The sequence below is a fragment of the Solea senegalensis genome, linkage group LG1 (genome assembly GCF_019176455.1).
Source record: "Solea senegalensis isolate Sse05_10M linkage group LG1, IFAPA_SoseM_1, whole genome shotgun sequence".
Classification (NCBI taxonomy): domain Eukaryota; kingdom Metazoa; phylum Chordata; class Actinopteri; order Pleuronectiformes; family Soleidae; genus Solea; species Solea senegalensis.
In genome coordinates this window covers 1,713,960-1,837,535 of record NC_058021.1, presented here as the reverse complement: position 1 = coordinate 1,837,535, position 123,576 = coordinate 1,713,960, and the positions used below count along the sequence as shown (strand labels likewise).

Here is a 123,576-nt window from a genome sequence, read left to right as displayed (position 1 = left end):
ATTTGAGCACCCAAATACTTTATTTATTTATTTTAAAGAGGATTACATAGAAAAGGCATCTGCCTCATCTGTTTAGACTTTAGAAAACTCTTATTTATTGTCTTTTTATTTGCAGCCTATTCTCCAATGAATATGAATTTAAAGGTTAATTGTGTAAGATTTTAATCTAATGGAGGACTCCTTAGCTATAATAATATGTACCATACAATACAAGGCAAGTTTATTTATTTATCATGCTTCAAAAGTGCTTTACAATAAAAAGAGAAGGAGAAATAATAACATTGAAATAAAGAGGTAAAAGAAGGTGTGTGTGTGTGTGTGTGTGTGTGGAGGGCGGGGGTAAAAGGAACTAAAAGTTGCAGTTATGGCTGAGGTGCAGCAGTGGTGATCATTTTATTTTTATTCAAACGCAGTTTAAGAAAGGATGTCATTCTTCTTCGAACAGATACAGATTACAAATAGGAAGATTTATTTAATCAAAGGCTACAGAAAAACCAATGCCTTCTATTTTTAAAGAGATTAAAAACACAAAAGACCAATGTACACTGCATGTTTAACTCTGAAACAGTAGTCAAATGTTATTCAGCTTTTTCTGAAGCTATTCTATGGATAGATAATTATTGTGAACAATTGTTTTTACGTTACGACACTTTATTGTGTTGTCAGGTTTACCTACAGCAAATACAAATACAGTTAAAAAACAACAACCGAAAAACGAATTCTGCTCATCCCCAAACACTGAGCTACATTTCCATCACTTTGACAGACTCCTGTGCTGCAGGCTCGTGTTTGCAGCATGTAAACTCTGCCAGCTATGTACCCACAATGCATTGCAAAGCTATGCTAACTGCGAGCAAAGAAAAACAACAACAGGCTACTCTGCGAAGAAGGCAGCTGCATGGATAACGACAACAACAACGACGAGGATTTCACGCAATGCAATGGTATTTCCTTAAACAAAATGCGCCGTAGCTTTATAATGTGAGTACCACATGGTCTTAAGCACTCTCCGTCCGTTGAAGTTCCATTCCTTACGCTCGTTTTATAGTGGGAACTGTTTTACTGGCTAGCTAGCTAGCTGGCTAGCTATCTGCGTCTATGTTTGAGTGTCTTCCGGCAGCAACGGCGGCAGCAGCGGTGCCATGAACAGTGGACTCCCAGCTTCAGCTGCTCCGCTCGGGGGTGCCGGGATACCCAGTGTCAAAGTTAAGTTTTGCCGATACTACGCGAAAGACAAAACGTGCTTCTATGGAGACGAGTGTCAGTTCCTGCACGAGGATCCGTCCATGGCAAGCCTGCCTCTGCACGGAGGGGGCAGTAGTCCCGTGCCGTTGTCCATGGCCGGCGGTGGCGGGACGCCAGCGGGGTATTCCCTCGGAGGCTCCGCGGCAGCCTGCCCGGGTGGAGGGGGGACCGTTGTACCCAAGAAGAGCGAAGCAATGGTGCCTGCAGGTACATCGCTGGAGGGTCAGCTGTTAACTGGTGAGCGACAAATACAGCGAGGCAAGGCCTCACACGGGGGAGACTGAGTGTGACTTTACGTCTCGGCCTTGTGGGGCTGTGTTAAAAATTTAGCCCTAGGATTCACCGAGGCCTCCTCACCCCCAAAACAGCGTGTAGTGCTATTCTCCGCTAAACGTGACCCAAAAGCCACCATATGCAAATTGTGCGAACTGCTACATGAAGCTATCTTGTAAAAACCCCCCCCCCGCCATTAGTTCGTAACAACGTGCAATGTTTTCCACGCTGCTGCAACAGCTCACACAGGAGGCCTGCTGTTTTTGTAGGACAGCTGTGAGTGGGCAGAAATCCGCGACCCACCAACGTTAGGCACTGCAGCTAATAGCTAGGTAGCTAATAGCAAACCGTGCGTTAAATGTGATGTGCTGCTTTCAACTTCAACCGTGTTTACTTGCATTGGAGTTGGTGTGTTTGTCTTTGCTTGTTTTTTTATAGTTTCTGTTTTTGGGGTCTTGTTTCTTTTTTCTTAACTTCAATTAGTTAATGTTGAACCGTGAACTTTAATCTTGCTACTTCGATAAAACTTTATAATGGTTGCTAACGTTAGCGCGCTAACTCCGCGCACGGCATTGTTTTTGCGTTGTTGTTTTTTCCAACGTAAACACATTATTTGCATAATTGGCATTCACAACCGAATGAACATGAAAAACTGTCAATGTTCAATTTATGCGTACATTTTCGTATTCGTTGGTGCCAAAAGTTTGTATGTCAAGGATCGTTAGCGTCAGGCTTTAAAATTCACTTTGTACAACTGTTTACACGATTTCTTGGGATTTGCTAATCATACATATGTAGTGCTGCGGAAACGCATGCTAAAACGTTTATGGCTCTGATATTCAAAAACTCATCAGTCAATGCAGGTTTGAATTTCTGTCCTCCACAGTCCCAGGGATGGAGGGTGCAGCCCTGAGCGATGCCAGTCTCACCAACTCTTACTTCAGCAGCAGCTTCATTGGGGTCAATGGGTTTGGAAGCCCAGCAGAGTCTAAATACTCAATGATGCAGGTACAAAAGAGATGCTGTTGTTGTGGTTATTACAACCATTTGCTGTGCCGTAAGCCCTCTTTATTTGCATTGTGATCATCAAAAGCTTTATTGGATAGTAAAAACAACTGTTGTCCCATTTATTTTGTGCCCTTCTGTTGTGGTACCAAGCAAAGTTGTCCACTAGGTTGAAGCTAGACACACTGCAGTCGATTGCACCTCACCTCTGGGCAACAACAGTGGGAACAATGGGAACAACAGAAAACACCTTCAAACATACTAAGCATTACAATTTAGAGAGTTAAGCCCATTTGTGTTTCTTTTTGATGAATAATGTCAGCATGCTGCAGCGTTTACTGTGTTGCTTAGTTGCGCTGGGGTGATATCATGCCATGTATCTGATATGCTAATGCCACCTGACCCACAGGGGAAACCAAAGCCAGATCAGTGTTTTAACTGTACCATGGCAAGCTGAATTGCACTGTACTGCTTGGTGGAAATGTAGCTTAAGACTGTTTTGGAAATAGATGTCAATGTGCTTACATGGCTGTTTACATGGATGAAAATGTTGTCCATGCAGCTTGTTCTGTAAATAGTTTTCACATCATTTCATTAAACCACTAATAACTGGTGCTTACCCTTTTTGATGCTGCTCTCTCTAGCGAATGACTACCAGCAGCAGCTCTCCTAGTCTCCTTAACGATGGTGCCAAGAACTACAGCCACAGCACTCATGGTAAGACTCGGACGATGAACTCTGTAAAGCAGTAGTCAGCACTCATTCACTGATGATTGAATGCAACACTGCTGGAGTCCTTACAATCTGTTTCTTTCACAGATCCAGTGAACTCTCCGACATCCTCACTCTTCAGCGATTTTGGTGCTCTTAGCATATCCCAAAGGAGGAAGGTGAGCACACAAGCACCTGGTCTATGGTGTCCAGATTACCTAAAAGCTCAGTACAACACTATTTTCTATCGGTAGATACTTTAAACTTTAAAATAAATTTGATCAATTAATTTCCTGTCTTTGTCTTAAATCTCATCAACAGGATATGAGATCTCTCTCAATGTAATACTTTTTCCATGTACCACCAGACTCCTAACCCAGCAGCAAGTGAGTTCATTCCTAAGGGAGTTCCACGAATGGCCACCATGGCTCAGTCTAGTGTCCAGGCCTTCCCTTCGCCTCTCTTCCCACATCCTGGTATCAGCAGTTCCACAGCTACAGCTCTGGCTCCAGGTGGGTTTTCGAGACGGGGTCTATCAACTGAGAAATCAGACATCAAAAATAGAAACCTAATTTGCCCCACTTTTAATGACTCAGTTTTTATTGATTGATGATAATACTTTGTCAGACAGTTAATTCTGTAATTTTACTTGAATAACAGCTATTCTGTTTGCAAAATAACAAAAAAGCAAATAACAGTTTTTTTGTTATCTTGCTCTGAAATGTCCTTGTTCCATAAACTTGTGTATGCTCTGTCAAAACAAATTGTGTCTTATTCTCTCTTTTTTAATGCTCTTTATTCATCTAATAATTGAAGACAATACTGCATGATAATATAAATATATAAATATTCCATATTTTTTCTAGGCATGTCCTTGTCTGCGGGGTCTTCTCCTCTCCACTCCCCAAAAATTACACCGCACACCTCACCTGCCCCTCGTCGGCGTAGTCATACTCCAAACCCTGCCAACTACATGGTGCCCACCACAGCAGCCGACCAGGGTGCTCACATTATCCAAAAAGAAACTGTCGGGGGGACTACCTACTTCTACACTGACAACACCCCAGCACCAATGGCTGGGATGGTATGTGTTTGCACCTTGCATTATTCTCAGTATTATAATGAAGAAAATGTTTGTACACTAAAACTTTTTTGACCTTACATCACATTATAAACTCCAGAACATTTCAAAACCTCATTAGGGGTTTGTTTCATGACATTCATATGGCTATATCCTTCTTGTTGGTCTAAAATGTGATATTATACTAGTTTTCATTTTTCAATAAATGGGAAGCTGTGTTTTAATTTTTTTTCTGGTTTCATCACAGGTGTTTCCTACTTACCATATATATCCCCCCACTGCACCACATGTGGCTTACATGCAGCCAAAAGCAAATGCCCCATCCTTCTTCATGGCTGATGAGCTTCGACAGGTATTACTCACTTGCATTCCTTTAACCCGCCCCCAAAAAAAATATTCCCCCTAATCTCCATTTCTGAATTGCATTTCTAATGTGACTGACTCCGTTTCTCTTTCAGGAGTTGATAAACAGACATTTGATAACCATGGCCCAGATTGACCACTCGGAGAACTCGGGTAAAAGGTCTTCTCTGTTGTCATAACAAAGGGTTGTTTTTGATTTTGGTATTCAACCTGTGTGTGCTTACATTTTAAATAAAGAATTAAAAATGCACAAATAAGTTTCATATCAAATAAGAGACCATTTTGATGCTCTGTTGTTGGTGTTCACACATAATAACACAAAAGTGCAGCTGGCTTAAAGGAAAAAGACATTTTGCAGCACATTGATTTCTCCATCATTATCCATTTTCTTTTTTGATACTTTTAACAATCATAATAGCTTATTTTGAAATTTAATCTGGAGTCACCTTTAGCTCAACACAAGCATTAAAGTGTGCTTATTTTGTGAACATGATAAACAACTCGGTTCAAACACAGCGGACCAGCTACCAGAACAGAACACTGATAACACGAGAGAGCGAGTGTGATGTCAACACATTATTTCTCTGCTATATACTTTATTTATAGTTGTCTTTGTTTCCTGATTTCCTTTTTTGAGGCAGAATGTTGTATATTGGTCCTAAAAACAAATGCCATGTCTAGTTTAGAGTTGATTTCATAAAGGTGGTGTGGAAGAGTGTTAAAATGTGTGAAGTTTCTGTGTCTTAACCATGGCCCTGCACCCTGCACATTGAGTAAAGTGTGAAAGTAATTGGGACTTTTTTGCGAGTGACTAATATTATTATTGTTTTGTTTTTGCTTCTGTTTTAAAAAAGATGTACCAGGTGAGGTAGACAGCTACCACAGCCTGTTCCCCCTCGAGCCTCTCCCCCCACCCAATCGCATGCAGAAGACCAGCAACTTCAGCTACATCACCTCTTGCTACAAGGCCGTCAATAGCAAGGATGACCTGCCTTACTGCCTGAGGAGGATACATGGTAAGAAATGTTTTCAAGAAAACTGATGCAGATGCCACAAAACCAAAATATAAAAGTAGCAAGCCAACAGGGATCATTATACATTACATCCAAAGCAAACCAATATGTTCCAAATTATAATTAATACATATTTTAGGAAAGAAAACATACAATAAATGTTTACTTTATACCTTCAGACTGTCTTGAAAGCAACACATGGCACTTCCATTTAAAGTCAATAGTTTATTTTAGATTAGCAGTTGAGGACATGTGATGTCTCTTCACTTCATTTAGGAAGAAACCTGAAATGCATGCTCTGTGGCTTAATTTAATTAAGGCACAGTATGTTGTGATGGTGTCAAACATCTAATTTTCTGTTTGTTTGGCGCGTGCCTTGAAAAATGTTCTCAGGTTTCCGTCTTGTTAACACCAAGTGCATGATGCTGGTAGACATGTGGAAGAAGATCCAGCACTCAAACTCTGTAACACTGAGGGAGGTCTTCACCACCAAGGCCTTTGGAGACCACTGTAAGTGTTTGAGGGCTTCATCCATTCATTTATTACTAAATGAATTGTCAACTGTTTTGATAATTGATTCAATCTGTTAGAGTGTTTATTTGAATAATTAGTTTCTAGAATGTGAATATTTTCTTTCTCCTTGCACCATATAACAAAGAATCGATTGAAACAGATAAATTATGGTTTGTGAGAACATTGTTTCAAGGTAAAGTGTTTGCAAACATTCATATGTATGACTATTGTGACTTTAATTCTACATTTGTGTCTTGTATCTCGATAACATCTTTTATTTGTAAGGTATTTACAGTCCATTTTCATGTACAATTTTAGTAGTTTAGGCAAAAGTGCATAAATTTTGCAGCGATACAGCTATAGATATACAGTACTGTATAAAAGTCGTAGGGCACCACCAGCTCTGTTGTTTTTGTCTGTCAAATTCTAAAGACTAATTAAAGCATTTTTTTTCTCCTGCATAATTTATTTAAAAATTGCATTTTACTGTACGATGATAATAGCCTTGTTAAAACATGTTAAACATGTTGATGATTGCACAGTAGTAGGTATAATGTCTACCACTCAAACATGGTGGTCTTAAGTTTGCATTTAATTGGATCATTGTTCAAGGTTTGTCTTTGAAGCCCTCAAAAGTTACCAGGAGGGGTGAAGAACCCCAACAACTTGTAGAACAAATTGGTCTAATTTAACTAGGTATACCATATTTAAATGTTTCTCATAATTTTTTCCTCATCTACTTTTTGCTTTAGCCCTGGTGTTTTCTTACGACTTCCATGCGGGTGCAGAGACCATGTTCAGCAGACACTTCAACGACCCAGCAGCAGACTCGTACTTTACCAAGAGGAAGTGGGGTAAGTTGGTCTTGCCTCCCATCTGCTCTCGCATTGAAATCGAGCCAGCATCATTTCAGCACCAAAGCACAACATACAGTTGAAACCAGAGGTTTACATACACTATAGGAAAAAGACACATATGCTTTTTTTCTCACTGTCTGACATGAAATCAGACATTCACTTTTCCTGTTTTAGGTCCATTAGGATTACCAAAATTATTTCTATTTGCTAAATGCCAGAATAATAAGAGAAGGATTTTTTTTAGACAATTTTTTATTACTTTCTTCAAAGTCAGACGTTTACATACACTAAGACTATTATGCCTTTAAACAATTTGGGAAAGCCCAAATGAAGATGTCATGTCTTTGGAAGCTTCTGATAGGTTTATTGACAACATTTGAGTTAATTAGAGACATACCTGAAACGCACTGCTTCTTTGTGTAACATGGGAAAGTCAAAAGAAATCAGCCAAGATATCAGGAAGAGAATTGTGGACTTGCACAAGTCTGGTTCATCCTTGGGCGCAATTTCCAGATTGATTCAGAAGCCGTATGCTTCGGGTGATTGTCCATTTGGAAGACCCATTTGCGCCCAAGCTTCAACTTCCTGGCTGATGTCTTGAGGTGTTGCTTCAGTATTTCAACATAATGTTGTTTCCTCATGATGCCATCTATTTTGTGAAGTGCACCAGTCCCTCCTGCAGCAAAACAACCCCACAACATGATGCTGCCACCCCCATATTTCACAGTTGGGATGGTGTTCTCAGGCTTGCAAGCTTCCCCCTTTTTCCTCCAAATGTAACGATTCTCTCCAAAATTCAGATTTCTTTTGACTTTCCCATGATGTTACACAAAGAAGCAGTGTGTTTCAGGTGTGCCTTAAAATACATCCACAGGTGTGTCTCTAATTAACTCAAATGTTGTCAATAAACTAGAAGCTTCCAAAGCTTCCAAAGACATGACATCTTCATTTGGGCAGACCTAAAACAGACCTAAAACAGGAAAAGCGATTGTCTGATTTCATGTCAGACAGTGAGAAAAGAAAGCATATGTGTCTTTTTATATAGTGTATGTTAACTTCTGGTTTCAACTGTATGTAATCTTAAAGCACTTTCTGCCTTACATAGTAAGGCAGAAACCTTACAGTATATGGAGAGAGGAGAAGAGGAACCCAATGAGCAAGCTGTATGGGGCTCAGTGGAAAGAGACAGAAGATAGAGACCAGGAGCAGATATATAACAGTTCTATAATATTACAATGTAATGTATGTATCTATACTGAGGGCATTGGTTTAGTCGGCTCAGAGGGAAGTTGTGTGCACACAGGATGTTGCCTCTCTGCTTCACACAGTTTGAGTTTGTTAATGATGTCATTACCGTCTGTCTATTTCGGTGTATTGTTGTCACATTAGATTGTGTTTACAAAATCGCCCAGTTAAGCAAAGACACATTACCCAAGACGTCTAAATGCCTGAAACTACTTCCACGGATGTCAAAGGTGAATGTAAATGCTTGGAAGTCTGGGAAGCACATTAGTTTGACAGTTGGCGTTCATGTGTCTATGCATGAGAGACGGGGGGGGCTTGGAGGAAACTGTGGCTGAAACTGATCCTAGGGCAGGTGCTGTATGCAGCAATGTAAACAGAGGAAGCAAAACTATTCAGACCCAAGGCTTTGTCTGGCCAGTACCAAACGCACAAACCAAACCATAATGCGTGAATATTATAGTAACAAGGCGTTTTCAAATTGTGTTTAGGGGAACAGCATTTTAGATGCTCTGGTGTGATGTTGTGGCTTTGGTTGTGTAGAACACACCCTGACACGATTGCCGTTGCAAAATTTCACAACTTCATGTCGGCTGCAATAGTTATAGCCTTTAACAAGTAATGCAAAGTTCTGCATGTAAGAGTAAACAACATGATGTCTGGAATTGCCAGTGAGTTGGATTTTCTTGTCACTTATTCTGTTAATTCAAATGCTGAAATAATATCATTCATCGTTAATATTTCATCATTTCTGATTATATAAAGAGCATATCATTTGTTTTAATTTAATCAGTAGAAAATAACTGACACAGTTATTGATGAGAAAAAATTAGGTGAAGTCAGATGTAAGGAGTTTTATTTGTCAGATGCACAGAGACACAGATGAAAACATGCAGTGAGTTGAGGGGGCTGCCCTTTTTGTTATTGTACATACAGAATAAAAAAAAACAAAAAAAATGTCCAGCCCCAAGGTTGGCTAAGATTAGTGTTTCTTAATGACATCACAGACAGTTTGTCTGTGAAGATAATGTTACCAAGCCAGTTTGTGACAGTTTTAGGTTTGGTGTGATATTGATAATTATCGCTATAAAATGTCAAATAATAAAAGTTGAAGAAACCAGTTAACACTTGTCTCATAGTATGTTGGCACAGTTACTGCGATATATATTGTTATTGGATTATTTCCTAATCGTGGTTTAGGGCTGTGGTGAATCAGCATGTCACTGTTTTCAGGACAACATGAGCCTCCACCACCACGGCAGCATGCGGGTCTCCTCCCAGAATCCCTGATCTGGGCCTACATCGTCCAGCTCAGCTCTGCCCTGCGCACCATTCACACTGCGGGTCTGGCCTGCCGTGTCATGGACCCCAGCAAGATTCTCATCACTGGCAAAACCAGGTATAACTCACGCAGACACGCACGCAGACACGCACGCACACACACACACACACACACACACACACACACATACACATACACATACACATATAAAAGAGCAGAGAGAGACGACCTGACATGAATGTTGTTGATCAGCTCCTTTCTGTCACACATAGTCATAAAAGGTTTCAGAAAATGTAGATAAGACTGTTCCGCTTTTAATACATTTTCGGTAAACGGTGTTTTCAGTAGAGGCTTCCTTTTTTTTTTCTTTTCTTTTTTTAAACACATGCACAAAACTAACAGTAATGTTCTCTTATCTCTGGAGGTTACGGGTGAACTGCGTTGGAGTGTTTGACGTTTTAACGTTTGATAACAGTCAGACCAATCATCTTGCCCTAATGCCACAGTACCAGGTATGATGTTGCTAGTCGTGCAACCTATGCAAATGGAGAGAGTCATATGTTATACGCTGATATGTGGTGAATTATTCTTCATAATAGGAAGTTAGATCATTAACAGGTATGTATTTTTTGTGGTGTGCCTCCCCCCGCTGTAGCAAGCAGACCTAGTGTCACTGGGCAAGGTGGTGCTGGCGTTGGCGTGTAACTCCCTGGCTGGCATTCAAAGGGAGAATCTGCAGAAGGCCATGGAGCTTGTGTCAATCAACTACTCTTCAGACCTCAAGAACCTCATTCTGTAAGAAACCTGAATGACACACAATCCGTTGTCCATTTTAGAAGAATCTGTCTGATAACACTGGAATCTGAGTGGCCAATATGAGTGTACAGGCTACATCATGGTTTTACAACTGTCGTTTTGCATTTAGTGTACATTTAATAAGATTTTATTTCAAACCTAATCTATACTTTTTCTATTTAGATTAGCCTGAAACTGACAGTAAAATTAGGACTGGGACAATATGACTTTGTCACGATTTAACCTGCTTGAATTATACATTTCTTGAGTCAGGAGTCATCTTTCCAAAATCAATGCACATCACGTGGCACACACTTATCTAAAATGAATGTGGACAGTGGTACAGACACCACACAATGTTTTTTTTTTTGTTCAGGTCAAGATGATGATTATATTTTTTTAACCACCTAAGTGCATTTCACCCATTTGACCTCTGGCTGTGTTTTTGTTTGTGCAGGTATCTGCTGACTGAACAGTCTCGCCTGCGCAGTGTCAATGACATTATGCCAATGATTGGAGCGCGGTTCTACACGCAACTAGATGCATCGCAGATGAGGAACGATGTAATTGAGGAGGACCTGGCCAAGGTATAAGTAGGGAGCTACAGGATAGTTCAAGAACACTTACACATGCTGTTTGTGCCTCAACTCGGTACTAGACTGAAACCATGCATGACCAAGTCCTGTTCTTGTCAGGCTGGTGATTAGATGATGGTCAGAAATAGGGCCTTGGTTTAGTTGGCTTTGAGGGAAGTTGTGTGTACGCAGGAGGTTGCATGATATATCAGAGTCTCACTTTGAATTTAGTTTACCAGTGTTGGTGTAAATGAGGCCGACTGACCCTCACCTCATTTTTTTTTTCTAATTTATATTCTTACTTCCTCTTAGCTCCCCGAATCTGCTCACTTCCACCAAACCAAACATTTGATAGTGAATGCAAATGCATATGCACACTTTTCTACCTCTTTATATTTTCCAGCAGGTCTTATATCAAACAAATGCACATTTTAAAATTGTGTTGAGGTACATGTCTGGGAATGAACCTCTTGTTTTATTTCTTCAGAGAAGTGGGTTTTCAAGAATAAGGAAGTTTCTATTGAAACTGCCTGTGATCTGTTGATACCTGTGCTGGTGGTGATGGTGTAACCGTTTCCTGTGTATTAGACAGTCACTACTGTATGTGTTAGTTGAATATGTGGCGACACACACAGAGTAGTGACAGTATTCTTTACTTGCTCATTGTGCCTATTTGTTGATGAAAGCATCATTTATATAAAACATTTTTATTGCGTTTAATGTGAGCAGTGGCATAGGCTGGATTTCTTGTCATGTGTTGTAGGGCGTCGAGGCTCCATCATTTCAGTGCCACTGTTGTGCAAAGCTGCAGTGTTTGCCAGATTTCCCTATATTCTTATATACTGTATATCCAGTTGTATACTTTATAATTTCATGCAGCAAAGCTTGTTTGTAGGGTTTGTTCCTAAATACAGGCCAAAGGATGCAAACACATTCCGTCCGAATCATTTTACATCCACTGGTCCACAAAACATGTCACAAGGTGAGATGAGATAATAAGGGGAATAAATGAGATCTGCTGAGATGAAAGGTGAGCTTTAACTTGTTGACAGTCTCCTAAGATCAGAAGTGAGGAGCATAGCCACAAGTCTCCTAAACGTTTAAATAAAAAACAAAGTAGCTAATAATGCACTTTGCCAGCTCCCTGTACCAACCTGAACAGCATTGAACATATTTTCAGATCCCTGAGCAATGCAGAGGGAATTTTAAGCAGATACAAAACGTCCACCTTTCACTGCGTTTGAAACGCCACCCTCAGGTAGTAGGCATCACTACCTGGTCATTTCACAAACCACACAAAACAGTCATACATTCCACAAGTAATCCACTCTTTAAATTACCACTTAAAAGGTAAGTGATTTTCCTGCTCGGTGGGTATGAACAGGGTCAACTTCCCTTCCCCTCGCTTCATGAGATGTTGTAACTGAACATATATTAGTTGTGTTTATTTATTCCCCCAATGTTACAGGTAGAGAACATGTAAACTCACTGAAAAACAACTTCCCTATGGTTAGATTCGAGTCTGTTAATTAATAATCACAGGTGAAATGGCATAAATCAATTAAAGAGAATGTATCAGGTTATTGAACCCGAGAGAAAATATGGTCTAGCGCAATGTGTGGTCATTTCAGTTTCAAAGAATTAAGAATTTCATGACTTAAAGTGACCTGTTTTTAGTTATTTAAAATGCTGTCTGCACAGGTTTGCTTGAAATCTAAATATCTAAATATTTGGGCCTGATGAATAAAGCTGCTGTTTGCCTATTCACCAGGAAGTGCAAAATGGCCGCCTCTTCCGCCTGTTGGCCAAGCTGGGCACCATCAATGAGCGACCAGAGTAAGTCCACTATTTCCTGAAGAATGTACGTGTAAGTGGGTGAAAGTTGTATTTCTGCGATTACAGGACTGTGTCTTGTGTTCATCAGGTTTCAGAAGGACCCGACGTGGTCGGAGACGGGCGACCGCTACCTGTTAAAGCTTTTCCGGGATCACCTGTTTCACCAGGTGACGGAGGCCGGAACGCCCTGGATCGACCTCAGCCACATCGTCTCCTGCCTCAACAAAGTCAGTCAGCTTGTTTCTCTGAGGCCACAAATTATCTTTCTTGTTCTTTTTTCACATTTGTTGTTCCTCTTTTTTTGATTTGACACTTGTTAAAGTGTGACCATTTTGTACTTAAAAAGGGCGACTCTCCTGTTATTAATATCTGCGTAACTGTGCACCCTAAAGATGATCAGAAAGCGTGCCTGAGATATTCAAGAAATAAGAGAAGCATGAAAACCTGTTGGTTATCTGTAATTCTGCCACGGATAGTTTTATGCCGCTCTTCCACCACTTGGTCCTTGGCACAGCACTTTTTTCTTTTTTTTTTTACCTGCTTCCTGGTACTTTTTTTTTTTTTAGCACCTGCTCTGGTGAGGTACCACGCGAGCTGAGCCGACACTATGCGTGACACTCTTCACAGGAAGAGTCATGAGCAAGACGTCCGAAGGCAGGAAGTAACTGAACTAATCTTTTTAATTAACTGATTCTAATGATTATGTTACACTGAAAACAAGTCACTAGTTTGTGCTGTGACAACCCCTCCTAAGTTGAGGAGGTACTATAGTTATGGAAAACCAACCGCCCCATGTCGAGTTGAGCTGTGCTGTGCCGTGCCAAGCCAAGGCGTGGCGGGACCATGTTGTGGAAAAGTGGCGTTAGTCATAAGTTTTATGTGTTTCATGTTTCATGACAACACAATTGTTTTTCGGTTTCTATCACATAACATGTGATACATGTCATTTTGATCACTTAAAATCTATTAAATTTGCAGGACCAAGAAAAGATCTTCACCCCTGTGATTTCATATTCATTTGTTTCCTCAGCTCGACGCTGGCGTTCCTGAGAAGATCAGTCTGGTTTCTCGGGACGAGAAAAGCGTCCTGGTTGTGACCTACTCTGACCTGAAGCGCTGCTTTGACAGCACCTTCCAGGAGCTTCAGGCTGCGGCCTCTGGCTCTCTGTAGCGCCCTCTTTGGGCCCGGGGTGGGACGGCCCCGACCTGGAGCACACTATTGCACTACAGCGAAGGACCAGGTTTGTGAAGACGACATCAGCAATGGCGAAAGGCAGCGAGGCAGGGCTTCGTGAACCTCAGTCACATACACTGACCCTGTCCACCAGGATGGCTTTTTCTAAAGTGTATTTTTTTTAGTTTTCCTAAACCCTGCAGCTGAAAAATCGAGAAAAACAAAAGAAAAAGGACAAATATGGAAGCTGTGACAAGACGATATGATGACATTTTTTTAGATTTGGGGAACAAAACGAGAAACAAATCGTGGTGTTTTGAACTTTTTTCCTGCTTTTAGTGTTCATTTCTTACAGTTGGGGTTTATTTTTCTGAAGAGGATGCACTAAGATTTTAATTTTTTTGTTATTTTTGTTTTGTTATTTTTATGAAAATGTGTGAGTGGCCAACAGGGTGTACAGAGAGAGCTAAAGTCACACATGGACATAAATACCAGAGCAGACTCACAATTAAAACACACAAACAAACAAAACAGAAAAAGAGATCAAGCTTTTTTACTGACTGCACCTCTCTTCCAGCTGGAGACCACACCCCTTCATTCTGATGCACTAGGAGACGGAACACACCACTCAAGGCTTTTGTTGGGGGCAGGATGGCACTTGTTTAATGAAATGGGCCGGCCCACCTTTGCCTTGGTTGTTGCCCCACAGAAAGGACAAACCACTTGGGAGGAAGGGATGGGGGTTCTTAAAACTGGAAATAAATAGATGAATCTCTGACATTTTAGTTCAGCAGACGTTGGGATATCAGGCTCGTGCGATGTGACGTGGGTGGGCTGGTGTGAAACAGGATTTGAGATTTGGAATGTGGTTTCAGTTTGCAGACGAAGAAGGGGCGTTTTTGTTTCCGACGCTGTCTACCATCTGTTTGTTACACGTGCAGCAGCCGTCTTTTGGTTAACGGACGCTCTGGTGCCGTGAGCTGCTTCATGACGGGTCATTTTGGTTTTGGATGTCCAGCACTTGTAGCCCGTGAGTTGGGCTTCTGATGAGGTGGAGCCACAACTGCCTCTTTTGTGGAATGTCCTTATTTGGTCTGTCACTCCTCCTCCTCCTGTCCCCCCTCAAGAGAAAAGTTATGCTTTTTTGTGAATTTTTCTAGCTGGTCTTTCACTTTGCTCAGCTTTTATTTTGCAGGAATGCATGATGGGAAATGGGAGGGTAATTCATATTTGTTTTGTCTCAAATTAATTATTTTATTAATCTGTGGACCAATTCCAGCAAAGGGTTTGGGGAACGGGGAAAGCGTAGAGGGGCGAGGAGACGAGGAACACCAAGAGTTGTTGTTTTGGTTGATTTGTTGTTTTTGTTTCTTCTTTTTTTTAACCATGAAATACAAACGTGCTGAGACAAAGCGGGCTGTTGCACTCGCGGGCTGTTGCACTCACTCGGACGACTAGGATTTCTCTCAGGATGACAAACGGCTGGAGGGGCCCCAGTGATTGAATGTGTTTGGCCGTCACTGGCTGCCCCCTGTCCAGTTAGATAGATGAGCTTCAGTAGAGTGGGTGGGACGTCTTCACACGGAGGTTTTTTTTTAAGGAAGTTAACAGCGTTGTGGAAATCAAGCTGTGAGGGTTTTTTTTTCACGTTGCCCTTAAGCACAAATCATATTCTGTTGATCGTGGAAGGAGTTATTGAGCAAGAGAGTTTAGTGCCAGCCGACTCGACCCCGAAAAGATATCATCAAGCTGTTTGGGAACCACTGTCTTTGATTGTTTGTCATCTTTGTCTAAGTCTGTAGATAAGAGACAACAATGAAGAGGCCGCAGTCGGTTTCACATCAAACTTTTGTATTGTGGACGTCAATGATCTGTTCTTGAGGGCAACAAACGTGCAGGGAGCCGGCTGTGTTGGATCGTGTTACTACTTCCTCTATTTTAACAAGACAGTCGAAAACATTTGGTTAATGTGGTGCTTTAGAAAAACCCTCAACACACACACACACACAGTGCAGCCCCCCAACTCGGCGTACACAATGTCAGTGCCCATATCACAATCTTCCAAATGGCCCCATCTCACCCCCACACACACGCACACTCCACTTCATATTAGTGACAACCTCCTTCTCCTCCCCAACATCATCATCATCACCACCACCTACAATCGCCATCTTAGTATGTTTTTCGCCCTTCTTCTTATGTTCATTGTCTCAAATTTTGCAATATTTGTGTGTACAGCAGTATTTTAATAAAGAATACCAAAACAGAAACACATTGTCTGTTTTTGTAGCTCTTTGCTTCCCATTATGAAATGTTTTATTTATACGGGGGTTAGAAAGTAACGTCACTATATACACAAACTATCACATCCTTCAATGATTTGTCTTATACAGGATATGTGTTCTGTTGGAGTGCTTGCATTTGGATGTTTTTGCTCTATCAGGAACTGACTTGGTTATTCACTATATGGACAAAAGTATTGGGACGCCTTAAAGTATGCAGGACTTTAATATGGAATTCGTCCTCTTTTACTGTTCTAACAGCTTCACACTTCAAGATTATTTGTTATTTTCTTTGTATAGAATCTATATAATGTGTGTCCATTTGTTCTGCACAGCATTTATGAGGTCGGGCACTGATGTTGGACGATGTTGGCTCACAATCTCCTCTGTTCCAGTTCCTCCCAAAGGTGCTCGACGGGGTTCAGGTCAGGGCTCTGTGTGGACCTGTCGACTTCTTCCACACTTCCATGTCTTTATAGTCCTTGCCACAAAGTTGGAAGCGTAGCATTGTCCAAAATGTCTTGGTATATACTGAAGATAACATCTGAATTCAATACTTCAAGCCCTTCTTTTAACCATAAGGGCCAGAAAATGTCCTGTGAGTTAGTGCTTTTGCCCATTTTTCCAGAATGACTCTCAATATCTGGCAGTTATCATTATTGTTATTATTATTATTGTTCATATTATTCACAATTTACTGCATATTGAAATACTGTTTTAACAATTAAAAATGAAAAACAAAAGGTTTTATTTAAAAATAACCCAGATTCTGTGTGTTAAATCTGAAATTTGAACACTATAAAACATTTAAAATAACATTTGCTTGACTTTTAGTCTCAATGTCCAAAAACGGGCTAAATAATGGAATCTTACGTACAGGTGTTTTTCCAACTCTCTCCTCTCTGGTAACTAAGAACCTGATTCGCTGGCTTCCTGTGACGCGCAAGTGAAATTACCGTAATAACCACACGTATTTGACGTGCAACTTCTTCCGTTTCTGAATTACAGTAATGCAAAGTACACTTGCTTACGCTTGGTGTTAAAGGGTGAACTATATACTTTTGTCCATATAGTGTAAATGAAAAGGGTTTCTTTTTTGCTCATCAAAAATAGTTAATAAGTGTAATAACACTCCATCTTATTAGGATTTACCACCACTACAACCAAGGTAGCGTTTTATCTTCAATCTTTTTTTTTTTTGGTCACCATTTCTGAAATTAACAAAATGCATATATGTATTTCCAAACCATTCGATTCCAATAAACAGACATCTGAACGGTTATTTAGCAGGTGACTTCCTTCATAACTCGACTACGGCATTCAAATAAATACAGAGGTATACGTTCTCAACACAGTAAAAAGCTAAAGGTAATATGTAACTTTAGTCCAGCATATAGTGGCTGTGGAGGAGGAACAGTTATTCCATACAGCAGTGTTCCTCTCCACAAAGCTCAGCGCATGAGGTACCAATACTTAAAGCTCTTGTGGTGAATCGATTAATACATTATTTATAAATTGTACTGTCGCGTGTTAATCAGCTCCTGGGAAAGCTTTGTGTGGGACTATGCTTGGATGATAACGGAGGTATTACTGTATACCTGCAGGTATTATAATGAGGTAGCAGATGAGGACTGCAGTGTAAAGTTAAAGTGAGTAAATAACAGCGTTTTTATATCGTCAAAGATTTGGCCAGGGAAGGAACGCTAAAGGGACGGGTAGAGGAAGACGGAATTGTAGTCTGGAGGAGGGGAGCCGCCGCCGTCGCACTCCCAGTCACGAGGCGGAAACGACGGCTCGCTGTCCCGTATGCCGACCGTGTCGTGGCGCGGGAATGGCACCTGGGTGTCGCGACACTTGAAGGTGAAAAACCTGCAAAAGTATTCACATTAATTGTCAATATATCACTGCAGCTTTAGTAGATAATAATAATAATATTGTGGCTGGCTTAAGAGGTCAGAGGTTAGAAGTCACCACCACCTGCTGAGTTTTCTGCTCTTAGTGTTGTAGTTGTTGTTATTCCACTTGATGTGGTTCAGCTCCTCAGATGGTAAAACCATCCCACTGTCGCTCTGCTGCTGCTCCTGAAGCGGTGAAGAAAACACAAGTTTGACAACATTATAGAGAGCGGAGAAACCCTACAGTTCACACAATGAGCAGGCACTCAGGCATCAGTGGAGAGAGAGAAAGAAATCTCTGACAGAAGCTGCCGAGACAGGTTGGGGTGAAAGGAAAAATGGGGGGACAGAGAAGAGGAAGGGGGGACAGAAAGGACAAGAGGGAGCTGAGGTATAGACAAAAGAGTTATACTGATCAACTTTAATTAGAGCATAATAATTATGATATGAATGATAATAACAAATGCATTCTTATATTTCCCTTAAATTATGTGTGTGGTCACATTTTGTCTGCTGTGTCCTTCAGACCTGACTGAGGGTGTGTATGTGTGTATACACCAGCAGTGCCGGGCTGTGTGGGGCATTTATCCAGTTTTCTTTGTTTTTATTTAATAGTAGAACTCACTTATGAAGCTTTTACACGGCCGCTTCTTTGCTTTTTCCCGTCGTACTCGCTGTTATTTCTCGGTGTATGTCTTTGTTATTAGCACAAATCACTTCCTGTGTGCAGTGTGGACTCTTGACATTTTGGTCTCATTCATGTCCATAAAAGCAGAAGTGTAGGTGTTTTTCTTACTTCTGACATGTCGGGCTCCTCACAGTGGAGTTCCTCAAAAGTCTGAAGTGTGGCCATCCCTCTCATGTAACTGGTGGTGGATTTAGATTCGAAACACAAGTTAGTAAGATCTCTTCTTACTCAGCTCGTTTCCTGTCGTGACCTCACACACAAACACTTGAGCGCCGTAAAGCACTGTGCTTTTATTTTATTTTGTCATGACCGTACCTCAGGTTTGTGACCGCGAGTGGCTTTTCCTCCAGATTACCGCTGTGATTTGTGTCTCCAGCCATGAAAGATCCCAGAGGAATGTAATGTTTCCCGTCCTATTGAAAAAGAAAATGAAATGAGACGCGTGCACAGAGCAATTTTTCCTCTTTTTCTATGTTTATGACATTCCTTGTACAGTACAGTTTGTCATGCACCACAACTAATGCCTTGCACGTTAATAATGCTTTTGATCATGAGCTTGAAGCCTGACCTGTTGAACCATGGCCTGCAGCAGGTCTCCCAGTGTCTCCACCAGGTTGGTGAAGGTGGGTCGATCTGAAGGAGCAGCCTCCCAACATGCCAGCATCGTGCTGTAACTGCACACACACACGTTCTATTCAATTCAATTGAATTAAATTATGTATGTATATATATATATGTATATATACAGTATATGTATATATATATATATATATATATATGTATTATATGTGCAGTACATCCACTATGTCTCACTGCACTGTCCCTGATAAATAAAGATCAACTGAGTTGAAAACACAAGACTAAACAAAAGAAAAACAAAATGTTCACCAGCTTGTGGCTGATGGCAGCAGCTAAAACATCTAAAAAAGAGAAAACGTGACTGGAATCATTAACAATCTTATTTGTCTTCCCAAAGACTTGTTCAGATAACAGCTGCACCAGTGATTGGTCGCTACTGCGAGGCCTGAAATAATAACAACAAGCTTTGACCTCTATTTCTTTTCCTGTGATCTATAGATACGTTAAATAATACGTCATAACATATGCTACTAAGGGGAAACGAACAATCTTTGAGAACATCTGGGGCCCCTTCACCGGTTTATAGAAAGAACTGACGTAACCCGTGTGGTGGAAACACCTAGTGGTGAATTCTAATGTGGCGTGTCAAAGGCCAAATTGTGTTTAAATGTCATCACTGTAACTTCTTTTCTCCCTCTTTCCAGACTTTCACCCACATGTCAGGCGTGCTGTACTCTGGCGCTCGCATCCGCGTTCCTTCCTTCAGTCGGTGGCAGAACTCTTCATCGATGTGAAGACCAGGGTAAGGGGAAGCTCCTGTTACACACACACACACACACACACACAGATAGGAGTCATTTTGTGAAAAGACTGTATCACAGATATTTCGTATAAAGTTTCATTACAATCTGAGTGTTTTTTGAGAGCAAACGAGGTAAAAGGTTCTCACCCAGAGAGAAGATCTCCCACAGCAGAATGCCATAGGACCACACGTCGCTCTGCGTGCTGAACACTTTGTCAAAAATAGACTCGGGAGACATCCACTTCAGAGGGAGACGGGCCTGTCAGAGCCAATCAGAGAGGACACAAAATATGGTGAGGGGAAAAATTGAATGTGGTCGCCTAATATCGACAGTGACTGTAGTGAGACAGAGTATTCCTTATTTATGAAAGAGTATTGTGTAAGAAAATTGAGAGAAACAGAATTCTAAGATTAAGGAAAAAGTCCAAATTCTGAGATTAATGCTGAGACTTTTTTTCTCAGAATTCTGACTTTAATCTCAGAATTCATGCTTTTTTTTATTTTGAGTGTTAGGGCCACATGTAAAAACAAATAACAGCATGAATTCTGAGATTAAAGTTAGAATTCTAAGATTAAGGAAAAAGTCAGAATTCTGACTTTAATCTCAGAATTCTGACTTAAATCTCAGAATTAATCTCAGAATTCATGCTGTTTTTTTGTTTTTTTTGTTTTTACATGTGGCCCTAATACTCTTCCGTACTTATTCATATTGAATATCAATTATTTATATTGAAACCATGCATGATTTTCCCAGTTTCAACCACATGGACGTGCACATTTGAAGTAAGATTACTATCCTGGATTATTCATTAAAATAACAAAATACTGTCACATGTCTCACAGCTGTCACATAACAAGTCAAGTTGCATTTCTACAGTGCATTTAAATAGTATTTGCCTGCTTCCTGATTTCTTATTTCTTTTTTTTGCATGTTTGTCAAACTTAAATGGTTCAGATTATGGGATATTTTGGCCTCCTTCTCTCTGTCAGACAGCTTCTGTGATTGAAGTGATCTCTCGATTCATCAGGCCTGGGGTGTGGTGAGTGGAACCACAGTTACTTCATCATCTCATCACTCAAAAACTGCATTTTGCGTTCACTTGGGTTTATCTTTGTCTAATATTTAAATTTGTTTTGTGTGACAAACATGCAAAAAAAAAAACAACAAGAAATCAGGAAGGGGCACTGTATAAGAGTTAAAAAACTGGCCTAAAAAATAAATAAGAGTGTTTCTAGTTATTGTTACTGGTGCAGTGAGGTCATTGCAATGGTCACTGACAGACAGACATTCCATGCATTTATTATCCAAGTAAAGACAGACAGACAGATGCATATATAGACGTTTGCTCACGTCTCCCTTGCGGACGTAGTCAGGATCTTTGTAGATGTCTCTGGCCAGACCAAAGTCACAGATCTTCACCACTTTATTGTCCGAGAGCAGGACATTCCTGGCTGCCAGATCTCTGTGGATACACTGTTGTGTGTGCCAAGACGACATGGGTTAATGAAATATACACATGTACATGTACCTTCTTCTCATTGCAGCTTCTCCTAAACCTAAAGCAAACCTTGCGAGAGGCCAGATACTCCATTCCACGTGCCACCTGGAAGCTGAAGGAGATGAGATCCTCCACATATAAAGGAGACACAGATGTGGGATCTAGTTGAAAATAGACGAAAGCAGGCACGGGGCATGTTTAAAAAATAAGTAAATTATTTGAAAGTATTTTTTTTTAATAAGCATTTGTCTTACCAAGGCCATTCTCCTTGTTGTTGAGGTCAAACTCTGTCGTGCTGCTGCTGCTGCTGCTGCACTGGCTCTCAGAATCACTGCTGACATAACTCTGTCCAGCTTTTCCTCCAGCAAACTGGGATACATCAAGTAACTGTTAATAATTAATTATGACAAGTAAAAGTGAGTGAAAATCAGGACAATTAATGATTCAAATGCAGCGTGGGCAGGGTTAGGGGTCTTTTGAGGTGATTTTTTTTAACCCCCCAAAAAAAGGAAATCATCAATTCAGTCATTTTTAAACCTGTGAAGAAATTAAGGAAGTAAACAACCTTCGCAAGAAGTGATAACATCTTCACACTGCACATTGCAGAAGTGACCTTTTTGAGGGTTTTTGTTTTTGTAATTCTGTGCAGCACAGAGAGATATGACACCGTTGTTTTTTTTTTTTAACCTCTCGAGTTGGGCACACGGTCATGAGAGCGTGAACTAACTAACTAACTACTGCAGGTCCTGTTTTCTATCAAACGCGGCTATCTCGACACCGTCTAGTGTAACTGCATGTGTGGACGTGTGCTGAGGCTGCTGAGGTCACCTGATTGTGCACGAATACGTCTCGCTTGCTCTTCAGGAAGGAAGAGAGATTTCCATAGCGACAGTACTCGACGATGACCATCAGTGGTCCTGCACACACACGGAAAACATCGATTGAGAAGATTAACTTTTTGTATAATGAGAGTCATTTCTTACAGTCACCGGCCATTTTATTAGGTACACACAGACAATTACATGGCATTTAGGCCTGAGGACATGGACAAGACGTCATGCTGGAGTTCAAACTGAGCATCAGATTTAAGTGAATGAACGTGGCATTATTGCTAGTACAAGACTGGGTGATCTGAGACTTTAAGACACTGCTGTTCTACTGACATTTTCATGCACAATAATCTCTAGGGTTTGCAGAGAATGGTCCCAAAATAAAGAGCAAACATCCAGTGAGCTGTTCTCTTAGCAAAAATGCTGGTTACAAGCAAAGTGTGCAGAAGAACATCTCTGAAAAGCAGGAGAGGACAACACCGGGTGCCATTTTATTAGGTGTCGTGTAATAAAATGGCAGGTGGGTGTACATTTCAGTCAATGTGGTTAGAATGTTTAGGAGTTAACTGTTTACAAATGTGTTTTTTGTGGCAAATTTACATGTTTATGAGTCATTATTGTCCTATTGTCACAGATTGTTGTAATTTGTATATTCGTGCACTTCATCTTGTTTCATGTGCTTCATTTTATTTGTTTTGTTATGTTTTTCAATGTATTATTCAAGCTCTTTGCTTGCATTTTATGTAGGAAATGTGTAAATATATAAATACAATTCAACTGACATGCTCACAATGTACAGAATAAACACACACACACCTCCAGACTTGGTGCAGGCTCCCAGTAGATTGACCACATTCAGGTGGTGACCAATGTAGTTGAGGATCTTCAGTTCAGACATCAGAGCCTTGTGCTCGCTGGCTGTAGCGCCCTCTGGTGGACAACAGGTGGAAAGCAAAAAAACAAGCGGTAGAAAATGTGTCTTTTGCTCAGGATTGTGATTGAACCTTCTATCAGAACCTCATGTTGTACCTTTGAGCATCTTCACAGCCACAGTCCTGCAGCTGTTGGCACCATCGATGCCAAACGCAGACGCTTGAATCACTTTACCAAAGGCTCCGCGGCCCAGAGGCTTCCCTGTAAGACACAGGAGGAACATGATGCTGTTGAGGAGGGGAAAAGGGAGATGTACGTTTGTGTCTGATTGAGCGACATGATTGATCAGGGAGTGCTCACACAGTAATGCAAGAACCAGTTTATTGTTCATCGAAGACTTATTATTATTATTTCTAGTTTTGTTATTGACCACTGTGAGTGACTTAAAATAGTCCAAAATCACTTAAAATCGTCATAGTATATTATGTCGTCCAAAATCACTTAAAATCATCATTGTATATTATGTCATCCAAAATCACTTAAAATCATCATTGTATATTATGCCGTCCAAAATCACTTAAAATCATCATTGTATATTATGCCGTCCAAAATCACTTAAAATCCTCATTGTATATTATGCCGTCCAAAATCACCTAAAACCGTCAATGATTATCATTTCTAGTATTGTTATTACAAATATACTGCACTACCACTGTGAGTGACTTAAAACAGTCTATTAAGAAAGTAAAGGAAGAGGGAAAGTATTATTTAACAAACAGTCAAATATTGGAAACAAAGGGTGCTACATTATTTCCTTGCCAACCGTAAAATACGACAGGAAAATATCAGGTAATTGTAACAACAACAACACTTTCTCAGAAATGGAACGTATGGAATTTCAACACGGACTTAATTATCTTTGTGGATACTTTTAAGGTAAGGGTGAATCCTTTCAGTAGCTTTTAAAAGATGGGGGAGGTGTATGTCCAGCAGGGGGCAGCATTTCCTAAGATGGTGGGTTTTCCTGTGTTTCAGCAGAACTGCTTTCAACTGACTACAATTTCAGCTGCCATGGACATCGATTCATTACTGATGGAGGTGCTCCTGCACCAAGCTACACTGATTTTGAAAGCCATGGTGTTGTACTTTGTGTGACTTGGTACATTCCACTGCTCTGCGTTGATCAATTTGGAATGTTCCACTTTTTGTTTACCAACTGGGAACTTCCACATGATGCAGGAGGAGGATGAGGAGGAGCAACTGCTCAAACGATCCACACATTTCTTAGATTTTCTGATGACAATCTGCTATTAACATCCGATCTGAGTGATCGGATCACCAGTGTTCAGATTACACCTCCTGCTGGTATTGTGATGTGACTGCTCCACTTTGTGTGTTGTCAATGCAAATGTCAGAATAGAATGTTTTCAAAAAACGTCAGCACATCGTTCGACATCAAAAAATGTCTTCATTTTGTAATTGTTTTTTTTACAAGTTTAGAACGTCAACAAGACTACTACTACATTTTTGACTGATTTTGGACGACATACTCTATTATGACTTTTTGACTGATTTTGGACGGTGTAGTATAATATGACTTTTTTGACTGATATTGGACGACATACCATAATATGATTTTTTTGAGTTGTTGTGGATGACATACTATAGTGTGACTTTTTTGACTGATTGTGGACGACATACTATAGTATGATTTTTTAGACTGATTTTGGACGACATACTATAGTATGACTTTTTTGAGTGATTTTGGACGACATACTATAGTATGACTTTTTTGTCTCATTTTGGACGACATACTATAGTATGCCTTTTTTGAGTGATTTTGAATGATATACTATAGTATGCCCTTTTTGACTGATTTGGGACGACATACTATACTATGACTTTTTTGAGTAATTTTGGACGACATACTATACTATGACGACATACTATAGTATGACGACATACTATAGTATGACTATTTTGACTGATTTTTGTCTAATTTTGGAAGACATACTATATCACTAGTATCACTTTTTTGACCGATTTTGGACGACATACTATATAATGACTTTTTTAACTGATTTTTGGACGACATACTTTAGTGTGACTCTTTTGACTGATGTTGGGCGACTTACTATAGTATGACTTTTTTGTCTCATTTTGGACAACATACTGTAGTATGACTTTTTTGACTGATTTTGGACGACATACTTTCGAGTGCTTTTTTGACAGATTTTGGAGGACATACTTTGGTATGACTTTTTTGTCTCATTATGGACAACATATTATACTAAGAGTTTTTAACTAATTTTGGGCGACACACTATGGTATGCCTTTTTTGAGTGATTTTGGATGATATACTTTATGATGACTTTTTTGTCTCATTTTTGGAGGAAATACTATACTATGACTTTTCCAAGTGCTTTTGGACAACATTCTATACTAAGATTTTTTGACTGATTTTGGACGACATACTATAGTATGACTTTTTTGAGTAATTTTGGACGACATACTATACTATGACTTTTTTGTCTCATTTTGGACGACATACTATAGTATGACATTTTTGTCTCATTTTGGACGACATACTATAGTATGACTTTTTTGTCTCATTTTGGACGACATACAATATTATGACTTTTTTGAGTGATTTTGGATGATATACTTTATGATGACTTTTTTGTCTAATTTTTGGAGGAAATACTATACTATGACTTTTTCGAGTGCTTTTGGACAACATACTATACTAAGACTTTTTTGACAAATTTTGGACGACATACTATAATATGACTTTTTTGACTGATTTTGGACATCATACTATAGTATGACTTTTTTGAATGATTTTGGAGAACATACTGTAGTATGACTTTTTTGACAGATTTTTAATTGATTTTGGAGGACATACTATAGTATGACCTTTTTGACTGATTTTGGACGACATACTATAGTATGGCTTTTTTGTCTCATTTTGGACGACATACAATAGTATGACTTTTTTGACTGATTTTGATCGACATACTATAGTATGACTCTTTTGACCGATTTTAGACGACAAACTCTACTATGACTTTTTGACTGATTTTGGATGACGTAGTATAATATGACTTTTTTGACTGATATTGGACGACATACCATAATATGACTTTTTTGAGTTATTGTGGACGACATAATATAGTATGAATTTTTTGACTGATTTTGGAGGAAATACTATAATATGACTCTTTTGACCGATTTTAGACGACAAACTCTACTATGACTTTTTTGATTGATTTTGGACAACGTACTATAATATGACTTCTTGTGACTGATTTTTGGACTTACATACTATAATATGACTTTTTGACTGATTTTGGACCTACATACTATAGTAGCCTTTTTTTGACTAATTTGGACAACAATTATACACATGACTTTTTGACTGATTTGGACGACGCATCATAATATGGTGGCTTTTTTGACTGATTTTGACTCCACATACTATGGTATGCCCTTTTTGACTGATTTGGGACAACATACTTTAGTATGACTTTTTTGTTTCATTTTGGACGACGCATTATACTATGACTTTTTGGACTGATTTTGGACGACATACTATAGTATGACTTTTTTGAGTGATTTTGGACGACATACTATAGTATGACTATTTTGACTGATTTTTGTCTAACTTTGGAAGACATACTATATAGCAGGGGTAGGGAACCTATGGCTCGCGAGCCAGGTGTGGCTCTTTTGATGATTGCATCTGGCTCGCAGATTTCGGCTTTTCAGATAAAACATAAAATATTATCACTTGTTTTAATCCATCCATCGATTTTGGAAGTGGAGGAAACGCAAGTGAATGACATAAATGCAGCACCGTTCTATTCCCTGGCTTTGGATGAGTCAACAGACGTAAGTCATTTGTCGCAGTTCAGTGTGATTGCAAGATATGCTGCTGGTGACACACTGCGCGAAGAAAGTCTTGCTGTTCTGCCAATAAAAGGGTCCACAAGAACCAGAAGTCGCATTAATGGTGAGTATTATAACAACATTATTTAAAAGAATAAATTCAGAGGCTTATTATACTCACATTTAGTTAAATTCAGTCTTAAAATATATTATATGGCTCTCACTGAAATAAATTTGCAAATATTTTGCTTTCATGGCTCTCCGAGTCAAAAAGGTTCCCGACCCCTGCTATATAGTATGTCTTTTTTGAGTGATTTTGGATGATATACTATAGTATGACTTTTTTGTCTCATTTTGGACGACATACAATAGTATGACTTTTTTGAGTGATTTTGGATGATATACTTTATGATGACTTTTTTGTCTAATTTTTGGAGGAAATACTATACTATGACTTTTTCCAGTGCTTTTGGACAACATACTATACTAAGACTTTTTTGACTGATTTTGACCTACATATACTAATATGACTTTTTTGACTGATTTTGGACATCATACTATAGTATGACTTTTTTGACTGATTTTGGACATCATACTATAGTATGACTTGAATGATTTTGGACAACGACTATAATATGACTTTTTGACTGATTTGGACGCATATACTATAGTATGACTTTTTTGACTGATTTTGGACTACTTACTATAGTATGACTTTTTTGAGTGATTTTGGATGATATACTATAGTATGACTTTTTGAATCATTTTGGAGGACATACTATAGTATGACTTTTTTGAGTGATTTTGGACAATATATTTTGATTTTGAACGACATACTGTAGTGTGCTTTTTTGACTGATTTTAGATGACATACTATACTATGACTTTTTTGACTGATTTTGGACGACATACTTTAGTAAAACTATTTTGACTGATTTTGGACCACATACTTTAGTATGACTTTTTTGACTGATTTTGGACTGACACCTTTATAGTATGACTTTTTGATGATTTTGCGACATACTATAGTATGACTTTTGACTGATTTTGGGCCCGACATACTATAGTATGATATTTTTGTCTCTATTTTGGGCGACATACTATAGTAGCAATGACTTTTTGACTGATTTTGGGCGACATATAAGCGTATGGCTTTGTTGACTGATTTGGGTGACATACTATAGTATGACATTTTGTCTGTGGACGTATATTATAAGTATGGCTTTGTTGACTGATTTTGGGCGACATACTATAAGTATGACATTTTATCTAATTTTGGGCTGACATATTATAGTATGACTTTTTTTGTCCCATTTTGGGCTGACATACTATAGTATGACTTTTGTGTCTGATTTTAGACTGACATACTTTAGTATGACTTTTTTTGTCTCATTAGCGGGCGACATGCCAGCCATGACTTTTTGATTGTGTGGGCTGACATACTATACTATGACTTTTTTGTCAAAATTAGGACGACATACTATAGTATGAATTTTTTGAACGATTTTGCAAGACATGCTATACTATGATTTTTTTGACTGATTTTGGACGACATACTATACTATGACTTTTTTGACAGATTTTGTACAACATACTATACAATGACTTTTTTGACTGATTTTGGATGACATACTATACTATGAATTTTTTGTCAAAATTTGGACGACATACTATACTATGACTTTTTTGACAGATTTTGGACGACATACTATACTATGACTTTTTTGACTAATTTTGGACAACATACTATAATGGCTTTTGACTAGGTTGGACTGACATTACCTATAATATGGCTTTTGACTGATTTTTGGACTGACATACTATGGTATGCCTTTTTTGACTGATTTTGAATGATATACTATAGTATGCCCTTTTTGACTGATTTGGGACAACATACTATAGTATGACTTTTTTGTTTCATTTTGGACGACGCATTATACTATGACTTTTTGGACTGATTTTGGACGACATACTATAGTATGACTTTTTTGAGTGATTTTGGACGACATACTATAGTATGACTATTTTGACTGATTTTTGTCTAACTTTGGAAGACATACTATATAGTATGTCTTTTTTGAGTGATTTTGGATGATATACTATAGTATGACTTTTTTGTCTCATTTTGGACGACATACAATAGTATGACTTTTTTGAGTGATTTTGGATGATATACTTTATGATGACTTTTTTGTCTAATTTTTGGAGGAAATACTATACTATGACTTTTTCCAGTGCTTTTGGACAACATACTATACTAAGACTTTTTTGACTGATTTTGGACGACATACTAATATGACTTTTTTGACTGATTTTGGACATCATACTATAGTATGACTTTTTTGACTGATTTTGGACATCATACTATAGTATGACTTTTTTGAATGATTTTGGACAACGTACTATAATATGACTTTTTTGACTGATTTGGACGACATACTATAATATGACTTTTTTGACTGATTTTGGACGACACATTATACTATGACTTTTATGTCTCATTTGGGACGACACATTATACTATGACTTTTATGTCTCATTTTGGACGACATACTGTAGTATGACATTTTTGTCTCATTTTGGACGACATACTATAGTATGACTTTTCTAACTAATTTTCGGCGACATACTATAGTTTGACTTTTTTGAGTGATTTAGGATGATATACTTTATGATGACTTTTTTGTCTAATTTTTGAGGGAAATACTATACTATGACTTTTTTGACTGTTTTTTGACAACATACTATACTAAGACTTTTTTGACTGATTTTGGACGACATACAATAATATGACTTTTTTGACTGTTTTTTGACATCATACTATAGTATGACTTTTTTGAATGATTTTGGAGAACATACTGTAGTATGACTTTTTTGACAGATTTTTAACTGATTTTGATCGACATACTATACTATGACTTTTTGACTGATTTTGGGCTACTGACTATAGTATGACTTTTTTGAGTGATTTTGGACGATATAATATAGTATGACTATTTTGACTGATTTTTGACGACATACTATAATATAACTTTTTTGTCTCATTTTGGACGACATACTATAGTATGACTTTTTTGACTGATTTTGGACTACTTACTATAGTATGACTTTTTGGTGGTGGATGATATACTATAGTATGACTTACTGAATCATTTTGGAGGGATACTATAGTAGGAAGCTTTTTGAGTGATTTTGGACAATATATTTTTGATTTTGAGCTTGACATACTGTAGTGTGCTTTTGAGGGATTTTGGGCTGACATACTATACTATGACTTTTTGACTGATTTTGGGCGACATACTATAGTATGACTTTTTTTTTCTCATTTTGGGCGACATCACGATATGACTTTTTTGTCTCTATTTTTGGATGACATATGTATGACTTTTGTCTCTCATTTTGGATGACCCCATATATATGACTTTTTGTCTCTATTTGGGCAATATTTTTACTGATTTAAGGCCATATACTATAAGTAGCGTCTGCTCTCTGAGTATTGTGCTTTTTGACCCGATTTAGATGACATACTATACTATGACTTTTTGACTGATTTTGGACGACATACTATAGTATGACTTTTTTTGTCCCATTTGGGTGACATACTATAGTATGACTTTTTTGTCCCATTTTGAATGACCTATAGTATTTTTTGTCTGATTTTTGGGCGACTACTTTAGTATGACTTTTTTGTCTCTATTATGGACAGCATACCATAGTATGACTTTTTTGTGATTTTTTTGGGCGACATACTATGCGTGCTGACTTTTTGACTGATTTTGGACGACATACTATGTGTTGACCTTTTTGAGTAATTTTGGACGACATACTATACTATGAGGGCCACACGGTGATATAGTGGTTAGCACTCTCGCCTTGCAGCGACAAGACCCGGGTACGAGCCCCGGTTGGAACAAGGGCCTTTCTGCATGGAGTTATCGCCCGATGTAGCTGAGATTGGCACAGCACCCCCCGCGACCCTCTGGTGGAGGATAAAGCGGTTAGATGATGATGACTGACTGACCGACTATAGTAACGTCATACTCTAGTGTGCTTTTTTGACTGATTTTAGATGACATACTATACTATGACTTTTTTGACTGATTTTGGACGACATACTTTAGTAAAACTATTTTGACTGATTTTGGACGACATACTTTAGTATGACTTTTTTGACTGATTTTGGACCACATACTTTAGTATGACTTTTTTGACAAAAATCACAGTGTGAGACAAAAAAGTCATACTATAGTATGTCGTCCAAAATGGGACAAAAAAGTCATACTATAGTATGTCGTCCAAAATCTGTCAAAAAAGTCATACTATAGTATGTTGTCCAAAATCAGTCAAAAAGTCATACTACAGTATGTCCTCCAAAATCAGTCAAAAATCTGTCAAAAAATCACAGTGTAGTATGTTGTCCATAATGAGACAAAAAAGTCATACTATAGTATGTCGTTCAAAATGGGACAAAAAAGTCATACTATAGTATGTCGGCCCGTAAAATCAGTCAAAAAAGTCATACTATAGTATGTCGCATAAAATCAGTCAAAAGTCAACAGTATGTCGGCCCAAAAATAAGTCAAAAAGTCATACTATAGTATGTCGCATAAAAATCAGTCAAAAGTCATACTATAGTATGTCGCCCAAAATAGTCAAAAAAGTCATATTTATAGAATGTTGTCCATAATGAGACAAAAAGTCATACTATAGCATGTCGTCCAAAATCGTCAAAAAGTCATACTATAGAATGTCGTCCAAAATCAGTCAAAAAAGTCATACTATAGTATGTCGTCCAAAATCAGTCAAAAATGTCATACTATAGTATGTTGTCCATAATGAGATAAAAAAGTCATACTAAAGTATGTCATCCAAAATCAGTCAAAAAAGTCATACTATAGTATGTCCTCCAAAATCAGTCAAAAATCTGTCAAAAAAGTCACACTGTAGTATGTCGTCCAAAATTACTCAAAAAAGGCATACTATAGTATGTCGTCCAAAATGAGACAAAAATATCATACTATAGTATGTCGTCCAAAATCACTCAAAAAAGTCATACTATAGTATGCCGTCAAAAATCACTCAAAAAAGTCATACTATAGTATGTCTTCAAAAATTACAACAAAAAATCTTACTATAGTATGTCTACAAAAATTACAACAAAAAGTCTTACTATAGTATGTCTTCAAAAATTACAACAAAAAGTCATACTAGGAGCGGAAAATCCGCAGGCCTCGTTTATCATCTGTGATATTTGTGTTACTTTGTGTTTACTGATCTGTTCGATGATGATGATAATGATGATGAAAAAATAGAAACCGGAAACGGACAGAGATTGTAGTGATAGACTGAAGCTTACGGCGGTTTAACGATGACGTCACACGTGAATCAGATTAATGATAATAATAATAATAATAATTCTAATAATAATGATATTATCACTGTTTAAATACTGTTGTTATTATTGTTGTGATTATGTAACTGTTTCTTGGTTGAAATGTGGCCGCTGTCCGTGGTGCTGAAATGAGAAGCTGTCCCATAATGCACCGGGAATATTCGTGAAGCTTTATTTAGAAAGTAGATTATTGTTTATATACTAAACTCGGGTTTTGTTACCATGGTGATTTATTATCCTGGTCCAGGCCAGAATAAACAACAGGATTTTTATGTTATTTACCTGCATTAAAATATGATAGCTATTATATTGATATATATTATATATATCATATTTATTCTGATATTTTTATGGTCTGTATTTATAAAGCACTTTTCTAGTCTTGATGGCAGTTTTGCCATTCACCCATTTACTCATCTTTCACCCATTCATCCATTCACTCATCTTTCATCCATTGACTCATCTTTTACCCATTCATCCATTCACTCATCTTTCATCCATTCACTCGTCTTTTAGCCATTCACTCATCTTTCATCCATTCACTCATCTTTCACCCATTCACTCATATTTCCTCATCCATTCACTAATTCACCCATTCATCCATTCACCCATCTTCAAATCTATATTCAATACTCTTCTTCACCCATTCACTCATCACCTTACCATTCACTCATCTTTCATCTATTGACTCATCTTTACCCATTCATCCATTGACTCATATTTCATCCATTCACTAATCTTTCACCCATTCATCCATTCACCCATCTTTCACCCATTCACTCTTCTTTCACCCATTCACTCACCTTTACCATTCACTCATCTTTCATCTATTGACTCATCTTTTACCCATTCATCCATTGACTCATCTTTCATCCGATCACTCATCTTTCACCCATTCACTCATCTTTCACCCATTCACTCATCTTTCATCCATTGACTCTCTTTCACCCATTCATCCATTCACTCATCTTTCATCCATTGACTCATCTTTTACCCATTCATCATTCACTCATCTTTCATCCATTCACTCGTCTTTTAGCAATTCACTCATCTTTCATCCATTCACTCATCTTTCACCCATTCACTCATATTTCATCCATTCACTAGTCTTTCACCCATTCATCCATTCACCCATCTTTCACCCATTCACTCATCTTTCACCCATTCACTCATCTTTACCATTCACTCATCTTTCATCCATTGACTCATCTTTTACCTATTCATCCATTGACTCATCTTTCATCCAATCACTCATCTTTTACCCATTCACTCATCTTTCACCCATTCACTCATCTTTCACCCATTTACTCATCTTTCATCCATTCACTCGTCTTTCACCCATTCATCCATTCACTCATCTTTCATCCATTAACTCATCTTTTACCCATTCATCCATTTACTCTCTTTCATCCATTCACTTCTTTTTAGCCATTCACTCATCTTTCATCCATTCACTCATCTTTTCACCCATTCACTCATATTTCATCCATTCACTAGTCTTTCACCCATTCATCCATTCACCCATCTTTCACCCATTCACTCATCTTTCACCCATTCACTCACCTTTACCATTCACTCATCTTTCATCCATACTGGTCATAAACCGCTACAACACACAAGAATCATTCATCTCACAATTATCCTGTGATTGGTCACTGGACTCATCAGTGATGTCATCAGTGATGTCATCAATGATGTCATCAGTAAACGTGTTAAACGTTTTTTTCCAGGTTCTGCAGAAACTGGGAAAAGCAGATGAGACCAAAGATGAGCAGTTTGAGCAGGTGGTCGTTAACTTCAGGAGACAGGAGGTGAGAGATGATGTCATCTCTTCACTGGCTCCGCCTTCACTAACAACAAAACCACAACAACATTAACCTGTGCGTGTGTGTGTGTGTGGGTGTGTGTTTTAGACTGAAGGGTCTCGCCTGCAGAGGGAGATGAAGTCCTACATGTCTGCTATCAAAGGTAAAGAGACATGAATCCTGTTGGGACAATGAGGACATTGATGGACGAGGATGTAAACATGTAGATTAATGTTTGTGTAGGAATGCAACAGGCGTCCATCAACCTGACCAAGTCCCTGCATGAAGTCTACGAACCAGACTGGCACGGAAAAGACGACGTCATGTCCATCGGGAAGGTTAGAAGTTTGTGAGACACTTGTGTGAGACAGAAGTTAATGAGACACACACCTGTGAGACAGAAGTTAGTGAGACACACACCTGTGAGACAGTTACTGAGACACGTGTAAGACAGAAGTTAGTGAGACACATGTGTAAGACAGAAGTTAGTGAGACACACGTGTGAGACAGAAGTTGGTGAGACACACACATGTGAGACAGTAGTTAATGAGACACACGTGTGAGACAGAAATTATTGTGAGACACACACCAGTGTCAGGTAAAGGTAAAAGGTCAACAGTTACCTAAAGGTTAGGTGATCCCTGCATCATGTGATGTGTGTCTCATGCAGGACTGTGATGCATTGTGGGAAGACTTCCATAACAAACTTGTGGACTCGACACTGCTGAACTTGGACGAGTACCTGCAGTTTTTCCCCGACCTAAAGGTAACAAACAAACAAAGTAACTAACTAATTAACATGTTTATGATTAAATGCCGTTGTTTGAAAGTGTGAAAAATCAAAGTTTGGTGTTTTAGACTCGAGTTTCAAAGAGAAGTCGTAAACTCATCGACTACGACAGCGCTCGCCATCACATGGAAACTCTTCAGGTGTCTGGGATGAAGAATGACAGGAAGATGATTAAGGTGTCTGTCCACTTCTCTTTGAAACATGGAGGCTTCACAGGTTAAAGGTTATAGGAAGTTTAACACACTTTGTTTTTTAGGCAGAAGAAGAACTGAAAAAGGCTCAGAAAGTGTTTGATGAGCTGAACGTGGGTCTGCAGGACGAGCTGCCAACACTCTGGGACAGGTGAGTCCATGTCAGTCCATGTCAGTCCATGTCAGTCCATGTCAGTCCATGTGAGTCCATGTGAGTCCAAGTGAACTGTGTCGGTCCGGCTGAACTATGTGGGTCCAGGTGAGTCCAGGTTTCAGGTGAGGTCCATGTGCAAAGACAGACAAAGAACTCTATGGACACTCACTGAGAAGACACTTTGTTTCAAACCAAATAAAGCCCATACTTTAAATGTTTAGTATTAGTAATATTATGAGAATATACTGTGAGTAATAATAATCTTAATTCTCCACATAAATAGAAAAATTGCCTTTGGCTTTAAAACATTTTTAAAAAACAGTATTTTATATAAAAGACTGTAAATGTTTTGTATAATGATGCTTTTCCCCTGTGAGGTTATTTATGTGTGTGTATAATATGAATTTGTTTGTGTGTCTGCAGTCGTGTTGGATTCTACATCGGCACCTTTAAAAGTGTCACGAGTCTGGAGGCAAAGTTTCACAGAGAGATTTCTCTGGTAAGTTTTTCAAAGTGTCCACTTCATCTGTGACCAATCATGTTCAAACATGTGGTGACATCACGTTTTGTGGGCGTGTCCCTGTGCAGGTGTGCAGGCAGCTGTACGAGGTCATGACTAAACTGGCAGAGCAGCACTCGGACAAAATGTTCACCATCCAAGGAGCACCGAGGTCAGTCCGGGTGACCTTTGACCTTCAGTCACACAAACTTTATACCATGTGAAACAATTCATCCAGTCATCAGTGAACATGTTGTTTCTTTCGCATTGGTCAGTGATTCAGGGCCGTTAAGACTTGAAAGAACTCCATCGCCACCAGAAGACGAGTCTCCACTGGAGAGTCCTGATGTGTCCTCCAATCACATGCTGCGTCCTGTCTCACCTGGACCACCAAGACCCAAGTCTCCCACACAGGTAGACCCTAAGACCCTAACCCTAACTAACCCACATCTTACCCTAACTAACCCACACGTGACCCTAACTAACCCACATCTTACCCTAACTAACCCACAACTGACCCTAACTACCGCACACCTGACCCTAACTAACCCACATCTAACTTTTGACCCTAAGTGTCCCACATGCTACTGTAGTTCATGTTAATGATGTGATTAATAATAACTAATAAGTGTTTTTTGTTTTTCAAACTTTCTGACTTTTGTCTTTGGTGAGTGAACACGTTACTTTACTGTGAGTGAGTGAGAGGGTGAGTGAGTGAGTGAGTGAGAGAGAGAGGGTGAGTGAGTGAATGAGTGCGTGAGGAGGAGTGTGTGTGTGAGTGACTGAGTGAATGAGTGTGAATGAGTCAGTGACTGAGTGAGAGTGTGTGGAGGGAGTGAGTGAGTGAGTGAGTGAGTGGAGTGAATGAATGTGAGGGGAGTGAGTGAGTGAGAGTGTGTGTGTGTGTGTGTGTGAGAGAGAGAGTGTGTGTGTGTGTGATGTAGTGAAAAAAGAAAAGAGTAGAAAACAATCTCGGTACTGATGATTCAGGTCATGTGATCTGACGCATAAAAATACATCTAAATGTATTTTACAATAAAATACCAAACTAATAAATGTTTGAAAATAAGTGTATTTTGTATTTTACTGTGTGTTTACTTGTATACTCATGTGACTCCACCCCCTTTATGACCCCACCCTCTTGTGACTCCACCCTCTTGTACTCTTGTGACTCCACCCTCTTGTCGTCATGTCAACAGTTTAAAAAGGGACCACCGGTGCCGCCTCCTCCTCCAAAGGCCACCCCCACCAAGGAAGTAGCCGAGGAGCAGATCATCGATCTGTTTGGAGGAGAGTTTTTCGCAGCACCTTCAGCATCTCAGGTGAGTCACAGTCACCTGAGTTTATGAAGTAAACAAACAAACAAACAAATTGATTTCTGTGTTTTGTTGACAGCCCAACGAAAGACCTGGAGAATCTCTTCTGGACTTGGACTTCGATGCTTTTCAGTCGGATGAAAGTGTTTCTCCAATACCTCAGGTTCTCGTCATTAACTCACTCATTGACCTGCAGCACATTAAAGTGTTCACTTAAATAAAATGAAAACATGAAAACTGACACCCTCACAATGAACCCCTAACCATGAATCAAAGAAGAAGGTTAATGTCACATCTCTAAAGTGAGAGAAATCCTTTCTTAAAGTATTGAACAAACAAACACTCACTTCCTGTTGTGAAGTGAGATTAATAACAGTGTTTGTGTCATTGTTTCAGACTGACGTTCCCTGGGATATGTGGACGGTGAGTCACTCACACACATTCAATCTAAATAATTCCGCATTATCTGCAGATGAACCCATTCATTCATTCATTCATTCATGTGTTTGTTTTTCCAGGCAAACTCTCAAACAGCTCAGCCTGTAAGTATTTACTGAAATAACTGATGTTTATGTTTTATTTCCACATGGTCACTTTGACATAGTTTATGTAGCGCTGACCACTGACTACTGACTTCTGACTTCTGACCACTGACTACTGACCGCTGACTACTAACCACTAACTACAGACCACTGACCACTGACCATTTACCGCTGACTAGTGACTACTGTCCACTGACTAGTGACTAGTGACTACTGACCACTGACCGCTGATTACTGACCACTGACCACTGACCACTGACTACTGACCACTGACCACTAACCACTAACCACTGACCTGCTGTTACTGGGTCCATGCTCTGCCCTCATGGCCTGAATCTGTTTTCTTGTTTGTCTTTAAAAGTCTGCCGACGCTGGTTTTGTTGCTGACTGGTCTGCAGACTTTGGTTCAATGTCAACAAATGGAGACACTTGGACAGCTGAAGCTCCTGTTTTGCCCGCTGAAGGACCAGTGGACACACAGGGCGGGGCACAGGCAGACTGGTTTCCGGGTGGAGACATCGCTTTATCTCCTCAGGACAGTGAAGTGACCACAGCAGAAACCAGGTCAGCACTCACTCCTTCATCCTCCTGCAGCTGGGACAGGGACAGGGACAGGGACTGGGTGCAGGACCACACCAGGATTCATATTCACTAATGAATTTGGTGAACAGGCGGCAAAGTTCAGAGGACACAAGAGAGAAGTGGTCTCTCCAGATGGTTCTGGGTCTGAATATGAGACTGCTGAGGAGTGGGAGACCAGGAGGGAGGTGGTGGTCAGGGGAGGCTGTGTGAGCTGATGATGAACTGTCATGTGACAGGTGGGTGGGAGGAGTTCAACACGTTATACAGGAGACGACAAACAGAAATGATTTAACTGAACAACAGATACAGACAGGAGGTGCGGATTCACATCCTTTTGCTGAAACACAGGGAGTGGAGTGCGTTTGATTCACATCCTTTTGCTGAAACACAGGGAGAGGTTTGATTCAGATCATTTTGCTGAAACACAGGGAGTGGGTGCGTTTGATTCACATCCTTTGCTGAAACACAGGGAGAGGGTGCGTTTGATTCAGATCCTTTGCTGAAACACAGGGAGAGGGTGCGTTTGATTCACATCCTTTGCTGAAACACAGGGAGAGGGTGCGTTTGATTTAGATCCTTTGCTGAAACACAGGAGAGGGTGCCAGAAACACAGGGAGAGGTGCCTTTGATTCAGATCCTTTGCTGAAAGCGCAGGGAGAGTGCGTGTGATTCACATCCTTTTCTGAAACACAGGGAGGTGCGTTTGATTCAGATCCTTTTGCTGAAACAGGGAGAGGGTGTGTTTGATTCACATTCTTTTGCTGAAACACAGGGAGGGTGTGTTTGATTCAGATCCTGCCTTTGCTGAAACACAGGAGAGTGCGTTTGATTGATCTTTTGCTGAAACACAGGAGAGGGTGCGTTTGATTGATCCTTGCTGACAGGAGAGGTTTGATTCATCCTTTTGGGACGTTTGATTCACTGCGTTTGATTCAGATCCTTTTGCTGAAACAGGGAGAGGTGTGTGATTCACATCCTTTTTCTGAAACACAGGGAGAGGCGTTTGATTCATCCTTGCTGAAACACAGGGGAGGTGCGTTTGATTTAGATCCTTTTGCTGAAACGCAGGGAGAGGGTGTGTTTGATTCACATTCTTTTGCTGAAACGCAGGGAGAGGGTGTGTGTGATTCACATCCTTTTCTGAAACACAGGAGAGGGTGCGTTTGATTTCAGATCCTTTTGCTGAAACACAGGGAGAGGGTGCGTTTGATTCAGATCCTTTTGCTGAAACACAGGGAGAGGGTGCATTTGATGTCAGTCCCTTTAATAAAACACTGTCTGGAACCAAAGGCAATGGATTTGAATGTGATCCATTTGGTGAGAAGTCTTGGGCAGGTGGCGTCATGGTTACAGGACACAGGAGAGGGTGGGATTCAAATTCTTCTGCTCGCAGCTTCCACACCCCCTCTTCAGGGATCGGTGGCCCCGCCCCCTTGTCCACATGTGGAGCACCAGAAGGAAATAAAGACGTAAACGTGATCAGAATTCACAAAGAACCAGAAAACTCAGACATGTCTGAAGACGAAGCTGCAAACCGGAGATTTGAAAAATTGTACCAAGAGCTAGAGCGAGAGAAAGACGAGGTACATGACGTGTTCTTCAGTGTAGTAGATTAGCACATATTAGATAGTAGTTAAACACCCCTGCTCCTCCCCCACCAACAGAACATAGTTGTCCTGAAAACCTGGACCTGACGTCCTCCTGCTGCGTCTTTTGTCTTTAATACAAAGTCCTGTCTCACTGTAACACTGTTTCCATCTGTTGTCACTGGACTGAACTGTGGTGTTGCACACAGGAAGTGACTTGTTTTATGTCGAGACAGACACTGAGTGACAGACAAGGTTCTTGTGAAGGACAAACATGCTGCAGCTGATTTCACTGCAAACAATCAGATAGAAACATTGACAGGATTTTGACAAAGTTTCTGTTGTTTTTAATCAGGTTTCAATGTTTCAGTGAGATGATTGGACAGTTCTATGACAACAGTGTCTTAAGTCCCATCGTCCTCACATGTTCTTAAATATCTCTCGTCTATCTTCTTTCTCTGAAGGAATCACCTGCTCCAGAATTGCATGCTGCCTTTGATGAGAAGGTAAGACATAAACATACATCCCATCATATATCATATAGAGTTGTATAGAATCTGCGTGTTACTTGAAACTGAAACGTGTGTGTGATAAATGATAGCGATAAAAACACAGATGGAAGAAGCTTCATGTGAAATATCAACAACATGATCTGACAGAATGAAGATGCTGAATCAACTGAGGCTGCAGAAGAAACATCTGCTGCCACGACACAGGAGTTAGACGAACCTCCAACGGTAACTGCTGGAGAACAACATGCAACGCCCCCTGCTGGTGAGGCGGAGGAACCTGCTCTTCCTTGTGCCAAGAACGTACCAGAACATGTTCAGAGTCCAAGGGATGAAAAACCTGCTGTGAGTTGACTTTTATGAACACAGTTACGTTACTTTCTGTTGTAATAAATATTTAAATATCATTCATGTCTTTTTTTGTTTTCTAATGTGGACAAATAAGAACCACTGTGATTTTATTGTTGTTGTTTTTAAAGTCCATAGATGAATCTCCAGCTTCTGAAACAGTAGATTCTGTGCAGGTTAGTTTGTTTTGCGTGAATTGATAACAAGTTCAGATACAAATGAATGTTATGATGTGTATCATAGATGCAGATGTTTCACAGCAGAACGTTCATGTTTGCTGCAGATGTTTCACAGTGGAACGTTCACGTTTACTGCAGATGTTTCACAGCGGAACATTCACGGTTACTGCAGATGATTAACAGCGAAATGTTCACGTTTACTGCAGATGTTTCACAGCGGAATGTTCACGTTTACTGCAGATGTTTCACAGCGAACATTCACGCTATCGCAGATGTTTCACACGAATGTTCACGCTTACTGCAGGTGTTTCACAGCGAACGCTCACGCCACTGCAGGTGTTTCACAGCGAATGTTCCCCGCTTACTGCAGGTGTTTCACAGCGAACATTCACGTTGCAGATGTTTCACAGCGAACATTCACGCTACCGCAGATGTTTCACAGTGGAATGTTCACGTTTACTGCAGATGTTTCACAGCAGAACGTTCACGTTTACTGCAGGTGTTTCACAGCGGAATGTTCACGTTTACTGCAGGTGTTTCACAGCGGAACATTCACGGTTACTGCAGATGATTAACAGCTGCAAGGCGAGAGTGCTAACCACAATACCACCGTGTGGCCCGGTAGTTGGAGTGTTAATGATAAATTTATAACATTTTTTAGAAGTGGTGTTTTAAAACTGTTAATCATAAATAGTGCCATGTTCCCCGTGTAGCTGACGCCTATGCTTATGTGGAAGCTTGTTTTTGTGCCATATAGTGGCTTGTGAAAATTGCAGTTGCTGAGTGACTTAACGGAAGATGTGGTGGTAATGATGCAGTAGCCTATAGATGCGCAGTGGTGTGCGTGTGCGTTATGGCGTGTTTTTTTTACTGAAGGCCCTGACTGAAACCCCACAGTCCGCTACTGCGTTCGCGTATACTGCAGATCTTTCACAGCTGAATGGTCACGTTTACTGCAGATGTTTCACAGCGGAACGTTCACGTTTACTGCAGATGTTTCACAGTGGAATGTTCACGTTTACTGCAGATGATTCACAACAGAACGTTCACGTTTACTGCAGATGATTCACAGCAGAACGTTCATGTTTACTGCAGATGATTCACAGCAGAATGTTCACGTTTACTGAGTAAATGAACATTGTTTACATGTTTTGTGTAGGAGAACATGTCCATCCCCTCTGTGGTGATTGAACCTGCATCCAGTAATGAAGGTGATGATGATCGTGACGCTGACATCATCTCTCCCACCGTCACCAGTGATCACCATGACAACGTCCAACACATGAGTCCATCAGACTTTCTCTACAAGGTAACATTTAAGGTTGTGGGCTTGAATCCCAGCTCAGCTCTTCTGCATACCGATGTTTCCTTGGGCAAATATTAACCCCACATTGGTCCTGACGGGAGCTCTGACCTTGTCTCACTCTTGAAACTTGATGGATGGTGTACATAAAAAACTTCAGTGTAACAGTGTTGTTGAAAGCCGTGTAACAGTGTTGTTGTTGTTGACAGCAGTGTAACAGTGTTGTTGTTGACATTAGTGTAACAGTGTTGTTGACATCAGTGTAACAGTGTTGTTGTTGACTCAGTGTAACAGTGTTGTTGTTGGCATCAGTGTAACAGTGTAGCTGACATCAGTGTAACAGCAAAGCTGTTGACATCAGTGTAACGGTGCTGTTGACAACAGGGTAAAGAATATTGACAACACTGCAACAGTGTTGTTGCTGACATCAGTGTAACAGTGTTGTTGCTGACATCAGCAATATGTAGTTGACATCAGTGTAACAGTGTTTTTGACATCAATGTAACAGTGTTGCTGACAACAGTAAAGCTGCTGCTGTTGCTGACATCAGTGTAACAGTGTTGCTGACAACAGTGTAACAGTGTTGTTGCTGACAACAGCGTAACAGTGTTGCTGTTTTCGACATCAGCGGTTGACAACACCAACAGTGTTGTTGTTGATATCAGTGTAACAGTGTTGTTGTTGACATCAGTGTAACAGCAGAAGGACATCAGTAACAGCAGCTTTTGACATCAGTGTAACAGTGTTTTTGACATCAATGTAACAGTGTTGTTGACAACAGTGTTGCTGTTGTTGTTGACATCAGTGTAACAGTGTTGTTGACAACAGTGTAACAGTGTTGTTGTTGACAACAACAGTGTTGTTGTTGACAACAGTGTTGTTGTTGACATCAGTGTAATGTTGTTGACAACACTGTAACAGTGTTGTTGACAACAGTGTTGTTGTTGACATCAGTGTTACAGTGTTTTTGACATCAGTGTAACACTGTTGTTGTTGACATCAGTGTAACAGTGTAGCTGACATCAGCGTAACGGTGCGTTTCGACATCAATGTAACAGTGCTAAGCTGACAACAGTGCAACAGTGTTGTTAAAAGGATAACAGTGCAACAGTGATGTTGTTGACAACAGTGTAACAGTGATGTTGTTGACAACAGTGTTGTTGTTGACATCAGTGCAACAGTGTTGTTGTTGACACTGCGTAACAGTGTAGTTGACATCAGTGTAACAGTGTTTTTGACATCAATGCAGCAAGTTGCTGACAACAGTGTAACAGTGTTGCGACAACAAAGCGTTGCTGTTGACATCAGCAATGTTGCTGACATCAGTGCAACAGCGTTGCTGGCATCGCGTAACAGTGTTGTTGACAACAGTGTTGTTAAGCGACATCACTGTAACAGTGTTTTGTTGTTGTTGTGCCAACAGTGTTGTTGCTGACATCAGTGTATGTTGTTGACCTAGCGTAACAGTGTTGTTGTTGACCTCAGTGTAACAGTGTTGTTGCATCAATTAACAGTGTTGATTGTGACATCAGTAACAGCGTTGCTGGACTGTGTAACAGTGTTGTTGACAACAGTGTTGTTGACACAGTGCAACAGTTGCTTTTGCCAACAGTGTTGTTGTGACAACAGTGTTGTTGTTGACATCAGTGTAATGTTGTTGACATCGGTGTAACAGTGTTGATGTTGACATCAGTGTAACAGTGTTGTTGTTGTTGAACTGTGCGTAACAGTGTTGTTGTTGACATCAGTGTAACAGTGTTGTTGTTGACAACAGTGTAACCGTGTTTTTGACAACATTGTAACAGTGTTGTTGACAACAGTGTAACAGTGTCATTGACAACAGTGTTGTTGTTGACATGAGTGTAAGAGTGTTGTTGACATGAGTGTAAGAGTGTTGTTGTTGACAACAGTGTTGTTGTTGACATGTAATGTTGTTGACATCAGTGTAACAGTGTTGTTGTTGACAACAGTGTAACTGTGTTTTTGACAACATTGTAACAGTGTTGTTGACAACAGTGTAACAGTGTCATTGACAACAGTGTTGTTGTTGACATCAGTGCAACAGTGTTGTTGACATCAGTGTAACAGTGTTGTTGTTGACAACAGTGTTGTTGTTGACATCAGTGTAACAGTGTTGTTTGTTTGTGTTTTTGTTGTGTTTCAGGTAGAGACACTGCACGACTTTGAAGCAGCAAATCCAGACGAGCTTGAGTTGAAGAGAGGTGACGTGGTTCTCGTGGTTCCTACAGCGTCGGTGGAGGATCAGGTGAGAGCAGCAGGTGTTTTCTTGAATATTTTCTGTAAACAAAGTAAAGAACAGTGTTGACGTTGTTGTTGTTGCAGGATGCTGGTTGGCTCACAGGCATCAAAGAAAGTGAGTGGTTAACTGTCGGAGCTGCTGCTCATAAAGGACTTTTCCCAGAAAACTTTACTCAGCGTTTGGAGTGAAAACAAAAACGTGAAGCCGTTGTTTTGTTGTTCTAAAACATTAATGTCCTCCTACAGTAGAATTTGTCTAGTAGATTAAAGTCAAAGTAAATGATATCAAAATGAAAGCATGTTGTGATAATAAAAATACGAAATGTCTCATTTGATATTTTGAATTGTCTCCAAAAACAAACTGGAAACCTTAGTGTTGTGATTTATTCAAATGTATTCAGTGTAAAGTAACACGTCATTGCTGTTGAATCACATTTATTGTATTATTGTAACATGGCTGTGTGTGTGAGAGTTTATTTGTGAGAGTTTTGAGAGAACTGAATTTATTGTTGATTTCTGACCAAACCAGCATGAAAATGTTAATTCTTTTATTAAAGTAATGCAATAAACAGATAAATATCACAGTAGAAAAAAAGGTTATATTATGTGTAAGTAACAAATAAAGAACGTGGAACAAAAAGAAATTATTAATTATGTACAACTGTGAGATTAAAGAGATATTAGCATTAGCATTAGTTTTGAATCATCCCTGATTCAGACCACATGGGATTAAAGTGTGAATATCCATCTCTGGGCCGCGTTTCTGAATGCAGCAATGATCCTATGATGAAATAAAATTCCCCTTTCTTTAAAGGAATAATTTCTCTGACCAGCTTCACCGTGGTGATGAAAGGCACCACAGAGGGCACAATTTGAGGTTTGATTTGGAGGAATCTCTTGTAACGATTTCTAAGTGTAACAATTGTGATTTAATGAGAAGCTGGTCTTATGCAATGATGCATGTGTATCTGTCTCTTTGAAAAAAAACTTTAGTTTGATTAAAAGTGGGCCCCTTAAATGTGGTGGTGTCCAAAAAATGGACAGAATTAGGATCCATGGTGGATTTAACCTTAATAGACAGATTGTAATTATTAAGAGTGTTAAAGAAAATCCTAAAATCATCCTCTGAATGTGTCCATACGCCCTAAAATCACCAATCAATAAAATCATATATATGACATATACATATATATGATTGATGATTGATACGTATATCATCAGTCATATACACAAATATATTAATAATGAACAGGTTCGAGCTCAAGTTTCAAGTGGATACAACAATCCCTGTTAGAGCTGCATGAAAAACAGTAAGTGTAATTTTGTCTGCCGTCACCAGGGGGTGCTGATTTAGACATGGAATATTTTCATATAGATTTTTTATTGGCTGGACTATCTACAATCCTAGCAAGTTTGGTTCAGATCGGACCAGGATTGGCAAAGTTGTAACAGTTTGTTTTTTTAGTATTTTCTACCACCACCAGGAGGCGCTGTTTTCGAAATGTATTGTTTTCAGCAACATAGTCGTCTTCAGCAACTACCCATCATCAATCATAGCAAGTTTGGTTGGGATGGGACCTTCCATCACGAAGTTATAAGAGTTTCGCTTTCTGTTGGGAAAAATATGAATTAACGCCTAACGCCAACTTTGGCGCCCCCTATCTCGTACACCATGCGACATTTTGAAAAACGTTTGATAACTTAAGCTCCTCAACTTGTTAACAATGACCTCACCAAGTTAGAAAAAAAAAAATTCCCTTCAAAGAAATATCAAGTGCAAGTCCTTTCTGCTCACTTATCTGAGGCTGAGCTCGATACTTGGTGTCTCATTGGTCTTGGTGTTCATTAATTCCACATTAATTCCCGTTCCCAAGAAGACAGCAGCGCACAGCCTCAACGACTACAGACCTGTTGCACTTACGCCTGTAGTCATGAAGTGCTTTGAGAGGCTGGTCTCCCAGCACATCAGGGCCTGTCTGTCTCCCACACTAGACCCACACCAGTTTGCCTACAGGGCAAACCGATCCACGGAGGACGCTATCACTATAGCGCTCCACGCTGCGCTGAGTCACCTGGAGCACCGGGGGAGCTATGTCAGAATGCTCTTCCTGGACTTCAGCTCAGCCTTCAACCACATCCTACCGGAGATCCTGGTGCAGAAGCTCTCACTTGGTCCACACCTCTCCAGCACCATCACACTCAGCACCGGCTCCCCACAAGGATGTGTATTGAGCCCCCTCCTCTTCACTCTCTACACACACGACTGCTCCCAAACCCATCTCTCAAACAGCATTATAAAGTTTGCGGATGATACCACCGTAGTCGGGCTCATTTCAGATGGTGACGAGTCTGACTACAGAGATGAGGTCAACAGACTAACAGCGTGGTGTTCAGTTAATAACCTCAAACTGAACACCACTAAAACAAAAGAAATAATACTGGACTTCAGAAAGGGCAGAGCGGCCACGACCCCACTGCACATAAATGGGGACTTAGTGGAAAGAGTCCACTCCATCAGGTTTCTGGGCGTGCAGATATCTGACGACCTCTCCTGGACTGTCAACACCACGGCGGTGGTAAAGAAGGCCCAGCAGCGTCTCCACTTCCTGAGAGTGCTCAGGAGAAACAACCTGGAGGAGAGGCTGCTTGTAACCTTCTACAACGCCACCATTGAGAGCATCCTGACGTACTGCATTACAGCGTGGTTCGCAGGGTGCTCTGCAGCAGACAGGAGAGCGCTACAGAGGATTATAAACACAGCCCAGAGGATCACGGGGTGCTCTCTGCCTAACCTGGAGACTATTGCCAGCTCTCGCTACCGAAGCAGAGCTGGAAACATCATCAAGGACTCCTTCCACCCAGCTAACCACGTGTTCCACCTGTTACCCTCGGGCAGGTGGTACAGATCCCACAGAACCAGGACTAACAGGCTCAGGGATAGCTTCTTTCCCAGAGCCATCACAGAACTAAATAAATAAACAAAAGCAAAAACATTCATAGGGAAACACCACTGGAAAGTGCAATAACTGATGCTTCATTCACTTTGTTTACACAAATACAGGACAATCACTTCTCTCTTTTAAAGTGCCTGTTTTTACACCGGTCTTGCTGCTATATTTTGTTATCTTATGTTAATTAATACATAGCCATAGTTTCTGAAAAAAATGTAAACAACATTTCTTATTCTTATTTTATTGTTAATATTTCTATTTTCTCTTTTAAAACTGTTATTTATATATTTGTATTTTGCACCAAGGGAGTGGCACCCAAATTTCGTTGTCCACAAAATAACGACAATAAAGGCTATTCTATTCTATTCTATTCTATTCTAATGTTTGGCGTCAGGCTCTGAGCTGAGGAAATCCTCAGGATTGAGTTCAGGTGTTCATCAGTAAGGCATTGTGTCGGGGATGAAACGCGCAAACTCAGCAGCGCTCACGGACACTGTGACTGTGCTGCTACTCATGAAGAGAAGACGCGGGATCGCGCCCGCTTGCGGGCACTCGGTACGCGCCAATGCACTCGCAGTGCATCTTGGGATTTGTAGTATTATGGTGCTGCAGGCACATAATACTTTTAATAGTGATTAAATATCATCCCACAGGCCAGCGATAACTCATTCATGGGCCGGATCCGGCCCGCGGGCCTTGACTCTGACATATGTGGCTTAGAGGATTACTAAATCTCCAGGGGTTCGAAATCCCCAACTGGGAAGCATAACTCACCACCTCTGCTGATTTGGATCGTGGACTTTGGGTAGAAGAGGACCTGTCTAAACTCACATCCTGAACCAGATTGAAATCCCCACCCATAATTATATGGTGACTGTCTAAGTTTGGGATTTTAGCAAAAGCCTTATGAAAAACTGGTCATCATCCCTCGCTGTCAGTATCTTGTATAACGTTTGAAGGCTCGAACATGACCCTTTTGTTAATGATAATGGCTGCCCCTCTAGATCTATTAGAAAACTCTGAATGAAACAAATGACTCATCCATGCTCTCTTGATACAGAGAGTATCTGAAGTTTTAAGATGCGTCTCTTGCAGAAACACAATATCTCCTTGTGATGTGAAAGTCACTATTTAATTTATGGTGTTGTTTTTTTCGCGGAGATGGAGCTCATAATTCAGCTGAATGGAGAACGAGCAACGTGCACTCTGCGTCGCTGATTTGTGTTTAACTTTCAGGTCAGTTATCTATCGTTTTTATGTGACTTAAGATGTTTGACAAGTTCTTAGGAATCCCCGGTGAGGTATAATTTGTGTGACAAGTGTTTTAAGTTTTAAATATGTAAATGTCGTGGTATGTGACCGGCGCGATTGGGAAAATGCCGTCCGCCGCCGTAGTCACTTTACTTGTGTTTGTTTCTGTCGGCTCCTGGGCATTTGTGCATTATTTTTGTATATATGAAAAGTAGTTGTGTGTAATATGTTTGGATCTGTGAAAGATAAAGGTAATGTGCAGATTAGCCTTCGGTAAGGATGCACATTCCTAGTTTAAGTTCAGGTATTATAGCGGCGAGCATTGTCAGCCATTTTGATTTTGTTTCAGTCATGTTAATGTTTAATTGCAAGAAAGAAGAATTCTGTTTAATCAAGTACAGACCTGAAATAAAATTTACAAATTAGGGATGCACGATATATCGGCATTAATATTGTTATCGGCCGATGTTCGTCATTTTTTAACATATCGGCATCGGTCCAATGAGTAAAACTGTGCCAATTTTAACAACCGATGTTTATACCCGTCTAATTACTGTTTGTGTATGTGTGTCGGGAAGGGGAGGCCATGCGGCATTTGTTTGGGCATATGACAGCGTCAGTGATGCAAGCGCAGCACAAGGTGAGTGTGTGTTGAGGAGAGAGAATGTCAGCGGTGTGGGCGATTTTTCAGGGTGTCAATAGAAGATACGTGAAAAGCATTATGCAATACTTGCAAAGTCGAGGTAATGCGAGGAGGGTTCCGCGTCAAGTCATTCAATACCACAAATTTGATTATGTCATTTGAAAAACCGCCACCCTGAAGTACACAAACAACGGCAGGAAGCTAACGCTAGTAACATTAGGCAGCAGACAAAAAAGAAAGCAGCGCAGCTGGGACTCGACCAAAGGAAGACATTGGCCAGGGCAATAACGATCAAGGTAATGGAAATGATTGCTCTTGACGACCAGCCGAGGGTTCCGACGGTTGATAGCGCATATTGAACCCCGCAACAACCTGCCAAGTCGGCGCTACTTTTCCGATGTTTTGCAATTGAATAAATATCTGGTTGCCATGAATACTGGCAAGTTTGATAAAGTATTTTAACATGTTTTTTTTATTATGGCAGCTCTTAGTAGAGCTTGTCAGGTATTGTTTCTCATATTTGTTGTGTAGTTTTATTGTGAAGGGAAGTGGCGCGGTTGTTGTTGCCGGAAGGAAGGGTTGTTGACTTTATTTACGTACCCAGTATAGACGCCCTTATCTCGGTTACAGTAACTTTGGCAGGGTATTATTTTTATTTATGTTCATGTTTGTAATTTATGATCCATTAGTGAGTTGAGGGAGTTAAACTGTACTTTCATTTAGTTACACACTTGCTACAAGTGGTAAAGGTTTCTAAAAACCTTTACTTGTAGTTGGTTACTTGTGTCTTATGTGACCTTGTTATTTGGAGGTAAAACATGTTTTGAAAATAAAGGAAGACATTCAAAAATTCAGCTTGTGTGATTTTCATTCTGTACAAACTTTTATCATCTCAGAAACTTTTTTTTAAAACATATATCGATATCGGTAGATATTGGTTATCGGCCATAGCAGCAATATTAATATCGGATATTGGTATAGGCGGAAATAGTCATATCGGTGCATCCCTAGTACAAATACAATATAAATACTCTTGATGAAAGAGATAGAAATAGACATGTTTAATAGAGAATTGAATGCATGATAGGAGAAAGATGAATGATTGTTTTGAAACCGATATTTTTTTTCTTGATTGTGTGAAAGTACATGAAACAGACATATGTGAGTATGTGATTAACAATGTGGTTATGACCAGTGTTTTAATGCAGAAACATAACAGAAATAATTCAGGATTGTAATTAAAATGTTAAAATGTCAATATGTAAATAAAAGATAATCCAGCTGAACGAGCAACATGTACTCTGCGTCGCTGATTTGTGTTTAACTTTCAGAGGGATTGTCTATATATCTGTCAGCGGGGAACGAGCCGGGACCCGCTACACAAGCGTGTCAAGACCTTACCAATTTTCAGTGCGCTGTTCATGCCCTTGGTATTCCAGGAGACCAAACACACCCCACTACCTGTTCTCTTGGTAGCCTCAGTCATCTACTAAGCCAGAGTGACGTAAATACCTGACCCTGTAAGGGGAAGAAGGGAGTGGAGGGAGGAGAAAAAACGAAACAAACAAAAAAAAAACACACACACACACCCACAAACACACAGACACACAGCAATGCAAGGCATATATCCCTGAAGCGCCAACCCCTGACCAAACCTCGGGCTACTTCCATAACTAGAACCCTATCTGAGCTCTCTGGCTCACAGCTTATAGCTGACCTAACTTCCGGGGCCCCTTCCCTTAATAACAATAGCTGACCCCATAGGTCTTAAGAGAGCAACAAAATCAACATATAAACAATATGTATACCTTGAATCCACTTGGACATGTTAACAAAATTAAACAAAGACAAACAATATCATTGAAAAGGGAAATTAACCTCAATAACCTCCTACAGTGTATTATAAATATTATCTAGAAAAGCACTATCCATGTGCAGCAAATTAGCACCCATATTGAGGTGTAACTGGCTGAATAACACTTAATTACACTGATAAACAAGTCACATGGGTGGCAGTAAACTTTGACCAGAGACCAAACCTTGGTGGATAAATGAACACCAGGAAATAAGGACACTCTAAACACCTCTCTTTAAATACAAGTGGAACAAGGTATAGAGAAATAAATGAACATAGTAGATTACATTTGGACTACCAACCTCCCTCATTATTCAGACACCCTCCACGCGAGAGGATGTTATAAAGTCCTTGGCCTCTTCCAACGAGAGCAGTCTCCTGCTACCTCCATCCTTGGTTGTTAGCCCAGGTTGTATAGCTCCGACATTACGTCTCGGTATTTCTGGCGTTGTTCCATTACCTCCGGAGCGTAATCTTCATAGATGGAGAAAGGGGGAGCCTCAGTTTGCCTCTCCTGACGGGTCTTGGTCTCTGTCCCGGCTTTGGCTTGTCGGAAAGCGTCCGGTGAGCTCTGTCGCACTCCGACGGTGACTCCAGGAAACCCTCGCCAAAAACCTCCGTAAGCATTTTCCTCAAGCAAGGTTATTTTCTGAGCATGGGTTGACACTGTGGCGTGTATGTGGTCAAGTTTTGCTTCAAGAGTAGAAATGTTTTTTTTTAAATCCGTGGCGAGGGCTTGGCGATGTTCTTCCAGGAGGCTAGCTATGGCCGACATGTTGAGCTCGCCGTCACCCCCGCTGGGGGGATTGGGCTTGGTACTCTGATCTCTCGTACCTTTCCTGGTTGAATGCGATGTCATTCATGCGAAGTCCCACCATGCGACATTTTGAAAAACGTTTGATAATTTAAACTCCTCCACTTGTTCACAGTGACCTCACCAAGTTAGAAGGTGATCACACAAGAACTCTAGGACTAGTTCATTCAAATACCAGACGTCATAGTGTCTGTCGTCACCAGGGGGCGCTGTTTTTGAAAGTGAATATTTTCATATAGGCGTCTTCAGGGCCGGACTATCATCAATCCTAGCAAGTTTGGTTCAGATTGGACTAGCATTCGCAAAGTTGTAGCAGATTGTTTTTTGAAGCAAATTTCTGACTTTAGCGAGCGATTTGTTATCATATTCAGCACGCATCATCTACCATATGTTTTGAGTGTTTTCACTAATTTCGAGTTTGTGGTCGAGTTGTCGAGTTGATGGTCCATCATCAACCCTAGCAAATTTGGTTGGGATGGGACCTTCTATGGCAAAGTTAAAAGAGTTTCGTTGCCTGTGGCGAAAAATTTTAATTTTCACCAACTTTACCGCCCCCTTTCTCCTACACCATGTGACATTTTAAAAAACCTTTAAACAGTTTAGATCCTCAACTTGTCCACAGTAACCTCACCAAGTTTGAAGGTAATCCCATGAAAGCTCTAGGACATGTTCGTTCACATACTATTGGTGCAAAATGAATTAACGCCAACTTTGGCGCCCACTATCTCGTACACCATACGACATTTTGAAAAACGTTTGATAACTTAAGCTCCTCAACTTGTGACACAGTCACACTGTCACAGTGAGCTGTCACAGTGAGCTCACCAAGTTTAAAGGTGATCGCACAAAAGCTGTAGGACTAGTTCATTCAAACTTGGGGGCGCTGTTTTTGAAAGTGAATATTTTCATATAGGCGTCTTCAGGGCCGGACTATCATCAATCCTAGCAAGTTTGGCCACCCCCTTTCTTGTACACCATGATACTTATGGAAAATAAGGTTCAATAACTTTAGATCCTCAACTTGTCAACAGTGACCTCACCAAGTTTGAAGGTAATCCCATGAAAGCTCTAGAACAAGTTTGTTCAAATACCATTGGTTCGAAATGGCCAAAATCAGCAAAAAATTAACTTTCAATCCAAGATGGCTGCTTTCCTGTTCGCTTTAGAGTATAGGCTGCGCTGACTTTTTTGACCGCCCCGACCTAAGGAACGCTGTACCAAGTTTCGTGCATGTACATTAAACTTGTTCCTTGGGCCCACAAGTTTTAGGGGGTGGAGCAATTATTTTTATCACATTCCCCGAAACACTAATAAATGTAATTTTACACCAGGTCTGATGCGGTTGCAAATATTGGTGAGTTTTGGGGCATGTTCAGGGCCTCAAAAAGAAGAGGAAGAATAATCTTTACGATTACAATAGGGTTCTTGCAACCTTGTTGCAACCTTGTTGCTCGAACCCTAATAATAATTCCTTCAATTACAATAGGTCCTCGCAAACTGTGTGAGTGCTCGGTCCCTAAGAATCCTTCCAGTTTCAAGAGGGTTCTTGCAACCTTGTTGCTCTAATAATTAAAGGGCACATCCTGTTTCAGTCGACCTACTTCCTGTGTGCAGGTCATGTCTTGCAGATGTGTTCAGGGCAGGTCCTTGGTCTCACATATCAAGTTTCGGGCCGATTGGTCAATGTTTGGTGAAGTTAAAGTGCACTTCCTGTTTCAGACGATCTACTTCCTGTGTGCAGGTGATGTCTTGCAGATGTGTTCAGGGCGGGCCCATGGTCTCACATATCAAGTTTTGAGCCAATCGGTCAATATGTGGACGAGTTACAGGGCACTTCCTGTTTAGCGGCTAAACGCATAATTCAAAATGGCCGACATCGCGTTGGGGTCAAGTTCGCATTCGTACACGTGTTTGGGGCGGTGTCTCGTGTCACATATAAAGTTTCGTACGCCATTAAACTGGTTTAATTCAAGATCAGTATCACTGCACTTGAGGGGACAAGGGCACGTCTGTGATTGTTCTCTTTCCTTTAAGGTAAAAAACTACTGGTGGTGAAGATAATGCTGTAATTCATGCAATTTATAGTGTAAAGTTTGTCAATAGTCGCACACAAGAGACTTGGAGGTGGTGGGAAGGGGTGGCCAAATGAAATTCTGTTCAGGGCCTCATAAAAGCGTGGGCCGGCACTGGAAGAAACCAGTGAACCGATTGAAGTTTTACAGTTTACAAGTGGGACTTATATTTTGAAAAGCCCAAACAGGAAGCTCGGTGTTGTTTGACATCGTGCGACTTGTCACGAGCTCACATGACTGACAGCAGTGTGAGAGTGGAGCGACACTCAGCAGCGGAGCGACCGTGGCAGCCGCGGCGGCCGCGTCTCACCTCGCACGTCCCGCTTTAAGGAACCGACACCGCGCGCTGCCGATGCGCGCAGCCGCGGCCATCACAACGCGCTCCCTCCCAGCCGAGCCGAGAGCTCGAACCCGCACACGAAAAACTCTGGACTTGACAACAAGTACACCTCAGGAACTGAACCTCAACCCTCCGGTTCTGAATGACGGGCGGTCGCTTTGACTTTGACGATGGCGGCACTTACTGCGGAGGCTGGGAGGACGGGAAAGCCCACGGCCACGGCGTGTGCACGGGACCCAAGAGCCAGGGCGAGTACGCGGGCTCCTGGTCTAGCGGGTTCGAGGTGGTGGGCGTGTACACCTGGCCCAGCGGGAACGTGTACCAGGGTTACTGGACGCAGGGCAAACGTCACGGACTCGGCGTGGAAACCAAAGGCAGGTGGATTTACCGCGGAGAGTGGACACACGGGTTCAAGGGCCGGTACGGAGTCCGACAGAGTCTGAACACACCGGCCAGGTACGAGGGCACCTGGAGTAACGGACTGCAGGACGGATACGGCGTGGAGACGTACGGGGATGGAGGTGAGAGCTGGGGGACATCAGGGAGAGACACCAGGGGACGGGAACATCGGTGGGACAGTACGGTAGGGGGGTCATTGGGGAAGGGACATTGCAAGAGGAGACATCAGGGGGACATTGAAGGAAGTAACTTGAGGACATCAGGAGAGGGGGACAGCAGTGGTAGATGACATCAGAGACACATGCATGAAGGCGGCAGGGGGGGGGGCACTTCTTTACTACCTCTGGTTTTTCCTTCAGAAGAAACTGAGTGTATTTTTATACATTACAAAATAATGAATTATACTTCATTTTTATGGATTAACCTGAAAACATCTAATGGTCGTGTGCTCTGGAACCCCCGTGGACCTGCCCACCAGTGGCATGCACAGACATCTGGAAGGGCAGGGGCAAACATTGAAAGGGCACCCACAGGGTGCAGAGGGTCTGAGCCACATTCAGCATCAGTTTCTGTACAGCACTGAATATCAGTGGAGTGTCCCAGGAGTGTCCTGGAACACTGTCATGTGCCCCCCCCTCCCCACCACCACTGACAAGTTGTTTTTTTCATGTTCTGTCCATGAGGATATGATAGTGCAGCCCAAAGTAATTCAAATCAAAATAGGTCTAAAGTGTTTTTTTTAGTTTTTACTGCTCACTTGTGTAAGTGACAAGTGTTCACAGGCTGCTTCAGTGTTGGGGAAACTATGGGATGTATTTATGGTATAAGGCCAAATCAGTGTGTTATATTACACTCTATAGGCAGATCAATGTGCTGCCAGCAGAAGCCCCGCCTCATTAACGGCAGATTAACAGGCAAAACTAATCGATTGCTCTATTTTGAATACTTTCAATGGTTTTCTGTTTTCTCAAAGAGCCATTTGTCTAAAATACAGTACAACCCACAGTGGATCTGCTTCTCAGGTGTGCAGGAATAATACATTGACATAATTTTTGCCAAATATTGTTAGTGTGCACGGTCCGCTGTGAAGTCTTAACAGGTAAGACATGTATTGTCATATGGTCCTCGTTTATTTCTGATCCTGCTGAGACACCAGGAAACAGCTGCTGTGGAACATTACTCAACTAAAAACTAAAATTACTTTTGGATCACATTTGAATACTCGCTAACACAAACAAGAGCTGCTTCACAACGGAGATAAACATACACACACACACGCGCACACTGGTTTGTACAGCTACTCTTATAAGGACACTGCACTGACCTGTTTTCTCACTCGGACAGCTGACATAAAACATTATCCCTAACTTTAACCATAATCAGTTAATGCCTTAACCTAGCCACCATTCAAATGTTACCCCCAAGTGCCGGTACTTCCCTTATTCAACTGTTGCCAGGTAAATTAGGCGGTGGGCGGTCAGTACCAGCAGATCATTAAGTGATATATTCAAATGCGAGAACATGACGCTGATTTTTATTGAACTTTCAACTTTCCAGACAAATGATGTTTGTTCACTTGTCACGCACACACATTACACACAGACATGGAGAATGAATGAAATGACAGACTCCTGTGTTTGTTTCTGTCATAACAAAACAGCAGACAATGACTGAAGTGTAACTCATTACCATATTTAGGAGGACCAACGACATCGATATTATTGATGAATAAGATCTTCATATACTTACACAAATGCAAACTAATCCTGGAAAGGAGGTTGACAAACAAGGCAACTGGTACCGAACACACGCCTGCCCGTCTCGTGAGGGGCAGGTGTGCGGTGCGCACCAGTGCACACTGGGTAATGTAGTATGAGCATCACCAATCGTAAAGAGATAAAGAGAACAGGACAGGGTTCTATGAGCTCATGAAAAAAAGTCCCAGTACGCCTGAGGCTTAAAACGAGAAGTGCCAACACTCCGTACCAGTGCGTACCGGCCCACTGCTTATCCCCAAACTTAACCAGTTCCTTAGAATTGAGGCTCTGCCTCATTAGGACCAGGTTTTGGTCTCCACGGTGACTACCGGTCCTGAGAAGGTCAGTGTTTATGCTAGAAAATGTCCTAAAGAGGTGACAAATACAAGTACGCTCACACACACACAAATCCAGTAAATCACATTGTAAAGACTTACAGACAAATAACACAAATAACTGTAAAATTCATGAATATTTCTGAAATAAAAAACAGAATCTTATACGTCATACATCAGCATTCAGGGATCAACCATGAAACCATGAAAACCTTGAATCCAATACAGCTGACAAAAATAAATTATAATAATGTCGCCGTAAACAGGCATTCATGTGTTACCGTGAGCAGAGAACATTTTATTTTTCAATTCAATTCAATTTTATTTGTATAGCGCCAAATCATAACATACAGTATAATGTAAAAAGTATAGGCCCAAGCACTGAGCCTTGTGGAACTCCACAATTAACATGAACAAAGTGGAATCTATCAGATAAGTATGATTGAAACCAGCAGAGGGCAGCACCTGTGATCCCAAGAGTCTGCTCCAATCTCTGCAGTAGAATATTATGATCAATGGTGTCAAATGCAGCACTAAGATCTAACAGGACAAGTAAAGAAACTTGACCATTATCTGACACCAAGAGAAGATCATTACTAACTTTAACCAGTGCTGTTTCTGTGCTATGGTTTAATCTAAAACCTGACTGAAAATCTTCAAACAGGCCATTAATGCGCATATATTCACATAATTGATTGACTGCCTTTTCTAAGATTTTAGAAACAAAGGGAAGATTCGATATAGGTCGGTAATTAGCTAAAATATCTGGGTCAAGTGTCGCTTTTTTGAGAAGGGGTTTGGGGCACATATCCAGTTAATAAGGATAGATTAATTTGAGTTAATATACAGTAGAGCTGTTAATTAAAGGAAACACATCTTTAAACAGTTTGGTGGGGATAGGATCTAAGTGACAGGTTGATGGTTTGGATGATGAAACTAATGATGTTAACTCAGGGAGATCTATAGGGGAGAAACTGTCTAACTGTGCACCTGGTGCTTCTAAAGCTCTTGTGCTAGAAGATGAGTCAGTCCCAATATGAGGGAGGAGATGATTAATTTTTTCTCTAATTGATGTTATTTTATTCACAAAAAAGTTCATAAAGTCATCACTGCTCAGTGTTAAAGGAATAGATGGTTCAGTGGAGCTGTGGCTCTGTGTCAGCCTGGCTACAGTGCTGAAAAGAAATCTATGATTATTCTTATTTTCTTCAATTAAAGAATAATAATAGGCAACTGTAGCTTTGTGTAGGGCTTTTGTAAGCTACAAAACCATCTTTCCAGGCTATATAAAATTCTTCTATGTTACTGGAACGCCATTTTCTTTCTAATCTACGTAACGTCTGTTTAAGAGCGTATTGGAGTTAAACCATGGTGCTCGTCTCATTTGATTGAGTAAATAATGAGAGGGTTTTGAGGAACTATGTTTAAGTTATCAGTATCAATACCATAAGTTAAAACAAGATTGAGGGTGTGATTAAGGCAATGAGTTGGTAACGTGTTGAATAAAACCTATTGATTCCAACAGCGAGTTAAATATGCAGCTAAGACTATCACGGTCAACATCTACATGGATGTTGAAATCCCCTACAATTATGATTTTATCTGTCTTAAGCACTAACTCAGATAAGAACTCAGAGAACTCTGATAGGAACTCTGAATAAGGTGCAGGTGGACGATAAACTGTGACTATCATAACTGGTTTCTGTGATTTCCAACTAGGATGAGATAGATTAAGAAAAAGGCTTTCAAACGATGAATATCCTGGTTTGAGCTTGGGATTGATTAATAATCTAGTAATAAAATGGCTGCTACACCTCCTCCTCGGCCTGAGCTTCTAGGAATATGGGTATTAGCATGGAGTTAGTGGAGTTGACTAACGTAATCTCCTTCATGTAACCAAGTTTCAGTTACACAGAATAAATGTATTAAAATTTATTAAAATCTTTATTAAAACAGATTTTGAGTAGAGAGACATTTCAAAGTGGTATTATTTGACTCTATTTTATTGTTGGTATTAATCTTTATTAAGTTAGAATGTCTAACTCCTCTTCTGTTTGTTATTGATTTATTTACTTTAGTTTTTACTTTAGTAGGTCGAGGAATAGACACAGTCTCTATGGGGTTTTTAATTGGTGACTGCTCGAAAAGAAGCACAGAGAAGCATGAAAGACTGCAACTCTGTGTCCTGGTCTCAACTCTGGATTGTCATCGGTTTCTAATAAAATGTCCTAAGCTGCTAGATAAGAAGTTTTGCCAGTTATCTAAAACCCAATGTTGTTTTCTGGACACCACCTCGACAGTCAGCGATTGAATGACGACATGCGGCTATACATGTCATCACTGGTTACATTGGGCAAAGGACCAGAGAAAATTACGTTTTTTTCCGACATAGCTTGTGCGTACCTACACGCAGACTTAACGATGTGAATATTTTCTCATCCACTCACCATTCTTTGCCGACATCCATGCTGTATTTTCATACATTCATTCCATTTTGTTTCCTTCACTTGTGTGTAGAGCTGAAACAATGAATCGCTTATTAATCCATTACTAAATTAATCAACAACTATTTTGATTCATCGGTTTGAAGCTTTTTTCATGATTAAAACAAGATTTCTGATTGTTTTTCTTCTTAAATGTGAATATTTTCTTAATTTCTTTGCTCTGGAGAACAAAGAAATCATTAAAAGTGAATCATTTTGGTTTGTGGACAAAACAACACATTTGAGAACATCATCATTTCCAGGTTTGACGAACACTGATCAACATTTTTTAAAGTTTTCTGAGATTTTATGGACCAAACGATTCATCGAGAAAATAATCAACAGATCCATTGATTATGAAAATAGTTGCAGCTCCACATGTGTGACGTGTCATTCGTACAGTGACATTAATAGATTGACATTATCATTATGTGCAGGCATAAGCCAATCAATGCATAATATATCTATAGATCTATAGACCAATGTTAGGTTTGGTTTTACAGCCCTCGTGCATGTCATCCAAAAGGCTTCTTCAATTCTATTGAATGAAACGTCTTCCAGAAAGTTCACATGTCAAGAAAATCTCGTTGCCTGCAGCGACTGTCTCACAGATCAGTTAAAGCTGAGCCTGCCTGGTTCTCATGCCTGTCACATCTCTGATAAACAGCTGATTCTGAAACTAGTCACATGATCACTTTTAGTAATGAAATGTAAATACAACAATAGATGTCTGACCATTTATCTTATGACATTTTAGAGCTATGGTTCTCAAACTGTGGTATGTGGCAAGGGGTACACCATCTTCCTTTGGTAGTACTTGGAGGAAAATCAGAAATACTGTTGAGTGGAGCTGAGGAGATTTGACTGAGCACATAGAAACAAAAACAAATAACAAAATAATAATCAATTATCTATATAAATCAAAACGTTTCTGTTGCTCCATCTTAACCTAATTTCACTATACCAGTGTGTATATGAGTGAGGAAGTGGAGGATTACAACAGAGCAAACAATCTGCCTCCTGTGAAAAATCCATCCAATCTTGACGAGCAGCCGAGGGTTCCGACGGTTGATAGCGCATATTGAACCCCGCAACAACCTGCCAAGTCGGCGCTACTTTTCCGATGTTTTGCAATTGAATAAATATCTGGTTGCCATGAATACTGGCAAGTTTGATAAAGTATTTTAACATGTTTTTTTTATTATGGCAGCTCTTAGTAGAGCTTGTCAGGTATTGTTTCTCATATCTGTTGTGTAGTTTTATTGTTAAGGGAAGTGGCGCGGTTGTTGTTGCCGGGAGGAAGGGTTTTTGACTTTATTTACGTACCCAGTATAGACGCCCTTATCTCGGTTACAGTAACTTTGGCAGGGTATTATTTTTATTTATGTTCATGTTTGTAATTTATGATCCAAACTTTCTCACAGGAGTTTAGTGAGTTGAGGGAGTTAAACTGTACTATAATTTAGTTACACACTTGCTATAAGTGGTAAAGGTTTCTAAAAACCTTTACTTGTAGTTGGTTACTTGTGTCTTATGTGACCTTGTTATTTGGAGGTAAAACATGTTTTGAAAATAAAGGAAGACATTAAAAAATTCAGCTTGCATGATTTTCATTCTGTACAAACTTTTATCATCTCAGAAACTTTTTTTTTAAAAACATATCGATATCGGTAGATATCGGTTATCGGCCATAGCAGCAATATTAATATCGGATATCGGTATCGGCAGAAATAGTCATATCGGTGCATCCCTAATAATAATAATAATAATAATAATAATGATAATAATGATGATGATAATAATAATAACAAAACAATAATAATAATAAGAATGATAATAACAATAATAATGATAATAGTCATAATAATAACAATAATGATACATTTCAGAGTTCACAGACATTTCATTTACTGGTATGATCACTGAATCTGCCAGAAATGTGGTTTCGCTCAGTGGACGCCATTTTAACCAACTCCACAATGTATGAAAAAAAGGGAACCTATCACTAATGTGTTTTGGGACTTTTATGTGACTTGCTCGAAGTCATTAGACGCCATTACTAAAAAACTATAACAAGCACAATAGTTGACAGATTTTTCATCTCTCTGTATACTTCATCGTGATGATTGGTCTGATTGGTTGTCAGTTTATTGAGTCGCATACACAGACATTTCTTATCTTCATCCAGCGGCCACGCCTTGAGCGGCCATGAGCAACTGTTTTGATAATCAGTTAATCGGTTTGAGTGTTTTGTAATAATTTAATAACGTTTTAAATGTATAGTATATATGTGGCTTTCTTTGCTCAATATAACAAAGAAACCATTAAAAGTGAATATTTTTGCTTCAGCATTACTGTTGAGCTTGTTGGGAGTTGAAGACGCTCACATTTGTCTGTTTGAGCTTTAAAGGTCCAGAAAGGCGCGTAGTGTTGCTTTAAAGTGGACGATGACAGACAGCAGCAGGTGCTCGGCCATGTTCTAGAAGCAGGGAGGCTCAGTTTACCCGTTTAGTCACCACTGCTTTGTCATCACATTTACGCCTAAATAAGAAGCTGTGGTAATATCGCCGACTCTACCCTGAAGATGTTTCTGAACTCGGCTTTTTATTTTATTTTCTCTTGTTGAAAGACACCGTGAAACATATGGCTCGTTAATACATGGCTTAAAATGTCACGATTAGGTTTACGTTGATTTCAGTTCCTGAGTGAAATGTGAAGACATTATAGAAAGTTCATTGTAATTCTAAACTAATTAATAAATTAAAACTTTATTGCCCCAAAATTAAAAGGTCAGAGGTCAAAAACAGGACAGTACAAGAATTCAATAAACAATAATTGTAAAAACGCTGTTATAAATGTTACAAATGTTATAAATGTTATATGATCTCATGCAGCAGTTGCACTCGACTTTTTGGCACATTTGTGTTTGGTTCCCACGAGGCCGGCCTTCTGAGATTTGCCACTGGAAGTTCTCTCAGACAGGCGTGACACCGACAGGATCATCCCAGCTGCCGGCAACACTGTTTACAAGTGGTTATTGACTGTGTGGTGTGAGAATTATGATCAACTTCTGTGTCAGTGATATAATGATGTTTGCCCTGGCCTTTCACTTACTGTATTGCAAGAGGAAGGACGATGATATGTCACCAAATCGATATTTTGACCCACCCCTAATACCTAACTAAAGTTAGAACAATCGTGCCCCTAACTTTGTCAACTTAAGATTTTATTGACATCAGTGTGTCTCAAAATAAAACTCAAATTACAAACATGCACTTTAAATCAGTAAGTAGTGTAAAAACTACGGCCGTCAATCCATGAAAAAAAAACAAAACAAATGAATTTATCGCGATAAGTAACAGATGTTAGACAGATATTGCAGTGTATCACTAAATGATTGTCTTGCATTATATTGATTATTAGAAGTATTCCTCTGCATTTTGACCCATCCTAGAATTAGGAGCAGTGGGCTGCCAAACTGAGTAGTGCCCGGGGAGCATTGGGGGTTGGGTACCTTGCTCAGGGGTACCCCATTTCCACTGTGCACAACCTCAAGTAGTAAAATAATCTGACAAGTTCGTTTTCACTCTACAATGTTTCACTTTCACAGTTTGCCCAATTGTTGTGGTGATGGCTTAGTTATACTCCATACTGAGATGTAGCTCAAGATTCCATTACATTCAGGAGCAGGTGACACCGACATGGACACACATTTTTTTTTTTTTTTTAAACATAATTTTTATTGAACTTTTTTTCGCAAAGCAGGCATGACAAGGACATTAAACGAACATAACATTAGTACCAGTAAAATACAGACACACAGACTCAAGACAGAGGTACATAATATAAAACACAAGTAGAAAAATAAGTACCAAAGATAAATAAAAATAAATAACACACACAAAAAAAAACAAAAAAAAAACAAACAAACACAGGAGCTCTGGGGATACAAGTCCAGCAAGGACAGCATAATACAAACTACATCATGATATCACAACAAACTATGGCTCTACATCTCGCGACCAGGCTAGACCTAAAAGTCCAGACCTCAACCTACGAGATACAGATGCACCCAGATACTCAAGGAAGGGATCCCAGGTCTGATAAAATAAGAAGGGTTTATCCCTCAACGCTGTAGAATAAGCCTCAAGTGGGACGATACTCATCACAGTTTGCCGCCACTGAGTGAGAGTGGGAGCTTTATCAGTGATCTATAAGGTCAGAATACATTTCCGGGCACAGTGTAGTAGAATATCCAGAAGGTCTCTGTTGCGAAAGTCAGCAGGCAACTCATCATTAAGTCCCAATAGGCAAGTCCTTGCGCCCAGGTGTAGAAGGCGCTTAAAAATTACGTTGAACTGTTGAGTAATTGTAAACCAGAACCGCTGGATAAGAGGACAGCTCCATAGACAATGAATGAGTTACCCGGCAGCAGACAGACATTTCATACATAACTCTGACAAAGTTGGATTCATTTTATGTCTGGCTTCAGGGGTAATAAAGAGCCTATGCAAAATCTTAAATTGCCTCTCCCAGGCAGAGTTAGACAACAGAACACTAGAGGGCTGGCTACATAGGGCATTCCAATCCTCAGGCTCGATCGGACCCAGATCAGATTCCCATTTGCCTTTTACTTTGTCAGAGTTATCTGCATTGAGATTACAGAGGGTCTTATAAACCTTTTTGGTGAAGAATTTAGGTCTCTTGTCGTTTACCAATAAGGACTCTATAGGGGAAATAGCCAGACCCCCAGTGGATTTTTTCAAATTACACAGAACAAAATTTTTAACCTGGAGGTATTTTAAAAAATCGTTATTAGTGATGTCATATTTGCTTTTCATTTGTTGGAAAGTAAGGATTGAACCTCCCTGTAACATGTCTCCGATGACTCTAATACCCTTATGCCTCCAGGCAGCTAGACCAGCCTGAAGACCAGGTTGAAAGTCTGGGTTTTCATGAATAGGAGTTAATAAAGAGAAGCAATTACCATACCCCTCCAACTTCCTCACCTTACGCCAGATATTCACCATGTTCCTTAGAAGCACATTGTCTTTTACCAGAGCTGCGACTTTGTCAGGAGACGTATATAATAAATTCTGCAAAGGGATACTGCCTAAGGAAGCTGATTCGCAACTGAGCCAGGTAGAATCGGGATCATCTATGAACCATTCCAGAAGAAACTTAAACTGAGCAGCACAAAAGTAAGATGAAAATGAAGGTGCTGCCAACCCACCATTTCTGATGGGAAGACAGAGAAAACTATCTTAACTATCTTACTATCTTAACCTGGGTCTCTTCCTACGCCAAATGAATGATATGATAGCACTATTCAGTTGTGTAAAAACTTTCTTCGATATCATAACTGGTATCATCTGAAATAAATACAGGAGACGGGGAAGGATGTTCATTTTGATCAGATGAATACGGCCCAAAAGAGACAGGGGCAAGCCACACCACCTATCAAGATCGCGTTTTATAATTTGTAGAAGGGGGGCGATATTTAAACACGTCTATTTAAACAAGTCTTTTAAACACGGTGACACTTTTACGCCCAAATATAAAAATCCTGCAGGGGACCAACGGAAAGGCTGAGAAATGCTTGGGTCTATTGTTTGTGAGGAACAAAGAGGCATGGCTTCGCTCTTAGAAAAATTAATTTTATAGCCGGAGAAGGAGCCATAGTTATTAATCAGTTCTGTCAATTTAGGAATAGACTGTGCGGGGGAGCTTAAAAAAATTAAAACGTCATCAGCGTACAACGAAATTTTATGCTGACATTTATTTAACAAAATTCCTCTAATACTAGTATCCTGTCTAATAGCGGCAGCCAAGGGCTCCATAGCTAGAGCGAACAACAAAGGACTCAGGGGGCAGCCCTGCCTAGTCCCTCGTTCAATGTTAAAGCTACTAGATCGGAGCCCATTCGAGATTACAGCTGAGAGGGGCGATGTATACAAAATCTGAATCCATTTAATAAATACCTCCCCGAGGCCAAATTCTTGAAGTGTAAAGAAAAGATAAGGCCATTCCAGCCTGTCAAAGGCTTTCTCTGCGTCGAGAGAGATGACCAGGGCATCTGCGCTGTACAAGGAAGAATGCTGAATAATGTTAAGTAGGCGTCTCACATTATGAGAAGAGTACCTTCCACGTATAAAACCAGTCTGGTCGCTAGCAATGACGGTGGGGAGAACATTTTCTAAACGCGAAGCGAGAATCCTTGCAAGGAGTTTCAAGTCTAGGTTTAGAACCGATATAGGTCTGTACGAAGAGCATTCTTCAGACGGTTTCCCCTTTTTTAGTACCAGGGAGATATTAGCCTCCATCAAAGATGGTGGAAGAGCCCCGGCTACAAAGGAGGACTGCAGCATTTCTAATAGAGGGTTGTCTAGAATGGTATTAAACTTTTTGTAAAACTCTGCATTAAATCCATCAGGGCCTGGGGCCTTGTTGTTGGGGAGTAGCTGGATACAATTCTTAATTTCACTCAGAGTAATTGGTTTGCACAAGCCATCTCTCTGTCCATCTGAAATTTTTGGTAGATCCACCTTTGTGAAAAAGTCAATCATATTTTTCTTTAAGAGCGGTTTGAACTGAGAAGTATACAACTGTTTATAAAAAAATTTAAAGTTGTCATTAATTATCCTATTATCATAGTTGTATATACCCGAAGAGTCCCTGATATGTAAAATATTCTGAGCTGGAGACCTATTACGAAGAAGATTGGCCAAATACCGATTAGGTTTGTTTGCAAATTCATACATCCTTTGCCTCATGAAGAACACAGATTTTTCAGCCTTCTTAGTTACTCTCTAAAGCTGTCTTAACCACTTGTATATCATTTCTAAGTTCTTCTGATGGAGATATGTTATATTTAGTCTGAAGTTGGTGCAGCTCTAGCTCAAGTTCTCTTTGCTCTTTTAAACTGTTCTTTTTAAGCCTAGCGGTGTACGATATAATTAGACCACGAACATAAGCTTTCATGGTATCCCAAAGCAAACCAGGGGAGACATCAGGAGTTTTATTTATTGTAAAAAAGTAGTCCAATTCCGTTTTCAGAAATACTTCAAAATTTGGGTCATGATTTAAGAATGTGCTGTATCTCCAAGGTCGCCTTTGACCACCTGGATTTAAGTTATCCAAGGTTATATAGATTGGTGTGTGGTCAGAAATAATGATGTCTCCAATAGTGCAGCTCTTAACATTATTTAATGCTGCTTTAGGGGTGAGAACGAAGTCAATTCTACTGCATGTTTTATGAACACCAGAATAAAATGTAAAAGCCTTATCATTAGGGTGTAAAACACGCCAGGTATCTACTAGATCGAGTTCACTGCAGGTGTCTGATACCGCTCTAGCTCTTCTAGGCATTGGGTGTTGTACTGATGGAGACTTATCCATTACTGAGGAGAAGTAGCAATTAAAGTCACCAGCTATAACTGAGTTGTCACAAATCCAGTCAGCAAATAGAGACATAACTTGTGAGATGAAGTCATTAGATTGTACTGGGGGGAAATAAACATTTAGGAGCGACACCACCTGGCCATGGAGATGGCCCTCTAACATTACATACCTACCAGATTTATCAGAGATAGTTTGGACGTCAGACAGGGGTAAATACTTATTTATTAAGATGGCGACCCCTCTGCTCTTACTGGTGAAAGATGAACTAAACACTTGCCCGACCCAGTCGCGTTTCAACTTAGAGTGTTCATTAGCAGATAGGTGAGTTTCTTGTAGGAGGGCTATATGAACACGTTCCTTCTTTAAAAAACTTAAAATCTTTTTCCGTTTAATAGGATTATGTATACCCCCTACATTCCAGCTACATATTTTCAGTGCTTGTTTCGTGCTGTCACTGGTCATTTTGTATTGGGAAAAGCATCCCGACCGCATGTAGAAGAGAACATTGAAAACAACCAGAGCTCCCTGAAGCTAGACTAAGACACACAATAAGAAAAGAAAATAGGAATACTGCTTTGCTAACATTTAAAACAAAACTATATATAAGGAACAACATGTGAACGTATTGGATAGACATTGGGGTCAGACTTCGGTCTATTACACCCAACAGGGGTGTGAGCTAACTTCCTAACTCAATTAAAGGAAGATGCTGGACCAGAAATTAAACTCCTTTCAAGCCTTAAACTAGTAACACAACACAACTGCAGGTCCGCAGCTCTTATGAAGAGGAAAAACAAAACAAAAAAAATACAATCAGTAAGCATAAACCAATAGACTGTATAGAAGGTATCAGTCCCGGTATCATGATGTACAGTTTTATGCTCACCAGACCCTCCAACAGTTAAAGCTGACGTTATCAGAGATGAGCAGTAAATGGACATGGTCGCATGTGGGATGATGGAAATGTCTCAGCCAGTAGGGCTCAGGGAAGGAGAACCTCCGTGTTGTGGCACCTTATCCAAGAAGGCAGCCACGTCTTTGGGATGTTTGAAGAATTTCTCCTGCCCGCCGTGAGAAATCCTCAGCACTGCAGGGTATAGCATGGCGAAGGGGATCCCTTTCTCCTTAAGCTGTTGTTTCACCGGGTAAAATTCCTGACGTTTCCGTACAACAGCTATGGAGAAGTCCTCAAATATCATGATAGGGGCGCCGTTGTAGACCAGGGACTGCACTTTCCTCGCCGCCTGCATGATCAGGACTTTATCCTGGAAACTGTGGAGCTTTACAGCACAGGGCCGTTGTCCAGGGAGAGGACGGCGCGTTAGGGCGCGATGGCAGCGATCCAGTTTAACGAACCCCCTTTTGAAGCTCACCTTTAGTAGCTACGGCAGCCATGTTCTGAAAAAAGCCACCGGGTTAGTACCTTCGCTGCCCTCAGGAAGCCCAACGATTCGTATGTTGCATCGCCGGCTCCTATTCTCCAAATCATCGAGCTTTTCCAAGGCAGCCTCCAGCCTGCCCTCCATCTCAGCTAGTTTAGTGACGTGAATTGTTGCGGCGTCTTCAGAGATCGAGATGCGGCTCTCAGCCTCGGTAATCCGCGTATCCAGAGTGACAATCTTGGACGAGCAAGCTTCGAGTTTCTTTAGAACCGGGTCGATCTTTTTGTCAAATGAAGCCTCTACGCCTCTTAGCACCTCCGCAGTTATTCTTTCCACTAGACTGTCGGCGTCAGCTTGACCCAGAAGTGGCGGCACGTTATCCGCCATGTTAGCTTGGCTGCACGGGGGCGATTGAACTTCTCCCGTTTTAGCAGATTTCGCAACAAGGTTGAGTTTTCTTTGAGTCCCAGGCATTGTACTCGCATTAGACAAAAACGTCCGCTCACTGCGACTATATCCTCTATGAGAGAAAATATTAAAAAGATACCGAGCTGCGGGAGCCTAGACAGTATGCAGCTACTCCGCCATTTGCGTCATGTGACCCCCCGACATGGACACACATTGACATTTAAGCAAGGATTTGACCAGGATCCGGTAAATTATGCAACCCAGTTGCATCACGGGAAGTGTAGAATCAAGCACTCTGGGATCTTGTACAGGATTAAATACAGACTGGGCATAAATATACTTCAACTACTTATATTTTACCTCTCACATGTTACTTATATCTTTATGGAAGTCCAGTAGCAAAAGTGCTTTATAACATTATAACTGATAACTTTATAACTTTATAACTTAACTTTATAACTTTATACCTGATAACTGATAACTGATAACTAAACTTTATAACTTTATAACTGATAACTCTGTAACTGAACTTTATAACTTTATAACTGATAACTCTGTTACTAATAACTGAACTTTATAACTTTATAACTGATAACTGAACTTTATAACTTTATAACTGATAACTGAACTTTATAACTTTATAACTGATAACTGAACTTTATAACTATAACTGATAACTGAACTTTATAACTTTATAACTGATAAATCTATAACTGATAACTGAACTTTATAACTTTATAACTGAACTTTATAACTTGATAACTGATAACTGAACTTTATAACTTGATAACTGATAACTGAACTTTATAACTTTATAACTTTATAACTTGATAACTGATAACTCTATAACTGATAACTGAACTTTATAACTTTATAACTTTATAACTGATAACTGAACTTTATAACTTTATAACTGAAATTTATGACTTTATAACTTGATAACTGATGAATAACTTGATAACTGATAACTGATAACTGAACTTTATAACTTTATAACTTATAACTTTATAACGATAACTGATAACTCTATAACTGATAACTGAACTTTATAACTTTATAACTTTATAACTGATAACTGAACTTTATAACTTTATAACTGAAATTTATGACTTTATAACTGATAACTAATAACTGAACTTTATAACTTTATAACTGAACTTTATAACTTTATAACTGAACTTTATAACTTTATAACTTGATAACTGATAACTGATTACTGAACTTTATAACTTGATAACTGAACTTTATAACTTTATAACTGATAACTGGGGCACTGGCATAGAGGTCAAGGAGGTAGAAGCTTATTCAGCCTACTATTTTAGTTATTAGTCATATCAGCAGATCTTGGCAGGTTTGCCGATATCCAATAATACAGTATTTTAAAGCCAATACTTTAATTTGTAGTTTATTTGTCCCATTAAGGAAATTCCTTCTCTGCATTTTACCCATCCTATACTAGAATCCTTCCTAGAATTAGGAGCAGGGGGCAGCAGCCACTTTTTTGGGCACCTTGCTGAGGGAGCCTACCCCAACCTTCCGACCTGGTGGGGACTCAAACCTGTAACCCTCCAGTTACGAGCCAAGTTCCCTTTCCACTTACCCGATGCTTACGTGATGCTGATAACATCATGCATCCCTAATAAAATGACTGTTTGGTGTTATCTTTGGTTTGTGTAGTATAGGCTAGCGTACCCTGAGGATCCCTGCAGAAACCGGTTTTCAAAATAAGAGCCTCTTATAAACCTTTTCTGAGCAGAACAGTTTGTGGTAACAGCTTGGTGATAAATGACAGTAATATTCTTCCATCTAAATGGTTTGTGGAGCTCTCTCTCTCTCTGCCTCACTGTGTGTCTCCCACTCACTCTATCTTTAGCTCTCCTCTGCACATTATTGTGGCAGGAGTTGATCCATCTTACTTTGTGGCGATGTTTTCAGGGTGTTCGTATCAGAATTGTATCTATTTGGCTTTGTGAGACTGCACTGATCATGTAAAACAGCATTTTAATCGCTGTCATTTTGTCTGGGACATACTGATATCAACATCAGCCTGGTTTAGTGTGGTTAAATTGAACCCTGGTGAGTTTAGAATTACAATGAGTCATTTTTGCACTGCACTTATACTGTGTGCAACATGTGACCCTTTATTAAGGACTTTCTTATGGAAAGGAGGCAACCCAAATATTATTAAGTTAGCCATTGATTAAAGCTCACAGACCATATTAAAAGGTGCCTTATCCTTATCAGGAAGGTGAAAATATTAAATGTATCAGGTCGTTTTTAATGTGCTATATTTAGTTAGTGTCGTGTGTTTGTGTGTGTGTAGATTAGTATGATAAGTCTTACGTTGCAATTATGATACGTTTATGTTATTAATTATTACGAAAACAAAACAAATCAAAATACAGGATTTATATATACATATATTAAATAGATCATATATTGTTCATTAAAATTAATTTACAAAAATGCATAATTGCATTGAAAATGTTCTTTTTAATGTAAAAGAGACTAAATGACCTTTGACCAGTTGGGTTCAGGGAAAAAGTGTTAGGGTTAGTCAGTTATTGGCACATCGACAAAAAAGTCCAATATTGTGCGTCGCTACAAATCACACTGTGACAAATTCTAATGTGTCTGTGACATAAGGAAATACTACAGGTGTGCAACATGAGAGCAAGTGTGAAGAAAGATTTTTATATTATATTTTAGGGATGCACGATATATCGGCATTAATATTGTTATCGGCCGATGTTCGTCATTTTTTAACATATCGGCATCGGTTCAATGAGTAAAACTGCGCCGATTTTAACAACCGATGTTTATACCCGTCTAATTGCTATTTGTGTATGTGTGTCGGGAAGGGGAGGCCATGCGGCATTTGTTTGGGCATATGACAGCGTCAGTGACGCAAGCGCAGCACAAGGTGTGTGTGTGTTGAGGAGAGAGAATGTCAGCGGTGTGGACGATTTTTCAGGGTGTCAATAGAAGATACGCGAAAAGCATTATGCAACACTTGCAAAATCGAGGTAATGCGAGGAGGGTTCCGCGTCAAGTCATTCAATACCACAAATTTGATTATACATTTGAAAAACCGCCACCCTGAAGTACACAAACAACGGCAGGAAGCTAACGCTAGTAACATTAGGCAGCAGACAAAAAAGAAAGCAGCGCAGCTGGGACTCGACCAAAGGAAGACATTGGCCAGGGCAATAACGATCAAGGTAATGGAAATGATTGCTCTTGACGACCAGCCGAGGGTTCCGACGGTTGATAGCGCATATTGAACCCCGCAGCAACCTGCCAAGTCGGCGCTACTTTTTCGATGTTTTGCAATTGAATAAATATCTGGTTGCCATGAATACTGGCAAGTTTGATAAAGTATTTTAACATGTTTTCTTTATTATGGCAGCTCTTAGTAGAGCTTGTCAGGTATTGTTTCTCATATTTGTTGTGTAGTTTTATTGTGAAAGGAAGGGTTGTTTACTTTATTTACGTACCCAGTATAGACGCCCTTATCTCGGTTACAGTAACTTTGGCAGGGTATTATTTTTATTTATGTTCATGTTTGTAATTTATGATCCAAACTTTCTCACAGGAGTTTAGTGAGTTGAGGGAGTTAAACTGTACTTTCATTTAGTTACACACTTGCTACAAGTGGTAAAGGTTTCTAAAAACCTTTACTTGTAGTTGGTTACTTGTGTCTTATGTGACCTTGTTATTTGGAGGTAAAACATGTTTTGAAAATAAAGGAAGACATTCAAAAATTCAGCTTGCGTGATTTTCATTCTGTACAAACTTTTATCATCTCAGAAACTTTTTTTTAAAACATATATCAATATCGGTAGGTATCGGTTATCGGCCATAGCAGCAATATTAATATCGGATATCGGTATCGGCGGAAATAGTCATATCGGTGCATCCCTATTATATTTGTATATTTATATTCAAGGCCGACAACAATCTTGTGCACAAATAATAAAACAAGGACAAGAATGGATAAACCCTCAGGTGCTGCATGAAGAATCTTGTTCAAACTTGGCTTGAGTGGCTGCTCAGGTGTAAGATGACTGGCATAACATGTCATAGACAGCATATTACTATTTATAGCAAACACTCATCCGTCCTCTACCGCTTTGTCCTCCACATTTGAGGGTTGAGGCAAACAATCATTCACGCTCACACTCACACCTACGGTCAATTTAAAGTGTCCAATTGACCTCATCCACATACTGCATGTTTTTGGAATGCGTGAGGAAGCCGGAGGAAACACACCCACACAGGGAGAACATGCAAACTTCATCCTTGTTCCAACTGGGTTGTGTATGCTACAAAGGCAGGACTGACTCCCCACTACACCAACCGTGTGGACTCCACTAAATAAATATATTGATCCAAAATGCTCAAAGTGTAAAAGTGTGAAATCAAAGCAGTGGAAATCAGTTTTCCACAGTAAAGAAGTAAAGAAGTGTCTTCTGTGGACTCATGGCTCGTGTCTCAGCTGAGCCACTGTGGAGAAGCCTTAGACCACATAGCAAGATAGCGGCTGGAGTTATGTTTGGCCACTGCCACCCAACAGACTTCCCAGTGTCTCCAGTTACTTCCATCATTTAAAATAGCACATTCTCACATTCTCCAGCTGAAGCCTGAACTCTCCACACGAGGCCACGGAAGGCGCTCACTGCTGCTGGACCACAACTGTTTTAAGTTCAACCTGTTGGAATGCGTACTTGTCAGACCAAGATGGACAGGTGGTCTCCTGTAAGTCAGTGGTAGACATTCTGGTTTTACAGTGCAGGAGCTCCACCCCCTAAAACTTTTAATGTACATGCACGAAACTTGATACACGCGTTCCTTAGGTCTGGACAGTCAAAAAAGTCAGCGTAACCTACGCTCTAAAAAGAACAGAAAAGCCGCCATCTTGGATTGAAAGTTAATTTTTTGCCGATTTTGGCCATTTTGCACCAATGGTATGTGAACGAACTTGTCCTAGAGCTTTCATAGAATCACCTTCAAACTTGGTGAGGTCACTGTGGACAGGTTGAGGAGCTTAAGTTCTTAAAAGGTTTCTAATAAGTATCATGGTTTTCAAGATAGAGGTCGGCAAATTTGGTGAAAATTTTAATTTTTCGCCACAGGCAACAAAACTCTTATAACTTTGCGATAGAAGGTCCCATCCCAACCAAATTTGCTAGGGTTGATGATGGACCATTGCTGAAAAAGTCTATGAAAAAAACGTACATTTTGAAAACGGCGCCTCCTTGTGGTAACAGAAAATACAAAAAAATACACAATTTCGGCTGCCTACAAATCTATATGAAAATATTCCATGTCAAAATTAGCACCCCCTGGTGACGGCAGACACACACATTTATAGTTTTTCATGCTGCTTTAATAGGGAATGTTGTATCCACTTGAAACTTGATATGTGAGACCTCAGACCTGTCCGGAACATGTCTGTAAAGGATGAAGTCCCGAAACAGGAAGTAAAGTCTAACATAGTCCGATCTTCACGAAACTTGATATGTGAGTCAAGGGACCATCCTTGAACGCGTTTACGGACACACTTTTCACCCAACAGGAAGTCGGCCATTTTAAACAGGAAGAGCCCTCTAACATACCACAGGGACGCTGAAAATAGTCCGAGCTGAAAATAACTACGACAGAAAATAACTAGTACCGCAAGCGGTGAATGTATGGGAGATGAGCTCGAGGGCTTGCGAGTCTCCGTGTGCCCACGTCGCCGCGGGAGTCCTCGAGCTAGAACCCGTTCATTACCACTTGCGGTAATAGTTATTATTATTATTGTTATTATAATCATTTCTCAGGGTGCACTACTTGACGTTCTCATGAGTTTTTATTTTTATTGTTATACAAGAACATTATCTATCAGGCAGATGACCCGCTGTGGCCTAAAGGTAGAAGCCAAAAGTAGAAGAAGAAGAAGAACAACAATATCTATAAAAATAGTTTTAAATTTTCACTAATGTTTAGTTACATTCACTGACAAGTAAAAGACTAAAGTGGGATTCAAACCCACGTCACTCAATTAAATTAAATTAAATTAAATTAAATTCAATTCAATTCAATTCAATTCAATTCAATTCAATTCAATTTTATTTGTATAGCGCCAAACCATAACATACATTATCTCAAGGCACTGTACATAGACAACATCAAGGAGAGCAGAGAACCCTCACAGTTCACACAATGAGCAAACACTAGGCATCAATGGAGTGAAAAACTCCCTCTTAACAGGAAGAAGTCTCTGACAGAACCAGGCTAAGAGATGTGCGGTCATCTGCCTCAACCGGTTGGGTGAAAGGAAAAATGGTTGACAGCGGAGAGGTGGGGAACAGAAAGGGGGGAGAGAAAGGACATGAGGGAGATGAGGTAGAGACAGGAGAGCAAGAGAGACCAGGAGCAGATATACAACAACTGTATCAGGTTACAAGTTTATACAGTTAATGATATCGACTTTTTAATTATGGCACAATAATAATGGTGATGATATGGGTAGCCTCGAAAACTGGATCTTGATCCCGCAACCTGCATGATGAGAATACAGAGAGAGAGAGAGGGAAGGAAGGAAAGACACAAACTAGGGAGAGATTGAGACAAGGTTAATGACATATAAAAAGTCATATTCATATCCTGAGTGTGAGAGAGTGAATGTGCGTGCACCACAGCAAAATCCCCCAGCAGTTTAGTTCTATAGCAGCATAACTAAGAGATGGTCCAGGTTTCCCTGAACCAGCTCTAACTATAAGCTTTATCAAAAAGGAAAGTTTAATGTCCGCCTCCCAAACTATCATTGGGAGCTGGTTCCACAGGAGAGGAGCCTGGTAACTAAAGGCTCTGCCTCCCATTCTACTCTTACAGACTCTGGGAACCACAAGTAAACCTGTATTTTGTGAACTAAGTGGTCTATTAGGGTGATAGGGTAAGACTAGGTCTTTCAGGTATGAAGGGGCCTGACCATTAAGTGCTTTGTACGTGAGGAGGAGGATTTTAAATTTAATTCTAAACTGTACGGGGAGCCAGTGTAGAGAAGCTAACACTGGAGTTATATGGTCTCTCTTTCTAGTTCCTGTCAGAACTCGTGCTGCAGCATTTTGAATTAACTGAAGGGTTCTAACACACTTGTTGGAACATCCTGATAATAAGGAGTTACAGTAATCTAAATAATAATAATAATAACTGTAGCGCCCTTTCACCTGACTGGAAGAAACATATTCAAATAAAGGTCATAAAGTTGAACTTTGACAATTTATTGTCACACACAAGTAATTATTGCAGTATATGAAAAATAAAAAATACAACAGATTAGAGCTCTTTCATAAAACATTTATCACTAATAGGGCTGGTACGCTACTTATAGGCATGTTAGTGAGCACCCAGTTAACGGTGAATATGTGTTCTCTAATCCAGCCTTTTTCAAACTGTGGGGCGGGCCCCCCTGGGGGGCGTGGAGACTTTCCAATGGGGACGCAAGTTCTGTCCTAACTAAAGTTTAGCAAGTGGAACTTTTGGTCTCGCTGTGAACAGGACTCATTTAAGGGACGTACCACAACAACATCCACACTGGTGACAAGGTTTGAATAATAGAGAAGTTTCTATTTCTATTATATACAGGGGCAAAGAGAAAACTAAACTAACAACAAGCCAATGTCAGCTGAACACAACAATGATTCACGGTGATTCACTTATCCAAATGTATTTATTGTTTAAAAAATGACACTATTATAGTTAAAATTGCACATTTTATATTTTTGCTTGAAAATTGCTTTCTCATGAAGCAATATTGAGGTTATTTGTTTTGCTAAAGCAAAAATATTATTTGTACAACAGATTATTGAAAGAAAAGTGAAACATTTGTTCTAATATTGATTCAATAAATGTTATACTTGACACATTGCTACAATTTCATGAGAGTCAGGGGGGCCCCCGGGAAATTTCTTCCTCCAAAGGGGGGCCCAACAGAAAAAGTTTGAGAACCACTGCTCTAATCTAAAGTGTTACCAAAAATGAAAAATGAAATAAAAATGTTAGAAGGTAAGAGTTCCGTTCTGGGTCGTGTATGTGCAATATTCTGTTCCCATGATGACCCAGGTAGATTATTTCCTTCTCTGTGTCACTGAGCGGAATGAGGATCAGCGGATTGTGTTGCGTTGGTGGCAGATTTTGAGGCCTTCAGGATGAAACAAATGTAATGATTAACGTCTGCATGGCCAGGATATAAAATCTAAAATTTAAATATAACTAAAAGTAGCCTCCTGACTAAAATGGATGATGCCACGATGGAACTGTATTTACTGCAACTGCAAACTGTTATTTCAAAAAGAAAAGAAACAACAACAAAAACAGATGATGGAAATATGAGTGCACGAGTGTAAGAAATGAACAGAATAAGCCACACCCCCCTTCCTATATATATTTCAGGTTATTTCATTTCAAATGTTACAAGGTTATAATGTCCAGTTTTTTATGTATTATATATATATATATATATATATATATATATATATATATATATATACGATGCAACAAGTGTGTCTGTTGGTTCAGAGACTGTGTTTCTGGTGTCTGCTGCTCAGGTTAGCTAGTTGGAGCTAACTTGGCTCTGGATCCTTGGTTGATCCTTAAGCAGACTCTGGTGTCACTGCCTCTGATGGGAGGGTAACAGGCCTGATTGGAGATCAGCAGAGAGGGTTCTCTTGCTGCTGGGACCTTGTTTAGCTCTGAACTGAAGGATCTTCAGTTGAGCAGCTGATGTCTGGCCCTTGGATGGCATTTGTATTGTTGGTGACACATGGGGTCTTTCAGGTGTGAAAGATAAGGGACCTTGAGAGACTGAGATTTATGGCCCTCTTTGTCTTTGAGCAAAGGGCCACATGGTCATGTTGACCTAAAACACATTTAGGTGAATAGGCATACAAACACCCATTTCCGTATAGTCAGTGAATATGTTAATATGTTACCTAACGATGACGATCTCTCTTGCACTGCCATTCATTGTCTTGTAATTGGAGATTATTTGACAGATTTACCAACAACTGTCAATGAAAAGTAACTAAAGTCAGTGTGAGAAGACACTAGATATCATTGGAAGAGTGATCTGTAGATTTCCTACACGAGTGAAAGACTGTTGGATCGTGTGTGTGTGTGCGCTCACACAGCACTTCTGTGTCAAAACTCACAAAGATTTCAATGAACTTTGCTGTGTGTATCAGACGCTCATCACTATCATCAGACTGAGTCTCATTCAGATCAGATTATGGATTTGGAACTTTAACTTGGTTCTGTATATGTGTCTATCTCAGCACCATCTTCACACATCAGGATGAATTGTGGCATGCATTGCTATTAGCAGGTAAAGTCTTCTGGGTCCAGTGGATCTAAATGTAAACATTTCTGGTGCCAGTATGTAAAACAAGCCTCGACTCTTGTATAATTATGCTTCTGTTGTCTGTTGCTCACTAATTTTTGTCTTCTGCCTCCACCACTGTATTCCCACATGGTGCCGTAAGTCTTTCTCTCTCCTTGCCTCTGTTCTTGCAGGTACGTACCAGGGTCAGTGGACTGGTGGGATGCGTCATGGCTATGGCATACGTCAGAGTGTCCCGTACGGCATGGCCTCTGTCATCCGCTCCCCTCTGCGCACCTCGCTGGCCTCCCTGCGCAGTGAGCAGAGTAACGGTACAGTCCTGCGGGACTGCCTGTCCGACGGCCCTGCAGGCACACGCGGTGGCTTTGTCCTCAACTTCCACTCAGACGCAGAGGGTTCAGAGAAGAAGAAGCGCCTTTTCCGCCGCGGCTCCCTCTTCGGCAGCCTCCAGCGACTGCGCAAATCAGACTCGCGCTCCTCGATTTCCAGCAAGCGCAGCTCAGCACACAGCGACACCACCATGAGCCGCATCAGTTCCAGCGACGCCAACTCCACCATCAGCTTTGGAGACGGCGAGCCAAGCGACGACTACCTGATGCTGGAGGATAACGTAGACGCCACCACCACGGAGTCCTACATGGGCGAGTGGAAGAACGACAAGCGCAGTGGCTTCGGCATCTCAGAGCGATCCAACGGCATGAAGTATGAAGGCGAGTGGTTGAACAATAAGCGCCATGGCTACGGCAGCACCATCTTTCCCGATGGCACCAAAGAAGAAGGGAAGTACAAGAATAACGCACTGGCCAGAGGTCTCAGGAAGCACCTCATCCCGCTGAGGAGCACCAAGACCAAACAGAAGGTGGAACGAGCCGTTGAGGGAGCACTGAGAGCAGCAGCCATCGCCAGAACCAAAGTGGAGATTGCCATCTCGAGGTAAAACCACAACTAAATCACTGTTTCTATGTTATGTGCACCTTTATATTTAGGTTTCCATTCAGATGTCCCATACTGTCATATTTAAACATTACCCAAGCATTTTAAGAAAACAAAAGAAAAAAGTGTGTAATGCAATATCTGCAAGACAGAACTTGCCTTTCACGGCAGCACAAGTGCGCTGCATGAGCACCTGAAAAGGAAGCATGTTGTGGCTGACAACGACGATGAAGAGGGACCGTCATCTCATTAAGCTAACTGGCTAGTTAGCTGCTAAAATTAGCGTAAACAGAGCGCTAACTTACTACTTACTCATATTGATAGCTGTAAACGTTACAGCTATCAATATGAGATATGAGATATGACATGAGCGATGACGATTTGATTCATTAGCCTTAGCACACATTTCATGTGTTTTCTGTAACGTTATAACAGTGTAGTAAAGTTGAATGTATGTATGTTATACATTCAATTTACGTATGATCTGATTAGTCGACTAATCGAAAAAAATAGTCGGTGATTAGTCGACTATCAATATAATCGTTTGTGGCAGCCCTAGTGGTCAGCAAAACTAGGAGAATAAAACCCAAGTTGTAATTATTTTAAACTAGGGCTGAACAATTAATCGAAATGTTATCAAAATCGCTAACACAACACAGCTTACTGTGATTGTCAAATCGCAGGAGATGCAATATTTGCAAAATGTGCGTCAGAATATCATTTCAGATGAATGATTACGACACGTCTGATTCTGCAGACTGAAGAGAACGTCTTCGTTTCTCACAGAGCTGCATGTGACACACTAATCCTTCCATTCCCTCTGACATCGCGAATCATATCGCAATCGTACTTCCTGTCAAAATAATCACAATGAGATGATTATTTTAAAGTGGTTCAGCCCTATTTAAAACCTTTAAACTACCCAACCTGTTACTGACAAGGCTTCACTAGGATGGAGAAACACTCCCACTCACTCTTTATCCTCCACATGAGGGGGCACTGGTGCCAATCCCAGCTGACATGCGGCGAAAGGTGGGGTCACACCGTGGACACCAGTCCATCACAGGGACACATACACACACACAGAATTCAATTTACAGTGTCCAATTTGCTTAATCACCAAATCTGCATGATTTTGGACTGTGGGAAGAAATCCAAGATCCTGCAGAATCCTTTTTGCTCTGAATTGAATTCAGTTCAGTCTTATTTGCATAACATACATGCTCTTAAGGCCTCACAATTATTACAGAAAAAACAACAACAGGAACACAATCCAAGCAAGCACTGGGCAACAGTGGAGAGAAAACAGGAAGAACTCTCTGACAGAACCAAACTAAGAGAGTACCACCATCTGCCTTGACTAGCGGAGGTAGGAGAGAGGAGAGGAAGGAGGGGGAAGGGAAGGAGAGAAGAGGAGAGAGAGAGACCAGAAACAGTTGTGTGACAGGTGTATTTGAGGATGATATCACTGATAACAATATTGATCAACACTATCATCTTCATCATCTCGTCCAGGGCGGGACACGCCTCCCAGCGCCAACGCCATCTGTGATTTTTTCCAGCTTTCCAGTAATGGTAATGGTAATAGTAATGGTGATAGTAATAGTAATAGTAAAAGTGATAGTAATAGTAATAGTAATGGTAATAGCAATAGTAATGGTAATAGTAATAGTAATAGTAACAGTAATGGTAATAATAATAGTGATAGTAATGGTAATAGTGATAGTAATAGTAATGGTAATAGTAATAGTAATGGTAATAGCAATAGTAATGGTAATAGTAATAGTAATGTAATGGTAATAGCAATAGTAATAGAAACATTAATAGTAATAGGAACATTAATAGTAATAGTAACAGTAATAGTAAGATAATGGTAATGGTAAACACATAAGTACAGTTTGGTAAAAACCGTAATTTTGGCCGTGCAAACACAAATTATTACATTACATTACATTACATGTCATTTAGCAGATGCTTTTATCCAAAGCGACTTACAAAAGTGCATTTAAACATTTGGGTACAAATAAGAGCTAGAAGTAAGTAAGAGCTTCAAGTAGAACAAACTATGAAGTGCTAGTCATAAGTGCAATACAATTTTTTTTTTTTTGTCGTCTTAGTCGAGGTAGAGTCGGAAGAAATGTGTTTTTAGTCGGCGTCGGAAGATGTGGAGGCTTTCAGCTGTCCGGATGTCGATGGGGAGATCGTTCCACCATTTGGGAGCGAGGACAGTGAACAGTCTCGAGTTCTGCGAGTGCCTCTGTGATCCTCTCAGTGAGGGAGCAGCGAGCCGGTTTGTCGATGCAGAGCGGAGTGGGCGGGCTGGGGTGTAGGTTTTGATCATGTCCTGGATGTAGGCTGGACCGGATCCGTTTGTAGCATGGAACGCAAGCACTAGAGTCTTGAAGCGGATGCGAGCAGCTACAGGAAGCCAGTGAAGGGAGCGGAGGAGCGGTGTAGTGTGGGAGAATTTTGGTAAATTGAAGACCAGTCGAGCTGCCGCATTCTGGATGAGTTGCAGAGGTCGTATGGCGCATGCAGGAAGACCAGCCAGGAGGGAGTTGCAGTAATCCAAGCATGAGATGACAAGAGCCTGGACCAGAACCTGTGCCGCCTTCTGGGTTAGGAGAGGCCGAATCCTTCGGATGTTGTGCAACATGTATCTGCAAGATCTAGCTGTTGCAGCAATGTTGGCAGTGAGGGAGAGATGGTCGTCAAGTGTCACACCCAGGTTCCTTGCGGTGTGAGAAGGAGTTACCACAGAGTTGTCGAGGGTGATGGTTAGATCTGTGGTGGGAGAGCCCTTTCCTGGGAGAAAAAGAAATTCAGTCTTGTCGAGATTGAGTTTCAGGTGATGGTCAGACATCCACTGAGAGATGTCAGTCAGACAAGTGGTGATCCGTTCTGCTACCTGTGTGTCAGAGCTGGGAAAAGAGAGAATGAGTTGGGTGTCATCGGCGTAGCTGTGATAGGAAAAACCATGAGCGCGAATAACCGAACCAAGAGAGTTGGTGTATAGAGAGAAGAGGAGAGGGCCCAAGACAGAACCCTGAGGGACCCCAGTAGCTAGAGGACAGGGTTCCGACACGGATCCTCTCCAGGTTACTCTGTATGTTCGGTTTTGAAGATAGGACGAGAGAAGGGTAAGTGCAGAGCCTGAGACACCTAGTTCTTGAAGGGAGGAAGTAAGGATCTGGTGGTTAACTGTGTCAAACGCTGCAGAAAGGTCCAAGAGGATGAGCACAGAGGAGAGAGAGGCAGCCCTGGCAGTGTGGAGTTGCTCAGTGACAGCAAGAAGTGCAGTTTCGGTCGAGTGACCTGCTTTAAAACCAGACTGAAGAGGATCAAGAAGGTTGTTCCGGTGAAGGTAGGAGGAGAGTTGATTAAAGATAGTGCGCTCCAGAGTTTTGGAGAGAAAAGGAAGAAGAGAGACAGGTCTGTAGTTATTTACTTCAGACGGGTCAAGGGTGGGTTTTTTAAGGAGGGGGGTCACTCTGACTTTAAGAGAGTCCGGAAAGCAACCAGATGACAGAGATGTGTTAATGAGGTGGGTGAGGAAAGGAAGAAGATCAGAAGCAATTGACTGAAGAAGGTGAGAGGGGATAGGGTCAAGGGGGCAGGAGGTGGGGCGGGCAGAGGTTATTAGGGAAAGAACTTGATCCTGAGATAGAGGGGAGAAAGAGGATAGAGAAGGAGCTGAATGTGTGGTTGGTAGAGTGGTGAGAACAGGAGGTGGGGTTGAGAAAGAAGAGCGAATGTCATCTACCTTTTTTGTGAAGTAGTTGACAAAGTGAATTGGTAGAAGGGAGGAAGGAGGAGGGGGGGTGGGGGGGATCAAGGAGGTTAGAGAAGATAGAGAAAAGTTTTTTGGGGTTAGAGAAAGAGGATTGAATTTTGTCTGATAGAAAGATCGTTTGGCTGCAGAGATAGAGGCTGTGAAGGTGGAGAGAAGAGAGTGATAGGAAAGTAGGTCATCAGGGTGTTTTGATTTCCTCCATTTTCTTTCTGCTGCCCGTATCGTGGCTCTCTCAGCACGCACTGAGTCCGACAACCACGGGGCTGGGGAGGACTTACGAACCCGCCGGGAAGTAAGAGGACAGAGAGAGTCAAGAGAGGAGGACAGAGTAGAGAGGAAGGTGTCTGTGGCAGAGTTGGGATGCATGAGGGAGAAGGAGTCAGCTGAAGGAAGTGCTGATAGAACAGTTGAGGAGAGAGAGGAGGGAGAGAGAGAGTGAATGTTGCGACGGACAAGTGCAATATCCGATGAGATGAGATCATCAGATTGGGAGAGTGGGAGAGAGTAGGAAATGAAGAAATGATCAGAGACATGAAGTGGGGTTACCTTGAGGTCGGAGGTGGAGCAGTTTCTGGTGAAGATGAGGTCAAGGTGGTTGCCAGCTCTGTGAGTTGGTGGAGAAGGAGCAAGTGAGAGAGAAAGAGATGAAAGAAGAAGAAGTAGATCAGATGACTTCTCTGACTGGATGTTGAAGTCACCAAGAAGAACAAGTGGTGGACCATTTTCAGGGATGTTTGAGAGGAGGACATCTAGTTCCTCCAAGAAGTGTCCCAATGGGCCTGGTGGACGGTAGATGACAACAATGATGAGTTTTACTGGGTGAGTTATAGTTACAGCATGAAATTCAAACGACTGTGAAGAGAAGTGAGGCAGTGGGAAAAGAGTGAAAGTCCAGTTGGGGTTGATAAGCAGACCTGTCCCGCCACCTCTTCCAGTGGATCTGGGTGTGTGGGAGAAGGAGTGGGCAGAGGAGAGAGCCGCAGGGGTGGCTGAGTTGGAGGGTGTTATCCAAGTCTCTGTGAGAGCAAGGAAGTCCAGACATTGCTCAGTAGCAAAGCCAGAGATGAACTCAGTCTTGCGGGTAGCTGACTGGCAGTTCCATAGGCCCCCTGCAACAAGGTGTTGGATGTGTGTGGAGCGGGTGGGATAGATAAGTGAGGAAAGGTTACGGTGGTGCTGTGAGTGATTGTGAGGTTTGTAATATCTATGAGAAGACATCAATGTTTATTTGCATACAACCCAGATATTGTGAGAGCCAATTACAAGTGGCCATGCATCCAGGACGCTTGTTATGGCCATAGTTCATGTCCTAGCCCACCTGTGGAGCCATTCTTACCTAATTAACAGTAACTGTGATATCAGTGACAGTCACATGAGAATACAGCTCTCTGTGACCCAATCACAGGAAAAGTATTTCGGTGCTGTCCAGACCATGGGTAAAATTTAACATAAGACATTGGTGAACAATTACAGAAATATGGATTTGATTGTATCAATGATGTAAAACAGTATATTGTGAGGTCCAACCCTGCATGCATGTTACCAAGTGGAGTAGCGTGAGTCACCATGGACTCTGACACTGATGTGAACTAAGTTTGGCTGGAGAGATGGACACATGTGTCAGAATGAAGAGGAATGAAGGTTAGCAGTTGTATGAATGAAAGAGAGTGATATAGTGAAGTAGCAAGGTGTAGAGTTGATTAACATTCATTGACGTTCAACTGTTCAGAAACAGCCATTTCCCCCAAGTCTGTGTCTTCAGAGGAGACGCAGTTTCTTACACAATCTTGCACAAAAAGTCCAGATAGTGATGCTAATGTGCCAAACAATTTAAGAAGAACCAAACCAACACAAATCTTCACAAGATGCTCCACACTCCTCATGTCACAGGTTGCAGCTGGTTTTCTTCTGTGTGGCGCTAATACTCCGTCATACCTGAGCGCCAGACCAATAAGAAAACCTAAATCACCTTCAACAAACCAAAGTGTTGTGCAAACTTTAAAATGGACTCGTCTGGGCTCACCCCTCACAGTCTCTCTCACACTACGCAGCTCAGGAAGTGCTTATCCTCGTTTGCATGCTCAGACAGTCCAGAGCTGCTGCTAGAATGTAGGAAACAGGAGACACTGGTCACAGCTCAGGAACGTGTGGACGGGTTTCAGCTTCCATCACTTTTCCCGTCAACTGGGCAAAGTGGTGAGGGAGGGAAGGAGAGAGGGAGTGGGATCAAAGTAAGGAGAGAGCGAGAGAGTGGGAGAGAGAGAGACAGAGAGTGGGAGAGAGAGAGAAATTGGGAGAGAGAGAGAGAGTGAGAGAGAGTGCAAGCATGTCTTACCTACTCTGTGTGTGTGTGTGTGTGTGTGTGTGAGTGTGTGTGTGTCAGACTATATTCCTGTCAGCTGTTGATAAGCATCCTTTTTTAGACAGGCACTTACTTGACGCACAGCAACACACACATACATAGAGTCTGGTTTCCTTGACTTCAGGACATTACATTGACTTACATTAATTTCCTGGGGACTGCTGTCCTAACCCTAACAGTTACCTAACCGTTACCTAACCATACAACATGTCTTCACCTTCAAAATGTCATCATTATTGGGACTTGATTTTTGTCCCCACAAGGAAGACAGGTTACTTGGAACACACACACACACACACGTTCCTGGGCTCTGTATTAACTTAAATTCACTTACACAGTCTAATCAACCAACATTATCACTAATCACAATCATAACCAGTTAACACTTAACCATAATCAAAGCACATCTAACTGTTAATCAGAAATGAGTTGTCCTTGTGATTGTCAGCCAATGAATCGGTCATGGATTGGATCTGATGTTCTGCTCGTGTTGTGGAGAACACTGAACTGAGTTATGAACACGTGGTCACCTGATTCTAACTAACACTGCAGATGTTACTGTGTTTAGGTCACTGTCAGCACATGGCTGCGGCTCAGAAGGTAACTCAGGTTTTAAATGTGTGTGTGAGTGAAAGTATAAGCTGCTTGGAGTGGACACCAACACTATAAAAATCTTATGTAAATACAAACATTTGAATAAATACAGTTATAGTAAAGTACATACTACATGGTTGTAGTCAAATCAAATATGATATACATGGTGATAAATCAGATCAATATTTATGTAAGGCTGGGCGATAAAATGACGATAACTAAAATCTATGGACATATCTGGACTCATGTCACGATGTTGATATAATATTGGCATATTGCCCCAGCCCTACATCAGTAATGAAGTGAAATAATCACAATGAAATAGTGAAATAAGTTGTTGACTTGATGACTCATATGCATGTTGTTGTATGTGTGTGTTTGTGCAGGACATCTCATGCTCGGGCCAAAGCAGAGGCTGCAGATCAGGCCGCTCACTCAGCCGCTCAAGATTCAGAGATCGCCAGAGTTGTGGCCAGAGAACTGTCCCCGAGCTTCTATCAGCCAGGTACTGAAGCTGCAGTGGAAGCACTTTTAACATTTCATCTTTAGACATGATATTCACCACTGATATCTATGAGGGGCCGTATAGGCCATAATTCCTTTTTTACCTCACACATACACAATTTTACCTCTTACATTCACTATTTTTGGCTCTCACATACACAAAAAAGTGTATGTGAGAGCGTAAGGCCTTCCGGTCATGTGACGAAAAGCAGGAACGATTTATATTTTTGCCCGTGGGTGCCCAAATTATATAAATTTCATCATATAAAGATCATATAATTCTGACTATATAGGGATGGCGTGCTCACTGCTTCTGAACATCTGATTTTACAAAGAATGTTCTTTGTTTTCTAATTCATGCTATATAGCCTATTTTGATGGACTCGGAACACAGAGAGGGTGCTGTTCTATTCCGGTGGGTCAGAGGGAGAGAGAAGGTCCTGGGTCGGGAAGGAACCGCTGCCCGCCCCTCTCTCTCCTCACTTCACGTCGTTTACGTCAATAGAAGCCGAAGGTTTTATTTACAAGATTAAACTGAGTGACACGGTCTCTGTCTAATGATCGCACTGCACCTGTACACACACACAAACATCGCTGTCCCCGGTGATGTGACACTGAACCGGCGATACAAGCACTGATGCGCATATCATGCCCACACAACGATGGGACTTACAGTACATGTGTTTATTCACCATACACACAGAGCTGTACTACTTTTCATTGGATAATGTGATTCCGATAGTTGCAGTTAATTTTAAAGAAGCAGTTTTATTTATTTATTTAGTGTGTTTTTTATTTATTATTTTTTTGATGGCTATCCCCCGGTGGGTGCTCAACTTTTTCAGTGGGGGCTCGAGCACCAGAGCCGCACTGAAGAGCTGGGAGTGACTGTGAGGAGTCCAAGATTCAAACACTACTGAACTAAGTACTCCCTAGACTACATGCATGAATAATATGAAATACTTTTACTATGTACGTTTTGAGTAATCCTTTTGGAATCCTAGACTCCTCACAGTCACTCCCAGCTCTTCACTGCAGTTTTATTATGATTACCGTAAACGTTAGTGGATTCACACACTAGAAAAAAAAAGTGCGACTGATTTGACCAGGCAAACGCAACTGCGGCTGGCTTGACCGCAGTAAAGCGCTGCTGTGCCTGATAACAAAGTCCCTCTCTCGCTGCCATCGGTGGCATGTCAACTGAGGCATGTCTGGTTGTAGCAGGTTGTTGAAGTGATGTATTATTTGATACATTCTGAATGGCTTCTGGTGAAGATAGCAGACTGTTCAATAAAGTGGCAGCTTGGCCGAGGCGCTCTCGTTCTCTCCCAGCCGTCATGATGCGCTACCTGTTCACAGTTCCTGCTTTTCGTCACATGACCGGAAGGCTTTCCGCTCTCACATACACTTTTTTTGTACCTTGCATTCACACAAAAACACTTCACACACACACACACACACAAAATATGTGAGAGGTCAAATTGTGGATGTGAGAGCTAAAAAGGTGAATGTGAGAGGTAAAATTGTGTATGTGTGAGGTAAAAAAGAATTGTGGCCTATACAGCCCCTCATAGATATCTGCAACATCAAACATCAAGCCTGACACTGGGCTTTACCATTACAGACTTTACTGTACTGTACCAAACTGAACTGTGCCGTGATAGAAATTCAGTATTAGTTGGGTGGGAGAGTGTCCCACATGTATCTAGGGTTGTCAACTGTCCCGTATTAGCCAGGGATGTCCCATAGGTGCCCTCTCTTGTCCCGTTTATTGACTGCTATGCTGATCTAACCACTGAAGCACTGCAGCAGCAGCAGCATCAGCAGCAGCAGCAGTGCTGATTACGACACTTGAGAATCATCGACGATCACAGTGTGATGATGACAGGCGTGTGTGTGATGAGTCCTGCATCAGTCACACATGATCAGTATATCTGTAAGTAAACACACAAATTCCTCCAAATTAAACTACAATGGATAAACCTGCAAACAAGAAGAGACTGTGCAGCTACAACGAATGATGGGAAGTTAAAAAGACGTCAGTGGTGACTCAACGAAAGCCTTCCGCACTTTGTGTCGGAGGGAATTTTCAGTTGGCCACACAGACGGTGCACATTCTGGGTCACTGCTATTTTACTCCTCTGCAAAACTGCTATCATTATGACAAATGCCTTAAAACAATACACTGTGTATTCACACAAAACCATACTCGTCACCTTTTGTCACTTATCTCATAGTGATAAAGTTGGCAACCCTACACGTATCCTGCATTCACACCGCATGTTGTTCAAATCCATTGAGTTTTAGAAAGAGACGTGATTTTGCCTGTTTTTCCCTGGGATCTCTTGAAAATGTGATGTCATCACTGGGTACATTCTTAACATAAACCCACAACGCTGAAAACAGTGATGAAGAAAAAATCAAAAATGCAATATCATGGATGCCATAAAACCACAAACACGAGGCAACACAACAAGGGAAAGAGAGAAAATAAACGAATCAGCAACATATCAAACAATCGCTCAGGAGCCTTCAACTTGAAGGTTGTGGGTTTGATTCCCGGCTCCGCTAGTCTGTCCTTGGGCAAGACACTTGACCCCACGCTGGTTGCTCCTGGCAGCTTTGCTGGTAGCATGTGAGTGAGTCATCAAGACTGGAACAGTGCTATATAAATACAGTCTTTGTTATTTATCAGTGTTATGAGAAAAGTTTATTGTTCACCAAATTGTTTTCTTATACCTGCTTTCTCAAACCAGCAACCCTCCATTTACAAGCCAAGTTTCCTTTTCACTCAGCCATGGGCTGCCCATGTTTCTCACTATTAATCCTCAGACTAAATGTTGCACTGCTTCTGATCATCTGCCGTGTATCACAGAGATATTAAACCAGCCGTCCCCAGCCAGCATGTCTATGTGATATTCAGGGATGACACTATAGGTCCCAAGAAGGTTTGTCCATGTGATCCATCCATGTTTGACAATGTGGTTCCCATGTTACTGAAACCATATGGGACTTGCATCACTTGCCCATTTCAAGCCCATGTCCATGTCGTACCCCCCTTAGTACCCAGGTCGTCTGAAAAGGGTACAAGCTTCGGATTGAAGTGGACAAACCCTCACTTGTGCTGGTGGTAATCTGTGGAGGTTCTCCTCTAAGGCCTCACCCTCTGACCTTGTGCATGCTGGGAATGCCTGAAAGCCTTTGACTGGTTTCTGAAGCAGAGGCTTCAGGCTGTCATGGAAACCCCACTGAGGTCACACAGATGCCTTCACTGTGAAATCATGGATACACGTTTCAGCATAGACGAAACAATCAATCAGTGTGTGGCACAAAAAATACTCAAGCAGTTCATTAACTAAAAAAACTAGAAGAAACTTTCTAGTTTAAATGCCTATTAAATTCATTTGGTCTCACTCAATTGGTGAAAAAACCCAACACATCATGTCAGTCACACACTGGACCGGATCATCTCTCATGGGCTCTCTGTCTCTCGAGGTTGCTCCGAGTTTCTTAGCTGGAAATCCAGAGAGACCTCAGATATTCAGCGTTCCGACCACAAGCACAGACTGTAAATGTAAACACTCAGCTGATAAAATACAAATGATCCTTTTGTGAGAATGCTTGTGTCAGTGCACATTGTTGTTATTGACATTTCAAGCATCACCTTAAAATACACTTTTTTTGATCATCTCAGTCTTTAACAATGTCGCCTTGTTCACACTGCAGACTACAATGTTTGTTTTTTTGCTCAGAGCTGTGATAGAACAGCAGACACAGCTTTCATCCTTTCGTTTGCCTTTCTTCCAGGCCCCGACTACATCCGACAGAAGTACAACGAGCCTGTGGAGGTGAAGGAGATTCCTGTGGAGGAACAAAAGGAAAAGTCTCCGTCCGGGAGCCCACACTTCTATCGCAAAGGAACAACGCCCACACAATCTCCATCTGAGAGCCCAGGTCCCAGCCCCACTCCTTCACCTGAAGCTGTGAATAAGAGCACGACAACTCCAGCCACCATCACTGCTGCAAAGCCAGCTGGGAAAGAGAACAGAACCCCAACCTCTGAGTCTTTGACAGCAGGTAAACAGCTTGGCTTCATCTCACACTCATGAACATGATCAGAAACTAACGAGCAATAGAAGGACCATATTCTAGCTGTAGTAGATTTCCAGTGGATAACAAGACGTTACCTTGCCAACAGTGAAAGTGATAATATCTAATTGCATAGAGTTGTATCTATTATAATCCTCTGGACACCCAAATATGGCAAAATAAGGTTATCTAAGTTATTTTTGAGGTGGTATTGAACAACTTGTACCAGAAAGATTGCAGAGAGAAGCACGACATTTGTCACAAATGTCAGCGACAGTGCGATACATTTGTGACAGACGGGCCCTTGGAAAATGAACCCTGTACACGAGTGTGAGACGGGCACAGGACGAGCTTTTGTGGACCATTTTCAGAGCTGCGTTCCCACCAAGTGTCACAAAAGATCAGCTCAGTTTCCCACGCAGCCTGGATTTTAGTGATAGGTGAGCTGTCTTAAGATAGGAAGTCAGTAGAAATTCTATTAATGAGGCCCCTCTGAATGGAATCGGAGCAAAACGCATTGTCCCATGGCTGAGCTGGGGATAAAAAAAGAAACGCTGGACACTATAGATTAAGATGTGAAGGTGGGAGTTCGAACTAAATCTGGAAAACTATGAAAAGTACCATTCTTATAGCGATCAGTGGCACTGCAGCCTCACAACACCAGTCTGCTCTTATTTACATTTTTCTTCTCTACTTCATTTCCTCATCTTTAGGAATTTTGAGTCAAGTGTCAAAGCTTGTGTGTGTTTTTGTATCAATTGGGACATAGTGGAGGAGCAGGAGGAGGAGTTATGCTACTATGGCTCTGGTGTGTCATCCAGCCCTATTTTTAAATGCACCTTAAAAAATCCAGAACAGAAGACTGGAGAGAAACTATTTTCAGTCCTCACCTCATAATTCTTTACTCCACATGTTCTCAGCTATTATTTTCATACTACATACATACAATATAATGTGTGAAGAGGAGAATCTGGGCATTTGCTCACTTACTAACTTTTTTAACTCTTTATATATTATAGAGAGCAGCTAACGCTGAGGATTGACTTCACCCCACCAGCACATGCACTGCTTTTCTGGTTAACAACCTCCTCTTTTTCTCTCTTCTACACCGCAGGCATAGCAAAAGCAGCATCAAAACTGTCTCTCAAACAGGAAGTGAGGCAGATCGAGGCTCCGGCTGTCATCAAACCAGCTGTTGACACATCAGCCAGTGTTTACCCCAGCAATGGGCAGATTCACTCCCAGTACCACGGTTACTATGTCAAAGCAGACATCAAGAGACTTCCACCTGATGATCAAGCCGCCTTAGAGGATGACTTTCACCCATCGAGCCTTGCACGGATGCCGCCACCTGCCAAAAAGTCTCAGACACCAGCAATAAAATCCACGTCAACCCAGAGTCCTTCATCAGTTCCCCTCAAAGAGAGCACCAAAGCCCTGGAGCCTTCCAAACCAAAAAGACAGGAAACAATGAAACCAAAGAGCCTTGCAGAAACCAAGAAAGCTAGCATGGAAATAGCTCCTGAAATTGTAGAGGAGTCGGTGAGTTTGTTTAAATTATTACCATATTTGACTCTATATATGTATATATGTGTGTATATATTAATATATATGTATATATATATAGATATATATTAATATATATACACATATACACATATATGTATGTATATACACATACATACATATACTGTATACATATATATATGTATATATATATATATATACATATACATATGTATATGTATATATATATATATATATATATATATATATATATATATATATATATAGGTGGCGTCCTATCCAGCAAAGTAGTCACTACAGACGCAAGCCTGTCTGGATGGGGAAATACACAAAATGGTCTGTGTGGGGCTGCTGGGGCAAGCGTCTCCAATGCTGTCACATAAACTTTCTGGGGCTCTCAGCTGTGTTTCTCCTTCTAAAACATTTGATCTGGTCACTCACGGGTCACCATGTCTTGGTAATGAACAGTGTGTGCAGGGGTTTTCTCCGTCTGGGCATAGACGCACTAGCGCACACCTGGCCACACGAGCTACAGATCACTGACTCTGTCCAGAGTGATAGCTCTGCATTGGCCTCCGATGCACTGGTTGGCGGAGGTTTATCGGATGCTGCATGCTCAGCCATGGTGGCAGGGGGCGCCCGGTGCGTCTGGCTCTGTGGGCTTGGCCCCTGAGTGGTGCAATCTGACCGCTGTGGGTCTCCCACAGGGTGTGATTGCCACTATCCAAATCGCGAGAGCCTCATTCACTATAAGGCTGTAAGTAGATGATATTTGAGGAATGGTGTCATAAACAGGGACATGTTCCTTATCAGTGTTTGGTGGGGGTGTTATTGTCATTCTTACAGAACCTGATTGATAAAAAGAGGGCATTTTCCACGGTTGATTTGTATTTGCCACCTGTCATGTGGGTTTTGGAGGCAAAACAGGGAGTCAGCATCAGCTGGTGTGACGCTTTATAAAAGGAGCGCCAAGTGTCAAAGGGACTTCTTCCCGTCTCCAGGCCCCTGGAGGGATTATAGTGTCCTCTATTTGAACCACTGGAGGGAGCAGACCTGTTTTTGTATCAATTGGGACATAGTGGAGGAGCAGGAGGAGGAGTTATGCTACTATGGCTCTGGTGCGTCATCCAGCCCTATTTTTAGATGCACCTTAAAAAATCCTGAACAGAAGACTGGAGAGAAACTATTTTCAGTCCTCACCTCATAATTCTTTACTCCACATGTTCTCAGCTATTATTTTCATACTACATACATACAATATAATGTGTGAAGAGGAGAATCTGGGCATTTGCTCACTTACTAACTAACTAACAGACCTGAACATCTGTCCCTTAAGACAGTTTTGCTGTTGCTCTGGCCTCAGCCAAACCTCTTGCGCTCAGTTTGACCCCGGGGACACATGTTAGGTCTCACTGAAGCCTAACCCTGCCTTTGTGCCCCAGGCGCTTGGCTCTTTTTCTCTGATTAACCTGACTGTTTTTGTCTCCTCCACTGGGAACAGCAAGCAGTTGCTGTATGTCCTGTGTGCCGTGAAACGACACCTCACCCGTTGGATAGTGGAGGCAGTTGCGGTGGCATACACGAGTCAGGGGTTGCAGCCTCCTGCGGGTCTGTGTGCGTGCTCGACTCGACATTCTCACGTTTGTCCGTCATGTCTCAGCCCCGTGCGTGGCACGTGCGCGTCTGGGGTCCGAGGATGGAACAGAGTAATTCTCTCTTTTCCGGTCGGTGGATGATGAACTTGCCTGGCAATTCAGGAGCTACCACATCCCACAGTGAGACATTGAAACAAATATAATGAAAAACAATAGCGCCAAATCATAACATACATTAACTCAGGTCTCTTTACATAGACAACATCAAGGAGAGCAAGAACCCCAACAGTTCACACAATGAGCAAACACTAGGCATCAGTGGAGAGAAAAAACTCTCTCTTAATAGGAAGAAATCTCTGACACAACCAGAGATGTGCAGTCATCTGCCTCGACCGATTGGGGTGAAGGAAAATGGGGGACAGTGGAGAGGTGGGGGACAGAAAGGGGGGAGATAAAGGACAAGAGGGAGATGAGGTAGAGACAGAATAGAGCGAGAGACCAAGAGCAGATACACAACAACTCAAGTCAACAATCAAGTTACAAGCTTATACAGTCAATGATGTTTATAGCAATACAATGTAATTTATAAAGCAGCAGCAGAGAGTGTTGATAAATTATACTAATATCGACTTTTAATTATAGCACAATAATAATGGTGATGATATGTATGATATGGATAGCCTCGAAAACTGGATCTGGATCCTGCAACCTGCAAGATGAGAATACAGAGAGAGAGAGGGAAGGAAGGAAAGACACAAACTAGGGAGAGAAAGAGACAAGGTTAATGACATATAAAAAGTCATATTCATACCCTGAGTGTGAGAGAGTGAATGTGCGTGCACCACAGGAAAATCCCCCAGCAGTCTAGGTCTATAGCAGCATAACTAAGAAATGGTCCAGGTTTACCATCTTTCTAACTATAAGCTTTATCAAAAAGGAAAGTTTTAAGTCTAACTTTAAATACAGAGAGAGGCTCCACCTCCCGAACTGTCATTGGAAGCTGGTTCCACAGGAGAGGAGCCTGGTAACTAAAGGCTCTGCCTCCCATTCTGCTCTTACAGACTCTGGGAACCACAAGTAAACCTGTATTTTGTGACCTAAGTGGTCTATTAGGGTGACAAGGTAAGACTAGGTCTTTCAGGTATGAAGGGGCCTGACCATTAAGTGCTTTGTATGTGAGGAGGAGGATTTTAAATTTAATTCTAAATTGTATGGGGAGCCAGTGTAGAGAAGCTAACACTGGAGTTATATGGTCTATCTTTCTAGTTCCTGTCAGAACTCGTGCTGCAGCATTTTGAATTAACTGAAGGGTTCTAACAGACTTGTTGGAACATCCTGATAATAAGGAGTTACAGTAATCTAATCTAGATGTAACAAAAGCATGAGCTAGTTTTTCAACGTAAAAGACAGAATGTTTCTAATTTTCATAATGGTCCACAGGTGGAAAAAGGCTGTTCTGGAAATTAGTTTTATGTGTGAATCAAATGACATTTCCTCGTCAAAAATAACTCCAAGGTTCCTCACAGTGGAACTGGAAGCCAGGGTGATGTCATCTAAAGTGACAATGTGATCAGAAAGTTTTTCTCTGAGGTGTTTAGGGCTGAGTATAATGACCTCAGTTTTTTCTGAGTTTAAAAGTAGAAAGTTACAGGTCATCCAGGACTTAATGTCTCTGAGACATTCCTGGAGTTGAACAACCTGATTTATTTCATCCGGCCATCCATTGATAAATATAGTTGTGTGTCATCTGCATAACAATGAAAGTGTATGTTGTGCTTTCTATTAATGTTCCCTAGAGGAAGTATATATAGGGTAAAAAGTATAGGCCCAAGCACTGAGCCTTGTGGAACTCCACAATTAACTTTTGTTTGTAGTGAGGCTTTATCATTAACGTGAACAAACTGGAATCTATCAGATAAGTATGATTTAAACCAGCAGAGGGCAGCACCTGTGATACCAAGAGTCTGCTCCAATCTCTGCAGTAGAATATCATGATCAATGGTGTCAAATGCAGCACTAAGATCTAACAGGACAAGTAAAGAAACTTGACCATTATCTGATGCCAAGAGAAGATCATCACTAACTTTAACTAGTGCTGTTTCTGTGCTATGGTTTAATCTAAAACCTGACTGAAAATCTTCAAACAGGCCATTTATGCGCAAATATTCACATAATTGATTAGCAACTGCCTTTACTAAGATTTTAGAAACAAAATTAGTTTTAGGTCGGTAATTAGCTAAAATATCTGGGTCAAGGGTCGCTTTTTTGAGAAGGGGTTTAATAACTGCTATTTTAAACGTTTGGGGCACATATCCAGTTAATAAGGATGGATTCATTTGAGTTAAAGATCCCATAGCCCGGAAGTGCCAATTAAACAAATAATTGCATTTTTGTGTGTATCTGCGTCATTACCTCGTTTATGAAGTCCTAAAAGTCCATAACAATCAGTTCAGCCACTGCTGAGAGCGCAGGGTTTGATTGTTTTCTTGAGCTCTACGAAGGGGAATGGCACTTCCGTTGACTAGTTATGTAACTGGCGAATTTCACCACTTTGGGTACTAGTGTCCGGGGACATCCGGTGACGTAATTTCAACCGTAGAAGAAGAGGAACGTTGTATCGAGCAGCTACGAATCGTTGTAGCTGCTGAGCTGATAAGCTGATAAGCTCAGCAGCAACAACAAGAGTAGTTCTTCTTCTACGATTGAAAGTAGCAATATAAAGCAGGACACAACACCAAACTTCATCTAAAGGAAGGAGCAGTGCCAACAATACATATATAACTGTCTTTGTGTGCTTGTTTTGTCGTTTAGCATTAGCGATAGCTGGCTACAAGTTAAGCTACACGCTAAGCTCGTGTTTCATTTGCATGTGTGTTTATCATCTCGGTAACCACAACTTTATCCAAGCTACAGGCGTCCTGCAGCAGTCTTTCACTTGTCACAGTGTCTTCTGACTCTGGGTCAGACTCCGGATCAAATGCGTAAGGGATTACGGCGCTACTCAATGTTTTCATAATTGCTAGCAGTGCATCTGCCTTTCCAGAGGGGGAGCTACGGATCTGAGAGCTGACATGCCAATGACGTCATTTCCAGGTAACTGGCCAATCACAAGACAGTCCATGTTCTGTGGGTGTGGTTTTGGTCTGAAACAGCACGCCTGACGAGAGCATCATTGATGAGACATTTACGTCTGCTCGTTTGTAGCGACAAGGACGTTGTTTTTTGACCATAAAAACAACTTCATGTTTGTAAGTACACCTCCATATCTCACATACAAGTGAGATAGGACCATGTTATGGCCTCTTTAATATAGAGTTGTTAATTAAAGGAAACACATCTTTAAACAGTTTGGTGGGGATAGCATCTAACTGACAGGTTTGATGGCTTAGATGATGAAACTATTGATGTTAACTCAGGGAGATCTATAGGGGAGAAACTGTCTAACTGTGCATCTGGTGCTTCTAAAGCTCTTGTGCTAGAAGATGAGTCAGTCCCAATATGAGGGAGGAGATGATCAATTTTTTCTCTAATTGATGTTATTTTATTCACAAAAAAGTTCATAAAGTCATCACTGCTCAGTGTTAAAGGAATAGATGGTTCAGTGGAGCTGTGGCTCTGTGTCAGCCTGGCTACAGTGCTGAAAAGAAATCTATGATTATTCTTATTTTCTTCAATTAAAGAAGAATAATAGGCAGCTCTAGCTTTGTGTAGGGCTTTTTTGTAAGCTACAAAACCATCTTTCCAGGTTATATAAAATTCCTCTAGGTTATTGGAACGCCATTTTCTTTCTAATCTACGTAACGCCTGTTTAAGAGCGTATTGGAGTTAAACCATGGTGCTCGTCTCATCTGATTCACCACTTTCTTTTTCAGAGGGGCAACGCAATCTAATGTAGTACGCAGTGAGGCTGCTGTACTATCAACAAGGTTATCTATGAGGGCGGGAGTAAAATCACAAAAGGTACCTTCAGATGTACTGACATATGGCACCGAGTTAAATAAAGGTTGCACTGTCTCTTTGAATGTATTAATATTATTATCAGACAGGCACCGGCTGTAGCTGTATTTCATATTTATGTTATTGTAGTTCATTATTGTACAATTAAATGTGAGTAAATAATGATCAGTAAGGAGAGGATTTTGAGGAACTATGTTTAAGTTATCAATATCAATACCATAAGTAAAACAAGGTCGAGGGTGTGATTAAGGCAATGAGTTGGTTTATTAACGTGTTGAATAAAACCTATTGATTCCAACAGCGAGTTAAATGCGCAGCTAAGACTATCACGGTCAACATCTACATGGATGTTGAAATCCCCTACAATTATGATTTTATCTGTTTTAAGCACTAACTCAGATAAGAACTCAGAGAACTCTGATAGGAACTCTGAATAAGGTGCAGGTGGAAGATAAACTGTGACTATCATAATTGGTTTCTGAGATTTACAACTAGGATGAGATAGATTAAGAATAAGGCTTTCAAACGATGAATATCCTGGTTTGGGTTTGGGATTGATTAATAATCTAGTATTAAAAACTAGATCATTTATTAAAACAGATTTTGAGGAGAGTGACCTTATATATAATAGTCCACATTTAAAAGTGGTATTATTTGACTCTATTTTATTGTCGGTATTAATCTTTATTAAATTAGAATGTCTAATTCTTTCTGTTTGATATTGATTTATTTACTTTAGTAGGTCGAGAGGCAGACACAGTCTCTATGGGGTTTTTAATAGGTGACTGCTCGAAAAGAAGCACAGGAGCATGAAGACTGCAACTCTGTGTCCTGGTCTCAACTCTGGATTGTCATGGGTTTCTAATAAAATGTCTTAAGCTGCTAGATAAGAGAGCTGCTCCAAGTGGGATGGACCCCATCTCTCCTCATGAGACCAGGTTTCCCCCAGAAGGTTTGCTAGTTATCTAAAAAACAAATGTTATATCTCACTCATATTACTCAAAGAACCGGGGTTATTTACCCATAATCCATTTACTTTGGAACCCAGAAGTCGTCCGTGGGAGTGACGTCACCCCCCAGTTCACCACATTCTAGTAAGAAATTGGAAAACTGCAGACGCAAACGTATCTCGGGCATTGTTAGAAATAGCACTTCATAATAACAGTGCTCTATGTGCTATGTTGTACACACAAACAGTGCAGTTGGTGAGGTTGGTCCAAGTTTCTGGGTTAGAAATCCGAGTTCAGGGAGCATTCCTATGCAAGACATGACTTTGGAAATTCTGAGATCCGACTACAAATGGAATGAAATGGAAACGCCATAAAAGGTCCCTGTTTGTAGAACTACGATTGTCCGAATTCCTACACAGTGTGCATACCAAGATTCTTTAGGTCTGTGAAAAGACAAAAGTACATTTTATATGTAAACTCATATAAATATTAGCCCTGGTGGACATGACTATACAACCATGTACAGAACGATTACTTTTACTTCATTACACACCGCATTGTGCTTGTGTAGTATATCCCGATGTAACAGGACTTATAATTTAATATAATATAACATAACATAACATAACATAACATAACATAATAATATAATATAATATAATATAATATAATATAATTAATATAATATAATAAACATAATATTATATAATAAATAACGTATAATATGATATAATATAATTGTGAGCTTCTTCACTCACGGGTTGTTCAGGAAGGAAGAGTTTGCGTATCTCATGGAGTCCGGTTACTGTCAAAACGTGGATTAAATTTATCAAGTCTAACCCAAAATGACGTAATGTATGTAACAAAAAGCACCACCATCGCGCTGTCAAATTAACCACGTTCCTGCAGCCCGTCCCCGCTCCTCTCTCTGGACCCAGCATACTACAAAGAAGAACAGAACCAGGTTACAAGACTGATTACCTGGTTCTGTCCAGCTGTGTGATCACCACTCTAACCACACCCCTCTTCGACAATAATATAATATAAGCCTTTGTCTCCACAGGGTCCTAACTCCATCCTGGTGGCCCTTGTGATGCTGCTGAACGTAGGTCTCGCAATCATTTTTGTCCATTTCCTCACCTGACCAAACATCACCTCAGGTAAGAACTGACATGAACTGCTTCTTGTGATGGTCCTCACTTAAAACATGTCTGCACTGCTTCATATTCACTCACTCACAACCATGTTATGTATTTATTATTCTAATGCAGATTATCAGGTTTCTTCATGTGTTTGAGCATGACAGACACACCCACAACATGACAGACACACCTACAACATGACAGACACACCCACAACATGGCAGAGGAGTGGGTATCTGAAATCATTCAGATTAAATTGTGTCCTGCACACAGTTTAAGATAACTGGACTTAAATCAAGGACTTCTGGTTGTGCAGCGTGTGTGTGCCCAATGATTGGTCGAAGTCGTCTTTTGCTAGCGGCTAAAGTTGCTAAAAGTCGGCCCACAGACCGTAGCCTGTGGGCCGCTACACTGATGCATGTAAACAGATGAAGTGAAAGCTACTGTTCGTAGTCGCGTAGTTAAATGTTCAAATGTGTAGTGGTCGGCAGGTACAGTATGTGTGAGCTCTGTGTGCATGTGCACTGTAGTGTTCAAACCCAATAATCTCTGGTTTTTCTAGAATTCATGTCTGAAAACAGCTGAAATGTCCAGTGACAAAGAATTAATATTGGAATGTACTATTGTTATTATTAGGGTTATAACACTCCTAGAATTTCTACACTGCACTGTTTAATTGACTTTGCCCCTGCATAACACAGTGCATGCTGGGAGGTACAGGGCAAACAATATTTAAACTCAAATTGATGGTTTTAAGCAAAAAAGATAAGATGAAAAATTGACAAACAGTGATAGTTCACAATAAAAATAATGAACTGATTTTAATTGAATATTTTCATTTTTAAAAAAAAACATACAGAAATAACTGATTGTATCTGTTAAGTGGTGGGCTACATGAAATCAGTTGAGAGCATTGACACCTCTGATGTAAACAGAGCATGTGACCATCTTTACCTGTGCAAGTAAAATGAGTAAGAGTTCAATAATCTCAACAGTTGTTTCTCTTGTTTTAACACACCTGAACGATAACGCTGTTCTGTCCCTGTTCACAGCTGACTGTTCTGATTCTTCACAGAAATCGTCCACACTAGTCAGCCGAGCTGCTAACCCTCCACCAGCCAAAGAGGCCTTTTTTAAAAAAGAGAGGACTGAACATAGACTAGTGAGGGAGGAGCCAAAAAACAACAAAAAAAAGGAGGATGGAGAGAAACATGAGACCTCACCCAGCCCCCCCTCTCTGGATGGACTGAATGACTTTCTTTGGCGCCCCAAGTCCAACCTGAGTGGACTGGTGATGATTTGTGAAGCTGAAGGAAGCAGCTGCCAGTTGGAGAACGGCCCCCGTGCCCCAGCTTTGGATTCCCCCAACAGGGTTAGAAAATAAGAGAAAGGCCTGGAGAACAGAGTGAATGTGAGAGTGTGTGAATGTGCGTGTGTGTGTGTGTGTGTGAGTGTGAGGCCCGGCAGCCACACTGTCTTTAAAACTCTAGTAATGTGTGCGTTTGTCTGTCTCAAGCTCCATTTCCATCCAAATCCATCTAAATCTAGAAGTTTTGAAATGCTGCAATAAAAAAGATTGTGCCTGGTCGAGCTGTGTGTTTTCTAATGACCGTTCACAGGAGCTGAGAGTGTCATTACCTCCAATCACGTTATTATTCTATTAAAAAACAATATTCTCCACCAGTGTTTCCCAAACTTTCTATCTATATGGGGTCCATCTTTTCAAAGAGGGCAAACCATAGTGACGAGGGATGCACCGACACCAGTGTCAAGTCCGACGCTGCCCTTGTGCACTCGCAGTGTTCATAAAACTACTACACCTGATACCAACATATGTATCTTTAATATGTAATGTAAGCCGTTTACTTTAGCAATGTGGACAAAGGCAGAGCCGGCTGTAACCTGTGCTCTGCTTGACTGTCCACAGAAGGAGAAACTGAGCTCATGCAGGAAATAAAAGTTGACATGATGTCAAATCCAAATGTTTTATTGCAAATAAAACAAAGGAACGCTCCTGTAAATGTTTGAACATCAGCAACAGTATCTAATGGTGTATGTTGTTCACAGTAATGGTAGGATTAAGTACTTGTACTCGGTCATAAAAAACTGGTCTCTATAAATCACTATACAAGTTGTGACATGAGCAATTTGAATTGATAAATGGAACGTTTCAGAGAAATGTTTGGTAAATTGATTAAAACTTCATTTTGTTACATTCACACATTTAAAAAGAAAAACACACAAATATAGATTCAATATTGGGAAGATTTCAAAAAACTACTGTGACCCAGTGTTAGTGTGAACACAATGACAAACTGTGTGAGTGTGCACTTGAACAGCTGTTGACCAGGTCACTCACACTAACCCTGTATTTCAGAATGGATCAGTGCTGCGTGTGTTGTTGAAGAGCAGCACGGCTGACTTCAGCCTCAGGCTGCGTCACATGTTCATACTGATTGATGTTGATAATGATTGTGAATGAAAGTTGAAGAAGGCAGTTCTTTTTTAAGGAAAGAAAACAGTAAAACATGGACAGTGATTACATGTGTTGTTCCTCAAAGAAACATTATATATGGATATGAAATTCATAAGAAAATCTACTCAAACCTGTTTGAATGTGCGTGTGTTGTGACTGGACATGTTTGCACATGCTGACGCTCTGCGCTGACGGAGACCGACAGCTGCCCGACCGTTTTTACAGAGTGACGTGTTGGTGAGGTGAAGAGGGCTCGGGCAGGAATGTGAAGCGTCCGGCTCATTCTCCCTCTGCTGGGTCCTGAGAGACAGACAGAGTGTGGTTTACCTGTCTGTATCTGGGTCTCTTTCCTGCATCACGTCGGTGAATGTGAGACAATCACACGTTTGGTTCTAAAACCACTCGAAAGGCTTTGCAGGGTTTAAAGCTTCCGTGGTGCTTTTGTTGTTTGACGTCAGAATTGTGACACAGAAATCTTCATTTCTTCTTCAGAACGAATCAAAGGTGGATTTCAACATGATCACTGTTTTCTGCTTGCCTGCACTCAGCCATGATTCCACGTTTCTCTCTTTTCATTGGTGTTCCCATAGTCCTACTCATTCCCACTGAGCTTAATTTAACCCTGGCTCATGTATCCTGTTTATGGCAGAGTGGTGTGTGTGACAGCTGTATGTGCTGCTGTGTGTGTGTGTGTGTGTGTGTGTGTGAGAGAGCCCAGTTTGATACATTCAAATTTAGAAACTGATGGTGTTTCCCTGACGACCACCAACCAACATCTGACCTGTACGGAAATACAGCGTGGAAGTGAAGGAAGTCAGTAACAAGCGGCTGTAGCGTCATGTACATGATCATGGCAGGGGCAGGGGCAGAGGCAGAGGCAGGGGCAGGGGGGAGAGGCAGGGGTAGGGGAGAGGCAGGCAGGGGGGAGGCAGGGGCAGGGGCAGAGGCAGAGGCAGGGGCAGGGGGAGAGGAAAAGTATTGTAGTTATGTTAATCAATCTAATTAACAAGGTTCACTGTAGAGGCAGCCGTGTCTGGAATCCATGGAAGTTGGTTTGTTCGTTTGTGTCACTCTGAATTTTTATGCCAATCTCACAAATGACCAACAGCTGGACAGAGATGGAGGCAGCATAAGATCATAAAGCAGCATACATTTAAAAAAAGCCAGAAGTGGCACTAGAGCTGCAACTAACAATGATTTTCATAATCAATTAATCTGTTGATTATTTTCTCGATGAATCGTTTGGTCCGGAAAATCTCAGAAAATCTTAAAAAATGTTGATCAGTGTTCGTCAAACCTGGAATAGATGATGTTCTCAAATGTCTTGTTTTGTCCACAAACCAAAATGATTCACTTTTAATGATTTCTTTGTTCTCCAGAGCAAAGAAATGAAGAAAATACTCACATTTAAGAAGCTTAAACAATCAGAAATCTTGTTTTAATCATGAAAAAATCTTCAAACCGATGAATCGATTATCAAAATAGTTGTCGATTAATTTAGCAATCGATTAATAATCGATTCATCGATTAATTGTTTCAGCTCTGAGTGGGACACATATTAAGACATCATAAACTTCATTAGGCGCAGATTTGGATGTGTTTTGGTCCATGTCAGCTGGTTCTTGCCACAGGGGGGCGCTCACAGCTCTGTGTCAGAACCTCACACAGCCACACCTGCAAACACTCTATGTTATGTGTGTGTGTGTGTGTGTGTGATGATGATGAAACCCGAGGACTGACCTCTTCACTCAACTGAAATAAGTTCAGTGTTGACTTTAATTTTTTTTTAATTTTTTAATTGTTTTCTTTTCTTTGATGGACTGATAATTCATATTTGTTACCGTGCAGTATTACAGTGTTGAATTACTGCGCAGACGTTGTTGTTTTAAAAAACACAGACAATCCTTAACTCAACTGAAGTGTTTGAAAACATACAGTAGTTGTCACAGAGGATCTATTTGGTATTTATTTATCCTTTTTTCTTGATGTGGAAACATGCATTTTCATGTTATTTGAGTCTTTATTTTGATTCATATTAACAGAGATACATTTATATTATTCAATTGTTTGCTTTAATTTGTTTCGTGTAACCGTGGCCTTGTGTTTGTTTGTTTTCAAATTCACTTCATTTATATTTTTTTTTTGCTTGAAAAATTAATTGCAATTTACAAGTTATAATAATATAATGAAAACAATGTTTTTCCATTGCTGATTCAGTAACGTACATTATTCAACCTTTGAGATTTATTTATATGATTTTATTCAGATTATTAGGATTTTATTCTGTAGCCAGGTGACACATATAGGAGGAGTGCCCTAAAGTGGGATTACAAAGAGTTGTAAGTGTCTTTGTCAGGACATAATGGTATAACCTGAGAAATACACTGTAAAAAAAAAATCTTACTTTGTCTGGCTTTGCTGCTTTTATTAATATTTTTGTTGGAGGGACGTATCTCAGATGCTTTGAATGTATTCAGATTTGCTGGTGTGTAAAAAAGTGTGAAGTCACGATGAACATGTTTTTATGTTGAACTCTTAATGACGTTTACAGCAAGAAAAGATAAAGTTTGGTCTTAAACTCTGTTTCTGGATTTGGCTTATTTGTAATGTTGTTTTATGATGATGACAATGATGATGGTGATGGTGATGATGATGATGACGACGTGATTGTGATGTTATAGCGTGAAACATGCAGACACTGGCTGGTTTTGAGTTGATACTTTGAATATGAGAGTGAAATTTGACTGTTGACAGCTTTGAATTGATTGAACAGTTAAAACGGTCAGTGTGTGAAACTGGCTTTTTTCATTAGGATCATTAGTTATAGTATATTTTTTGTGTTTATATTTAACATGAACCTTATTTTTTTTGCCTGTAAATGTATTTCGTTTTTCGTAAATGCTAAAAAGAAAACAATGAGTGAGCTGCAATCTGACCACGTTTTTAGACGGACTTAGACCAACCCAGTCTCCAGAGACTCATGTCGACACACTGTGTCGCACACATTTCTTCAAACAGATTTGTGTGAGGTCACAAAGCCACGGACATTTACAGACATGCATGTCACTGTGAGAGTGAGTTCACTCTTTCTGTTCAGGTGTAGGCACAAAACACATGTGTTAGGGTCAGGGATTCTAATAGGATCCAGCACATCCAAATAGTGCAGTGTTCACAGTGTGTTGCGCTAACAAGATGCATTCACAGACCCTGGTAAACTTCATGTGGAGGATAAAGTGGTAGACGATGGATGAACAGTCACAGCATCTGATCTGAATATTTATTAGCAGCCCTATTATGGACAAGGAAACGATGATGCTTTTCCCTCACGGTGTCAACATCCTCTCAATATCATGTCATTAAGTTTGGTCTTGAACAGCGGACACAACACTGCTGCCAGAATACTGTGGACATATCGACGAGACTTTGCTAAAATGTCTCATTCAATGTAACATACAACAATATGGTTTGCAGAAGTAAACATTTTAGCGTAGCAAGAGCTAAATGTACTGTGATGTCAGACATACATGAAAGAGTGACTGAGCACAAGCAACAAGCTACTGGGTGTGTGTGTGTGTGTGTGTGTGTGTGTGTGGTCCAGCGTTACATTAGCCTCACGCTGAATGCTGTCGAGTTTGTCATGGTGGTGACGTTACGAGTACAAATCAGTACTCGCTGTGTGAGCATACAGAGTTTTAGCAAACATCATTTACAATTACATAAACATGTTAGCTAATGTTTTCTGCTTCTCCGCTCACACCAGACCAGACTCAGTGTTTTCTCCTCACTCCACCTCGGTTTGGAGTAGTTTTATTTGCACCTCGGCTTGGGTAGTTTTATTTGCACCTCGGTTTGGAGTAGTTTTATTTACCTCGGCTTGGAGTAGTTTTATTTTTGTTTCAGGTAGTTTTATTTACCTCAGGTAGTTTTATTTGCACCTCGGTTTGGAGTAGTTTTATTTGCACCTCGGCTTGGAGTAGTTTTATTTGCACCTCGGTTTGGAGTAGTTTTATTTGCACCTCGGTGTCCTGCACCCAGGTGTTGTCTTTTGTTAGCACACCAGCTAACTTAGCGCTCCTCACACCAGAGAAGATAGAGACCCGGGCCCTGATTCTTCGTGTGTGAGTATAGTAGTGCCCCTAGATAATTGCTGTCCCTCCACATCTAGGTGTTGTGTTGATTTTTATTCTTTTGTGTTTTCTGTGATTACGGAACATGAACTTTTTCATACATTTTCAGGTGTGTTACTTGTCACTGTAGTGAGTGATGAGCAGAGTGAACAGCGCTGCTGTTGTAATTGGTGGCGGATTGGTTGGATTACTAGTATAGCTGAGCTGAGGTGAGTCAACAGGATGTTATTGAATCTGATTTTTCACCTTCTGAGGTGTGAAAACCTGCTTTAAACCATAACAGGAGTATTAATACTCCTATAATTACATTCACACACAGAATAGACTCCTGCACTTCCTCTTAACTGTGTAAACAGTCTCTGGCCCCTGACAGGAGACTTTAATTCATCGCAGCTCAAAGAGAGAAGGTTCTACTAAGCAGTTACCGCAACATGTGTCTTTAGTCGAAAGGTCACTGTTTCAGCGTCCAGCAAATACACACACACACAAATAAACGATAGAGTTAATCTGTATGAATCAGTTCCATCACTTTTCTTTCATTACAGCCTGAGTCCTCAGGACTCAGGCTGTAATGACTCCTCTCGGAAATGATGACGACAATTATTTTTCCTCTGTGTACGATATCTACATCAGTGTGTATTGCATTGTTTTTCATTTTTTTAAACTGTTCTTTTACTGTGCTTTAAATTTCTGACTTGATTTCTCAACACAACTCCCCTGTAACTGTTGCTGGTGATGCAGTTCACATGCTGCCATCATTCATTACAAGATGGTGTTTCTTTTTTTTCCAGGTTTGTTTTTGACTGTTGTTTCTATGGAGAGGAATTAAAATGTGGGTTTACATTTCAAGCCACATGTTTGTGTGTCCTTTGTGTGTGTGTGTGTACTACTATAAACATGTAATTGTTAGACCAGGCAGAAAATGAAAAAAAAAGAGATCTGATTCACTTTAATTAAAACAAATTTCATTTACAAAAGTAAAGAAATCCTAATAACTAAAGTCAAAGCCCCAAAACACAAAACGAAGGAATAATAAACTAATGCTTGTGCAATTAAAAAGACCTGCTAAAACATGCCACTGAGAGATTACTAGTCACTGGGCTGGACAAAGGCTGGACCTAAACCAGGCCCTGACTGTGACTGTAAGGAGATTACAGTCCGACTGATAACTGACCTTGCTCTGTGACTGTAAGGAGATTACAGTCCGACTGATAACTGACCTTGCTCTGTGACTGTAAAGAGATTACAATCAGACTGATTACAGACCTTACACAGACCTTACATCCATCATCTAACCGCTCTATCCTCCACCAGAGGGTCGCAGGGGGTGCTGTGCCAATCTCAGCTACATCGGGCGATAGGCGGGGTACACCCTGGACAGTTCGCCAGTCCATCACAGGGCCACACACATATAGAGACAAACAACCATTCACTCTCACACTCATACCTATCTATGGTCAATTTAGGGTGTCCAATTTACCTAACCCCCATATTGCATGTTTTTGGACTGTGGGAGGAACCCGGAGAATCCGGAGAGAACCCACACACACACGCACACACTGGGAGAACATGCAAACTCCATGCAGAAAGGCCCTTGTTCCAACCGGGGCTCGACCAGTACTCCAACCGTGAGTCCCTACAATAATAATAATAATAATGATAATAATAACAATAATAGTAATAATTGAAATACCAACAATAATAGGCATGCCAGATGTGCATATAACCAAATATTTTGGGGGAGCAAATGCTAATGTAGGTTATATGCTTGCATTGGCTAATTTAACAGACTTTTTATTATTTCTTTATCCTTAGAAGGTGTCTTATTTTGGTCACTATTTACATTAAAAATAAACAAAAAAATAAATAAACACAGATCTTTATTTTATATATGGCCCTCAAAGTGCTGTCTGAAACTACGTCTGGGATAGCCTGTGTCCATCAGTCAGTCAGTCATCATCTAACCGCTTTATCCTCCACCAGAGGGTCGCGGGGGGTGCTGTGCCAATCTCAGCTACATCGGGCGATAGGCGGGGTACACCCTGGACAGTTCGCCAGTCCATCGCAGGGCCACACACAACCATTCACTCTCACACTCACTCCTACGGTCAATTTAGAGTGTCCAATTAACCTAATCCCCACATTGCATGTTTTTGGACTGTGGGAGGAAGCCGGAGAACCCGGAGAGAACCCACGCACACACGGGGAGAACATGCAAACTCCATGCAGAAAGGCCCTTGTTCCAACCGGGGCTCGAACCCGGGTCTTCTCGCTGCAAGGCAAGAGTGCTAACCACTACACCACCGTGTGGCCCAGCCTGTGTCCATGAAATAAGAAAATCCAAATTTTGTCTCAAAGCTAAACCAAATACATAATTGGAAAGATCTCAGCCTGGTGAGTAACATGTATCATTATGAAGACTCTACGTGGCTCCTACATTGAATGAATGACCTTTGAACCTTGGCCTTGTTGTATGTTTGAAGGGTTATAATTCAGCAACCAAAGTGGCTACAGACATGGAACCAACTGTTCCATGGCGCTTGACCTTAGCTATCATGTGAATATAGTCCATCTATACAATTTTGGTCAAATATGGTTGAAATTAATTTTAACCAAATTAACAATTAATTATTTAAAATCTGATTACACACACATTTTAACTATCCCCTTAAACTAATTTGTGTACTCTCAATTCATTATTTGCATCTCTCAATTCTATGGAAAACACTATTTTTGAAAGAAAACTACAATTCCCTAGGGGCGGGCCATACAGCTTGTTGCATACCGTCACCACAATTGTAGTTTATCCAGTTTACATAAAAATAGGGTTGCATTTACCAAATGTATCAAAGATGTGTAGTACAGCCAAATTACGAATGACACTGTATTTGGTTGAGCTATGTTTAGAATAACTACGTCATTTGTTTTATTTAAGATGGTTTAGCAAGTATTCTTGAAATATCCTTTTAGGTAGCCTAGCTAAGTTGGACTTCCGGTTTGCAACTAGAGTTTTAATTGCAAAAAGCATCTAATGATATATATCTTGTACAGTCAAACCAGTAATTACTCATTAATAAATTCAATCTGTGGCTAAGGATCATGAGTAATGTAATAGTCGTCTATCCAAAACTTTCAAAAAACACCATCGTGGAGTTATCAAGGACACTTTCGTGTTTTGAAGTTGAGGATATCATTAAAAGAAAAACTTAAAATGGGAATTGGCAGTAAGAAAATACAGCCAGGCGTAGTGTAGTGAGAGTATGACAGCGTTTGGATCCGGAAATTGTATTTTGAAAGGGTGTTACGTCAGAATTAAAAACCGGATTGATGTCAAGTATAGCTTACAGTATTTTCATGGTTGAATTCAATGTGTACATGAACCCTTATGACAAACAAAAATAATGAACACATTGCTATATTTTTAGATATTTGACACTTATTATCATTGCTCATTTATTTTAAACTATATATTTCTTTATTCCTATGTTATGCTTATATAGCTATATACCTATATATGTATATTTATTATTCTTTTATATGTATTATTTGAACACTCTAATCTTATTTGTATATGAAAGCCTATTATTGGCTGATAGTTTATCATCACTTGCTATATTTGAGGAGCAATTCAAATAATCTCGCTAGTTAAGTAATGTATGAATCTACTGTTTGTGGATTTTTACTCTCAGTGTGAAATAAATAGGCTACATGCATGCATACAAACCTCAGACAACCTCAGTTAATGACAAATACAAAACGTGCTTAATGTCTGTCAACTGTCTGGAAGAAACACAAAAATATACTGGGTACATGCACTGTGCCAACACTTAACTGAAGTTCAGCAAGCCTAAACACTCAATAGCCCTAGTGTGCTAGTATAAGAATTAATATTTTCGGAAAAAAAAACACTTTCTTACGTGTTGAGCTTAATAAATGATTGATGTTTACCAGATGTAATTTAACATGGTTGATGTGTGAATCGCATAGAACACAAGATCCATTAACACATTCCTTAAAAAATGCCTTCAATAAAAACAAAAGACACGTGTTGCAGCACAGTATTTTATTTTAGCTCAGTGTCAGTCATTTCTGTCGATTGTCTCTTTTCCCCTGCTGTAGAGCCAAACCAGTTAGGTTCAGCTAACTGAACCAGAAGGAGGAGGAGACTCAGGGGTGGCAGTGTGGTGTTGTTGTGCAAATTTGTTTGCAGGCTCCCATGTGTCATCCCAGGTTTTGCCACTGCAAAGTATCAGACAGTGCAAACTTTAAGATCATTTTTAAACAAAGCAAAACAAAACACTCAAATAAATTGAGTTAATTAATGATTACGAGTGTTTTCATTTACAGACATTCAGTTTGTTGAAGTGGCTCAATGTAACTGAAGAGGAAATTGAAGTCAACTTTTTGGGGTCAGGGTCAAAGGTCCAAAGGTCCTGACCAAACACTAGAAAAGGTTTTAGGCTGTTTCAGAAAGCAGGAAACTCTGAGCCTAACAGCTAAAATACATGGGAAATGGATGTGGGACGTGTACATATGCAGGATGCAATGTTTTTTTTTTACCTGCTACAGTCAGAGGCCTGTGGTTGCTGCCAGCTATAATGTGTGCATGTTGAGTTTAGCTAAGTCATAATGAAGTTTGTTCTGAAGGTTTTAGAAGCTTGGCTACTTCACTTGCCTTCTGGTACAATGAGGTATTTATCTTCATCATTTTAAACAGATTGTACTTGTTTTCTACACTGTTTTATGTCGGAGGGCTGCATAGCTGCACGTAGAGAAAAAAAATACATGAGCTGTGGAAAACTTCAGTAGGGTCGTGGCTCCAAAAGCCATGTAACAGTTTCAATTAGATACTGTATAATCGGGCATGGTGCAGCAGCCATGTCACACCACATGCACCCCATGTATTTTTTCTCTTTCAAGTTGTCGGATTCATGACTGAAACTCTGAGGTGGTTGAACCTGACGGAAATCATGTTCATGGTTGTTACGTCCCCGATACAGCCGACGTAACAATAGTAAAGAAAAAAAGCCTTCATAAATGGATCTCTGATACTACGATTCTAATGCATGTATATGCAGATTGAGAAGATTTATCTGTAAATAAAACAGCCCAAGTTAAATTGGTAAAAAGTATCAATAACGTAACAATAAAGTTTTATTCTGTGTTCCATTAGTTAATCATCTAACATACTTACATTTCCTTGAATCAAGATTTGCTATTCACAGTCTATTTAAGAAAGTAATTTTTTTTCTGCCGCACCACAATCTTCTTCACTCAGAAATATTAACATATAGGCTTATCACAAGTATTATTTGAATTGTATTATTTCTTCATTGTATAAATTATATTCTGGCGAACAGTGGGAACATTTACATCATGAGTGAAAGAAACAAATAGTTAGTTGATCCTATGTCTAACGCTTTTTGATTTTTTTTAACCGATTTTGAATTTTAAAACTGAGATCTTACATTATATACACAATAAACATTGTAGTGGAACTTATAAAAAAGGACATGCATTATGCTGAGTTGAGAAATATAATCAAGAGATGTAATAAATGGGCTTCCATGCAAAAAATTTTATGGACTGAATCAATCAGGAAACAGCTTTTGTGATACACAGAGAAACTAATGGTTTTTTGAAGAAAACCTGCCGGCCATCAGGATATGTTCACAGAGTCATGTAGTTTAAGGTAACTCTCCTTCTGGAAATGGAAATTTAGTTCCCTATAATTCCCACCGCTATTCCTAAGTCTTCTCCTCTTCCTCATCTTTCTTACCACTTCTTCCTGCCCTGTTATCCTTCATGTATTCTAATATTGCTGCTGACACTGCTCTCATCCTCACTGCAAAATGCTGCTGGAATAAATTCCTACAACCTATCGACCCCAGGCACTACACCTTTTTTCCCCACAATTGTGAGGATAGCTCTCAGCTACCATGGGTCACCAACTTCAAACAGGAGGTGTAGCAAATACATGACACATGTGCTACTTTTGTTATGGTCCTACAAACATGCTGCAACACTTTCTTCATTACTCTTCATTAAACAGTAGTGGAGATAGAACAATTGTGTATGAATTCTTACCACATAGAGCAAGGCAACCAGCACACTTTCACTTCTTCTTTCCCCTACACACACACAGACACACACACACACAGATAAGGAACAATCATTTTACAATGAGACAAACAAGAAACCAAATGAAGAATATAGAAAATGAACATGGAATAAAATCTTACCTCATGTATCCTTCTCCCAGAAATTGAGCGAAACTGGAATATTTTCTGTCTACTACATTTTCGACAACCTAATAAGAGGAAAAGAGAAGAAAAGTTTATTAAGCCATGAATGCAATGCTTTGTAGCTTAATCAAATATGAGTACTGAGTTTTTAGTCAAGAAGTGGATATATGTTAGGTGATCTGTATTCTTTTTTGTCAAAGTGAATTTGTCCCTTTGTTTTCGCCATAGGACTGAAATCACATTGTCAAAACTCTTCATAAACTTAATGTTTACAGCACACTCAAACACTGTTTTCATAACTGTTAGAACATATTCAAAACAGTTACAGTTCTTGAATTTCTGTAGTAACCATGTTGAAATATATATGTAGAAAATCTTAGTATAAATGAATCGAAGATAAAATGAAATAATCATTCCAAACAGCTGGTTCAATCTTGTGGCCAAATCCAGGAGAGAGGAAGGACTAGAACCATCACATTCCTGTAGAGTATAAATCATTATACTACACATGTTGCTTTGTTGTGTAATTATTATAGTTGCAGCCCTGGAATTTCATCAACTTGTTTTTGGTTTCAAAAGTACTGTAAATGACTTTACACAAAGATATAGAAAAAGGAAATTGAAGCAAATTAAATAATATTCTTAACGTGTAACAAATAGTTAGTTGATCCTACATGTCACACTGATTTAGAATTTTAAAACTGAGATCATACATTATATACACAATAAACATTGTAGTGTACATTGTAGTGTAGTGTAAAAAAGAAGGACATGCATTATGCTGGGCTTTTGCTGGACAATTAATGTGCTTCCATGCAAAAAATGTTATGGACTGAATCAATGAGGAAACAGCTTATGTGATACACAGAGAAATGAAACATTTTTTTTTCCTTTGCTTGGTGCGTACCTTTACGCAATTTCTGCTAGTTGTTACAATGTGTTACGTGTGACAGTGTGTGTTTTCTGGCTGAGAATTGTTGCCAGTGTTTTGGTCCAATGGATTTTGACGCATTAAATGTTTTGGTGGTTTGAGAGGTGAGATTAACTGTTTGGACAAGACGCATTTTGGTAATGCGACTGCATGTGGCTTCATTACTGATCACTGCAAGTTAGCAAAGAAAAGTCAGAAATCAACATTAATCATGTCTCTGGCTAATGTTAATGTAAACTGTGGCCGCTTCAGAGTGCCAACCAACACTCAGGTAATTAAATAAAGAATTGAATATTGTGTACTGGATCCTGATTCAATGACCCGAATGAAGCCTGGCTTTTCCAACCAATAATTGCCCAAAGTCAAATTAGTCTGGGAGCAAATTTATTAAAGCATGCAAAACAAAACTTACCCTTTTTCTAATTAAGCCCCTCCTTTTTTAACTGGGAGTCATTTCCTCTCTTCCTCTTCTTCATTGCTGCAACAGTGGTAGAGGTAGAACAAGAAGAAGAAGAAGAAGAGAGAGACGGACAAGGGACAAGGTTCAGGACAAATACAGTCTCCTCTGTGTGGTCACGTTGCTCCTCGTCGGGGGTGTGGCCCTGCTCCATGGCGAGGCTGCTGTGCTGCTCCTCGTCCTGGCTGTGGCCCACACCCTCGACGGGGCTGTCACCCTGCTCCATGGTGGGGTTATCAGGCTCTGCTGACGGGTGCCCAGTGTTGGGCTGCTGTTCTGTTGAGGTCATTAGCATAGGCTTACTACTCCTCTTGCTGCTATTATCCGGAGATGTACAACTCAATCCAGGACCAGTAGTCACTCGGAGTACATCACAAATCATCGGTGCCAAGCTCCCGTCAATAACATCGTCTAGGGAGGTGAGTTTCTGTGGAATACCCGTACCTGGCCTCCACCTACTTGCAGTCGATGCCTTGGCTTTAGATTTAAACAAGCGAGCCAGCACAACGGCGGCGGCGCTAGCGGGGGAAAAAAAACCAAACTCTACTTCTAACGCTGTAAGGTCTATCAATCTTGCTGTCAAAAAACAAAGCTCTATTAAAACATTTCAAACAGTTAACCACGCAAAGGTCGTTTGGGATCCGAAGCGTAAACCGAGAGGACTTTTGGGCGGCCATTTAAACATCAGGAGTGTCGTCTCAAAAACTGAACAGTTGACTCATTTACTTGCGAACTCAAACTTGGACTTTTTATGCATATCTGAAACATGGCTTCAACATTCTACCCCCACCAATGTATTTACAATGAGCGGGTTCCAATGCTTCAGACGAGACAGGGCCGTAGGAAGAGGGGGCGGGGTACTTGTGTATGTGAAAGACTCTATCAAATGCGAACGCATATATTTCAAGCCGGAAATCTCTCTTGAGTATGTCGCACTAAAAGTTGTTTTGTCTCAGCAAATGTCATTCATTATTATAGGCTTTTATAGACCCCCGACTGCCAATGACACATTTTATGACGAATTTGCTGATATTCTTAAAGAATGTGACCATAACAAAGAAATTATTATTATGGGGGATTTTAATCTTAATTGGGAAGATAAGTCTAAGAGGAGAAAGTTAAAAGTTATTACAGACAAATACCATCTAGAACAACTGATAAAGGGCCCAACTAGAATCACAAAATGTTCAAGTACACAACTTGATCTTTTCTTCTCCAATAAACCTGAAAGGATAACTAAAACTTATAACCTGATCACTGGCTTGTCAGACCACAATCTAACTCTGGTGGCAAGGAAATTAACCAGTAAAAGATTTAAGATTAATGCTTCAGCTTCACGCCACACAAATGTTAACTGTATACCAAAAAGTAAACAGGAAACATTTGATAATGAGATAAATAACTTGGACTGGGGAGACATTTTATCCTCTGAAAATCTGGAGAATAGTTGCCAGCTATTTACATCAAAAATCAACATTGTCAGAGATAAACACATCGTTAAAAACAAGAGAAAAAATAAGAACAAGGTCAACCTGCCTTGGTTTAGTGAAATTCTATGGCAACTGATGAAGAGTAAAGACGCTGCCTTAAAAAAGGCCATTAAAACCAAAAGAGACACAGACATTTTGGTCTACAAAAACCTAAGGAACAAAGTCATAAACGAACTTAGATTAGCCAAGTCACACTTCTTTCTCAAACTTTTGAATGATGCTAAAGGGAACAGCAGCGAAATTTGGAAAAGCATCAACAGTCTCTTAGGGAGAGCTCAACATCACACTGAAGATATCCAGCTCACAGTTCAGGGCCAGACAATAGATGACAATGCCAAAATTGCCTCCATTTTTAATTCTTTTTTTATTGACTCTGTTCAGAGACTAGGAAATAATTTTAAGACTGGTGAACAACTCACTGACCTAAATGTTGCGGGACAGGGTTTTGACCTAGTCACAGTGACTGAAGAGGAAGTGAAGAAAGTGATTTGTTCTTTAAAAAATTCAAAAAGCAAAGATGTCTCTCATCAGGACACAGTGTTTATCAAAAAACATTCAACCACACTAATTCCTCCAATTACTCACTTGGCAAACCTCTCCATTATTCAAAGTTTCTTTCCTCCACACTGGAAACAGGCCATTGTAACTCCTATCTTTAAATCTGGTGATCGCAATATAGTCAGTAACTACAGACCCATTAGCATCTTACCAGTAATTTCCAAAATTGTAGAGAAAATCGTCATAGACCAACTTACAGACCACATAAATAGCTGTAACCCTGGTCTTGACTCAGCACAATTTGGATTCACAAAACACCATTCCACAGAAACAGCCATCCTCCACCTAACAGAGCAAATCAGACTAGGTCTGGACAAAGGTGGAGTTGTTGGAGCTGTGTTCTTAGACTTAAGTAAAGCCTTCGACACAGTTAATCATAAGGTCCTTTTGTCTAAGCTCTCCAACGTCAACCTTTCGTCCAACACACTTGCATGGATATCGTCCTACCTATCCGATAGAAGGCAGTGTGTGAAAATTAAAGATGCAGACTCCAGCTACTTAAGGTGCACATTGGGTGTACCTCAAGGATCTGTGTTAGGCCCACTACTATTCAGTTTATACATTAATGACCTCCCACTGTATTGTCATGACGTAGAGGTACAACTCTATGCTGATGACACCGTCCTATACACACATGCAAAATCAGCTCAGCAAGCTGCTACTAAACTAACCAACGCCCTCGTTGGAGTTGCAGAGTGGCTCGACCAATCCTGTCTCACCCTGAATGTAAGTAAAACAAAAGGCATGTTGTTCTCCAACACCAAGCTGAACATCCCAGACGTAAATATCTACATCAGAGGTGAACAGATTGAGACTGTCAGTGAGTTCAAATATCTTGGTGTGCTACTTGATCCAAATTTGAATTTCAAGAAACATATCAAAAAGATGACAAAAACCATCAAATACAACTTGGCTAACTTCAGGCAGATTAGATCCTCCCTATCCACAGAGGCTGCAAAAATATTTCTGCATGCTCTTATTTTATCTCACATCTCCTATTGTATCACTTGTTGGGGGCAGGCTAGTCAAACAACAATCAGGCCCTTAGAATCCCTGTATAAACAGGCACTGAAAATATTTGACAAAAAGACACTTAGGTACCATCACTGTGACATACTACACAGGCACAATCTTCTATCTTTTGAAAATTTTAGATTTTTGTCAAACGTATGCACAGTCTACAAAATCCTAAAAGGCTTGGCTCCCACCTGTCTGCAAAGGTTTGTTTGTTACCGTGGCTCTGTACGGTCCACAAGAACAGCATCTGTACATAGCTGCACTGTACCTTTTCGCTACTCAGCATTTGGACAGGCAGCCTATTCTGTTAACGCTGTCACACAATGGAACACCATTCCAGATGATATAAAAAACTGTGACCTGCTTGGTGGGTTTAAAGCTAAAATAAAAAAACACCTAAAACTCTCACAACAATGCACCCACTAATTTGCCAGTGGCTATTTGTGTGAGTATATGTATGTGTGTCTGTGTGTGTGCACCTGTGAGGGGCACTTCCTACACTGCTGTATGTTCTTACTTGTTGCGTAATGTTTTAACTGTGCTGTATTTATTTTGTCCTTCTACATGACTACATGATTACCTGCTGAGTGATATTTGATGTTTTACCTGTGTTGTATTTATCTTTAGGTAGGGACTGCAGATGTAAATTAGCCCAAGGCTAACTCTGGTGTAATGCATCAAATGGTGACATTTATGTTTTTAATTGCACATGGTCCCTTTCAAATCAAATCAAATCAAATTAAAATATATTTTAAAATTTTTCTCAAATTAAAACTCAAATATATGTTTCTAACAAAGGCATTCTGAACAAAAAATCTTGCTCTTACCCTTAGTCAAAAGAAATTCATAAGCCCTCCTCATCTTCTCCAAGAAGTTTTTGGTGGTAGATGTGAGGGGCAAATGGGTTATTATGTCAGCTACCCACTTGTTACATTACATTACATTACATGTCATTTAGCAGACGCTTTTATCCAAAGCGACTTACAAAAGTGCATTTAAACATTTGGGTACAAATAAGAGCTAGAAGTAAGTAAGAGCTTCAAGTAGAACAAACTATGAAGTGCTAGTCATAAGTGCGATGTACAATTTTTTTTTTGTTGTTGTCTTAGTCGAGGTAGAGTCGGAAGAAATGTGTTTTTAGTCGGCGTCGGAAGATGTGGAGGCTTTCAGCTGTCCGGATGTTGATGGGGAGCTCGTTCCACCATTTGGGAGCGAGGACAGTGAACAGTCTCGAGTTCTGCGAGTGTCTCTGCGTTCCTCTCAGTGAGGGGGCAGTGAGCCGGTTTGTCGATGCAGAGCGGAGTGGGCGGGCTGGGGTGTAGGTTTTGATCATGTCCTGGATGTAGGCTGGACCGGATCCGTTTGTAGCATGGAACGCAAGCACTAGAGGAAGCCAGTGAAGGGAGCGGAGGAGCGGTGTAGTGTGGGAGAATTTTGGTAAGTTGAAGACCAGTCGAGCTGCTGCATTCTGGATGAGTTGCAGAGGTCGTATGGCACACGCAGGGAGACCAGCCAGGAGGGAATTGCAGTAATCCAAGCGTGAGATGACAAGAGCCTGGACCAGAACCTGTGCCGCCTTCTGGGTTAGAAGAGGCCGAATCCTTCGGCTTGTTTGATTTAGATCAAATTAATAAAAATGAGCCTTTTCACTTACTGCAATACGGGCTGAATCAATAATGCGGCCAACATTCCGGTTTTGGACGATACCTTGACCCCACTTGCTGTCCAATCATGCTGTCTTTTCCTTCAACTTCTTCTTCATTGACAGGCTCACATAACACATGCTGCAAGTTTTGAGGCTTGCAGCATTGAGTGTCTGGCAAGATGGACAGGGCCTGAATTTTGGACGTGTCATGACACACACTGATATAAACAAAAACAATATTATTTTTTTATTTTTGTACAGACAAGAACTTAATACTGACAGAAAGATACACAAACAGCAACAGAAAGACTGACAAGTACAACACAGCACGGACAGGATAACAAGACAGACAGACGTGGCTCTAAAAAGTGCCTTTGGTTTGGGTTTTAGAAACGATGGTTCAAGGAGGGACAAATGGAAGAAGAGAATTGAAGGACCTGTTGGAGAGAAAACACTTTTAACCAACTATTCAGAATTGAACAGGCGAGATTTGACATCTGTTCTCCTCATCAGAACGTTTACATCATACTTAGTAGTGTGAACTGACCGTTCACACTACTCATTTCAATTCAAATAAAATGGGCTTCATAGGCATGCAGGTTTAAATAACAATGAATCACTACTCTCCCTCTCCATTGATGATATGCTGGACTGCTAAATTATAAACCAATTATGTATAGCCTATATTATATTATATTATATTATATTTACATTGTATGATACTGACTTACTATTTTACTATGACTGTGCCCAGAATGATTCCATTGTGCTAGGGAACACAATGGAAATGAGCCTATGGGCTTTATTGTGTCATCCCTGACCATTTTGTATTTGAATCTATGACACACAGTGCTTGATTCATACATATATCAATAATGGTCAAATCAAATCAATCAATCAAAACCTTTGACCCAGTAAGCCAGTGTACAATTCACAGTTACATCAAATGACTACCCAGCTCTCCTAAAGATGCAAACAACAACTTCTTTTCTTGACCTGACACATTTTAAGGCTTACATTTAAGGATTTTATCTCGATATGTCACCTGTCTGGTTAATTTATCAGTGTACTTACCGAGGGGGAAAACAGCAATGGGACGCTGCATCTGGGTTGCCAGGTCTAAGACAGAATCAGCCCGAAAGCCACAAGGTCCATGTGTGAATGTGCTGATCTGAAGTTAGTTTGGTAGGATTTAGGAATAAATTAAGTATATCACTTAACATATGGGTTTCTATATATTACCCATATAATGTGAATGCAAAAATAGGTCTACCCCAGCCAGCAGACAAAGACTTCAACCCGCGGGACTTCAATTCCGTAGGAATAGCGCGGACATGGCAATCGTATACAATTACGTCACACACTTCTGATTTAGAAAAAAGTACACTTTTCCCGATCAAAATAATAATCTTTACTTTTGCGTCATTCTTTAAAAATGCTATGGTTCGTGTTGTGATAAGAACTGCTTGCGAATCCCTGCTGTGACTGCAAATTTCCACAATAGTGGGCCAAAATACGTTTCTTGAGTATTAAATAATCTCTGTAATCGCGATTACAAACCTCAGAGACAGAGAAATAAAAAGCATTTGAGCCTATTATTTGCTGTAATATTGCCTAATTGTTGTATGGCCTAACACAATACTCAAATCATATAATTTATTGTAACCAATCAATCAATCGATCAGCAGTATAGCCCCGTATTCATCAGCACACAACGGACTGCGGTCTCCCCGACTCGGTCACGTGGCGTCATATGCAGACGTTATGGGAGCTCTATAGAAGTCAACCTGACTCCCCTGCTGCCCGATCGTCACGCATGTGACGACTTGGGAGACCGTGTTGCGCCGGGAGGGTCTGCTCTATGGGGTGTCGTTTGTAAAGCGGCTCATGCTGAACATAACAGCAACATTTTGTCACATTTAGCTTCAAACAATGTTTAAAAAACTGGTTTGAATTTTTAAGGGTCACTTTTTTTGCACATTTACAACAATATTTGTCAACTTAGAGATATTTTAAATAGCTAAATCCAAATATTAAATGTTAAATGTTTAATCTAAATCTAAATGTTAAATCTAAATCTAAATCTAAATGTTAAATGTTTAATCTAAATCTAAATGTTAAATCTAAATCTAAATGTTAAATGTTTAATCTAAATCTAAATGTTAAATCTAAATCTAAATGTTAAATCTAAATCTAAATGTTAAATCTAAATGTAAATGTTAAATCTAAATGTAAATGTTAAATCTAAATGTAAATGTAAATGTTAAATCTAAATCTAAATCTAAATCTAAATGTAAATGTTAAATCTAAATGTTATATTTAAATGTTAAATCTAAATGTTATATTTAAATGTTAAATCTAAATCTAAATGTTAAATCTAAATGTTAAATTTAAATGTTAAATCTAAATCTAAATCTAAATGTTAAATCTAAATGTTATATTTAAATGTTAAATCTAAATGTTATATTTAAATGTTAAATCTAAATGTTATTTTTAAATGTTAAATCTAAATCTAAATCTAAATCTAAATCTAAATCTAAATCTAAATGTTAAATTTAAATGTTAAATCTAAATGTTAAATCTAAATGTTATATTTAAATGTTAGTTTAAAGTTCTTATTTTCTCAGCCATAATGCGTTTACCTTCTATGAACCCAAATGGGCCCCTGAAGCCCGCTGCCTTGCCTTCCTTCCTAGCCTGTCTGGATCTCCAGTCCTCTGGGGTCAGGTCTTCAGCAAAGCGGATCCCTTCTTCTTTACACACAGGAGAAGCCCTCGTCTGTCTCCAGATGTCATCTCTCACTGTACGTCTCGCAAAAAGAATGATGATTTGTCGATGCTTGTTCTCTGTCGCTCGCCCCACTCTGTGGACAACGTCGACCGCTTCGTCCATCTTTGTCATCTGGTCCAGAGCAATTCTACTCAGAAGCTCAACCACTTCTGCTCTGATATTTTCATTCATTTTTTCCTTTTCCCTTTGATACGAAGGCACCATCGCTGTTTGTATCTTTCTTGATTGAATAAAGGACCTTAGATGTCATCATTATCTTTTGTGAGTGATTCAATCTGTTTTTCCAGGTGTTTTCGTTGTACACTCTTTCAGCTCCTCTGAATTAAGCTGCACTGATTTAGTGATAGCAGCTAGCATGGTGTAGTGATGGGAAGTTCGACTCTTTTTACTTACTCTTTTTTTGAGTCGTCCATTTTGTTAATTTTTACAGCGGGTGGTGCTGTAGCCCTCTTGAAAACACTGAAGGCAACATCGTTTGCTTCAGCTGACAAAGTATAATAAACAAAATGCCACAAGCTATTCAACCCATATGAAACCCTAGGAAAGCAAATACACACCACAATAAAGTGACTTGTGTCCTGTATCTTCCCTGCCATTGTTGTTTAACAGCACGATGGTGAGTATGTAGCTATCATGTGACCTGAGGACGGACACTCAGTTGAGTAAATCCTGAACTAATCATTGTGGCGAAGGAAGGTACTGCATGAAAAGGAACAAATCACTCACTGAGACATACCTTTCGGTTTCTTCTCCGGTTGTCGCCATTCTGTCCCGGTTGTTGCTGTTCGCATTAGCTGTCTCCATCGGCATTGAATAGTCGTGGTCGTTGTCCCTATGGGTTGTAAACGGGAGGTTTTTCGCAGCCGAAGGGTTCGTGCTGTGTTTTTTTTTTCATGTTCGGGCTGTAACTATTCAGGAATGTGGAAAATGTGACCTCAAAAAACTATAACATTGGGACTTTGTTTAGGAGCTCAGACGGATGTGACTGCTTAGAATGCTATCTTGCCGGAACTCTCCGGTGACTGTTCAAGTCAGGCCAGGATGACCATCTGGAGCACCGGGACGCTTCCCTGTGGCCTGATGGTCATCTGCCAGTCCGCCACTGGTGTGGAGATTGTGAAGGACTTTCATACAATAGTCATTACACAGCAATTATACAACACAGGTGTCCTTTGTATGGACAGCAAATTCCATTTTTGCTAATATAGCCCCAGAAATACTACATACTGTAACTTTAAATGTTGGACACATTTCAAAGGAAACACAGTCAAAATCCCCAAGTTATTGCTAAATACATATAACCAATTATACAGTTAAACTCTCAGAGCTCACCATTACACATGTATATATATATATATATATATATATATATTCATGTATATATATTTCGTGGTAAATGAATTAACCTCTTAAATATGAACCAGTATTTTCTTTAAAGGGGACATATTATGCAAAATCAACTTTTTATATTTGGGACCTACCAGTCGCCAAAGTGTGGAAAAAAGAATACTCAGTCCTTTTTTCGCGGTCCCTTAGTGTAAGTATAGGCATAAAACACTTTTGAATTCCTCTGCTTATGACGGCAGCTTATTTCACAAATGTTACCACCCCACCGGGTAAGCGAGCCGGTTTGCCAATGCAGAGCGAAGTGGGCGGGCTGGGGTGTAGGTTTTGATCATGTCCTGGATGTAGGCTGGACCGGATCCGTTTGTAGCATGGAACGCAAGCACTAGAGTCTTTAACGCAGGTCGAGTGACCTGCTTTAAAACCAGAAGAGGATCGAGAAGGTTGTTCCGGTGAAGGTAGAAGGAGAGTTAATTAAAGATAGCACACTCCAGAGTTTTGGAGAGAAAAGGAAGAAGAGAGACAGGTCTGTAGTTATTTACTTCAGACGGGTCATTTTAAGGAGGGGGGGGTCACTCTGGCCTCTTTAAGAGAGTCCGGAAAGCAACCAGATGATAGAGATGTGTTAATGAGGTGGGTGAGGAAAGGAAGAAGATCAGAAGCAATAGACTGAAGAAGGTGAGAGGGGATAGGGTCAAGGGGGCAGGAGGTGGGGCAGGCAGAGGTTATTAGGGAAAGAACTTGATCATGAGATAGAGGGGTGAAAGAGAATAGAGAAGGAGCTGAATTTGTGGCTGGTAGAGTGGTGAGATCAGGAG

At 40.4% G+C, this 123,576-nt stretch overlaps 4 protein-coding genes and 1 long non-coding RNA gene across 6 annotated transcripts; 4 read left to right on the top strand and 1 right to left on the bottom strand.

Annotated features, from left to right (window-relative positions):
* Window positions 1–548: 548 nt before the first annotated feature.
* pan3 (poly(A) specific ribonuclease subunit PAN3) lies at window positions 549–16,235 on the top strand. Of its 2 annotated transcripts, none has more exons than XM_044033089.1 (18): window positions 549–1,482; window positions 2,405–2,526; window positions 3,168–3,240; window positions 3,343–3,413; window positions 3,602–3,746; window positions 4,101–4,318; window positions 4,563–4,667; window positions 4,774–4,831; window positions 5,533–5,694; window positions 6,085–6,201; window positions 6,957–7,058; window positions 9,537–9,702; window positions 10,010–10,097; window positions 10,241–10,380; window positions 10,838–10,967; window positions 12,727–12,791; window positions 12,880–13,018; window positions 13,822–16,235. In XM_044033089.1, exons 1-18 carry the CDS (start codon window positions 1,143–1,145, stop codon window positions 13,960–13,962), a joined length of 2,382 nt encoding a protein of 793 aa, XP_043889024.1. In that variant the 5' UTR covers window positions 549–1,142; the 3' UTR covers window positions 13,963–16,235. The 2 variants fall into 2 exon arrangements, with proteins under 2 accessions (XP_043889024.1, XP_043889085.1); XM_044033150.1 differs by having other exon boundaries at window positions 630–944.
* Window positions 16,236–17,276: 1,041 nt separating this feature from the next.
* LOC122781415 (vascular endothelial growth factor receptor 1-like) lies at window positions 17,277–24,645 on the bottom strand. Its single transcript, XM_044045047.1, has 14 exons — window positions 24,627–24,645; window positions 23,570–23,674; window positions 23,357–23,470; window positions 22,539–22,627; window positions 21,965–22,079; window positions 21,780–21,871; window positions 21,563–21,685; window positions 20,359–20,470; window positions 20,126–20,225; window positions 19,399–19,504; window positions 19,146–19,243; window positions 18,939–19,008; window positions 18,225–18,328; window positions 17,277–18,116 (listed from the first exon to the last, which is right to left on the bottom strand). Exons 1-14 carry the CDS (start codon window positions 24,643–24,645, stop codon window positions 17,951–17,953), a joined length of 1,413 nt encoding a protein of 470 aa, XP_043900982.1. The 3' UTR covers window positions 17,277–17,950.
* Window positions 24,646–34,372: 9,727 nt separating this feature from the next.
* On the top strand, window positions 34,373–45,505 carry LOC122781400 (amphiphysin-like). The gene is made up of 23 exons (XM_044045022.1): window positions 34,373–34,504; window positions 34,607–34,661; window positions 34,742–34,836; window positions 35,169–35,264; window positions 35,357–35,464; window positions 35,545–35,630; window positions 36,057–36,132; window positions 36,222–36,304; window positions 36,408–36,546; window positions 37,332–37,454; window positions 37,528–37,611; window positions 37,845–37,871; window positions 37,967–37,990; window positions 38,352–38,612; window positions 38,662–38,778; window positions 39,109–39,145; window positions 39,746–40,155; window positions 40,623–40,664; window positions 40,818–41,012; window positions 41,147–41,191; window positions 42,354–42,503; window positions 44,662–44,763; window positions 44,841–45,505. The coding sequence occupies exons 1-23, from the start codon at window positions 34,376–34,378 to the stop codon at window positions 44,943–44,945; spliced, it is 2,589 nt and encodes an 862-aa protein (XP_043900957.1). The 5' UTR covers window positions 34,373–34,375; the 3' UTR covers window positions 44,946–45,505.
* Window positions 45,506–54,584: 9,079 nt separating this feature from the next.
* LOC122778676 (junctophilin-1-like) lies at window positions 54,585–101,266 on the top strand. Its single transcript, XM_044040752.1, has 7 exons — window positions 54,585–55,203; window positions 78,406–79,165; window positions 86,301–86,419; window positions 90,226–90,495; window positions 91,622–92,049; window positions 99,600–99,696; window positions 100,754–101,266. Exons 1-6 carry the CDS (start codon window positions 54,825–54,827, stop codon window positions 99,678–99,680), a joined length of 2,037 nt encoding a protein of 678 aa, XP_043896687.1. The 5' UTR covers window positions 54,585–54,824; the 3' UTR covers window positions 99,681–99,696; window positions 100,754–101,266.
* A 2,384-nt stretch (window positions 101,267–103,650) lies between these two features.
* LOC122762518 lies at window positions 103,651–107,130 on the top strand. Its single transcript, XR_006358727.1, has 2 exons — window positions 103,651–106,008; window positions 106,074–107,130. It is a non-coding gene; the product is annotated as an uncharacterized LOC122762518 (long non-coding RNA).
* The last annotated feature ends 16,446 nt before the right edge of the window (window positions 107,131–123,576 follow it).

Bases quoted from the DNA above. Each gene is read 5' to 3' on its own strand.
- LOC122781415 (XM_044045047.1), bottom strand. The intron at 23,471-23,569 runs GTACAACATGAG...GTTGTCCACCAG, and splicing joins GGCTGTGAAGATGCTCAAAG to AGGGCGCTACAGCCAGCGAG. The intron at 20,471-21,562 runs GTGAGCAAACGT...TGGCTCTGACAG, and splicing joins ACTACGTCCGCAAGGGAGAC to GCCCGTCTCCCTCTGAAGTG.
- pan3 (XM_044033089.1), top strand. From the start codon at position 1,143: ATGAACAGTGGACTCCCAGCTTCAGCTGCTCCGCTCGGGGGTGCCGGG. The intron at 4,668-4,773 runs GTATTACTCACT...TTTCTCTTTCAG, and splicing joins TGGCTGATGAGCTTCGACAG to GAGTTGATAAACAGACATTT. The intron at 13,019-13,821 runs GTCAGTCAGCTT...TTGTTTCCTCAG, and splicing joins TCGTCTCCTGCCTCAACAAA to CTCGACGCTGGCGTTCCTGA.
- LOC122781400 (XM_044045022.1), top strand. From the start codon at position 34,376: ATGTCATCAATGATGTCATCAGTAAACGTGTTAAACGTTTTTTTCCAG. The intron at 35,465-35,544 runs GTGTCTGTCCAC...TTTGTTTTTTAG, and splicing joins ATGACAGGAAGATGATTAAG to GCAGAAGAAGAACTGAAAAA. The intron at 42,504-44,661 runs GTAACATTTAAG...GTTGTGTTTCAG, and splicing joins CATCAGACTTTCTCTACAAG to GTAGAGACACTGCACGACTT.
- LOC122778676 (XM_044040752.1), top strand. From the start codon at position 54,825: ATGACGGGCGGTCGCTTTGACTTTGACGATGGCGGCACTTACTGCGGA. The intron at 55,204-78,405 runs GTGAGAGCTGGG...CTGTTCTTGCAG, and splicing joins GGAGACGTACGGGGATGGAG to GTACGTACCAGGGTCAGTGG. The intron at 90,496-91,621 runs GTAAACAGCTTG...TCTACACCGCAG, and splicing joins CTCTGAGTCTTTGACAGCAG to GCATAGCAAAAGCAGCATCA.